Source organism: Lutra lutra, chromosome 9 (assembly GCF_902655055.1).
Source record: "Lutra lutra chromosome 9, mLutLut1.2, whole genome shotgun sequence".
Classification (NCBI taxonomy): Eukaryota; Metazoa; Chordata; class Mammalia; order Carnivora; family Mustelidae; genus Lutra; species Lutra lutra.
In genome coordinates this window covers 55,341,507-55,476,075 of record NC_062286.1, presented here as the reverse complement: position 1 = coordinate 55,476,075, position 134,569 = coordinate 55,341,507, and the positions used below count along the sequence as shown (strand labels likewise).

Here is a 134,569-nt window from a genome sequence, read left to right as displayed (position 1 = left end):
GTTCATGAGACTGGAAACGGAAGTGTTTGGCCTCTTGCTGTGGAGAGGTTCAGCATACTGATTGTAGAGCTTAGTGGGTTTCTTTTAGGTTTTGTTTCAACTGCTAAGAGCCCAGGGACTCAAGCCTTATGAGATGCTCAAGGAATGTCAGGGAATTGACTGGGACCCGGGGAATTGGTGTTCGCTGAGCTATTGCTGGTGTATTGCCTGGGATGGAGAGTGAGGAGGCCTAGAGATGCGGCCCACCCTGAGGAGCTGTGGCTGAGAGGACTTCATACTGCAGGGCTAGTTTCTTTTGTAATCTACTCTGGTAAGACACAAGGGATGGATAAAAATGAGCAATTATACTTGAGGCAGATCCATTCCTTCAGTGGCAATATATTTTCCTCACATGGTTTTCTCTTCACAGCAAGCAAATGCACATGGAGCCAGTGACTATGAAGTCGGTCATATTAAATTTACTCAGTTTTCTTCAAGTCTTAAAGCGTGAAGCGTTACAAACCCTCATGTGTACACTAGGGAAAGAAAGGAAGAAAAAAAAAGAACTCCATGGCAAGGCCTAAGGAAAAGCCTGTGGAAAGAAAACGGCAAGATAAAGCAACACAATTTCAAATCTTAATCTCCTGAAATGGTGCCTTTAAAGCCTCACTTTCCACATTTCTGAGTGGGGCCCATCAAAACTCCGTGTCGAATCATGTTATAACCCTGCTTCTTATCTGTTTGTGATAGCTTTCAAGGGCCAGTAATTCCCCCATATGTGGCAGAAAAGTTCATAGTAGAGATTTGCACACTTGACTAAGCTTCCTGCATTGCTTTTTGTGGAGTGCTGGTGAGGAGAGAGATTTGTTCACCCTTTCAGATCTAAACCGTGCAACTGCCAGCGATGCAGTCTAGAAGCAAACCAGAATCACTCACTTGGTCAGATAATCTACAGAACGATGACTTAATATTATATACTCTCCACTTTTGTCCAGTAAAACACACAGCCAGGTAGAATGCCCTGGCCTTTTTTCAAGTACAAATTAATGGACAAGACCCCATCTATGAGGGAGGGCTTTTTGGTGCCCTCTCCCCAGACACCCTCCTTTGGCACTCCTGTTCCATCACCAGAGGTGGCCTGGAGCTCTGGGTTCCAGCTGACTGCTGGGGTAAGGAAAAGGGAGTTGTGGAAACCATAGAGCTGTGGAGAGAGGGTGTCATCTGCCTTGGGAAGGGTGGGGGACAACTCACTCTGTTTCCTCCTCTGTCTACCTGGTTGCACTGACTGGCCTGAGGCTTAAACAGGAAGAGACAGGTTTGACCAGCTCTGAATGGCATCCTCAGGCCCACGAGTCATAATCACAGGCATCAGCCAAGGCCAGGCAGGTAGTGTCAGTGAGTGAAATGGGCCAGGTACAGGCAATAAAGATGTTTGGGGTCTAAGAAAAGAAAAAAAGACATAATCTACTATGTTGATTATTTGTTTGTTTTTTTGGGGTTTTGGTGTGTTGTTTGTTTTTTAAACAAAGACAGCTTTCTTTTTTTTTTTAATAGACAACATTCTGAAACAAAAATAAAATTAGTCCCTCTTGGCAAACTAATACACTTTCTTGAATTTGGCATGACATCTATTGTTTCCTTTTCCCCTTGACTTTCAAGAGGCTCAAACCTATATGGTGTGCTTCCCTTTGATTTTTTTTTTCCAAGTTTCTTTTTTTGTTTGTTTTGTTTGTTTATAAGCTCTACACCCAACTTGGGGCTTGAACTCATGACCCTGAGATCAAGAATCACATGCTCTACCAACTGAGCCAGCCAGGCATCTCCCTTTGATTTTTTGGACACAGTGATCTCCCTTTCCTTCCCATCCATCTCCTTTCCTGATACACACACACATAAGTACACACATACACATGACAAACTTGCCTGGTGCCCTATAAAGATAGAACATAGATAATATAAGTGTAATACTGATTAAATATTTCAGAGTTCTTAATTTCTTAATATTAAGTATTAATATGTGCCGAGGTCCTATTTTTATTTTCTTCTAAACCCTTCAATGATGTATTTCATCTAAAACATTCTATTGAATGACTGAACTCAGTGGAAAGAACCATTATATAAGTTCTAAATTCTGGCTCTGTCAGTGAACTCTAAAGGTATCCTAATTATAAAACATCTTTTATTCTCATTTTAAAGACCAAAAGTATTCCCTTTGGAAATTTTTGGTTTTGGTTTTGGTTTTGGTTTTCTTTTTCTTTCTCTCTCTCTTTTTTTTTTTTTTACAATCATTACCATCACTGTCTGCCAGCCAAGACTGTGAAAAGAGATGATATATTTTAGGAAGGGGCCATAGATCCAAAATTAATCTCTACCGAAGTTAATTCCTGCATAAATTAAGCTGAATACGTTTTCCAACACCATAAATCAAGTGTAATAGGTATAAATAAAACATGAACTCAGGTTTCCTCATTTGTAACTTCAGATCTATGACACTTCAGTGTGGAGAAAGATAAAATTGTTTTTGTTCTTTTTTTAGAGCTGTTGGGTTAGTATATATTGTAAAATCAAATAGATTTCCTCTCTTTGGCTGAAAAAGCTAATAATCAGAAGCCCACAGAAAAATTCCTTCTGCATACTTATGCAAAACATCATGACCCTTCTCCATCTATATTGATTTCAGCTTTAGGCTCATTGTATATCATTGTATATCAACTAAACATTTATATATGGAAGGCTTAGATTTCCTTACCCTAAAAGATACTCATGCATGCTTGTTTTCTGAAGCATAAGCTCATAGGGTCAGTGGACCAGATTTTCACAAAAGGAGTAGGGCTCTGGGAACAAAATGAAGTAGTCTTAAATCCCCCAAGATTTAACTGAGAAGTGTGAGTCTTTGCAGCAGGCAAGGAATGCCCAGGTTGGGGGCGGTGCTGAAGACTGAAGCACGAGCTGAAGACTTTTGGTAGAGCTGAAGAAGACGTTCCATGGCTGTGAAAGCAGACTACCTGATTGAAGGTAGAAGACAAGCCGTAGTCTCAATGTCAACTCCCTCATCCTTAACAAGAACTAAATGTTACATAGAGAAAATGAGTTCATTCCCTCCCTGTTATTTACAGAGAGCTTGCTCTATATCATATGTCATGTACGTTTGCCTCCGCTTTCTTTCTTTAGGTCTTCTCTTTGAGTCTTCAAAGGAGTAGTTTCCTCTTCCTGAATATTTTAGCACTGGCTCTGTATAGAAGTATAATGCAAGCCACATAGGTAATTTAAATTTTTCTGGTAGTCAAAAAAAAACAAAAGAAAACAGGCAAATTTAATTTTAATAATCTATTTTATTTAGCATAATATATCCAAAATATTATCATTTCAACATACAATCAATATAAAAACTTGTTAATGAGACATGTTCCATTCTTTTTTCTCATGTTAAGCATTCAAGATCCAGCGTGTAGTTTACACATATACTACATCTCATTTCGGACTGGCCATATTTCCATTGCCTTTAGATTTTGTGTGTATATTATATATACAAAATTAAAATTAAATGATTGTTTTTTAAGTGAGATTAAGAACAAAATAATTTAGAACGAAAGTTTCCAAACAACTGAACACAATTGTCCACCTTACAGGTCAGTTGTAAGGATCAAATAAGATTATCTATGTTGATGCCCTGCATAGTCTGACACTTAGTAGGTATGAAATAAATCATAGATAGTCTTGAATTGAAGTTACAGCTACCCTTAAGCTACTCTTAAGGTTTAAGAGACACAATTTTCATAGGTAATTGGGGTAAAATCCATGATTTCCAGCTGCAATAATAATTTTTTTTTTTTGGAAGAAACATGATGATGGGGAGTAGGAAGCTCGTGGGAAGAGAAGGCTGGGCTAGAACTCTTTTGTCACTAATCCAGCATCCAGCCTGGGATTTTTTTCAGTATGTTACGTCTGTATGATAGAGATATGTTTGTCAGTGGGAAGAAGGAAAAAGGTAGGTAAAGCAAGTTGGGTTAAACAAACAAGAGGAACCCTGTATAACCACCAATTATCTAGACAAAGAAATGAAGTGAAAGGAGAAATGAAATCTGGATAGGATATTAATGAAGTCTCCTCCTACGGACAGAGTAACTGAGAGGCCCTTAATTCTGTTTGCAACACAGTGAAAAACACTTACCTTATTGAAAGTATCCCCACTGGGATCCTCCCTCATCCATGTTACAATGGACACAAGTGTGGAGTAAGTAGCTTTACTCCTGTAGAGTGTGGTTTTTTCTGCCTGTAGACCTGACCAGAAGGGCGTGGAAATAAATACATTTTCCAAAAGATATGGTCTGAGACCACATGAAATGCTGTGTGTTCAAAAATTGGGAATGATAGGGGCGCCTGGGTGTCTCAGTCAGCTAAGTGTCTGATCTCAGCTCAGGTGTTGATCTCATAGGTGAGAGTTTAAGCCCTGTGTTGGGCTCTATGATGGGCAGGTTTACTCTCTCTGCTGGAATAGATACATCCTTCTCTTGTTCACTGACCCTGACACTCCTGGTTCTCAGGCCTTCATGTTGGGACTGGAACTATACCATGGGCCTTTATGGGCCTCTAGCTTGCCAACTGCAGATCACAGGACTTCTCATTCTCCATAATCACGTGAGCCATAATAAATCTTTCTATATATCTCTATTATTTCCTATTAGTTCTGTTCTGTAAAGAACCCTAATACAGACTTCAACATATCTTTTAGGGGGACACAGATCAACCCTTTGCATGATACAATGGCAGCAGCCAGGGAAGACCAAAGTCTGAGAAAGAATTGGGAGCTGGCAGGCGTGGACAGGAGAACCACATTAGACATCACGCCATGGATTGTATTTACTGAGAGTTAGGGGTTTGGAGGAGAGCGAAGGCAGCTAGATACGAGCTTCTCTTTCCATCTGTGTTTCCAGCCAAGGAAACCAGCTGCAATTCCAGAGAACACGAGGGAAGCACTCCAAAACATGTTGCAAAATGCCTAGTTCCTGAGCCAGATGCAAGCAGCCTGTTCTATACTAGAGCTAAAAAAAAAGAAGAAAGTCAAGGGAAGGGGTGACTTTGTACTTGTTTTTCTCCAGTCCCTGGGGCACAATGAAACAAACCTTTTCAGCTCAAGACTTTTGGTGCCAGGATTCTAGCACGGTTTGTCAGACTGTGCTAACCAACCATGCATTCGTTATTCCTCCGGAATCCCTGTTCTAGAAGCATTTTCCCCAACACATTCAGACCATCAGTATCCAAATCTCCCTAAGGAGATTTGTTTTATTTAGTCAGAGTTGAATGTCCTGATTGCAACCCTAAGGATGCATCTCTTAGACATTAGTCATTTAGAGTTGTATACAAGGGCCAAACAGTACCATCCAAACACATTCTTAAACAAAAGCCACATCTGCTAGGCCTTAACACAAAGAATATTCTGTCCCTTTGTACTTAGGATCCTCTTCTTGGCATCCATATATGTGCTTTTAAATGCTCTGTCAGACAAGCCCTGGATGCTGCTCATGGTCATATTTGTATGTGGGAGTAGAGAGGAGAGGGTAAGGCTTGGGGCATAAAAGAGAAGATGGGAAAATGAGTGGATTATCACAGGCAGAGCTTGATCGCACAGTGACCAAAGGGAGGGTAAACCCTGAAATTTAAAAAATAAGAGTAATCCTAGTGATCATTCCTTACATTTACTGAGCATTTAATAAGTGCTCTAAAAGTATTATCTTATATAAGCTTCATAGCAACTCTCTGGAATGGGAACTATTATTGTCTTCATTTTAAGGATGAGAATCTTGCAATTTAAAGGTTTAGGGATTTACATAAAGTCGTACAACCAGTTTAGTAGCAGCACCAGGAATGAGATCCAGGCAATCTGGCTTTGAGACAGACCCTTACTATTTTTTTTTAAATTTTATTATGTAATACTTGATGCATAAAACATAAATAAGGCATATATGTTATAATGTGTAATAATAACATTAATCACTGTGCAATGTTAAAACTCCATCACTACCAATGTCTTTTAAGTGACCTATTCACTTCTACTCATTCCATCTCCAGCCTAGCCCTGAGAAACCACCATTATGTGTTTATCAACCCCTAGGTGTGTAAAATAGTCTTTTCACATAGGTAAATGTCCTTAAAGCTATAGTTTTAGTGTGGTTTTCGAGCTTTTAAAAAGTAGGGTCACATTTTCTTTTAATTTTTGAATTTTTTTATTAACATATAATGTATTATTAGCCCCAGGGTACAGTCTGTGAATCGCCAGGTTTACACACTTCACAGCACTCACCAAAAAAGTAGGGTCATATTATACACAACACCTTGTGACTTACATTTTTTATTTTATTTTTTATTTAAATTCTAATTAGCCAACATATAGTACATCATTAATTTCAGATGTAGAGTTCAGTAATTCATCAGTTGCATCTAACACTCAGTGCTCATCGGGGAAGGGAGGGAAAACGGAATGGGAAGAAATCAGAGCTGGACTTACCTTTCTTTAAAATTCAACATATGTTTCTAAAATTCATCCCTATTGTGTCAGTTGACAGTACTGTCCACATTTTCACAGCTCGGCTCCATTTGTATAAATAGACCACAGTTTATCTATACCTTCTCCCGTTGAGAGACATTGGGGTTGTCCCCAGTTTCTGCTGTTGCAGACAATGCTATAATGAACATTTTTGAACTTGTCCTCAAGTCCATATTTGCAAGAATATCTCTAGAGTATTACAGGATCAAATTATTTTCCAAAGTCTTTGCACCAATTTATATTCTTCAACTGTGTGTAAGAGTCCTTACTCTACATTTTCACCCGCATGAGGTGTTGTCAGGCTTCTTAGTGTCTGCTAAGATAGTGGGTGTGTAAAATGGTATCTCATTTGATGTCAACTTGTATTTGAATGTTATTTTATTATATTTGTATTATATTATTATTTTAATCATATCTGGATAATGTTTGTTCACCTTTACCTCAGTTTAGCCTTCATGTTTACCAGGTATGTTTGCCCATCATTCCTTCTTATAATTCTGACCTTCCTACTAGGATAATTTTTCTTCTTCCTGAATGATATCTTTTAGAAGTTCATTTGTTTAAGAGCCATTGATTGTAAATTCTCTCATTCTTTGCTACTCTGAAGATATTTTTATTTAGCCCTTGTTCTTAAAAAGATGCCTTTCCTGGAATACAATCTTATTTGGATATCATGTTAATGAGCTGGAAGATATTCCTGTCTGTTTTCCCTTGTTGTTATTGAGAAGCCTACTGTCGCCCCATTTGCCTTTCCTTTGTAGGTGGTCCTTTTTCCCTGGCTAGTTTTAGGATCTTTGGTATTTTGTGGAATCATACAAAAAATGTGTCTAGGTGTAGAATGTTTTTTATTCTGTCTGATATGTGCTGGTCTTCCTGTAGCTGTGGACTCATGGCTTTCATCGTATTTCATCACTTCAAACACTGTCTCTCTTCTCTTGCTCCTTCTGTTTTTCATACGGTTTAACTTTTATGTCATCCTTCTCATTTCCCCATGTCTCCGTGCAGTATTACAGTTAACTTCCTCAGCTCTTTCCTATAGTTTGTCAGTTCTTTTCTCAGCATTTCTAATTTGCTGTTTAACCCACCTGTTTGTTATTCACATCAAGATTATAGTTTTTCATTTCTGAAATGGATTCCATTTCTGATTTCTAGGTAATTGTTGATAGCCTCTAATATGCACATTTTTAATATGCACACTTTTAAGTGAATTTTTTATCTTTAAATTATCTTTAAACTTTCTTTAAAGTTTTCACTTTCTGATCATTACAGTATCTGAATTCTTGGAGGAGCACCACAGCTGTTTTCGTTTCTTCTAACTCTTGATTAGTTTCCTATAACTGCTATAACCAATTATTGCAAAATTGAAACTGGTGATTTAAAACAACACAAGGGCGCCTGGGTGGCTCAGTGGGTTAAGCCGCTGCCTTTGGCTCAGGTCATGATCTCAGGGTCCTGGGATCGAGTCCCGCATCGGGCTCTCTGCTCAGCAGGGAGCCTGCTTCCCTCTCTCTCTCTCTCTGCCTGCCTCTCCGTCTACTTGTGATCTCTCTCTGTCAAATAAATAAATAAAATCTTTAAAAAATAAATAAATAAAATAAAACAACACAAGTTCATTCTGTGACAGTTTTGGAATCCAGGAGTCTAAAAATCACTTCGTTAAAGCTGGGGTGTTGGAAGGGTTGCTCTTTCCAGATGTTGTAGGGCAGAATCGATTTCCTTTCCTTTTCCAGCTTCTCGAGGCCACCCTCATTCCTTGGCTTGGGACCCCTTCCTTGCATCACTCTGGCCTCTTGCTTCCATCATGATGTGCCCTACTTCTGTAGTCAAATCTTCTTTCCTCTTTTAAGGATACTTCTGATTGTATCTAAGATCTACTTGGGTTATCCAGAATAACTTCCCCATCTCTGTATCCTTAATCACAGCTGCAAAGTCCCTTTCTTCTTGCAAGCTGATGTTCACAGGACCAGGGATTGGGACTGAGATATTTAGGAGTTTCATTACTCAGACTACCACACACTCAGTTGTCAGAGACTGTTAGTTACCAATTAGTATCCATTCTATCATCCCTTCCTAGGAACGAAAATGCTTATTTTTAGCCAGGCTTATTGTCAGCCAGTTAAAACTCCCTAGTTTTTTAATTTTTGTTTTGTTTTTTTCCTTGTTTTGACATCCAGATGTGGTCACTAGAATTAAAATTTTGCCAGTAAGTTATAAGTGGAGGGTGCTGTGTGCAACATCCTAAATATGTTTTTAAAGAGAATGGTCATGCTCTTCTTGTCCTTCCTTCCATAATGGTCTGAAATGTGGATATCTGGAGCTCCAGCAGCCACCTGGGATCACAAGAACAATGATCATAACCAAGATCTCAGAGGACTCATGAACCATAAGAAAATAAGTCCCTGATGAATTTGTGATAAACCTGTCCTGGATATCTACTTCTTCATTTGTTTTACATGAAAACAAATAAATGCATGATTAAGCCACCATTATTTGGTGGGGTTTTGGGGGGTCTTGGGGGGGTTTTTTGGTGTGGGTTTTTTGTTTGGTTTGGTTTGGTTTTTGGTTTTTGTTCTTTTGCCACATGAGGTTGAATGTAGTCCTAAGTGATACAATCATTATGTCTTGTTTCCTCGTGCGCTTGGTATCTTTTATTCTGATCCTTTATTTGGTTTTAAATGATCTGTGGGACTCCTAAAAACCTGAATGAGTTTTTAAAACCCCCCAAATGGGTTTGCGTTGATTTTTTCCTGGAGTCGTGTATACCACCAACAGGAGATGGCTTTAACCTTCTTAATGAGGGAATGGTCTCCAGCAGCAGGCTGAGGTTAGCTTCCAGTCCCTGCATTTTTGGCTGGCATTGTCATTTCTTTATCTTCCAAATTTGCAGTTTTCTTTCCTCTATCAATCCTGGTCTTGCTTATTTTTGCATGTTTATATGTTGTTCTTTTGTGTTATTATCATTGGAAAGTTCCCTCTGCATCTGGTGAGAGCTCAATGTATTAAAAATCATGTCATCACCTGGATGCTATGCCATTGTAGTAGAGTATTACCTCAGGGTCTCTTGTTCACCTTCCTGCCAGGAACCACCCCAGTTTCATGATTAAGATGGGCCACAAAGGCCTTACATCTGATTGGCCCACCCAATATTTTGGTGCAAATTTGGTACAAACAGAACTCTTCTGGAAACCAGATTGGTAGCACTTTCTCTGACCATGGACTCCATTCATTTACTTGTTCTCAGGGGTTCATCGCAGTTAGTAACTATGATTCTCTCTTTTAGAGTTTCCGGCAGCTCTTTCAAATTACACAGTCCCCTTGATCTGTCCACAGAGATTTTGATACACTTCCAGGAATACATATAATAAAATTCTACTAATGAACTATTATAATATGTGTCATATTCTGCAACTTGCTTTTTAATTTAGTAATGCGTCCTATCCATCGCAGTACTTCTAGTCACCTCAGTCTTCTTCCATAGCTGCATGGTATCCCATGGTAAATGTAATAGCTTCTTGGACAATTCGATTGTTGATGGACAGTTTGTTTCCAATTTTGTGATATTATTAACAATGCTATGCTATAGTAAGCACTTATATACCTATTTGTATGATCACATATGTGAGAGTAAATACATAGAAAGGATTTCTAAAAATTAGTTTTTTAGTTCAAAGACTATGAATATTTAACATTTTGACAGATGTTCCCAATTTGTCTCCCTCATGTTAATGTAATGGTGTTTTGTGACAGACTACTAATGTGAAATCAATGTCCATTTTCCCTAATTCCTGAGTAGGGAGTCTCTGTTTTATTTCAGAGTGGTGGTATGCCTACCTAGAGACTACACTTCACAGCCTCACTTTCAGTGAAGTGTGACCGTGTAACTATCTCTGGCCCCTGAGCTGTGAGTGGCCATCTTGTTTGGAACATGGTGCAGTATTGCTCCTTGAAAGTTATGCCACTTTCTGCCCTTCTGCCTTTATGCCTTCTTCCAACATATGCAGTGGTTTAATGGCTAACATTCCAGTAGCCAAGATCATTAGAAGTGGATTTTGAGGATGGAAACTAGCCATTAGGGATTGTAGAGAAGAAAGAAAGGAGGCTGAATCTTGGAGAACTACCGCACAACCTTAGACTCACTACATCTTGACTCCCATTATAAGAGAGAATAAACCCCTATATTCTGAGTCTTTGTTACATGCAGCTGAATTCCTAAATGACACAGTGTTCCTTTCAGCCATTTAACCAATAAGCTAGTCTTTGCTATGAGCTCAGTCTTGTGCTGTGGATTACCACCACAGTGTGCTTACCTGTGCCCAAAGTGGGCTGTCCTTGGAGGGGTCGGTGTGACCATGTATGTGACATTTTACATTGGTGCCCATCTCTTCTTCCCCAAATGGTATTCTTAGTCCACAGAACTAATGGAGCAAACTTTAAATTCTTGTCTTTGGCTCAGATCACCTAAGGAAATCAGTCAGAAACACGCATGCGCACGTACACACACACGCGCACCCATGCATACAAAAAGCCAAATAACTTTTCACAGAACCCATAAAACTTCCTTACTTCAGTCTCTGGAATTTTACAGAATAACCCTTTGGCCTTCTTTAAGAGAAGGCCCATCTGATGAAAAATGTAATAGTTCTATGGAATAAAGAATTGCAGAATTAATCATTCAAAGCTACTAAATCAGTGTACTTCATGTTGATTTGTCAATGTGGACTTTTTCAATTAGACAATTTTATTACAGTGATGAATACCAATGGCACAATTTAGAGAGAATTGTTCTAAGTTATGGCCGGGTTAGCCTAGCAATCCATATTTGCTACTGAGTAAGTGTGATGGCTGTAGCCTTTCAAAGATTAACAGACCCTTATTGGGAGCTGAGCCTGCTCCTGTCCCTGGTGAGGATCAGGCAGGAGTGACTTTATTCGTGTATCCCCAAAGGATCCTTCCTGACCATTGTAATGGCCCATCACTTCCCTCTCCACAAAAGGAACACCCACCCTGCCAGAAGCACGTGTCACAGACAGTGCCTGACAAGTATCTGAGTCCCAAACCAAGTCCTACATTGCCTGGTAAAGACAACAAATAAAATTCCTTTTAATTTACATCTTCATGTGTATTAAAGCTCTTGTAGATCTTGTCAAATGAGAATCGAGTATGGCAAAGGTTCACAGTCAATGCAATCAAATCCAGAGAGTCTCTGTTATGAGTAATGTATGATTAATGCCTGAGTTATTTAGCCTGCTGTCAGGAGAAGGGACACCAGATACAGAGAAGAACAGGGAAATGCTGGCTCTACCATACTCTAACAGTCACCTTAAGCAATTCTCTCAACTGCTCTAAGCCTTGGCTTCCTCATGAGTAGAATGGGGATAATAACCTCTACTTTCTAGAGTGGGAATAATTACATAATAAAAGAGTGTACTTCCTCTAGCACAGAGCAGATACTCAAAAAAGGCTGATTGACTCTAAATCTGTTCAATTTATTGACAGGACAGCCCCTGTGCCTCAACGAAGGGGCAGGAGCTTCCACTTTTCCTACCGTGACAATGTTTTATTATTGCTTTCCCTCCTTATCTGATTGGAAGTACGTGCTTTTTGGCCCATTAAAGATCTTTGAGCAGTATTTGTTGCTTCCCCTCTGAATTTGCTGTAGGAAACTCTTGGCTTACAACTATTCCATATTTGATGGCAAAGATGGTGTCCCCTGCCTTGAAGGGAATAGCAAGCCAGGCAGATAATCTTGCTCCTATCCTTGTTTTGATGCCCCCAAAGCATGGGCAAGCAAAGTCCAAATTAACCCTGTTGGCTCTCACATTACCTCACATAATGTTCATGCTCCTCCTGGTCAGCTGCTCAGAAGTCAGAGCACAATTCAGTCCTTGAAGGTGGGTAGGATGACTAACTCATCCTGGTCTATGTGGGACTTTTCTGGTTTTTTTCCCCGAAAGCCCAGCAATATCCCAGCACTGGTGGTCACCCTCAGAGGGGAACAGCCCCAGCATGTGGATTGGAATGGCTTCTCTTAGAGGCCTTCGCCTGTTAAATGCAGAGCAGGTCCCATGGCCACCTCTGGGTGCTTGACTCACTGGGTTTGCACTACCTTGCATCTTGCTTCAGAGACTGCTCTTCCTTGGGGACAGGCACCTGGTCACCAGAGTGCTGCTTCTGCCTTGGGCCTCACTGGGCCAGGCAAATAACAGCCTGGCCCGAGGGACCAGGCCCTCATGGGTGTCCTTTCCTCATGGCAGGCAGGCACACGAGCGCTACACTAATTAACAGATCCCATGTTTCTTCTTGCTTTCCCAGGCTGCTCCTGAGAGAATCCTGAGGGCAGGAAGCCCTGGGGGCCCAAAGCTGTAGCCAGGTCTTCCCCACTGGTTACTAATGAGAATGCCTGTGGGCTGAGGCCTTCAGCTAGCGCTGTGTTGACTCTTCTGCAAGTTATTTCTCTTTAGTGATGTATGCTTCCGTATCAAACATCACACAGTTACTCAGCACCCATGCTTGTTCCCCTTCTTCAGGGACTTTGCGGTCTTTCTTTCTATACCCTCCTCAGGGTTCTGCCCGCACCTATCCTGGTGACTCTGTTTCCCTTATTTGTGCTCTAGATGTCTTCCCTCTTGTCTGACCATGTTGGTCTCCTCTTAACTTTTAGATCTATGGGAGGTTGTGTCAGTTTCCAGAGGGCTCGTGCGTACCTTCTCACACTTGCTGGTTTTGTAGGTGGCCACCTCGAGCTAGACCTGGAGCACCTGAAGAGCAGGACTACGGCCGTGCCTCCCCACAGCATGCTGTTTTGGCCTGCGCAACTGCCGTTCCTCTTCATCTTGTAGTGATGGTAGCCTCATGTTGCTGGAGGAAACCGCCCAGTCTTTTCCCACATTGTGTGGACTTTTGTGGGCACAGGACTGGGCCTGAATAATGAGAGCACTCATTCTCCTTGACCAACACAAGTTAGCTCAGGGAGGGCCTGGGACCAGCTTGGCCAGTAAGCCTTGAGCCCAATACCTCCACTGGATCTGCTGAGCAGACATAGACTCGGTCTCTTCATCCACCATGTTGGGAGAGCCTGCCCGAGAATGCAGTCATCCCAGAGGAAAGAGGGCCACGACGACTCCAGGACTCTGCCCTAGCAGCACTCCATGAACTTTGCATCTTGGTTTAGCTATGCCAGATGTAATTTACCCTGGACTTCACAGTTTCACACTTCCCCATTTTTATTAGCCCAGTGTGACCCGCGTTCCTTTGTCTTGAACCCAAAAAGGCATGACTAACCCTGCAGCTTTCTGATTCTGTGATCGGTGTTCTTTCTGTTCTACCATGTCACGTCTTTCTCCCCAGTGTGCCACACATGTGCCCTTCATCAGCATCGCCACTCCAGACCACTTTGCCTGGCCTGTGCCACCAGCCATCAAGTCCAGGTCAAGACTTCCATCTCTTCTGCCAAACCTTTTTTTTTTTTCTGCCAAGCCCTTCTTAACCTCAGCATCCTTCACCATTCTGCCCTTCTTCTCAATTCCTGCCCAAGGGGGCACCACACAACTTAGCAATGGCAATGCCCAGGTCATTGGCTCTTTTTTCCATAGGATGACCTTATCTCCTCAATTTTAAGTTCTCCAAGTTCAGAGATGATGCCCTCCCACTTCCACAAATACTGAATCAGTGTTAGGAAAAAATAACAACTAAAAATTTGTGTGAGCACATGCTGTGTGCCAGACATAAGTCTAAGCCCTTTACGTGTACAAACTCATTAAACCTTCGTGACAAACCTGTAACTATTATTATTGTCCCTATTCTACAGAGGAGGAAAGCAAGGCACAAAAAGTTAAGGAAATTGTCAAAGGTCAGCGGACCAGGAAGTGGTAGAATTAGGATTTTCTCCAAAGCATTCTGGGCTCCAGCGTCCCCTGGTTTGACTACTACACTACACGTCATTTTGTGAACCAGTTTCTGCCACTTTGTGAAAATTATCAGTTGCTGGAACATAGGGAATTGTGGAATTTTACCAAGCATAAAGTGGTAGTTATTACCTTTTTCAGAGTCACATACTTCTCTGATAATCTGAAAGTTTTGTACCCTTCTAGAAAATATACACATCTCTCACATACACATGTGCATGCGCGCGCGCGCGCACACACACACACACACACACACACACACATGCACACCACACCTGAAAAAAAGGAGGGTTGCAACCCTGAGCCCTGATTCTGGGGTCATTTTGGCATCTTCATTCTATCCCTCAGTCCTTTGTTATGGCTGGGTATTTGCAAGGGACACCACGGAGGAAGAGGAAGATGTCTCTGCTGTCCAAAAACTCAACCAAAGTATAAGTACGACTAGAGGCTGACCTGACAGGCGAGCCATTGGTTTTCAGTGCCTCCTGCCTCCTGTTCCCCAGCATTCAACAGGTGCAGGGGGCAGCCACTGTGTCTGCCTTTCCAGCATGCATACCCTTATTTCTCGTAATAGCATTTTGATTTCCCTTTGGGGGGCCACCACTCCCCCATTTCATGCTCTGTTATTTGGACAGTCGACCAAGGAGTCTGCTCTCCTCTGGCCAAGTTATGAGTACAGGACCCCAGCAGCCTACCAGACTGTGTCCTGGGAATTTGAGCAGTCCAAAGAGGGAGGGCAACTGGAGGGGACTCTGGGGCTTGGAGAAAATCTGAGTGTCATTTGCTGGTTCCCCGGAGCTGCCTTGCTTTCTTTCCTGTCCTTGGTCTGATTCTGCAGCTTTTCCTTCAATTCCATAAGCTACCTGAGGTGGCTTTATAATATGCCAACCTGGCTAAGCTGAACTACTTCCCAGAACTCCCTTACCTATATGTTTTCATGTAGGATGAGCCAGGAGTGAGACTTGGAAGGTGGAAGAGCAGCGTCCATTTCTGTAACCCACAGTGTTGTCATTCATCTGCTCATTAGCAAGAGGCAGTGGCCTTTCCCAGGACCCTCCTTAAGTTTTTCCAACTTCTGGGCCAGGTGTGTGTGTGTTTCAAGAACGTCACGAAGGGTCATGATCTCTGCAGGATATCTGTGCCCCCAAGGTCAGAGGCACGGGTTGCAGTCCATCCTTGTGATCCCCAGTTGGCATGTGTGGGTTCCAGCTGTTCTCACTCTCCTCTACTTTACATCCAGCTGCCCTTCCAGCTATCTGCCCTCTGGACCACAAGCCCTAGCTTCAGACCTGAACACGGTGGCCTTACTGCTTCCCAGCCCTCACAACTGTATGAAGTCAAATTTCTGTTAAAAAAAAAAAAAATATATATATATATATATACATATATATATATATATATACATATACATATACATATATATATATATATCCCTAGCGATTTTGCTTCTCTAGTGGTTGTGCTTCTCTGAGTGAACGCTGACACGCCTCCCCAAATCCTCCTGGTAGAGTCCACTTCAGTGGAAGTTATCCAGAACCTACTGCTGCCCCCAAATCCCAAACTATACACATTGCATAAGAATACACATTGCTTAAGAAAATGTTTTCAAATGAAAGAGCACTAAATACGTCCGTATTCCTACTACTCTTCCTAGTCTGGACTGTGCTGGAAAGGCAGACTCTGGGGTCAGAGAGATTTAAGTCTGAATTTGGGCGGGTAATACTTGTATGACTTTGGATAGAGTTATTTACTCTTTACTCTTTCTGACCCTGATTCCCCCTTTGTAAAAAGAAGAAAAAACAGTGTTAGTAGTTAGCACCAGGTATCCATGCATACAAAGAGAAAATCCAGAGTTATGAACTTAAATGTGACACAAGTGCATTTGTCTGTCATGTGGAAGCAGTAGAAGTAAACAGGCTTAGGTTCTCCATTATCAGGCCCCCAAGCTCCTCACACCCTGTGTTCCGCTGTCCCTGGAGGGCAAACCCATGCTCAGCGTCTGGTGGTGGCCGCACCTAGCTAAAAGGGAGGCTGGCAAATGTCATCTTTATTATGTGGGGCAATAAAAACAGGTTCCTGTCATTGAGGAAGGAGGAAAGAGCAGGCAGGGAAAGCAACTGCTGCTGCACAGTGGGAGACAACAGGGCTGTGCCCAGGGTGGGAAGGAAGCCAGAGCCCATCCATGGCAGAACCCAGCAAGAGTCCATTTTCCTCCCCTACTCGTCTCCTTTCTTCCCCCGCCCTGCCCCCAAGCCCATCAGTGGGCTGCCAGTGCCTCCTGCTCTGATGAGAATCCCTGCTATAGGTTCCATTCACTGTGATAAAACTTTCTAGCAGGACTTGTATCCTTAAAGTGTGAAATAGATGGGGGAAATGCATTAAGTATCTTGAGCCAATTATACGAAAAAGGAGAGGTTAAGAGTCTGGGTTCTAGAGATAGATAAACTACATTTCTACTACTGGATCTCCTGCTGCTTGGCTGTCGAATTTTGAGCAAGTCTCTTAATCTCCTGAGATCTTTTCCTTAGAGGAGAGGGAGGGACAGAGAGAGAGAGAGGATCTTCAGCAGGCTCCACACCCAGTGCAGAGCCAGATGTGGAGCTCCCTCTCATGACTCTGAGACCACAGAGCTGAGCTGAAATCAAGAGTCAGAAACATAATCGACTAAGCCACCCAGGCATCCCTGAAGTCTATTTTTTAATTGCAAATTTCAACAACAGTACTGACCTCCAAGTTTTTGTGGTGAGCATCGAATAATATGATGCAGGAGAAATACTTAGTGCCAGGCATATATAAGTGCTCAGTAAATATTACCTGTTACTATTATCATTATCATTATCTTTATATACATTATCTTAGTCAAGACTCTCTAGAAACACACTAATGGTTTTCTCTCTGGGTTCATTCTTCACTGCTTTCTTCTGCTTTAGGAACCTGAACAGTGAGTGAAAGAGAATGAGGTTTCTGACACTTCTCCTGTCTAAGAAGCTTTACTGCACAGATTCGGAAAATCCATGGCATGCCCCAGTGGCCCTTCATGAATGAATAGAGATTGAGACCACAAGGACTCCCCTGCTGAGACTTTTGGCTCTGTCTTCTTTGGAATCTTAGCCTGTGATCTCCCAGGAGTTCAGGGACGCCTCAGTGGGTGGTAACAGTTTCCCCTAATCCGTTGATCAGCTAGTGTGAGGCCCAGGCCAGCACTCATAGGGTTCCCAATGTGCTTGCTGCAAACACAGACTCCCTCTGAGTGTGAATGTTGTTTCTCACCAGATAAGGCATGTGCTCAGTCTAGATCAAACACTTGTTTAACATCTTCAGAGTACGGAGAGCCAAACCTCTGCTTCTGTTCCTCCCTGGTGTTTATTTGCTTACCCTTGTTGCTTCTGACCATGGTGTTATTTGCGTACCTGATCTCAGTTTCTGGCTTGGATGCCCAGAAAGGTATCCTGCTTCTAGAGGGAATAGAACGTGGAGCAGCTTGTAGGTGGTACAGGGCAGGGAGCATTGGACTAGGGGGTCAAGAGCCATAACCCCTGAGTCCGTCTCCAAATGGAAGGATTGGGCTGAGTAGACTTGAAGCCCTCTTCCAGAGCTGATATTCTGTTTTGCTATGAAAATCCCAGCGTGAGCATTCTTAGGGGTAAAGAAGAAAAGTTGAAGACTTAAAATGAGGAGCAGAAAGCATGTCTTCAGCCTCCTGTGTCAGGGAGAATTGTGAGTCTCTTTTGACCACATTATTTTGTGTTGCTTTTCTTAGCTGTGTGGTCACAACACCAAAAGTGAGCAGGAGGGTTCCTGCTCATTGACTTGTTTGTGCAGACATAGCTTGTAAAAACAGTGACTATATCCCATGCAAATATGGAACAAGAGAGGTTGGGGGAGAATTCTAGAATCCTTGCTGGAAGATAACCAATGGTATAAGGAGGTCCTTACTTTGAGAAATATTTCATATTACAATCAGAACTTACAGAATGAATGAGTGGTGGGAGGTAGGGGCATAGATTATTTACTTTACAAGATAGTGTCCCACTTTAGAAGAAGCCAACTGTTTCCTTTAGGAAATCAGCTCTCATGGTGCACAAAAATATGGTTGAATCTGTAATAAAGCTAATTATACAACTTTTGGCAAATAAACCCATTGTGTACAAGCTTGGCCATCCTATACAGCGTTATCACATTCTTTTCATAAATACACTCCTATCTTTGGAAGACATTTCTAAAGATAATGCCTTTTTTTTTTTGCGGTCCAGTTTGACTTATGTGCTTACTGTGAACAATGAAGATTTTTCCAATCGCAGCTGAAGGGCAAAATCCATTTTCTTTGGTGATAAATGATCTGCAATGCCCACACTTTCCCACAAGGGGGCAGCACACCACAGGGCCCTTTGGTACAACACCGGCTTGGGATTCAGAAAGCACAGCCAGCCCTAGGAGAGAGCGGCTAGTTCCCAGGTGGAAGACAATTCACTAAAAGCTGTTAAGAGGCAGATCTGATAGTGTCTCTGCATAATTGAAAGCCCTAAATATGTGCCAGAAGCTTTTTGGCTGTTCTCTTGGAGAAAAAGGATGAAATCACTTGGTGATGGATAATCCTTCGATATTAGCAGAAATTATTTTTTTTCTATATCAATACAAAATTTATCCACCTATATCACCAACAAAAGTAATTTTAGGCAAAGACTAATATACATTGAATCATAAATATATTGCTTCCCTTCAAGTTTCTTTTGTGAGTTTATGGAAATCCATGAGGTCAAGTGTTGCATTCATGTTCTACTCCACTGCCCAGTAGATAGAAGCAGGGCTTAGGATTTGAAACAATTTGTTATTAAGTAAACACAAATTTTCAAGGAAATAAATTTAGGGTTAAAAAGAAAAGAAAAGAAAAGAAAAGAAATTTAGGGTAGAAGATCAGTTTGAGTTTTAGGGAGAGCTTCCCTTTCATAATTTTATACAGTGCCAGGCTTCCACTACATGTATGTAAAGAATAGTAAAAGAAATTCAATGGATCAGGAAAACAAGTGATTCCACCATGTCCTTTCTATACTAGCTGATGGAGAAGATTCAGTTGCCAAAAGTGTATTTTGGTTGCCAAGATCCAGTTCCAGCCTAAGGAGATATGAATTGATCACTCCCTGGTTTTCACCTCATGGGAAACCTTAGCCAGGGAGATTTTATGCTGGACTATTCTGTGATACTGTGGTTAAATCCATTATTTCTCCTAATAGTCTAACTTCCTCAGAACTTTTTGGGTGTGAGTTGAATTATCATTGCAGGGAATAAATCTATTTCTCATCTTACTATAGTAGGTGTGACCACATGACCAAAAGATGGCCAATGAAATAAAAGCAGAAGTGGTATTCCTTAAAATGGCAGGGTATCCTTTCTCTTACTTTCCTACTTTTATTTCTTGATGGCTGAAATGTAGATGTGATGGCTGGAGCTGGATCCAATAATGATGAGGTAAAAGATACATAATGAAGATGGTAGAAAAACAAGATAGAATCAGGTTTCTTCTTATGAAGCCACCATAATAGCCTAGACTGCCTATCTAGATTTTTGGAAGAGAGAGAAATAAAAATATTTTGGGTTTTTCTAATCAACAGAGATACCTTGAGAAAACAGGTCAGAAGATGGATTTTTTTCCTATTTGTTTTGCCATGATTTCATAATTTTCACCACCAATCAATATATATTGAACATTATATGAAGGGCACTGCTGGATGATCTGGTTTTATTTTTTTTTTAAGATTTTATTTATTATTTATTTGACAGAGAGAGATCACAAGTAGACAGAGAGGCAGGCAGGCAGAGAGAGAGAGAGAGAGAGAGAGGGAAGAAGGCTCCCTGTCAAGCAGAGAGCCCGATGCGGGACTCGATCCCAGGACCCTGAGATCATGACCTGAGCCGAAGGCAGCGGCTTAACCCACTGAGCCACCCAGGCGCCCTGGATGATCTGGTTTTAAATTGGCTTAAGGACAGAGATCAGGACCATCATAAACAAAGTTCAGTTGTTAAAAAGTCCTTCATGGAAATTGCTTCAGCGCTACTACATAAACAAAGGCAGCTGTATTTGGTCACAGCCGTAGCTGTTTCTGACATCTGTGTTTTCCCTGGCAGCAGAGGTTGTGCTTATCCTGAATCTCCCTTATGACTTAAACACAGCCAGAATCTGTTTCTGCATTCAAACTTGATGTTTGGTGCAAAATATGCAAAACCTGTGGACATTAATGGTCATGGCATTGTGAGGCGAATTTGCATCCTCTCTCTGTCATTCTAACTAAGAAGCACCCACTTTTGTGGTTCGAGGTTGAGCACAGGCATGTCTGTTTCCCTCTAGATCCTGACACAATGATACAGATTCACAGGATCTGGATAAAACAGTTTTCATGCAGCAACTTGCCTGCCCTAGCCCTACAGGAGCCAAATTACTTCTCACCCGTCCAGGCAGCATTCAGGGATGTGGGTGGAGTGAGGTAGAGGGCAGTGTCCTAGCAGTCCTGAGTCCTCAGCTGTCTGGATGAGGGACAGGACTTCCATCAGGTCTGAGAACAGCATGGGCTCAGTGCCTCCTGGCTTATAGGGACTCCTGGGTATGGCCCAGCTCTGAGAGCTCTGTGCAAAATAGGAACCTGGTAGCCTAATCCCACCCACAGTAATGAGGTGGGGCCACAGAATACAAGGGTGGCCATGAGGGGCTGAGGTTTTTCTAGGCACTTAAAAATGATCAACCAGTCCTTTTTTTTTTTTTTTTTTGCCCCCAACCAGTCCTTTTTAAGTAACATAGCTAAAAGCCAACTGCCTGCTTATTTTCCATACTAGCCAGAGCAACTGAATGCAGACAGAGATACTATACTCAGATTGCACAAACCAGCCTTCTATTCAAAGCCTATTTGCTGCTTTGCCTACCTTAGGGGACAGTCTGGTGTCAAAGGAAAAAACATGTCTTTACAAAGTAACACTTGCCTGGAAGGGCTGAGACCCCATGATGAGAATTATTCCAGGGAATTTTTACCAAAATATTCAATAATTACCACCGTTCCTAGCCAAGTGCTAATGTTTATGCTACAGGAGGATGGAAACAAGTACACAAAAATAGACACACTATCCAAGGGCTTCACTGCCCAGAGTTGGGTTTTTAGGCTTCACCAAGGCCCAGATTAATTATTTCTAAATGCCGCCCATGTCTGGTTCTAATTTAACCCCACAGGAAGCCTTCAGGTAAGTTGACACAGAGGGTACCCCAGCTAGCAAACCTAAGCATTGTGGTAGCTAAGAGACTCATTTTTCATGGTATACAAATGAAGTGCCATTTCATTTTTGCATGTTTGATTTATATGGTCTGGTGCAGGACACTCTCATCATTGCTTAGGATATTGAAAAACAGCACCAAGTTTTGAGGGAGTCCACACTGAGGTAATGCCTGGTCCAGGAGACTATCTGAACTCCATTAGGGTATCACCAACAGCTGGTAGTAGGTCCTAGTTGTATGATAAAGCTTGTGAGACTTAGAGAAAATTAGTACCATGAGTGATTAGTAATAGTCATACTAAATTAGGGGCAGGGAGGTGTGTAAACAGGTAAGTGGTATAGGAGGGCTGCATTCCAAGTAACAAACTTCATTCATTTTAACCAGTCTGTGACCCTCCTCCCCCATTTTTCCATCTTTGAAGTTGTGATTCATCCTGTAACCTTACCAAGCCAGACTGTATCTTCGAAAAGTGGACAAAATATTTTAAGTCTCACACACTCTTCCAGAACCTAGCCAAGCCCCCATTAAGAACTGAATTTATGTCCCCTCCCCTTGAACTGGGGAGAGAGGAGGATTTTGTGACTGCCTCCACTAATAGTGTGTGGCAAAAGTGATGCTAAGTGAATGATGAAGCTAGGCCATTAAAAAATGATACTGCTTCTACCTGGCCTTCTCTTTTGGGATGCTCATCCTTGGAACCCAGCCACCACTGCTCGGAGGAAGCATACGCCATGTGCAGAGGCCCTGGTTCTCAGGCCTGGCTGAGGTCCCAGCTGACAACCTGAATGCCACCGTGGAGACAGATCCTCCAGCCCTAAGGAGGGCTGCCTGTGCAGAGAGCACAGCTACTAAGTTTTGTGGCGATCTGTGACACAGCAACAGACGACTGAAATGGTCCTCCATAAGCCAGGCAGCAATCACGACACTGGTCACCACCGGCACATGCGCACCAGAACTTGCAGAGTAAGTGCCCAGTAACTGCAGACAATAGAGAAGCATGTTTCAAAGAGAGGCTGTGTCACCAACATTTTTTATGGTACAAAGGACAGTACTGTAAGAAAGTACTGAGAGGTGATTTAGAAGGATCAGACTCTGAATCGGGAGAAATCCGAGGCATACCATACCAAATTTATTGTATATGTTTTCCTTTATAAGGATGCACAAAGTAAAACATATATCTAAGTTTAAAAGAATATCCAGGGGCACCTGGGTAGCTAAGTTGTTGGGTGTCTGCCTCAGGCTCAGGTCATGATCCCAGGGTGCTGGGTTCGAGCCCCGCGTTGGGCTCCCTGCTCATCGGGAAGCCTGCTTCCCCCTCTCCCACTCCCCCTGCTTGTGGTTCCCTCTCTTACTGTGTTTCTCTCTGTTGAATAAATAAAATCTTTAAAAATATATATATATATCCAATGAACATTAAAGAAATGCTGAGTCATAAGAAGTGTGTATGGGTTTCTAGGACAGCGTTTTCCTTTCTTAGTGGTTGAAGTTCATCTTACAATTGATGACATCTTAGATTTAATGAAATCGAAGTATTTATTGTTCTTGATTTAAAAACCTCTCTAATTACATCACCAAATACAAGTTTTCTAAGAATTTCACAAATTTTTCATTTTTCTTTGAAAATTGAAAAAAAAAAAAAAAACCCAAACCCAAAACACCAGCAGGTACAGGCTTTAAGTTCAATTTAATTTTTACTTCCATAATTATGTCCACAGCAAAAAAAAATATCTTGGGGATTTTTTAAAAGGTTAATTTTCTGAATTTAATATTCCAGATTAATGACTTTCCAGGAACCCATGAAGTCACAGGACTCTTACATATTTCAAATGTTTTAGGTGGCTGATTCCTGATCTGAGGAGTGAGGGAGGGTAGGCTTAATGAAAGTGAGTGCCTCCGAGCTACGTGTAAGATCTGAGGAACATTAAAGAAGCCTACTGAATGAAGAGGTTTACAAAACAAAGATGTGATGGTGTTGGCTTTATTACTACTGTTAAAAATTAATAGAATCAAAACTTCCATAGATTTCAAAAACAAATTTATTCATAAAATATATGAAAAGATTTGACAAAAAATAAGGCTAGAAAACCTCCATTATCTTATACATCTCAACATCACTTACCAGTCAATAACCAAAAATCTAATTTGACTCCTATTTTTTTTTAAGTAAAAAGAGATCATTGTAAATATTCACTTGGTAAATAATATTTCATTTTAGGAGTTACACAGCTGAAAATAGTTACCCAAATCTAGTCTGACCATGCCATTTTGGAATTTTAGAAAGTAATATTCTTTACAGAAACTTACTGACACTGAAATCTCTCCAAGTATATTTACGAAGTTAATTCACAGTACTTTTAGAACTATTTTAAACCAAGTGTTACAGTAAAATATGTAACTCTGGGGATGAAGAACAAATTTTAAATACAGACAAGTATCAACTTCTTCTTAGAAATGGAGGGAAGATGGACAGAGCTGGAGATAGTGGTGTCCCACTGCAGCAAACCAGTTCTGACTCCGGTCGCTGGAAGACAGCACTCTGTGTTTCACACCCACAGAAAGGCTAGTCTGGACGTTGGTATCTGGGGTCTGTTTTCATCAGTCAAATCCAGCTCTGTTCAGTGAGGGTCGGAGGATCCCAGTGCATGTCCTAAATACTCGGAGTGTTCCTCTGGAAGGTTTCAAGTCCTAAGTCTTCAGATCAAATTTTATGGAGTTTTGTAATAATCAATACTCTTACCATTTGATCAAATGAACTACAGATGCAGAGACCCCTTTTATCTGGACTCCAGTCCAAACTGGAAATGGGCTGAGTAGACAAGGTGACATTCTGCAGAAGGCTGACGGAGCCCGCAACTCCCATCTCTACTCCCTCAGAATCTTTCTTTGACCGCTGAATAGGGTATTCACTGCGAACAAGGCCAGAGTAGTAAGGAGAGAAATCTCAGCATTCTCCACACTGTGTTTACAAGCATATAGACCAGTAGCTCTATTTTTATTTCTATGTTGATTACTACAACTGATAACTACTTAAAGAATCTTTCTAATGTTGTTTTATACCAATAAAGAGAATATATGGGTGTTTGTGTGTGTGTGTGTTTCAAATATACACACAAAAAAATCAGCATGTTGGGGTCCATTCATTCAAAAAACAGTTTCTGAATTAACTAGATAAGATGTTCTAGGAACTCTCGTGTGCTCAGTAACAGAATTTAACTGCACTACTACCAAGGGAGACTGGCAAATGGAAAAAAAGCTAAGTATCATTTTACTTAAAGCAAATCTCTTTTGCTGGTAATACTCCGACAGCAAATCTCCAAACCGGTTTGAAGATTATACTAGATATCTGTTCTGGTAAGGATTAAAGTTCATACTGAGATAAACTTCCAATTTCTAATTACACACAAGTCCCCAATCATCAAACATTCTAGCTGTAAATGTGTTTGCACATCACATGGAATACAACTCCATACGTGGATTACAAAGAAAACGGGAACCAGTTCTTCAAAGAAGCAGCCTAAGGAGTTTGGTTCCCAGGCAGAATAGTGACGCGCTGCTATATGGCTTAGCTAAGGACACAGGCAGAGCCTAATGGGGAGTACAGACTGGGCTGGAAGAAATCAGGGAAGGACAATGGGCAAGATTTAGGGAAACAGTAGTTACCAAATGGTCTGTCTACCCAGCATGCTCCCAGAATTCTTAAAACTTTTCCTCTGCTTTTTACTCACAAAAACTATACGATGTTGATCTAATGCATTCACTCTGGGTTTTGTGGGTTTTGTTTTGTTTTTTTTTTTTTGTCAGCTAGATCCCTAAATACCTTAACACTTTTCAAATGTAGCCCTGTTTTTCAGCTTCCCTGCTAGCTTCTAAAAGGAGCTAATAAATAGACATGTATTTTGCAAATGTGGAAGTCCCAGCTATACTGAAGATGGTGTTTTTCTTCTTCTTCTTCTTCTTTTTTTTTTTTTTTTAAAGATTTTATTTATTTGTCAGAGAGACAGGCACAGCGAGAGAGGGAACACAAGCAGGGGAAGTGAAAGAGGGAGAAACAGGCTTCCCAAGGAGCAAGCAGCCCGATGTGGGGCTCGATCCCAGGACGGTGGGACCATGACCTGCGCTGAAGGAAGACGCCTAACGACTGAGCCACCCAGGCGCCCCTGGTGTTTTTCTTCTTATATCATTAATCAAACTTTATTTTTGAAGTATCTTTCATTTGCAGGCTTGTGTTATTAGGTTTTTTTTTTTCCCTTGAGTGATGGAAAAAGAAATACCATTCACTCCCATCTTTTATTGCGCCTTTTAAATGAGCAGCTGACCTCGTACATGCCACCTTAGGGACTTGGGATTCAGGGCACATCTACAGCTGTAACTCAGGCAGCCCACAGCACACAGAAAGCAAGCTCAATGACCAAGTTTTCCCGAAGACCCACTGGGACCTTGGCGCTCTTCTGGTTCTTTCATTACAGTGGTATCTGAACTTGGGCAAGTGAATTATCAGGATCTAAAATTAAGAATTCCAACCCTTGGGGCACCTGGGTGGCTCAGTGAGTTAAAGCCTCTGCCTTGGGCTCAGGTCATGATCCCAGGGTCCTGGGATTGAGCCCCACATTGGGCTCTCTGATTAGCGGGGAGCCTGCTTCCTCCTCTCTCTCTCTCTCTACCTGCCTCTCTGCCTACTTGTGATCTCTGTCAAATAAATAAATAAAATCTTAAAAAAAAGAATTCCAACCCTTTTGTTATTCTCTAGAGGTAGTGTTGTAATGACCAGATGGTAATATTTCCAAAAAGCCTTCAGTCACAATTTTCATATCAAAACAAAAAAAAGACAAAAACAATTTTAATTAAAAAACCACGATTTTAAACCTATGAAAAGAATGATTCCTAAGGTACCCTGATATATGGAAGACACAACTACAATGACAAGTATATGCAGAGTGTCAAAAGAAGGTTAATATTTACTAAGTGTAAAGTAAGTACATTACTGTTTTAAAAAGCTGACAAAAATAACACTTATGTAATACCATTTAATTTAAAATCATTTCAAAATGAACTAAGTCAAAGGAGGAAGAAAGACAACAAAGTTCAATCCAATCCTACTTTCCTCCCACCAGTAACTTAAAAAGCAGCAACGTGCACAGGCAGAGACTTACTACTTCCAGAGGTGAAGGCTGCCGGCGCCTCCAGCTGTCAGAAAGAGCTCTCTGTTCTGTGGCAGGTGTCGGACCTGCCACACAGTTGATTTATGAGCCTATGAGGATGAGAGGCACATAACTAGTTTTTATGTTTATATGATAAACAAAGACTGCCCTAGAAGAGAAACTCTGTAAAAAAATTTTTTTTTACTACTATAATTTCAACTGCCATAAAAGTAAAGTATTTCTGGCACATCTCTTCGTAAGGGCTACAGAGATTTATAGGAGTCCATCACAAATTAAGAAAAGCATCATTTTTCTTTATTGCTTTATGAAACAAAGTTCTACTGGATTAAAAAATGTTACATTAAAAGTCCATATAAGTTTATAGTACCATATAAATTATGCAAATAGATTTTTACACATTTAAGTATCTCTAGCTCACTCTGAGAGAGAAGAAAAACTCGAAATACAAACACATATACTTTCTCCTAAGGGGAAAAAAAAGGATACTGAATTAAAAAAAAAAGAAAAAAAGAAAGTAGACTTTTTTTTTTAAGATTTTATTTATTTATTTGACACAGAGACAAAGAGATCACAAGTAGGCAGAGAGGCAGGCAGAGAGAGGGGGAAGCAGGCTCCCCGCTGAGCAGAGAGCCCGATATGGGGCTTGATCCCAGGACCCTGAGATCATGACCTGAGTTGAAGGCAGAGGCTTAACCCACTGAGCCACCCAGGTGCCCCTAGACTTTATTTTTTACAGCAGTTTCAGGTTTCCAGCAAACTGAATAGGAACTACAAGAAGTTCCATTACACCAAATGAACTTTAACTTAAAGCTCCCAGAGCCTTATCTTTAATTTATACCATTTGACCTGTCTAGTCTTCAAAATAGGGATCACAGGACTTATAAATGGCGTTTAAAGCCATAATAAGCCAGGGTCTTTATCAGTCATGTTAAACTAAAAGAGGTTAGCACCTCGACAACAGCTAATAAATCAATGTTAATGGTGTAATATTCACTATAAGGGATTTGAGAGAGAAAGAGAGAGAGAGAAATGGAGGGAGGCAGGGAGAAGGACTGAGAAGTGTAAAGGAGGGAGGAGAGTCGGATGGTGGGAAATAGGAAAGATTCTGTTTGCAGAGACAGTGAGACCAACTAGATCTAAGTCATTCTTAGATACTTCACATTTCAGTGAGTGATTAGTCTTGGCATTTGACTTAATAGTCTTATAAAAGGATTACCATTAGCAGATTAAAATCCCATATCTCAAAATATACCCTTTAAGTGTGTAAGACTCCTCAACTGAGTGGGTTCAAGCTGTTAAAATCTATTTCAATTTTAAACTTCTCCTTTGATTCTGAAAGCTGATAAAAAAAAAAAACCACCAAAAAACTAAAAAGCAAAAGGGGACATGACCTCTTAAAATATATTGGATGAGGGGTGCCTCGGTGGCTCAGTTGATTAAGCATCTGCCTTTGGCTCAGGTTATGATCCCAGTGTCCTGGAATCGAGCCCTGCGTTGGGCTCTCTGCTCAGCAGGAAGCCTGCTTCTCCCTTTCCCTCTGCCTGCTGCTCTGCCTACTTGTGCTCTGTCAAGTAAATAAATAAAATCTTAAAATATATACTGGATGAGAAAAGTGTTATAATTGTATAAAGGATAATTTAACAAAGTGCTTTATATTGTTTGTAGATACATAAGTATATTCAGAAATAACAAAGGCAAACAATATTGCAATTTATAGCTGCCTTGTTAAGATTTAGTTCATCAGGCAGTGACAGCAATTTATCTGCAGTGATAATAATAATTAACAGTAATAACCAGACAAAATAGGAAGGTTTGAGAAGTACTGCTGAATCCACAATGGAGGGGGGGAGCGCAAGAGAGTAAATTTTTATTTCCTGAGCAACTTATATATTTTAATCTTATAGAAACTACAAATCTGTAACTGATCTTTACTTTCACATTCAAGGAAGGTAGAGTCACATTCCCAACCCATCTCTGGCCAACAACAGGGTGTTTCAGCTTGCTGATGCAGTCCTTACTGCAGGCTTCATCATAGTTTTTTTCTTTCTTTAACCAGTATTTTCCCTGTGCTCTGCTTTCTTCATCTATTTTTGAGGTTGTAATACCATATGTTTCCTTCTAAGCTACCTCAAATACTTCTGGAATAAGGTAAAGTATGTATATATGTGTAAGTGACTGACTGAAGAATTTTTTTGAACCTACTATGTGCCCATGATTGATGCTTTAAATAATTTCACTTAATATAGCAAACCAGAATATAAAATGTGAAGAAATGACATAAGGTATATGTGTTGATATGTTCTGAAAAGTATGTAGATACTAACACAAATATTATATATTTATTAGAAAACACCAGGCTAGATTTTGTTGATCTAATTCTTCACATCAGCTTGTTGTCTTGGGATTGTTCCTAAAGTACAAAATAAGATTATTAGCCAACTGAGGCCTTTATTATAATCAAGAAATCTAAAACTGATAAACTTTGAGAAAGTATTCTCTGCACAGAAAAACTTGTCAAGTTCCCACAAGAATATATTAAAAATAGCTCCTTTCATATAAAGACCTGGAAGGAACCTTGGTGACTAATTCTATTTATTAGTCTAAAACAAGCTATGAATATTTCTGTTCATAGAAAGACATTTCCCTCATATTTACCTTCTCTGAAACAGAAGCAAAACCTTTCGTTGGATGCTGTGTTCTCATATCAAAAACATGAAACTTTCCTTCTAGTGATGTAGCTACTAACTTATTCATACTTATGTCTTTTCTGTCAAACTCCAAGCTACATACCTGAAATAGAAAATATTTATTATTAATAGCCTAATAATTATTATTCAGGAGGCTCTTTTAAACTAAGTAAAACAACTTTAAAAGTATCAGTTCATGTGAAAGCATTTAAATAATCACTTTATCTTTTGAGGATCAATACATCAAATACTTTTTTTTTTAAGATTTTATTTATTTATTTGTCAGAGAGAGAGAGAGAGAGAGCGAGCACACAAGTAGGCAGAGGCGGAGAGAGAAGCATGCTCCCTGCCGAGCAAGGAACCTGACACGGGACTCGATCCCAGGACCCTGAGATCATGACCTGAGCTGAAGGCAGCGGCTTAACCAACTGAGCCACCCAGGCATCCCTCAAATACTTTTTTTTTTTTAAGATTTTATTTATTTATTTGACAGACAGAGATCACAAGTAGGCAGAGAGGCAGGCAGAGGGGGTGGGGGAAGCAGGCTCCCTGCTGAGCAGAGAGCCCAATGCGGGACTCGATCCCAGGACCCCGAGATCACGACCCGAGCCGAAGGCAACGGCTCAACCCATTGAGCCACCCAGGCGCCCTTCCCTCAAATACTTTTAACTGAAAAAATTTCTTCTTGGTTCATAGGATCAATAAACCATTTTGAGTTCCCCTGTCTAGAAGATTAATTTGGAAAGCTATATAATCTTTTATTATTGTTACATAGTTATTTTATATAATGCAACCAAAGCTAATTTTAGAAAACAGGAAGGAACCACATTCTTTACTAATGGTATACGGTATATGACTCAGGACCCAAAAATCTCCAAGTACTTGGGGAGGCTGTTACTATTCAGGCTTTCTTATATTAGCAGGGAAAAAGGCCTCTTACTAGCTCATTTTAATATTACACTGCATAGCTACAGGGGTCCTCAGATAGGCCACAGGGACTGGTGACTCACCAGGGATTGTCATACCACATCTGAGTATGTGTTCACTTCCTGAAGAGAGGCTCCATGATTTTCATTAAGTTTTCAAAGGGCTCCACAGACCCAAAAGTTAAAAACCACTGGCAGAGGGGCTGTACAAGATGAGTCATTAGAGGCGCTCTCCTTATGAAATAGTTCAGAGGTGGACACAAACATGCTCAAGCTATAAAGCAACCAAATATACCTTACCCCATTTTTTATGTTTGTCTCCCACCGCAACGACATATTTCTGAGATCAAACAGTTTGATATCCCCATTGTCATAGCCAGCACAAACAACACGTTCCTCTTGATTATAAGCATTGCCTAGAAATCAAGATACATTGCAGATCTGTACAAATGCTCATTTGAAGGCTGCTAAAATAATGTTATAAAACGACACATATAGCTTGTACCAAATCTCTCTCACACACACACACACACACACACACAAAATCACACTAGGCAGAATCTCGTTTTGCTAGTCCTGAGAGGACATCAAGATTATTAAGTTGGTTATCTAACATTGTTTTTCAAAAAAAAAGCTCATTTGCTGAGATTCTCTACTGAAGGGGTAAGTGAAAGTGTTCACTGGAGTCTAAGTTCAAAGCAAATGTTCTTTCTCTACAATATTTGCAGACTAGGAAGTCTCGAGAGTCCTTCTATATTCATCTACACGTCTTGTGACCTTTTATCATTCCTACCCTGCACTATAATTAGTGTGGATATCATGCCCTCTTTACTAAACTACAAGGTTCTTAAGGCAAGACTAGGAATCTCTCTCACCTTTGCATGTCCACAGTATTCTGGACATACTTGACATTCATAGAAGAGTAAAAATAATGGATTATTTTTCAAACTTAATGTCCCAAATTTAAAACTGCACTTACATCCCTTAGATCAAAGATGAAAGGCATTAATGGACCCACAGGTAATTACTTTTTAATTATCATATCAAATTTTAGATGATGATTCTAAATACAAATCCTGAAATTTCTCACCAAACTGTACATGTACTAAGTTTATATATTATTGTTCATAATGTACAAACATAGCAATTCCTATATAAGAACTTGTTTTTTCTTTAATTAGAAACCTAAAACTTTCCTCTGATTACAAAATACTGCAATTTTAAAATAATGTATGAAAGTTAAACAGTTCACATATACTGTTAAATCAAATTTTTAATGTCTGTTATCAACACAGGATTATACTAAGAAAACGAAGAAAGAACATACAGGTTTCAAACTAAGTATGACCCATATCCTTTAGTAGCAAAAATTATTTTAATTATGGCTCTCAGTAAGAGATACTAGGGCACACATCAATTAGTCCTACAAAGTCAATATTCATTTTATGTATAGTAACAGAAGAACACATTTATCAAATTATAACAAATAATTCTGTAATGGCATAACTATGTTCTAGAAAATAAACATCTTCTGTGTAGCATATAATGTAAGATTTGTTAGGTCACTTTCGAGCATCTGAAACTCTGCTTGGCTCCATTAATGGCATTTGGCTCTAAACTAGGTCAACATTATCTAGTTAAACGGAAGTATATAATAGTAGCAAATATTTTTGAGCACTTAATAATTTAAACACAAATCTAAGAACTTTACATGTATTAATTCATTGAATCCTCATAATACTATTAGGTAAATTCTATTATTCGTTCCACTTTATAAATAAAGAAACTAAGGAAAAGAGAAGCTCAGTAAATTGCCCACTTCACTCAGCCAAGAAATAACAAAGCGAGGATTCAAACCGAGGCCCCGGAGGCTGACATTAACCACCACCTCTATTTGCCTCAATAAACTATCAGAATAATCCACAAAACAGAGTGTGATGAGACTATTGGGAATTTCTCGAAGCACTGTGCTTTTTACCATCTGATACCTCAAATGCAAGGTTCTTCAATAATTTACCGAATGCCACAGTCCAACAGTCTCTCTTGTTTTCTCCTTGTACAGGTTCCATATTAGCAACAGGATCATCTTTTTGTCTTGGGTCCCACACCTTCACAGTTCCTGTTGTGCATATAAGTGAGTTGGCAAAATTCAATAGTGATTGATGACATTTCTTTTCTGCATTCTCTTCCTATGACTTCCTGTGTATACGGCCATATTACAGATAGTATAGCACTTAAAAATATTCATGTATTTCTGACTTCTACTTGGGCAAGTTGTATTTAAAGTTGGTTTTTTTTTTTTTTTTTTGGAAGACTTTATTTATTTATTTGACAGACAGAGATCACAAGTAGGTGGAGAGGCAGGCGGGGGGGTAGGGGAGCAGGCTCCCCGCTGAGCTGAGAGCCCGATGCAGGGCTCTATCCCAGGACCCTGAGACCATGTTCTGAGCTGAAGGCAGAAGCTTAACCCACCGAGCCACCCAGGCACCCGGGCAAGTTGTATTTAATATCAGATACAACCCATATGTTACCATCAGACTTGATTTCCAAGTTAATAGATAAGAAAAGCCAACAACTGTTCTAAAGTTACCAACAAGGTATAACTGACAAGGGAAACACAAATGTTACTGACTCAAATCATGTCTTTCTTTGAGTCTAAACCTAATGTACTATTTATTTAGAAGAATATCAGCGTTAATTCTTTTCCATACTACCATATAATCATGGGCATTTTTCTTATACAGATGAACAAACTCTAATTTTTACATTTATGATTTCTTATATGGGGTTTTAGAATACTATCTCACATACAATTAAGTTTAATTTCCCTGTGGCAGTAGAGATGAGGGAAATATTAAATAAAATTAACACATATTTCTTCTCATTGCTTCTCCTTTTAATGCAAACTGCAGGACTACTAACTAAACTCACCACTGCCTATGAGAAATACAAATGCATTTAATAAAATGGCTAAAAGGCAAGTACTTAAGAGAGAACAGGACAAGGGTGAAAAGTCCTTAAAAGAGATAATAAACTCAGGAAAAGGGGAGATATCCCACTAGATTTATCTCCAAGGATAAAATAAAGTCGGTTATTAAAAAGGCTACTTTAAAGAGAATAAAATGCTCACAAATGTGACAAGAGGTTATTTTATTACGCTAGAGGGTTCATACAAATTGATAAGATGCATATGAAATTTGCAATAGTTAAATGAGCAAAGAACATAAACAAAATTCACAAAGCAAAACTAACTGAAAAACAAATGTAGAAAGACGTTAACACAAATTGGAATGGAATACTATTTTTAACTATAAAATTAGGGGAAAAAAGGAAAATCAATGCTGGTAGGATAGACTGGAAATCCACCTCATCTATCATAGTTCAGAATGGACGTGAATACTTCAGAAAGTCTGACAATAACTTTTAAAAATAATAAAGTATGCTTATTCTAAAAAGTTATATACATGATGATACTCATTCCCTCATTATTTTATAGTCACTCTCCCAAAACAATAAACAAAAACTTAAAGCAAACTGAATGCTTAACAAAGACATAGTTAAGGGCACCTGTGACACATCCATAGGATAGAATATTACAGTCATCAGAATGGTAATGATGGAAACAGCAACATTCACATATGACAAAGCACAAAATAAAAAAAGACAAAAATCATATCCACACTGAAAACTTTTTAAAATGGTATATAAGACTGGAAAGGAAAACAAATCTAAGGGTTATGCTACTGTGGTAGATTGAATGCTATTTTTCCTCCCCTATTTCATATTTTTTCTATTATTAAAAGGAATAATTGATTTCTGAAACACAGATACTCTTGAATAACTATTAGAAAAATATATATCTCACTTCTTTTAAAACAATTTCCTCATGATCTTGAGCAGCCATTAAAAACTAGCCAAACCCACTAAGGTACCAAATTGTTTATGTACCCATCATGAAGCAACAAATTCTGACTCCTCTTACAGGAATTCAGAACATCTTTGGACACCAATAGACCTGGCCCGTTAGTCACCACAGGTAGAAAAGTAGAGTTCGTGCCCTTGGATCTTTCATAATGCTCAGTGGAAGAACCACAGAACGTCGATGTTCAGCCAGCTGTCAACACGATAATTTTCACAAGTACTAATTCTACTTTTTAAAAAAAGAAAGTGAGGGGTGCCTGGGTGGCTTAGTCAGTTAAGCATCCGACTCTTGATTTCAGCTCAGGTTATGATCTCAGAGTCATGAGATTGAGCCCTGGGTTGGGCTGTGCATTGGGCAGGGAGCCTGCTTAAGATTCTCCCTCTCTTTCCCTCTGCCCCTCCCCACCCCCCAAAAGGTGAAAAGCTGCCACCCACCAATAATTATATTGTCAGCTGTCTCAAAAACCTGTAAATTAATTTTAAATCTTTCCAAGTTCATAGGAAACTATGATTGTTAGGATCTGAACTAGCTCAAAGCTAAAATAGTAAGTGCTCTGCCTCTATCTCAAAACACCCAAAAGTCTGAGGCAATTGAGGGATATGCAATTAAACTTGCCTGTTAATAAAGTACAGTTAGATTTAGGGAGTCATGGCTACCAAAGAGGATTTCCATAAGAGAAGATGTACTGTTGCACAAAGATTTATCTAAATTAAAAAAAAAAAAAATTGAAATACAAAGAATACTTTAACTTACCATCTCGGCTGCCAGTCACAATTTCTGGTGCACCTTCCCCAATTCCCAGTCCACCTACACCATCTATGGTATTTATAATTTCCTTATGGCCCTTTACGGAATATACTGGGATCTCTGGAGCTTCCAAATTCCTAAACAACACAACACAGCTTCTTACTTACTCCATGTGTCCCAAACATTTAGTGCACTACTGAAATTTAAGAATGCATACTGTACTTAGATTTTTGTTTAAAAATAAGGGCTTTGCTGTGAAGCTAATTTATACATTTACTTCCAATATTCTCTCTCCACTTGAGCTTCTTTCGAACCCTCAATGAGAACTGTCATAATTCAACTTGGAACTCTACGTCCTGAGCCCACTTAGTGATTCTCGGAGATAATCTATCTAGGACCTTTGCACATGACTTACCAGACAAGCTTGATAAAAAATGTGGGCTCCTCCCCATATGTAATGGATGAGGAGCCCCAAATCGGCTAACCCTTTGGGTCACTGAAATCTAATAATCACTACTGTAAACAAAGAGTAAATTCAAAGTAATTCAGAATGCTTTTTCCAAATAGGTCTTGGAAGTCTGATCTTGAGATCTTTTGGAAGGATAAAATATGAGTAGTGTTTACTTTGTATACATTTCTCCCTTTATAACGTATTATTTTCTCACTAAATTCCATACTATTTTCCTCTCTTTACATATTTTTCAGTGTATCATCATGCTGGTCAAAACAAAGGCAAGTGTGTCTAAGTGTAGTTTAGTTAAGAGAAAGAAACACAGAAAAGTACACACCACGAGTGCCTGAATCTACCCAAGATGGCAGGGTGATGAATGGTTCAAGTAGGTTACGTTAATATATCCCTTCACCTGTCTCCCTTTTTTCTACTAGAGCTTCTAAATCGTATTTTTCTATAACAAATCAGTTTCTGATAACCTACACTTAAAAAAAAAATTAATGTAGCTATCCATGAAATGTAATCCTACCTTATTACTAGGCCACGATTTACTGGTCAAATCTCCCTAATTAAAATTTCAGGTAGCTCAACCTAGTTCAGAGACACTGTTTATGTTTGTAGCATCATTGAAAGAATCAAGACTAAACAGGGCTGAGATTCTACTTAAAAGAACTGTTTTACTGTTTTTACAGACTTTAAAACACTGCTTTTTATAACATGAAATTATAAGACTTAACAATGAAAATAAGTCAGTAATACCTGTAACTATTCCAAGGCACTCTGTTAGGAAGACAGTCAACAGTTTATATATTTTGCATATTCTTATACTGAAATACGTTATTTTTAAAAATAACCATCAGGCTCATCACTCCCCATTTCTTTGAAAGAATATGACACAGCATATAAGAACCAGTAAGCATTCCAACAAATGCGAACTTAAGTATTTAGCAGTTAAAGCAAAGGGAAGTTAAAATATAGCTTCATTCTGTTTTATATTGTGATTCTAAAATAAATATGTCAGAGTAATTCAATTACAAAGCAACAGATTCTAAGTGAGAGTCAAGAAAGGTCACCTTTGAAAACACAAGGCAGAGACGATCGTTTCTTTCTAGAACATTACTATATATACTTTACACAGTTAAAATAAGAGATATTCTTGAAAAGTAATTAAGGAGAAATATCAATTCCTGCAAATTAACTTAAATATGAAGAAATAACTCTAGGTAGAACATGAAAATTACAAACATTTGGCATAATTACAGTTTTGTTCATTTATAACAGGTTTATACTGATTTGTTCAACAGATGTCTTCCTAAAAAGTTGTGCTTAGATGTTAGCTAAAGTATTAAAAAAATTTTAATAAATTGAGGATTCTACATTAAAAAATTAAACCAAAAAAATTCAGTAGATGATTCTGTAATGCCAATTGTCCTGTTGATATGTTAACAATATCAAACTTCTCTGTGTTACACATGTGTGGGGAGAGCCCTTTATGTACACTTATAAAGTATTAAATGCTAGCACCAAACAGCTGGTGTGGAAATAAATACTGGTAACATTATGCAAAATATCTACAGAAAAACAGTATTTTTAAAGGGGTTTTGAATATAAAATCTAAAAATGTGTATTAAAAGACAATTCTTGCATTTTTACAAATAGTTAAAATTGAACAAGAAATGTTAAAATTAGAATTCTCTCTTTCAGAGGAAGAGCAACAAGACTACTCAAAGGAATAGCCTACCTCATGTCTTAATATTGATTAAATAATCTTACCATATATGAAGGTTTCCAGCAAAATCTCCAGTAGCTAAATATCTCTGCTGTAAAGATGTTGCACCAAATGTTCCACATTTAATGGGTTTGGCCTTTTCAATCTTGACAGAAGGGAGGAAGAGAGGATACATTATTTATATAAGCAGCTATTTATAATTCATGATATTTATGGCTCTATTATGGAACTTTAATAAGACACATAATATAAAAAGCAATTAAAACATTTTCTGATCAAAATTATCATGCATTTCCTCTAGTCACTTTCCTATAGTTTAAAAGTATGTAACTGTCAAAGAGAATGAGTTTTAATTTTGCCTTTTCTCTCATCTCACTAATGAGACATTCAAATACTGACAAGTATACCATCTCCATTGGTTTGCAAATATGAAAATTTCAGCATTTAATGTGCCATTCTTCTCTAAGATCCTCAGCAGAAATGAGAACATAATGAAGATATTATTCCTTCCAGATGGCTTCTGGAACAAAAATGTTTATGTATCTCTTATAGTTTTCCCTGCAGGACCCTATAAACTGAGAATGTTTATGTCCTTATTCTCTCTGGGACCTTATCAATGCATAGAGATTTGTATACATGTGAGTACCAAAGGCACTGCTATTGGTATGGATTAGACAGTATTTTGATGTTTCTTTAAGAAGCAACTGCTCCCCGTATTGCATATAATCACAGTAGTAAAACAACTACACACTGATGTACTATTTAATTAATATGGCTTATGGAAATCATGTATAGACCATATCACCAAAAGGGTCCTCGGAAATGATATCATATCCCACCACAAGCAAAGAGCTCGAAGCATACAGCTTTATACACTTGCCCAACTCAGGCATTCAGCATTTTTATTGAGTTCCTACTAAATGCAAATCAATGGACTAGGCAGAATAGGATACAAACATGAAGGAGACTGGCCATGCCCTCAAGAAGCTTACAATCAAAGCATCACTACCTCTCCGACTCCTCCCACATACACCTATGCGTTATGCTACTCTCATCTACGCCCACACCTCTGTGGGGCCTCTGCTAATCTTCTACTTCCTGATGCTTTCCATTTGTCTGCTGCCCCCACTCACCCCGACCCCACCTGCCCAGGCCACTGAAGTCCCTCCCGGAGTGCGCTGCTGCCTTAAACCCTGGGAACTCTGGGCAATGCGGAACCAGATGAGGCAGCTACCTGATACCTGCTGACACCATCCTCTAGCCCTGTATCCTCCCATTTACTGCTGGCCTCAACAGGGCAAAACTATTCCTCCTATTTAATCTCTTCTAAACTCTAAGTTTTGTGTGTACAAAAGTAATACGTGTTCCCTATACAAATTCAAACAAAACAAAAAAACATCAAGAAGTGAGTTTCCTTTTGATGCTCCCCAGTAGTAATCTCCATCCTTCTAGACCTTTTTCTACATATTTACAAGCATATATAGGTTTGCTTTAATATAAGAAGGCCCATAATATATTTTCATTTCACTTTCTTTTGTTTTGACATAACAATATTCTGGATATACTTTTTTCTCTCCACAGAAAGCTCCAGTTTCTAGATTTCTTCTTGTAACCTTTCAGTTCTGAGCCAATCTGCATCCCTCCTACTGGGTTTAGCCTATTTCATATAATTTAAAAAAATAATTTCCCTGACACTTCCAGTGTTTGGCTGAGCACTTCCATACAGAGTATACCTAGCAATTTTCAAAGAAAAAGAAAAGAAAATTCACTTAACACAAACTGTAAACTTTTCTTTCCTGGCTCAAAAGTATGATTATATGGTGCAGGGTTTTGGAAACTCCCAGCCTGTTGAGCTTTCTGGCTGTTTGGGAGAAATTAGCAAGTTACTATGTAGCCAGGTCTACAGGAAAGCATTCACAGCCTCCTTGGAACTGCCCAGTAATCAAAAGCAGTCATCGATAACAACACATAACAACACGGTTGTAAAAGACCACACTGATGAGAAGCACAAAATCACAGAATCATATTTTTCTTTTTAATACATATGTGGTCTGATAGTTCAGTTATTCAGAAAACTGATATTCATTTCAGTTACTTCTCTAATTTTATAAAAGTTACCTTATAATGCAGCAACACCAAGGATCAAAATTTTGTCAGTTTAACAAAGTAGTTTCCAGGGCACCTGGGTGGCTCAGTGGGTTAAGCCTCTGCCTTCAGCTCAGGTTATGATCTCAGGGTCCTGGAATTGAGCCCCGCATGGGGCTCTCTGCTCAGCAGGGAGTCTGCTCCCCTCCCCCCGCCACCTGCCTTTCTGCCTACTTGTGATCTCTATCAAAAACAAAACAACAAAAAGCCAAAGTAGTTTGCAACAACAGATCACTTATATGCTCCCTACCCTCCACCTCCCCTAAATACAAGTAACTAAAATTATGTATCAATGGTGATATAGTCCTTAATCACTATTGTGGCACAATTTCTAGGGTTAAAGTAATTCAGAGTTCCAGCTTATGCCAACTGATGAAATAGACACCAACTCCTTCCTCCATTTGTCTCACACTGGGCCTGGGTGCGCCAAGCAAGAAGTCACCAGTCATAGTTCCCACAGCTGGAGGTACAGGATGAAGATGGGCCTATCAGGTAAGCATCGGGATAGACAGGAACATGGTTCCAGGGACTCAGGGGATTAGCAGCTGTGGGGAGGTTGCATCATGTATTAACTCTCCAGGAAAATTCTTCTCAGAGACCTGGGAAGAGCAGTCTCCCATGTTCTCCTCTTCCACCACCTAAAGCACGCTGCTTCCCACAATTCCACTATCCCCTGGGGTCTCTGATGGGGTATGTCTTCTTCCTAAGCCACAGGAGAGTTTTACCTTCAAAACTAACCTCTACTTTTCAGTCCCTATATTACATACATAGTTCTTTGAAGACTGGTAATAAAAAATTGGGAAGAAAAACTTTCCTATGTTATTATTTTTTTAAGATTTTATTTATTTATTTGACAAAGAGAGAGACAGCGAGAGAGAGAACACAAGCAGGGGGAGTAGGAGAGGGATAAGCAGGCTTCCCGCCAAGCAGGGAGCCCGATGCGTGGCTTGATCCCCCAGGGATCATGACCTGCGCCCAAGGCAGGCAGACACTTAACTGACTGAGCCACCCAGGTGCCCCCTCCCTATGTGATTTCTTTATCTAACTTTCACCTTTTAACCATTTGGGGCAGAGAATCTCAAACCATGCTCCCGGAACACATCAATCTTCTGGTACCAACATAAATTTACACACACACACACACACACACACACACACACACACACAAACTTAAAAAAGCTAATGGATATGTTTTTCTCAAACTTATGTTTTCTTGGATATTTTTTAGCTTACCTATTAGAAAATATTAGCAAATGTACACCAGTAAGAAAACCTGGAAATGAAGATTTAAAAATTTATGTATGGTTATTTCATGTGATATCAAGACCACAGTATGATAAAATAGCCAGATTTTTCTACTGGAAAACCCCTTCTTTTTTTTTTTTTTTTTTAAAGATTTTATTTATTTGACAGACAGAGATTACAAGTAGGCAGAGAGGCAGGCAGAGAGAGAGAGGAGGAAGCAGGCTCCCCGCTGAGCAGAGAGCCCGATGTGGGGCTCGATCCCGGGACCCCGGGATCATGACCTGAGCCGAAGGCAGAGGCTTTAACCCACTGAGCCACCCAGGCGCCCCTGGAAAACCCCTTCTTTGTGAGGAATTGGAACTTACTATACCAATGTTTTATGGAGTTCCAAAAACAGCATCACAATGTTCAGACATTTTGGCTCCTGAACACATCTGAAAATCCCTACCTTAAAAGGAAAGAAACCAGAGAACCACTCTATTACAATAGATCCTATACTAGATATTTCCATGTGTCATTGCACAAATTCTGAAAGTCAGTCTTTATTGAAATATAATGGAATGAAATAAAATGCACCTATATTTAGAGTGTCACCAAGGCCTGTGGTAGAAAAAAGGTACAAAGCTCTTTGAGATCTTGCCTTGATTCTCTGGCCTTATTTCCTGCTTCTCTCCTCTCTACTACACTCCAGCCACACCTGCAGCTTAGTTTTTTGCTCTTCAGACACAACGAAGTTGATTCTACCTCAGGACATTTGCATTTACTATTACCACTGCCTGAATTGCTCTTCCCTCAGATCATCATGTCTTTCTTCTCCTAATTCAGATTTCAGTTTAAATGTCACTTCCTTTAAGAGACTTTCCATGCTCCTCCATTCTGAAGTGGAACCCCTAAATCACGATCACTCACCCAGTTTAAACTTCTTTATTGCATTTACCAATAAAATTATTTATTCAGTTCTCTATCCCCATCCTTTCTAGAGTGAGTGCCATGAGAACGGGACCTTGTCCCATCTGTTAAACACTTTGTAGGTGGTCAACATTCATTGACTCAAAGCATAAAGGAATATCTATCAATCTCTCATCCTAGTGCCGGGGAGAGAGAAACCATTACTGAAGTCCATATTCTCATTTCTCCCACTTTTCACATGATACACCATATAGTTTCTGGTGTCATTTATATGCAAGGATGAAAACAGCATCCATATATTGAATACATATATCAGATATGTTCTAGATGGCTAGGCCATCCCTTTTCTTCCTAAGACAACTGCAAGCAAAGTATTTGGAACACTCCTTTCCAGATGAGGAAGCAGGTTCAGAGGACGGGGCTTGCTCAAGGTTTCTAGAGCCAGGAAGACTCCAAGCTCTTTATACTAAACTAGGCTGCCCCCAGATCTACATGTAAATCAATTAAATAAAGTTCAGTATGTAGCCCCCATTCAATAAACACAAGAGTCATTAGAAGTACCAAAGAAAATGTTCCAACCTTGAAATGGATTGGTGAGGGAAATGGTATAGTCACTGAATCTACTTTCAGATTTGTGTCCTTCAGTTTTTACCTTGATTCGTATCTTTACAAGATATAAATACATGGTATTTATGCTTCCCTCATGTTTTTTCTCCTTATATCCAAGAAAAATAAAGAGATTTATAGGTAGTAGTAGTCTGCTGTGCCAAGAGTCAAATTCAACTCAAAATATAAGAACATTAAAAAAACTCAAATGTATAAACATCATCTGCAGGACAGTGAGGATTGCAGTTTGCTGAGAAGGGCTGAGCTCTGCTGGCAAATGGTCTTACAGAAGCAGGGGTGTTTTCTCTTTCTAAGATATTCATGGAAATCATAATAGCTTTTTAAAGAAGGGGTGCTGGAGTGAAGCCAACTTTTTATAGTTAATAAAAGGCTCCCTCCCTGCCTGTTAAATACTTTTATCTTTGAAAAGAAAGATTTTTAAAATCCAGTGGTTACTTAAATTTCTCTTGCTGGGGGAAAAAAAAAAAAAAAAAACCTGGCTAAAAAGATTTTATAAAATGTGTTCCACAGGGGCACCTGGGTGGCTCAGTGGGTTAAAGCCTCTGCCTTCGGCTCAGGTCATGATCCCAGGGTCCTGGGATTGAGCCCCACATCAGGCTCTCTGCTCAGCGGGGAGCCTGCTTCCCTTCCTCTCTCTCTGCCTGCCTGTCTACTTGTGATCTCTGTCAAATAAATAAATAAAACCTTAAAAAAAATTAACTTAAAAAAAAATGTGTTCCACAAAGAAAATTTGGTATATATTAACAACTTTTGGTGTATGACACACCATAAATGATCATTTTGGACCCAGCTGTTGGTTCTCTTTGTTACAATAAGTGAACATGATTAAGGAAGCCCATGATGGATAATTCCCATGAGAGCTATTTTTGTTCTGTCTGTGGGTGGGTCTAGTACAGCCTGTCAGTATTTCCTCCTCCATATCCCAGCACTACTTTAATTAACATTAAAAGGGTTAGTCAACCAAATGGTAACAAGCACTGAACTCAGTGGCACTGGGACTAAAAAAGGAGAAATTTATTGCCTTATTATTTTTACAGTATAAACATCCACAACTGTGATTCCATTTTTCAGGGCCATCCCTCGTCCTTTATGCCAATTAGAGAAAAGCTGTCCTTTATAGGATGAGGAAGTCTCACATTTGTCAAGTTTGATGAGAAAGAAACAGATTTCAGCTTTCCCTGGACCCCTGCAATCCTGTGTGTGGTAGAGCGAAGTGCTCAGCTGTACGGGAAGGCCCTCATTCCCTGTCTGTCCTTAGTAACAAGAAAAGGCAGCCGTCAATGAAGACCTATTTGCTTCCTTCACACATTTTTACCTTGGATGCATGAGCTGTGGAACACATGACTTGAAGTGGTTCCACAATGAAGACCTAAGTATTTCATTAATTCATCTAGCCCAATGGTAGTCAACACTGGTAAGTTGTTAGATTCACCTCGTTGAAGTTTTAAAAATACTGATATCTAGGCCTCACTCTAGTGTAGTTGCAAGAGTCCCACTGCAGGGCGCCTGGGTGGCTCAGTCATTAAATATCTGCCTTTGGGTCAGGTCATGATCCCAGGGTCCTGGGATTGAGCCCCACATGGAGCTCCCTGCTTTGCGGGAAGCCTGCTTCTCCCTCTCCCACTCCCCCTGCTTGTGTTCCATCTCTCGCTGTGTCTGTCAAATAAATAAATAAAAACTTAAAAAAAAAAGTCCCACTGCATCAGAATTCCTTAAGGTGGGACCAAGGCATGAGTATTTTAAAACACACACACACAAACAACAACAGCGACAACAGAACATACTCAGCGGATCCTGACACACAGTGAGGGTGAGAATCACTGAGCCTGTATTAAACTGATACCCTTTTCCACTGCACCATCACAACCAAATGTAATCTAAGTTCTTAAAAGTGTTTTTGCATTAGTCTTATCCTCTCTTCAGGAGGCTCTTTAGAAGAAGAAACTCATCTTTCAAGTACCTTTTGTCCTTCTTTAACATAGTATCTTGAAATAGTAGGTTGCCAATATATAGAGACAAAGGGCACTATTTCACTTTGTGGAACAAGTGTATTCCTGAAATGTACACAAAGTATATTTTATTTTTAAAAAGTCACAAGTCTGTAAATGCTCTCTGGTGAAATTTGATGGTATTTGGTATTTGTTCCTAATATTTACCTGTCAGTTTCTGTCGGCTATTCCAATGTTTCCCATTTGTTCAAACCCTGATGCCAGTTGATTAATGATCAATAAGCCAATATTTAAATTTCCCAAGATACATCCTTATACAGATATACGTTCACTCTTTCTTTTAACAAGCAATTTATTGAATGGCTGAACCTTACAAACCACACTAACAAAAGACACTATCCTTACTCTCCAGGAGCTTACAATCTAATTAGAGATAAATGGGACACAATTACATACTCCTGGAGCGGATAATAATCACCAGAAGGATGCAGTGTAGAGAAGTTTGTGAGGAGATCAGAAAGGGATTTCCTAAGTCAAATAATCTGAACTGGACCCTAAAATAGCAACATTAACAGGTGCAAAGGAGCTAAGTGGTGTGCAACCGAAGGCAGGTAGAAGAGAATAAGCCATGTTTAGGAACTCTTGAGTACCTGGCTAGAAAAGACAAACTGAACAAGAAAACTGGCACTCATAGAAATTTAAAGTGGGATGGGACCTTATATACCTTCACATCCAAGCTTGCCAAACTGTATTCATCCTTTATCTACCAGTTTAATGCCTATCTGGTCCAAGCAGACTCTCTCCATTTTTTTTTTTTAAGATTTTATTTATTTGACAGAGAGAGAGAGATCACAAGTAGGCAGAGAGGCAGGCAGAAAGAGAGGGGGAAGCAGGCTCCCTGCTGAGCAGAGAGCCCGATGTGGGGCTCGATCCCAGGACCCTGAGATCATGACCTGAGCCAAAGGCAGAGGTTTAACCCACTGAGCCACCCAGGCGCCCCTCTCTCCATTGTTTTAAGCCCTGAAGTTCTCAGCCTTCTCTGTAGTCTGTTAGAACACTAAATACTTATGACTGATCACCTGAAATCGATGCATTTTAAGAACAAGTGTAAGGATGTTAACATCAGTATTCTCTAATTCTTTCACTAATGATCTTCACTAAACTTGTGAACCTGATCTTGCCACACCCAGTTAAAGTCCTTCAGTGATGTACCGTTTAAAAAGGAGTAGATCTTTTAAATGACCTACAGACCTTGCAAAGTCTGCTCCCTTCCCGGAGCTTCCACTGATGCTGTTTTCTTTGGAAACCACCTCCTCTACTCCTAATTTAGCCTAGTTAGCTTCTATTTATCCGAAATCTGTTTCACTCTCACAGAACCGTGTTACTTCACGTTATAGAATACATCTCGGTTTGTATTTATGCATCGTCGGTTTGATTATCTGATTCTCTCTCCCACTAGAAAATAAACTCCATGAGACCGGAGACAATCTCATTCACATGCCTGGGATTACTAGGCAATGAATTGGTAACTTGTTGAAAGAATAAATAGTTACGGGGCGCCTGGGGTGGCTCGGTCGGTTAAGCGTCTGCCTTTGGCTCAGGTCGTAATTCCAGGGTCCAGAAATCGGGTTCCACATCCGGCTCCCTGCTCCGCTGAGAACATGCTTCTCCCTATACCTCTCTCTCTTCTGTTTCTCATGAATAAATAAAGAGAAATATTAATAATAAATGGTTGCGTTGTCTCCTCCCATTACAGTGCAGGCATCCTGGTGCCTGCCTTGTCTCTGCTTGTATGAAAGAATATTTTACTATTTACTATTTATATTATTACTTAAATCGACTCTCCACAAACAACTGCCCACCGCCTAAAACCTCGAATCTAGATACGAAGTCTTAATGTCACTTCCCAGAGACCTCGTGGTGGAATGGAAGAGTGGCTGCAGGAAGGGGCCAGCAAGGAGATGAACTGGCCAGCCGAGAGTTCAGGACTCGAACCAAAGCCTTTTATGTCGGAAGTATTCCTCGATCTGCGATCACCTTCGCTGGTTCCGCGCAGCTCGAGCTGTGCTTTTGGCGGACGCTGGACGGAGGCTGGGGCAAAAAGAAATACAAACTTCCCCCACCCCCGGATCCGCACTCGCCCCCTCACCAACGGCAGATCCTGGAACTGGGCAGTCTCGCCCGGCACCCACCTCCCGAAGCAGCTTTAGGTCCCCGTGCTGGATCTCGTACAGTTGGATGACGCCGGTGCCCCGGGCGAAGTTGCCCATGGTCACAAATTTGGCGCTGCAGGGCACCCATTTACAGTCAAATACCGTGTAGTTGAGGCCCTTCTGGATATGGGCGATGATCTGAGGTTTCTCGAAGGCCGACATAGTCCAGCCGGTTTCCCCTCCAACCACCAGCACATCCAGAGCCTGACAAAACACTAACCGGGAAACCAAACTCCAAACATAGACAACAGTTTCCACCCCCCTCCCACTTGCCGTAGTCGCCTTGTTCGCCCTGGCGAGCTGGGTTTAGTTGTCTCAGATAATGCCTGATGCGCTACTGAAGTCAAGCCGATAGTTCTTCACTGACAGCACAAACTTACTCATCGTCTTTACCTACTGCCATTCCCCCATACACATATTGGAGATGGCAATTGCTTCGGCTGTGAGTGGCGGAGCCAGAGGGGCACCAGAGAAATCAGGCATATTTTAGGATGTCCCCTCCTTCCTACCCCAGCAAACGCACAAAACCCTGCTTCAGGTCCCCTGCGTGGGACTTCTTAGGAATCGGGGCGGGGGCCTGGGGCTGGTTGGCGGACGCTGGACCCTGCGTGGCGCGCCTGCGCGGTGCGGCGGCGCACGCGTTCGAGCCGGAAGCACATGTCGGAGCTGGAGATAACCGGGCATGGAAACGGAGATGGAGGCGCAGAGCGCCGGGGCCGAGGACGGCTTCACCCAAGTCACCCGCAAGGGTGGCCGGCGGGCGAAGAAACGGCAGGCTGAGCAGCTGTCCGCCGCGGGGGACGGCGGGGACGCGGGCCGCATGGACACGGAGGAGGCCCGGCCCGCGAAGAGGCCCGTTTTCCCTCCCCTCGCCGGGGATGGATTCCTGGTATTAGCGGGGACCGTGGGACGGGAAAGGGACCGGAGCCAAAGGTGGGCCATGCCGGTGGTCTCTGGGGGATGATGAAAGTGCGGGGGCTCTTCTTCACTGACGTCCTTAAAGAAGGGACTCTCTTGCACGAAGTTCAGTTTTTCAGTTAAAGAAAGCTTCTTGTGGAAGAGCTGTCAGTTTACAGCTCCGCCTCCATCCCTCGATACATCTCCCGACTTGTGTGTTCTTTTATTGTAGAGTGGGAAAGAAGAAACAAGGAAAATTCCAGTCCCAGCTAACAGATACACGCCATTAAAAGAGAACTGGATGAAGATATTTACTCCTATTGTAGAACATTTGGGACTTCAGATACGGTTTAACTTGAAGTCGAGGAATGTGGAAATTAGGGTAAGGAGAATGTCAACCATTTCCCAATATATTAGGGTTTCTTTTTCCTACACGGGTGAAAAGGCGTGAATAGACTTTCCTTAATGGGACTTATTTTGTTAAGTGGTCGTTATGCAGTTTTCGCAAGTAGTATAGTGAGTTTGAACTTCTTGAATGTCTTCAAAATCTGCTTCAGCACAAATGCTAGTTGAATTCATAAGGTGGACAAAAGGTCATAACCAAAATATTGGTTATGCCTGTGCGTGTATTTTATGATGCTCTTAGCAGAGCAGGGAGCCGGATATGGGGCTGGATCCCAGGACACTGCAATCATGACCTGAGCTGAAAGCAGCCACTTAACTGAGACACCCAGGTGTCCCTGAACTTGCCTTTTAAGTAGGGATCTAAGTCCCAAGTTCGTCTGACCAACTCTTTGAACCTTTTTATGTCCACACCTGTGGGGGACTTTGCTGTTTGAAGAAAGCCCTCTACTCCGTACTCTGTTTTCCAGCCTCAATTCCAGGCATCCCTTGGAGTCTGGCTCAAGAGCTTTCTTCTTTAGGATTGCTGTGTGTTTCAGTCATTTCTGCGGAGCCTACACTCTTACTGTGCTTGGCTGTCTTACGACTCGCAGGGGCATCAATTAGGATTCCACTCATGCCTGTTGGGACCGCAGGATGCCAGGCACACAGCGGTGCTTTGACATGCCCCACGTCATTTTAATCTTTCAGACAGGCCTGTGAAGTAGTCATAATCCCCACCATTTAGATGTGAGGAAACCGAGTCAAAGGAGTAGGTTAGTCAGAGTCATCAAAGTCGTTCACTAGCAGGTGAGTCTTGTTAGTCCTGAAAGGATCCCCCACTCTGACCGTTTTTATTTTACAAATGAGAAAACTTAAGACCTGGAGCACCTATGGGACTTTCCCAAGTTCACATACAAGATTGGAACTGTGAGCTAGTTTTATACGTGCATTATACAACCTTGTGTAGTTAGAAATTTGTCAAATATGTGGTCTCCTCAACTAAATTGGAGTCTTTGTGGAAGAATGAAAATGATACTTTTGGAATCAGACCTGTTTCAGAATTCTGCCTTTTTCACATTTCAGTACTTCAGTTTTCTCAAATATAGAACTTGTATTACGTAACTTTTAGAAGCTGTTGTGTGTGAAGCACCTTTTGCGGTGCCTGCCACTTTTAGTGGCTGGGATTTTATGAATAGCAGCTATTTCTGCAGTTATCTAGTAAAGCCTTTAAGGACAAGATCCCTGCTTAAACCATTTGTGGTAGTTAGTCCTGGAGTTGGTGCTTTGGGAAACATCAGCATTTGATGACAATTATAAGCTGATGATCACTCCTAGTGTTGTACTAGAATATTTTCATCTCCAGTCATAATATATGCCTCTTTTCTTTTCTTTTCTTTCTTTTTTTTTTTTTTTTAACAGACTTGTAAAGAAACCAAGGATGTTAGTGCGCTGACAAAAGCAGCTGATTTTGTGAAAGCCTTTATTCTTGGGTTTCAGGTGGAGGTAAGTGATTTCATGACATCTAAAATAGGTGCTTAGGGCGCCTGGGTGGCTCAGTGGGTTAAGCCACTGCCTTCGGCTCAGGTCATGATCTTGGAGTCCTGGGATCGAGCCCCGCATCGGGCTCTCTGCTCAGCGGGGAGCCTGCTTCCTCCTCTCTCTCTGCCTGCCTCTCTGCCTGCTTGTGATCTCTCTGTCAAAAAAAAAAATTAAAATAGGTGCTTAAAAACACTTAATATGAGGAGCACCTGGGGGGCCCAGTTGGTTAAGTGTTGCCTTCAGCTCAGGTCATGATCCTGGGATTGAGCCCCGCACTGGTCTCCCCACTCTGTGAGGAGCTTGCTTCCCCCTCTCCCTCTCTCTGCTGCTCCCCCTACTTGTGTGCCCTCTCTCTGTCAAATAAATAAAATCTTTTAAAACACACACACTTAATACGAATGTTTCAGTGGTTGGGCTTTTTTAAAAAAATTGAGTTTTCTAGGTCTGGTGAATTTTAACTTAATAGTTATTCTCAGGTATCTAAACGGAAGGGCTTCACAGCATTTATATTTATGTTGTAGGACGCACTTGCCCTCATTAGGTTGGATGATCTCTTCCTAGAGTCTTTTGAAATTACAGATGGTGAGTATAAGGTGGTCTTTTCCTGTTAACTATTGTACTGCCGACTTTGTATTGCTGGGGACTCTTAGCTTTCTAATAGCATCAGTTGACCTGTATTATTAGCCAGTTTTAAAAATATATATATATATTTTTATCTTTTAGTAGGGAAATTTAGGTAGTGGTTAAAGTTCATTATGGAGCAGGTGGTATCCTGGAATTGCATGTCTCCTGAGGCTTTGATCTCTCATTTAGTGAAACCCCTAAAGGGAGACCACCTGTCAAGGGCAATAGGAAGAATCGCTGGCAAAGGAGGAAAAACCAAATTCACCATAGAGAACGTGACACGGACACGGATAGTTTTGGCTGATGTGTAAGTATCTGATCTTGGGAAAATTACTATCCTAACTTATGTTTGACCTTTTGCTTGTTTCAAGAAGTCATAAAGTTTGTACTTTATGCATAATATTGCTACTGACTCTTTGTCAATGTATGGTTTTGAATGAAATACATAGTTACCTCGAAAGCAGATTAAGTTATCTGAGGAAATCTTGGGAATTCTAGCTTTTTTTCCTCAGTTAGCAATAAAGAACAATAAAGGGCACATGGTGGCTCAGTCGGTTAAGTGTCCGCCTTTGGCTGGGAACCCGCCTTCGGTTGGGTTCACCTTCAGTCCGGGTTCCCTGCTCAGCTGGGAGCCTGCCCCTCCCTCTGCCCCTCCCTCTCTTCATGCTCATTCTCTCTCTCTGTCTCTCCCTCTCAAATAAATAAAATCTTTAAAAAAAAAAAGGAAATGTTTAGAATTACTATTAAAAGAAATTACATGACAGGTGAAGACTTAAATAGTGTCCGAGGGAACTCCTAAACCAATAGGAGACAGCAAGGAGTGGGATTTTTTAATGCCGTTGTGACTTTCCTTTTTAAGAAAGAAATATATGTGTATAGTTTTATCCATATTTTAAAACTATATATAAAGGCCTTTCATAAAAGGACAATGAGTATTGCACATTGGGTGAAAAACCTGGGAGCAGCTCTGTGACAGAAAGAAGATGATATAGGCTTAAAGTAAGGGTGCAGGAAGTCAAGCTGGGATTAGCCCTCGTGGGGGTTGAAGCTGCTCGGGGCCAGGTTGGGGTTGCTGGCAGATGGTGTGGAGATTAGATAATGCCATGAAGTTGGGGGACAAAGCAGGTGACTGACAAGAGGAGGGACGTGCCTGCGGCTAAGCACAGAAATAATTATATTTAAAATCATACTAACTTGGCTGTAAACTCGTGCTCACCATTTTTTAGAACCTAAATTTTAGACTCTGTTTTTACACTCGAGGGATAACAATGATACCATGTTGATGCCCTGAAAGACAGGTTCATTATATCAATTGATATATATAATATATATATCAATATAATACTGATCTTTGTGAGGGGAGCCTGAGGGCGCCCTGAGGAAAACTTGCTTTGCACTAGACATTTAAAAAAAAATTTTTTTTTTTTTAATTTTTATTTGACAGAGATCACAAGTAGGCAGAGAGGCAGGCAGAGAGAGAGGGGGAAGCAGGCTCCCCGCTGAGCAGAGAGCCTGATACGGGGCTCGATCCCAGGACCCCATCCCAGGACCATGACCTGAGCCGAAGGCAGAGGCTTTAACCCACTGAGCCACCCAGGTGCCCCATTTTAAAATATTTTGAAATGCATACCACATTTGGAAGTATCATACATAGCCCTAAAAACCTTTGCTAACTTAGAAATCTGAAAATGCAACTGATGTGCTAACCAAATTATAGATACTATGATGTATCAAATACTAAATATAAGCCTGCTTCCCCCTCTCTCTCTCTGCCTGCCTCTCTGCCCAATTGTGATCTCTCTCTCTCTCTCTCTCTCTGTTAAATAAATCTTAGAAAAAAAAAAATTCTAAGTATATTGATGTGTTAACATAAAATTTACTAGTCGAACTGGTTTTTTTTTAACAGCTTTACTGTAGTATGATTTACATACAAAAACATTACCGTATTTAGTATCCTGTTCAGTGAGTTTTGGCCAGATCTATAGTCCTTTGATCCCACCTCAGTCCCAGGCAATCACTGATCTGCCATGGTTTTACCTTTTCCAGAAATTTATATAAATGGAAATACACAGTATGCAGCCTTCGGGGTATGGCTTCTTTTAATTAGCATGCTATTTTGAGTTTCTCCATTTCCTTGGGTATGTCAGTAATTTCTCTTTACTGCCAAGTATTCTCGTAAGGTATTGCATTTTGTTTATCCATTCAGGTTTGATGGACGTTTGGGCTGTTTTCAGTTTGGGTTATTATGAATAATGTTGGCTATTATTGAATTACTTTTGTATCTTTCGGGGTTTTTTTCCCCAAACTGAATTACATACAACTTGAAATTGAGTATACTGTCTTGAGTGTTCAGTACAAATAGGCTAATTGGAAATCCACATGTTCATCCACTTACTAATTGTGGTTAACCATAATGTGGACTGGTATGCACCCATAGGTGTTGTTTTGATGAGTTGCTGATAACCTGGTGGTAAAATACAGTATGATGTGAGCAAGATAACTAAAAGCTATCCCCAATGTATTCAGTGCTTCAAATGGGAAACAGTGTTGCCTGTGTGTCCCGAGACCTCCATACCATCCCAGCCACTGCCCTATCACTTTGGTGGCTTTGGCAGCAAAACTGCTCACACTTCATTCGTGCTCACTGTTCCTCATCCTTCTTGCGCCATTGTCAAGAGTTTTTATCAAAGTTAGACACACACATACTTGAGCAAGCCCCAAATTTCTACCACCTACCTCTATTTCCTCTTCCTCAGAGGAACTAATTTCACCTCTTCCAGGTCATTTTTAAAAACTATCTCCAGATTTTCAAATACCGTGTTTACATACCAGCTTTTTTTTTTCTTCATCATTGACTTTCTACCATAAAAGATGAAAATTTAGCTTTTTTTCATCTCTCCCCCAACTTCTACCCCGTGTACTCAGCCCTTCTGACAGCCAGGTTGCTCATGTGTCCCTGAGCTCCCCGTACCCTGTGGGTTTTGTGAGACCGGTGTTCAGCGTTACCTGTGCACGGGGTCAGCGCTCGGTGTGTCAGCAGCCGGCCCAGGTGATGACCGTGATTCTGTGATTATTCTGTCTGCCCTTTACCATTTTGTTTTCACTTGAAAAAATTCTTACGTTTGTGCTTTCTAATTATCAGTACAATTGAGTAAAAAGCTGTACGTCATCATATCTCCCCGCAGTTTATCTGGGTGCATCAAACGTTTGAGCAGCCTCTCCTGGAGCTTGCTTCCTCAGAAGCACTGCTACCCTCTCTGCCTGGCACCTGGTTGGCGTCCTAGGTTCTCCTTTCACCTGTGCTCTTCCGCTGTGTGAATCCCTTGGTTGTTGGGTTCTCTTCCCTGAGTATTCCTTAAGGTTCTTTTTTCTTTTTTAATTTGAAATTTTACGTATTGCGAAATGAGCACCACAGTAGGTCTGGTTAACACCCATCACCACAGTTACAAATTTGTTATTTTGTGTGTGAAACTTTTAAGATTTACTTTTAGCAACTTTCCATCATGTAGCACGGTGTTATTGACTAGATTGACACACTGTACGTTATATCCCCGGGACTTCTTTTCTAACTGGAAGTTTGTGCTGTTTGACCCCCTTCACTCAGGTTGCACACCCTGCCACCCCTGGGTACTCCTCATTTTGGTGCCGTATATAGTCCATGAGCTAGCTTAGCTAACATTTTTTAAGAACTTCTAGTTCCAAAAGTGTCCTCTCTCCTGGCCGACTATACAGTTCTGTTCTATAAATCACATCCATTGAGAATTTTGAAGACATTGCTATATCCAAGCTTTCAGTGTTGCTGTTGAGAGGTCCAACGCCATTTTTATATCTGATTCTTCGAGCGTCCTATCTGGCAGTTGTATTCTCTTCATCCAGTGTGTTCTGAAATTTCATAGTGCTATGTGTTAGCGTGGGTCTATTTTTATTCATCTTACTGGACCCTTTCAAACTAGACACTCATTTTCTACAATTTTCAGAAATTTTCTTGAATTACTTTGGTCTCACTTTTCTTTGCCCCTTCCTATCTGGAATTCCTTTCTGTAACTCTATTCTTAACATCGTATCCTTGATTCATGGGTACATGAAAATAGCTTTTCTGACCTTACTGATCTGATTTTGTTTTTGCTGTTTCATTGTTTTTCCTCCTGGTCTCCATTTCTCTTTCTTCACCTTGCTGGTTGTAGCCTCTGTTTTATAGATGCTTCCGTCGGATTCTGGAGATCCTCCATGTGTGTGCCACATATACAAGAGGGAGACAGTAAAGAGCAGACCAGAAGCCCTAAGCTCATGGGGTCTGGAGCGTGGGGGACGCCAGCTGACCGTAGGCTTAGCTTAGGGTAATTGCCAGGCTGTTTCTGATGCATCTTGTCTTTTTTTTTTTTAAGATTTTATTTATTTATTTGAGAGAGAGGAGGAGAGTGTAGAGGGAGAATGAGGAGCAGACTCCCTGCTGAGCAGAGAGCCAGATGTGGGGCTCGATCCCAGGACCCAGGGATCATGACTGAGCTGAAGGCAGACGCTTGACTAAGCCACCCAGGCCGCTTCTCTTTTGGACTTTTTTATTGAGGTCAGGTTCCCGCAGAGAAGCATTCTCTAGACTCTTTGCTGCTAGACTTTGAAGCCTGGTTAAGGAAGATAGCTGGAGGTCTCAACATCCAGTTTGCAGATATTTGCTTCCTGTTGCCCGTTTTTAACATTCCTACTTCAGCTGTACCTGGACCCCTGGTCGAGACACCAGGTCTTTTACCTTTCACCATGCATCGCCCCCATAATTTTGCCAGTTACAAGGGGTGGTTGCCTGATTGTACACAAGAGTGGGGAAGAAAATCTAGATCATCTTGAACAGACTGTGTCAGTTTTGCCCCCATTTCAACATGCCTGAGCCTGTCTGGATGACTGAATGTTCTGCGATATTCCCACTGAGTTTCGGTGTCAGTTCCTGACATTTTGGAAGATGGGCTCAGTAAGACAAAACACTGTATTACCCATCTTGAGTCAGTCAGCCAAGAATTTCCCTTAGTAGGGTCTGGATGATCCTGAGTAGTGAAGAAATTTAGATAACCTTGAGAAAGCTTTGCAGTTGAAATCCAGATGCTTTAATTAAGTGCAATGTTACTTCCATTTCTGGGTACTTAATACCAGCTCTGCCATTGTGTAATCATGGGCAGGTGTGTTTATCTTTTTACTTGTAAATTTCTTTCCTCATTTATAAAATGTGAATACCACCTACCTTAATAATCCTCATGTGAGGATTAAATGGGAACACATAAAGCCCTAGCACATAAAAATCACTCACTTGGTGGTAGCCATTATTAGCCAAGAATCTTAAAAAATTCCTTTCTTAAAATTATTTTTTGTAATTTTTATTGGGCTATAATACACATACCATAGAATTCCCCTTCAAAATGACTTTTAGTGTATTTAAGAGTTGTGCTACCATCACCACCATTTTTATTTAAGAACATGTATTGTGATCTTCCAGAGTTTCTGGATCATGGGATTTAGTTAAGGAAATGCTTTTGTTGCTAACTTGTCTCACCTTCTCTTGCAGGAAAGTTCACATCCTTGGCTCTTTCCTAAACATCAAGATGGCAAGAACTGCCATTTGCAGCCTCATCCTGGGTAATGATAATTTATAATAACAGGCAATTGAGAACTCAAACCCCGTTTGCACATCAGCTCAAATTAAGCATAATGGTAAAGATTGCAAGTAGAAACTCTTAGAGGTTGGCAAATGTGGACCTAAAGGAAAAAGGAATATTTTTGCTTAGATTTCATCAGTCTGCTAGAGAAAGGAGTTTATTGGGTTATAGTGCTTAAATCTTTGCTGCGTTCCCCTGAGGTGCAGTGAAAAGCCATTCCAGAATAGCAGGCGGTGTGTTTTAGGCTTCAACGAAAAGAGAGCTGCTGATCACCATCAGTCAACTTAATTGATGCACTTCATCTTTTTTGTTTGTTTTTTGGATTTTTTAAATTTTATTTGAGGGTGAGCGAGCATGAGCACCTGGAAGGAGGGGGAAAGAATCTTAAGCAGACTCTGCGCTGAGGGCAGACCCTAAGGCGGGGCTCGATCTGACGGCCATGGGGTCATGACCTGAGCCAAAACCAAGAATCACATTCAACCGACTGAGCCACCCAGAGGCCCCAGTCTTGTTTTTCAAACTGTGCAGCAAAGTCAGTAACTTCTGGTACCAGTTATAGGATTGTAGTAGTTTGCTCTAAATGGGATTTTCCATCAGTGCCCAGATCTGATTGACTAGCTTCTTTTTTGAAATATTTAGATAAGTCCGTGCCTTTGACTCTTAGGATGTAAAATATTTTTGGAGAATATTTGGGTATGATTTATGGTTCTTCTGTTGATTTAAGAGCGATCCAGTGGAAAATGTGCTCTTTAGTTGTAGACCGCCTATCATGTGTCTTCTATTTATGTGAGTATATTTGTATAGATGTGTTTCTTTTCCTCTGCAGGAAATCCTCCATCAAAGGTTTATGGCAATATCCGAGCTGTGGCTAGCAGAGCAGCAGATCGATTCTGATTTCAAATCAGAGACCTTTTGTCTTTGGACTCTAGAGAAAAAGCCCTTGCCCTCTGCACATGCTTATAAGAAACCACACGAAGAATTTTTCAGTCACATTAAGCCTCCATCGCTTCTTCTGTTCTCAGCCAGAAGCATCAACAGAAAGGTTTGATAATATTCACATGCAGCAACTTGAGGATAATTCCCCTATATGAATTTATTATCATTATTGTACTTATACATTAATTATAATTTGTCACTTCATTTTAAATAAAAGATTTACAGTTTATAATTCTACTGAGAAACTTGTTTAAACAGTCCTATATGAATTTATTTATAAATTTATAACTTTTTATAAATTTATAAACATTTCTTGTCTATGGAGTATAATTAAAACAATCAGCTTACAAAATTACTCTGAATCCTGACCCTTAATACTGAGTGGTATATGGGCTTTTTAGAAGCAGCAGTTTGGAATTACTGTTGTGAACAAAGGCTAATCTTTTTACCTCTTTTGTAGTTTATAAAATTAAAGACATCACAAAGCTGATGTGAGGAAGGAATTTTATTTTTCAAATAAGCACTCGATGAAAGTAGCTGACCTTACCAATGTTTCGGTAAAGGTAAAATATGGTAAAAGAATGTTTTTACCAGGCAAATTACAAAATTCTGCAAATATAAGAGCTTGTTTTAACTAGTGTCTGCCTATTCAAATACTCATTTGGTAAGTATTTAATGTAAGTATTAATCTTTAAAGTATTTAATCTTAGCAAACACTAAGAGGTAGGTAGAATTCTGGACAATTGAGGCTGTTGGTGGACAAGGGGCAGAAAAAAAATCACTGCTTTTGGGGAGTTTTCATTTTATTTTAATAACCAAGGAAGACAAATGTGCAAAAATACCTAAATTCTGTCAGCAGAGAGAAAAATGCTCTGGAGGAAATAAAGAGTGGAGATAAAGGAGACGCAGGTATAGGGATATGTTTACATGGGGTGGCCAGGACACACCTGAACAGACCTGGTGGCATTAGCTGTGAGGTCTCTGGTCAGGGAGACAGTACAAAGGCCTGCAGCAGCAGCAGGCCCAAAACTCCAGGAACCACAGGAGGCAAAGGCAGTGGGAAGCAGAGGAAGAGTGAGTAGTAAAGCAATGAGTTAGGGCTTTGTAGGTTGTAATGATTTGTGTTTTTAACCAGTGATAAAGCAGATCTATCTTTACTTATGGCTTATAGTCAAATATCAAACATCAATTTATCAGGGTTTTTTTTTTTTTTAATCCAAAAGAAGGGAAAAAAGACTACCTCATAGGAAAAAAATACTATCTCATGGCTGTGGAAGCCCAGCAAAGACAATTAGGAACACACACAGGCAAGTTTCAAATATTTTATTTTCTTATTCATACAGTATGAAGTTTTCTAAAGATCCCACAACATGACATTTCATGCAGAAGAAAAACTAAACATTCAACATAAACCGCCCCCCCCCACCCACACTAAAAAAAAAAAAAAAAAAAAAGGAAAGGAAAAAAAAAAACCCTCGTTCCCCAGTAAGGAAATAATGCTTGCACTATTTTTCTGTAACGCCAGCCAAGATATGCACAAGCAAGAGAAATAGAAAGCATTTGCTAAAATATTTGTAACAAATACTTATGTACAAAAAATTCACAAAAGACTAGTTCCCCCTTGAAGCAGAGCACATGGCAGTTGACACTGGAACAGATCAAACCACTGGCTGGGATTATAAGCCACGTACTGATCCAGAGGAAGAAAGTTACATGTAGTGGAGATTTTCAGTTTGAACATTAACATTTCCAAAGTTTGGCAACATTATCTTTTAAAATTATGCAAATTATGTAAACAAGAGGTACATTTTAAATTGATCTACATGCAAAACTCCATGTCATGCAAGGACACCAAGCACCGGGATTTTTCTCTCACAGACAGAGCCCATGATGTGCAGCACTCAGTTGAAGGAACAGCGATGGCAGGCAGGTGTGCCCAATTTGATTTGTTTACCTTGATTCAACCTGCCCTTTTCCACTTATGATTATAAAACCGTTTTTCTAGAAAAACTATACAGGGGAAGACTACTTTCCTAGAAAGCTAACCAAAACGTTTTCTTCCAGCCAATAGTACCTTTGCAGAAAAGGGAAGGGATAATAGCAAGTGGTGGAACACGATAGGCTACTTTTATATCACACATTTAGTAAGTTAGCATCCATCACAAATATGGGCAAATCAAGAAAGAAAACCATCATGCACTCTCTATGCCTTGTGGTAAATACATTCAAAAGGTATAAATTTAGATAAAATTTTGCTCTTCTGTGGCATCAAAATTAGTAAGACTTCTTCCATTTAAGTCACAAATACATGTGGGCGTTGAGATACACACATGCACATTAAGTATCACCAATTTTTAGATGAGCTGCAAGTCTTTTGAAACAAGGGAAATTTACGATTCAAAGGTAAGTTTAATGACAAACTGTTTACCCACATACTGAAACGAATGGATATCTTCAGTTATGTGATTCCATCAGGTATTATTAAGAAATGTCTAAGGAAAATCGTGATTGCCTCAAATGGCTTCTGGCCTTTCCACAACTGATAACTTACGTTGATTCAGGGACACTTTATGTAATGGCTCCTAGTTAAGAAATAACGAAGCAGCCACAAGCTCTGTGCAGTGACTATATGAACACAAGAATGAGCTCTTGGCAGGAGCACTGCACTACACTTTCTCCTCAAGCAGGGATGTAGTAAAAGCTGCTCAGCAATGAGACATAGTCCCTGGAAAGATCTTCATAGGTATAAATAAAATTACAAACTCCTTTGTTACAAAAATGTAATTCAGGTAAATAATAGGACATTAACAAATGCTTTGTCAATCTCTCAAAGGAGAAAGCACAGGAAAAGGAAAATAGCTGGCCTAACACCTGGCTCAAATTGTACAATTTTCTATCTATATATAAAACTGTGTGAAATAAAAGTAAGGATGTTTTATGTTCTGCTTGGCACTTTTGTACTCTATCATTTTGTTTCTGAATCAAGTAGATTAAATTAAAGTCAACCTACTACACATATAGAAAGCTACATATATCTATATATAAATATTTACATATGTATATATAGATACTTTCTCATTATAAAAGATGAAGAAAAATAAATTAAAAAGCCAACCCCTTCCCTTTCTTCACCACATTGATATGCTCTTTTTATGCTGCTGTCCTTCAGACTTTAAAGTGCTACACTGAGTTATTGAGAGAATAAGAGTTCAATAACACTTAGTTGGCTTCATGAGGCTCGTGTTGGAAAATGTGGCTTCACAGAGAAAAATACTTCCATTTAAATACACAGAGAGCATTGCTGGACGTCTTGAGCAGATCTTCAGAGATGGAGAAGAAAGCAAAAGTGTTGGGAGGTACTCTTTTAAAGAGTCACACATCTACCACCATCTTTTTGTGGATATCTAGGCCACCTACAACCTGCAACAGATAGGAACAAATCAAGCTTAACCATGTCTGAAAACTCCTTTTTACTAACCACCTGAACCAAAATTAAAATTTTAAAAATACACTACACTTTATTCTCAGAAATTGGCTTTTTTGATTGTTTTTGCTTTTAAACCTGTACTACCTACCTCTAGTTAGAATTTTCATGGCTTCTTTCTCCCAGGATAATAGGCATTTTCTTGTGTTCTAGGACAACGGTTGGCAAACTTAAAAGGGCCGGAGATTATTTGAGGCTTTGTAGGCCACATGTAATTTCTCTTGCATTTCCTTCTCCCACTTTTTTTGTTTTTTAAAAAGATTTTATTTATTACAGAGAGATTTTATTTATTACATTATTACAATTATTACATTATTACACTACATTATTACATTACATATTTACAATTTATTACATTATTACATTATTTATTACAAAGATTTTATTTATTACTAGAGCAGGAGGAGGTGCAAAGGGAAGAGGAGAAGCAGACTCCCTGCCGAGCAAGGACTCTATCTCAGGACCCAGAGATCATGACCTGAGCCAAAGGCAGATGCTGAACTGACTGAGCCACCCACAGGTGCCCCTTTCTCTCACTTTAACACTTTAAACATGTAAACTGTTCTAAGCTCAAAGACACACAATACAGGCCATGGGAAGGATCTGACCCACTCTATTTGCCAACCCCTGCTTTTATATAAAGTTTAATATCAAGTAATAACCAGAGGTCCGCATAAAAATTTGTCCACAAAATCCAAATATGGGCTTAATTTTCAGTCTATTCTAGAAGGTAGTAAAAGGTACCAAATGAGTAAACTTTTCTGCACATTATTTTCCCATGGGCTTGAAGATGTGTTGAGTTGTTACAGACATCTCAGTGAATAAGGACATGGTAATCTACAAGTGTAATTACCTATATTTGGAGAATAGTCTACTAAGTACAGTCTACCTAAAGAAAGTAGATAAGTCATAAATGTTCACAGCTTGATGAATTTTCCCAGAGTAATCACCCAAGTAACTAGCACCCAGACCATCACCGGGACTCTTCTGTGGCCTACCTTCCAGCCATCTCCGTCCTCCTGCCCTACCACACACACAGAGGGAGCCACTACTGTGACTAACAACCTGGATTAGTTGGAGATCTTTTTCGTGCCTGACTTGCTTCACCAAACACGTTTTTGCTAACCCATGTTGTTGGGTATAACTGGATCTGTATTATTTTTCAGTTTAAACTTACTTTAAAAGTTTATTTGAAAAATAAAGCTTGAACAGCCAATTGGTGCTACAACTTCTGCTATGAAAACATCGGGGTGCTACACTGCCCTCATTATCTGTGTCCTTTTACAAAGAGATGATCATTTAGACTTTTCAACTAATATTCAGTATTTTCCTATAGGTCTCTGAATAACATTCCAACATTGCCTTCTCTTCGGTTTAAAGCTGTAGGCATTATCCACTGATTTCCCACCACACAAGAGGAAGATTTAGCTCTCACATACACACATCCCTCCCATCTATCTCCTACCCCAAATATTTCCCACACCACCCTTCCAATAGTTCCAGCTTCACTTTGATTAGGCAAATTCAGCATTTTAATTATAACTATATAAAATACTATTTACAGCAAAACAGAATTGCATACTGCACATCTGTTCTGCTACAGTTAATAATTATCTTCTTCTTTGCTGGGTATTTTATGTATTTCACTAATTCAGTCTCAAACTTTTGTTCTAAATATGTTCAAATAGATGATGTAATTCTATCAATTTTATTATCTTGAAATTATTCCCAGAGCTTTCCCACCTGCTGCAATCCAGGCCTGTCATCTCTGGACCTTGCTTCACCATCCTGGAAATTTCCTTATCTCGTGTTGGACCTCTGCTTCCTAGACCCCTCATTATCATTTTTTATTTACAACCTTATTATAGTGGGAGCACATCTTCTAATAGTTTCCCAAAAAGGGAAGCCTTGCAATACTAGAAAATGTCTTCATTCTTCCATCCAGTTGGGTTTGTAGAGAATTCTAGTTCGGAAATAACTGTCCCTTGGAATTGCAAAGGCAGTGCTCCACTGTCTTCTAGTTCCTACTATGCTGCTGAGAAGTCTGCTGTCCTGATGATTTTTGAGTCTTTGTATAAAGCCCCTCCCCACCATCCTTCTATCCCTGGTCTTTGGAAGTTGGATCGCCATCTCTGTTTCCCCTTTTAAAATTCCATGACATTGTGCTAACCCCAGTGTATTTTTTATTTTTTTTATTTTTTTTTTTAAAGATTTTATTTATTTATTTGACAGAGAGAGATCACAAGTAGGCAGAGAGGCAGGCAGAGAGAGAGGAAGGGAAGCAGGCTTCCTGCTGAGCAGCGAGCCCGATGCGGGACTCGATCCCAGGACTCTGGGATCATGACCTGAGCCGAAGGCAGCGGCTTAACCCACTGAGCCACCCAGGCACCCCCCAGTGTATTTTTTAATTAAAAAAATTTTTTTTCAAGATTTTATTTATTTGACAGAGATCACAAGTAGGCAGAGAGGCAGGCAGAGAGAGGAGAAAGCAGGCTCCCTGCTAAGCAGAGAGCCCCATGTGGGGCTCCATCCCAGGACTCTGGGATCATGACCCGAGCCAAAGGCAGAGGCTTTAACCCACTGAGCCACCCAGGCGCCCTGACCCAGAGTATTTTTATATACTATGCTAGATACTCAGTAATCCTTTCAGTCAGGAAACAATATTTCTGGTTCATTACTTTTTTTTTTAATAGATTTTATTTATTTATTAGAGAGAGAGAGCGAGCACAGGCAGACAGAGAGGCAGGCAGAGGCAGAGGACGAAGCAGGCTTCCCGCCGAGCAAGGAGCCCGATGCGGGACTCGATCCCAGGTTGCTGGGATCATGACCTGAGCCGAAGGCAGCCGTTCAACCAGCTGAGCCACCCAGGCGTCCCTGGTTCATTACTTTTGATTCATTTTTAGTGACTTCCTTCCCTCCATTTTCTCTCTGGAAATCCTAGCATTCAGGTGTTAGACTTCCTGCAATGGATCTCTAAATTTAAATTTCCAAGAACTCTCATATATTATCTAAAGTTTTAAGGATTCAGTATATTATATGCCTGAGAATGACAGATTGTTTCAGAGGTATCAAAATGGAAATAGGCTTATCTTTACTTACTCTCCCTTCCCACTACTCCAACCCTCACCCCCCAAATCTATGCCTCCCGTTTCCCAGCCTACAGACTTCACTCTCTGCGATTTCCCACTGCAGGGCAGGAGAGTCTGAGGAGCAGGAAAGGAGATCTAGTGAGCTAAATACCTCTTAGACTAAGCCATTCTGTTTTTAGCTTCACCTTCATCCCCACTTTCACTTACCCTGAGCCACCAGTTTCTGTGCCTTTCAGGGATTCTGCATTATAAATCAAGCTGCTTCTCAGCTTTCCGGGCTGATAGCTTAGAATTCATTTTTTTCTCCTGTTAAGTCCGCATACTGACTGACAAGCTGTTGAATCTAATTGTTATCCTCCCTACTGTCTTGTCATGTGGGTTCATAAACCTTTAACTTTTTAGTTTCACTAGAGTTTGGAGAGCAAGCAAAAGTAAATACAGTTCACCCTTAAACAGCACAGGGCTTAGGGATACCAACCCCCCTACGCAGTCAAAAATCCATGTGTAACTTCTGACTCTCCCAAAGCTTAACTATTAACACCCTACCGTTAACTGAAAGCCTAGCTATTAACATAAACAAAACATTTTGTATGGTATATACGTTACATACTATATTACAATGAAGTAAGCTAGAGAAACATTAAAATCACAAGACAAAAAATATGTACTTTACAAAAAAAAAAAAAAAAAACCCTGCACATAAGTGGGCAAGTACAGATTAAACCTGTGTTGTTCAAAAGTCAATTGTATGCATGTTCAGGTCGACCCCAACTTTAATCCTGTCACTAATCATTTCTATTTTATCTGTTTATGTTAACTATTCTGAAAATTTTAAAGAAGCAAACAAGCATAAGTAATATCTTAAAGTAATGTCCCATCTCTTTCATTGCTATAACTTGAGAAACCAGAATTAAAAAGGACTCAATGAAGCGAAAGTTATGGGCTTGATCGATGTTCAGTAAAGTTGGTTTAAACACAAAAATTTTTCTACACTCCTGAACTATGCTCCTCAAAAATACAAAAGGAATTTATCTTAAATACCAGAAATGAAATCAAAGCGCAGCTTATGTCTTTAGCATCATTTCTATACCTAAAGATGTATTTTAATTTCCTTCCACTGACTACTGATTTATATATAATTTTAATTTACATCTTATATTTACTAAATATAAATGGAGTCTTCGTCTCTATACATCTCTTCCACATCACTGGGCAAGAGTTTTCCATTTTTATTTGTTCCCTCAAGGCTTAGGATTTCTTCTTCTTTTATTTATTTTTTAAATATTTTATTTATTTGACAGAAATCACAACTAGGCAGAGGCAGGCAGAGAGAGGGGAGGAAGCAGGCTCCCTGCCGAGCAGAGAGCCCAATGCGGGGCTCGATCCCAGGACCCTGAAATCATGACCTGAGCCGAAGGCAGAGGCCTCAACCCACTGAGCCACCCAGGCGCCCCTTTCCTTCTTTTAAAAGCTGGGTACTATCTGTGCTGCCACTACCAGCCTGGTCTCATGTCACACTCATTCTGACACAAGTCATTCTGTGATCTTTGGCAATGAAGAGACAGATGACAAACCCTTGTACCAGTACCACCAGGCAACAGTTCAAAGTCCCAAATCTCACACTTAACTCTCTTCCTTTTTTTTCTTCTAATTTATTTTTTACTTAAATTCAATTAACTAACATACATTATTCACTTCACAGGTACAGGTCAGTGATTCATCAGTCTTTTGTAATACCCAGTGCTCATTACATCACGTGCCCTCCTTAATGTCCATCACCCAGTTACCTCATCCCCCCCACCTTCTCCCCTCCAGTAGTTTCCTATGATTAAGAGTCTCTTAAGGGTTTGTCTCCCTCTCTGATTTGTCTTATCTTTCCCTCCCTTCCCCATGCTCTCTGTTTTGTTTCTTAAATTCCACGTATGCATGAGATCATATAATTGTCTCTCTCCTTCACTTAGCATAATACCCTCTAGTTTAATCCATGTCATTGCAAATGGCAAGATTTCAATTATTTTGATGACTGAGTAGTATTGTATTCTATGTGTATTACACATCTTTATCCATTCATCTGTCAATGGACATCTGGGCTCTTTCCATAGTTTAGCTATTGTGGACACTGCTGCTATAAACACTGGGGTACAGGGGACCCTTTGGATCACTACATTTGTATCTCTGGGGTAAATACCTATTAGTGCAATTGCTGGATCATAGAGTAGCTCTATTTTCAGCTTTTTGAGGAACCTCCATATTGTTCTCTAGAGTGGCTGCACCAGCTTGCATTCCCACCAACAGTGTAAGAGAGTTCTCCTTTCTCAGCATCCGCACCAACATCTGTTGATTTCTAACTTAGTAATTTTAGTCATTTTGACCAGTGTGAGGTGGTATCTCATTGTGGTTTTGATTTGTATTTCCCTGATGCCAAGTGACACTGAACATTTTTCATGTGTCTGTTGGCCATTTGGATGTCTTCTTTGCAGAAATGTCTGTTCATGTCTTCTCATTTCTTGGTTGGATTATTTGTTCTTCAGGTATTGAGTTTGATAAGTTCTTTATCGATTTTAGATACTAGCCCTTTATCTGATTCAGACATTGGCAAATATCTTCTCCCAGTCTTTGGCTGTCTTTTGGTTTTGTTGACCGTTTCCTTTGCTGTGCGGAAGCTTTTTATCTTGATGAAATCCCAATAGTCTCTTGCCTTTGTAGACATGTCTAGCAAGATGATGCCGGGGCTGAGGTCAAAGAGATTGCTGCATGTGTTTCCCTCAAGGATTTTGATGAATCCCTGTCTCACATTAAGGTCTGTCATCCATTTTGTATCTATTTTTGTGTATGGTGTAAGGAAATGGTCCAGTTTCATTTTTCTGCATGTGGCTGTCCAATTTTCCCAACACCATTTGTTGAAGAGACTTTTTTCCATTGGACATTCTTTCCTGCTTTGTCAAAGATTATTTGACCATACAGTTGAGGGACCGTTTCTGGAGCCTCTCTCCTGTTCCACTGATGTATGTGTCTATTTCTGTGCCAGTACCCTACTCTCTTGATTACAGCTTTATAACAGAGTTGAAGTCCAGAATTGTGATGCCATCAGCTTGGCTTTTCTTTTTCAACATTCCTCTGGTTATTCAGGGTCTTTTTTAGTTCCATACAAATTTCAGGATCATTTGTTCCAGCTCTGTGAAAAAAGTTGGTGATATTTTGATAGGGAGTGCACTGAATGTATAGATTGCTCTAGGGAGCATAGACATTTTAGCAATATTTATCCTTCCAAACCATGAGCATGAAATGTTTTTCCATCTCTTTGTGTCTTCCTCAATTTCTTTCATGAGTGTTCTATAGTTTCCTTTGCTTATTTGGTTAGATTTATTCCTAGGTACCTTGTGGTTTTTGGTGCAATTGTAAATGGAATCAACTCCTGAATTTCTCTTTCTTCTGTCTCATTGTTAGTGTATAGATAGGCAACTGATTTCTATGCACTGATTTGATATCCTGCCGCTTTGCTGAACTCTTATGAGAGTTCTAGCAATTTGCGGGGTGGAGTCTTTTGGGTTTTCTGCATATAGTATCCTGTCATCTGTGAAGAGTGAGTTTGATGACTTCCTTACCAATTCAGATACCTTTTATTTCTTTTTGTTGTCTGATTGCTAGGCTAGAACTTCTAATACTGTGTTGAATAATAGTGGTTAGAGTAGACATCCCTGTCGTGTTCTTGACTTTAGGGAAAAGGCTCTGTTTTTCCCCACTGAGACTGATATTCGCTGTGGGCTTCTCATAGATGGCTTTTATGATACTGAGGTATGTATCCTCTGTCCCTACATTGTGAAGAGTTTTAATCAAGAAAGGATGCTGTACTTTGTCAAATGCTTTTTCTGCATCTATTGAGAGGATCCATATGGTTCTTGTCCTTTCTTTTATTAACGTAGTATATCATGTTGATTGATCTGCAAATGTTGAACCACTCTTGCAGCCCAGGAATAAATCCCACTTGGTCGTGGTGAATAGTCTTTTTAATGTACTGTTGGATCCTATTGACTAATATCTTGGTGAGAATTTTTGCATCCATGTTCATCAGAAATATTAGTCTTTAATTCTCCTTTTTGGTGGGATCCGTCTGGTTTGGGGATCAAGGTAATGCCGGCATCATAGAGTTTGGAAATTTTCCTTCCATTTCTTTTTTTTGAAAACAGTTTCAGAGGAATAGGTATTAATTCTTTAAATGTTTGGTAGAATTCCCCTGGGAAGCTCTGGCCCTGGACCCTTGTTTGTTGGGAGATACTTGATGACTGCTTCAATTTCCTTGGTGGTTATGGATCTGTTCAGGTTTTCTATTTCTTCCTCTTTCAGTTTTAGTAGTTTGTACATCTCTAGAAATGCATCCATTTCTTCCAGATTGTCCAATTTGCTGGCATATAGTTGCTCATAATATGATCTTACAATTGTATTTCTTTGGTATTGGCTGTGATCTCTCCTCTTTCATTCATGACTTTATTTGGGTCTTTTTTCTTTCTGATAAGTCTGGCTAGGGGTTTATCAGTCTTATTAATTGTCTCAAAGGACCAGCTCCTAGTTACATTGACCTGTTCTACTGTTCTTTTGGTTTCTATTTCATTGATTTCTGCTCTGATCTTTATTAAGTCTCTTCTCCTGCTGGATTTAAGCTTTCTTTGCAGTTCTTTCTCCAGCTCCTTTAGGTGTATGATTAGGTTGTATATTTGAGACCTTTCTTGTTTCTTGAAGGTTTTTATTGCTATATACTTTCTTCTTAGGACTGCCTTTGCTGCATCCCAAAGGTTCTGAGCAGCTGTGTTTTGTTTTCATTTGTTTCCATGAATTTTTAAAATTCTTTAATTTCCTGGTTGATCCATTCAATCTTTAGTAGGATACTCTTTAGCCTCCATGTATCTGAGTTTCTTCCAAATGTTCTTGTGATTAAGTTCAAGTTTCAAAGTATTGCGATCTGAAAACATGCAGGGAATGATCCCAGTCTTTTGGTACGGGTTGAGACCTGATTTGTGACCCAGCATGTGATCTAATCTGGAGAATGTTCCATATGCAGCACTCAAGAAGAATGTGTATTTCTGTTGCTTTAGGATGGAATGCTCTGAATATTATCTGTGAAGTCCATCTGGTCCAGTGTGTTATTCAAAGCCCTTGTTTCCTTGTTGATCTTCTGCTTTTGACGATCTGTTCATTGCAGTGAATAGGGTGTTAACATCCCCTACTATTATTGTATTATTATCAATGTGTTTCTTTAATTTTGTTTTAACTGGTTTATGTAATTGGCTGCTCCAATGTTAGGGCCATAAATATTTACAATTGTTAGATCTTCCTGTTGGATAGACCCTTTAATTATAATACGTGTCATTCCTCATCTCTTATTACAGTCTTTGGCTTAAAATCTAGTTTATCTGATATAAGGATTGCCACCCCAGCTTTCTTTGGATGTCTATTAGCATGGTAAATTGTTTTCCACCCCCTCACTTTAAATCTGGAGGTGTCTTTGGGTCTTAAATGAGTCCCTTGCAGACAGAGTATCAATGAGTCTTGCTTTTTTATCCAATCTGATACCCTAATTATCTTTTGATTATGGCATTTACCCGTTTACAGTCAGAGCAACTACTGAAAGATATGAATTTAGTGCCACTGTAATACCTATAAAGTCACTGTTTCTGTGGGTTGTCTCTGTTCGTTTCTGGTCTTTGTTACTTTTGGTCTTTCTCTTTGCTTAAAGGATCCCCTTTAATATTTCTTGCAGGCTGGTTTAGTGATCACAAATTCTTCTAGTTTCTGTTTGTCCTGGAAGCTTTATCTCTCTCCTTCTATACTGAATGACATCCTAGCTGGATGAAGTCAAATTCTTGGCTGCATATTTTTCTCATTTAGTACCCTGAATGTATCATGCCAGTCCTTTCTGGCCTGCCAGGTCTCTGTGGTTAGGTTGGCTGCCAATCTAATACAGGTTAGCATATATTTTATATTTAAGATTATTATATTAGCTTATTATTCTTTAGCTTATATTTTGCTTATATTTTATATATAAGGTTAGCTTATATATAGTTATATATATAACCTACAGGGTTAAAGACCTCTTGTTCTGGAGCTGCTTTCAGAATTTTCTCTCTGAGATTCACAAGTTTCACTCTTATATGTCTGGCTGATGATCAATTTTTATTGATTTTGAGGAGGGTTCTCTGTGCCTCCCGGACTTAAATGCCTGTTTCTTTCCTGTGATTGGGTCAGTTTTTAGCTATAATTTGCTCCAATATACCTCTGCCCCTCCCACCCACATCTTTTCCCTCTTCTTCTGGGATCCCAAATATTCTAATATTTTTTCACTTTATGGTATCACTTATCTCTCAATTTTTCCCCTCATGATCCAGTAGTTTATCTCCTTTTCTCAGCTTCTTTATTCTCCATCATTTTGTCTTCTCTATCACTAATTCTCTCTTCTACCTCATTTATACCAACAGTTAGAGCCTCCATTTTTTATTGTATCTCATTAATAGCCTCTTTTAATTTTGTTAGGTTTTAGTTCTTTTATTTCAGAAAGGGATTCTTTAGTGCCTTCTATGCTTTTTTTTCAAGCCCAGCTAGTATCTTTATAATTGTTATTCTGAGCTCTAGTTCTGGTATCTATTTTGTTGATCAGATCCCTGGCAGGCAAGGATCTGCTTCCTGTTCTCTTTTTTGAGGTGAGTTTTTCTGTCTTGTCATTCTTGCAGAAAGTGGTCACTTTTCTATTTGTAGAATTGCAGCAATTCTTTTCTTAGATCTCTGGCTGAGTTCACAGGTGTTCAGAATGATTTTATAACTATCTAGCTCAATTCCTTGGACCAGCCAATACTAAGGTCTCCTACACCTCCACAATCTTGGACTCCTCCCCCTCCTACTCAAGTTTAACTCTCTTCCAAAAAGACCCCATCTGTTCTTTAGAGTACCACCTTACTTTTTCAAACAACATGCAGAGAGCACCCCCTTGAGATGAAAGAAGATACTTAAACGATAATATGAACTTCTTACTTAAATGCCAAAATCGCAACTTTAGTCCTTACATGACACACAACCAGTTTGTTTTTCTTTTTATGATTTAAATAAAAAATGAAAAGGAGAAGGGAAATCTTCTTATAGAAGCCTCCAATAGTAACTGAAAAATTTCAAAACGTTTTTGTTATCTCTGCCTTGCCTTCTGGAGTCTCTAGCTTACAGTTAAAACTCCTTATAATATATCAAAAGGCTAGTATCTTTGCTTTAGGGGCAAAATAGTGAAAGAAGATGAATGGTTGTGTTGCTGTTTGGAAGCAGTGAGTGGTGGCAAAACCCTAGACATACTGAAGAAAGGCAATGAACTGGAAGGTAAACTGTGGCCCCAGTTTCTAGCTCGCATTAGTTTTCTTAGGACTCCCCATAACTGTGGGCCCTTACCACACAAAGAACCAGCCAGCAATAGCTTGGGAGCAGGGAGGGGTAGAATCACCGTTTACACTGCCTCACTGATGAGTCTAAAATCCATGTAGACTCCATTTCTATTGTCCTCATGAAGCTAACCTTCCAGATGCCTAGCTGAAACTCATCAACACATACATACCTTCCACAAGGTTTTCAAACATATTTATTATTAAATAAACCTTAAGAATACACCCTGGTTATAATTTGAGGGAGTACCAACAATAAGTTATTAGTACCATTCTTATGGTGTATTATCAGATAATCACTGAGAATATGAATTCCTAATAATAGTTTGTTATTAACAATCACAAGGAACAAGGGCCATTAGACAAAATCAAATATATCAATTTCTAGGGCAAAAATGTATAAGGAATTCTCTAGTAAGTAATTTTGTTAAGTTTTTAAAACCCAATTATTGGAAAAACCAGCTCTTTTGTACTTACGGCACAGAATTCTTCAAAGGATATTCTTCCATCTCCATCCTTATCTGCATTTATTATGGTTTTGTCTACAATTTGCTGTAACTGTGTATCTTTCAGATTGTTCCCCACCATCATCTTCAGCACCTGGAAGAGTTCCCCATTGGAAATATAGCCATCTTTATCCATGTCATAGATACGGAAAGCAACTAAAAAAAAAGAGTAAGGAAAATCAATGACAATTATAAGGCAACCACAAGTAAATAATTAGAAAGGAAAAAAGTAAGCATTCAAATATCTAAAATTAGAACTATGATGATAGCTCCTTCCCACATTTGATCCTGCCTCTCTAGGAGCAGTTAAATACAGTTGAGTAAGAGTATGGGCTTTGGTGGGGTGCCTGGGTGGCTCAGTGGGTTAAAGCCTCTGCCTTCGGCTCAGGTCATGATCCCAGGGTCCTGGGATTGAGTGCCGCACTGGGCTCTCTGCTCAGCAGGGAGCCTGCTCCCCGCCCCCTCTCTGCCTGCTTCTATGCCCACTTGTGATCTGTCAAATAAATACACTCTTTAAAAAAAAAAAAAAAAAGAATATGGGCTTTGGAGTCAAGAGTGCTTGGCCAATTAGCGTACCTGAGGGTTAAGTTATTTAGCTTTGCTAACCTTCAGTTTCTACACATAAAATAGGGAATAATAACAGTTCCACCGTACCAGGTTCTTTAGAGTACTTTATGATGACAAATAATATATATGAATTGCTTAGAATAGTGTCTGAAACATGGCAAAAGCTCAATAAATGATAGCAGTTGCTATTACTATTATTCTCATTTATACTGAGTTCATTTACAAAGGATGTCTGCATATGTCCTATGCCTCTGAGAACTGTTATTGAGTAAAACATCTCTCTAGTTAAGATACCTTAAAAAGGTATCAGATGTTTACTGTAATAGAGGCTGGCTACATAAAACCAAAATAATGGACTTCTGGCTAAACAGGCATATAAATGAAGCTTACCTAATTAAATTAGAACATTTTTTCAAACTTGGATCAAAAAGTCTTATCCAAGGGACGCCTGGGTGGCTCAGTTGGTTGTACGACTGCCTTCGGCTCGGGTCATGATCCCGGAGTCCCGAGATCGAGTCCCGCATCGGGCTCCCAGCTCCGTGGGGAGTCTGCTTCTCCCTCTGACCTTCTCCTAGCTCATGCTCTCTCACTGTCTCTCACTCAAATAAATAAATAAAATGTTTAAAAAAAAAAAAAAAAGTCTTATCCAAGACACATAGTTTATGTAGCTGTTATCAGAAGGAAATTGGTGTTTCTATCCAACTAAAAAGCAACAATGACACTGTTTTTAAAAATACTAGTTGTAAATGTCCTAAAAGGACTTTCTGCAGAATATAAAATTGCTGTTATATATATTAAGCATCTAGAATAAAACACATCTTTTCGAATATCTTAAAAGATTGTAATGGAGTATAGGGTAATAGTAGCATAAGAGGGAGAATGAACTCAGTGAAGAAAAATACTTACACCTCAACTTCTGTTCCTTATCTCCTTTGACACTGAACTGAGAGACTCCCTCAATGAATTCTGAATAAGAATAGAAACGTTTACAAATCAACTTTTAATATAAAAATATATATACCCCACACACACAAATTCACATATCCACAAGAACATGTTTCCTTGCTGCCAAAAAAAAAAAAAAAAAAAAAAAAAAAAAAAAAAAAAAAAATTACTACTAAGCAGTGTTTTAAACTGGAAATGCCACATCTGAAACTTCAACAAGGTTCTATGTATTTTTTTTTTTAAATCTGAACTTGGGAGCTCTCTAAAGGTCAAATCAATTTGAACAATATCTATTAAGTAACACAGCTTATCACTAAGGGAAAAAACATTCAAGCTATTTAACTCTTTTGGGGGGGATGTAACTATAAAAGGGGGGCTTTTTAAAAATATATCAAGCCGTGTTGGGTTCTCTGCTCAGTGGGGAGTCTATTTCTCCTTCTCCCTCTGTGCTCTCTTTTTTCCTCTCTCAAAGCAAATAAATAAAACCTTTAAAAAATAAAAACATAAAGGGCGCCTGGGTGGCTCAGTTGGTTAAGCAACTGCCTTCAGCTCAGGTCACAATCCCAGAGTCCCGGGATCAAGTCCCACATTGAGCTCCCGACTCCATGGGGAGTCTGCTTCTCCCTCTGACCTTCTCACCTCTTGTGCTCTCTCTCATTGTCTCTCTCAAATAAATAAATAAAATCTTTAAAAATATATAAAAAAAATAAAAACATAAAAAGATCATGGGGCACCTGGCTGGCTCAATATGTAGGCAGCACATCTCACTCGAGTGTAGGGATTACTTAAAAATCTTTAAAAAAGAAGAAAGTATTATATTGTTTTGGGTTTTTAAAATTGTTTTTAGTAATCTCTATACCCAACCTGGGGCTCAAACTCATGACACCAAGATCAAGAATCTCGTGTTCTTCTGACTGAGCAGCCAAGCACCCTGATTATACATTGTTTGCCAGAACAAAAATAATTTTTCATTTCTGGTTCCAAAATTCAGACCCATTTAAATAAAGTCTTGTGAAAATGATCGTTTTTTCCTCACTGCCTGCTACACATTTAAGTCATAAAATCAGCTTTAGATCCCCCTTCACTTAATATTCAGTTCCTGGAACGAAAATAACAACATCTGTTGATGACAAATCATGGAATCAAATATAAAATTTTGTACCACGGTAATATTAGCAAAAGTACTATCATTTTACATAAAAATTTAGATTAAACAATCCTTTTTATAATGCTCACATCCTAATTACTACACCGCAATTTTATATTGGTTAGTATAAGTCTCATTCTTTAAAGAAAAAAAAAAAGGCTTCTAAAAGTTCTGGGGCACCTGGGTGTCTCAGCGGTTAAGCATCTGCATTCAGCTCAGGTCATGATCCGAGAGTCCTGGGATCGAGTCCCATGTCAGGCTCCCAGCTCAGTGGGGAGCCTACTTTCTCCCTCTCCCACTTACCCTGCTTGTGCTCTCTCACTCTTGTCAAATAAATAAATAAAATCTTTTTAAAAATATAAAAATGTAGTTCTAATACTCTGTTTCCCTAGAGTAAGACTAGTTTTCTAAAAACAAATACTTTTTTTTTTTTTTAGCTTACCTTAAAGGACAATTTCATCACTTATGAAAAAGTAAAAGATCTTAGTTCATATTAAGGTTCATATACCACAGACTGAGAATTTAACAATTATATAATCACCACACATTTTTAAAAAACAAAATTTGTCAGACGTTTGCATACAAAAAACTGTAAAATAAGTCATAGATTACATAACTTGTTAAACTACTTTCTTACCTTTAAAGTCTACTTCTCCATTCCCATCTGTGTCAAATATATCTATTACTCGCTGTACTAAAGGATTCTGTTGTAACTCAGGCAGAGACATGAACTCTTCCACACTCAAAGAACCCGAATTGTCCAAATCAAGCTTCTTAAATCTCTTCCCTAGCCTTTTAATTTCATCAGCATCAACTAAAAGCAAACCAAAAGAAGCAGCAAGATTTATAAATGATTTTATCAAAATTACAGGGAAAAAAATCCAGCAGTTAATCAATAGTAAGTTTAATTTCTAGTTTAATTAGAAGAGTCACATATACTATTAGTTAATTCCTTATAACAGATAAAGTCATAATATTTTTATTTGGTTACCTTTTTGTTTGCCTGCCCCTGCCATTACATACAACCGACTGTATACTGCACCAAGATACTATAGGATTGCAATGCTAAGCTGATTATGGAAGTCAGGTGATTCCTACTAGGCAGACTAAATCAATCTCTGTTCTGTACACCAAAGCATCTTTTCACTTCTCTTTTTAAAGTTTAATTTATTTCTAATAGTTATGGTTTGAACATGGTTCAAAATTCAAGACCTCCCTCCTACCCCACCCTGTAAATGTTGCCAGTTTCTTGAATACTCTTCCAAAGATAGTCTTAGCAAGTATGAGCAAATAGAACACAGGCATTTTACTTTTTTTAACCAAAAGAACCACAGCTAACAAAATTCACTTTTCAATGTTTTAAAGAAATAACAACTTAAGAAATGTTTGCATTAGTTTGTAACTACTCTATAAAAATTCAGTAGCTGGTCTCTCAGCAGCATATACGGTCTTGAAAAAAAGATAATTTTCTTCTAAATTACATTACTATTTTCATTCCTTTAAGATATCAGAGTAACTCACATATAATTTTAATTGATAGCAGAAATACAAATATATTTAAAGCTATAACTTCCTAAAAAAATTTTTTCTAAACAAATTAAGTCAAATGTTCCACAGCCCAAGTATACATGTATTACAGCCCACAATATTAGAGACTGAGACTGCAAACTGTTTTTGAAAATTCAAATATATGGCATCCTCATTATAAAAACTTAGAAGTTAAAGAATAGATTTTTTAAAATATAAAAATACCTTAAAATGGAATAAAAACTCTATCTGAACGACTGAAGCACAGACTGTACAACTACCACATGCTGCTGACCGGAAGTAGTTCATATGCAACTGGTAAAGGGAGTCATGTCACTCAGTAGAGCACAGAAATGTCAGTGGTGCGGAGGGACTTTTCCTCGTATGTTCTGGAGGAAGGGAAAGGAACTGTTTTCTCAAATTAAAGACCAAGTCTTGATAAAATTTTAAGGCTTTCCAACATTGTTATCTGGTGAAAAGTACCAGTAACAAATGAACAACCTGCAAAGATACTTCGTCTTTCCACCTCTGCCTCTCCCCACCACAGAGCCTCAAAACACAATTAACGAAGGTGACTGTACCCTGGCTCATTATTTAATTTTTACAAAATTAGTTTCTACCAAAGCAGATGTCCTCAAGGACCTTGAGGAAAATCCAAAATAGGAAGCATGAGTCCTAGTTTAAGGCTAACAAATGAATTGCTATGGTGCTTAATACAAATGCCAGAGGTTATTTGTGCTAAAAATTTTAAGACCGTAACAGTTCTTCTATGTACTCTGTTACAAAGCTGCAAAATGAGTGGTCTATCTAATCCATACTTTCCCCAGGACATAGGATGATTGCAACATTTGAGGTTTGCAAGAATACATACGTTTTACTGTAAGAGAAATGCCTTTCTTAATTTAACAATTCATCTAAACACTGCTTCCAACACCAAAATACACATTTCATAAACACATCAACTGCAGAGAGCCTTTTATCCCTCTATTAAAGAGTATTCCTTCTTTAATGAACAGATGATAAAAGCAAACTGTTCAAATAAACCTTATTTTCTAATTTTCTGTGATGAAACTGGATACGCTTACTCTTGGAGAAAAAAAAAAAAAACTTAAAATTTTAAGTCCCTCAAATGCTTTTCATTTATTTACTTACAGGTTTCCTGTACCACCTCAGATGAAACACCACTTTTCATTGTTCTTCTGTACACTACATATAAAAGTTGCTCAATAAATGTTTTAAATGAGTATTCTAAGGGTTTCAGATTTAAAACATAATGATCAAAATGCTATCAGAATTTAGAGTAGAACTACTTACCTAGTCAGACACCAATTAGCAAACCTTTGAGAACAGTTTCTCCAAGTTCAGATTTTGCTGAAAGCACTTACTCTTCTCTCTCTACATACCAAGGATGAGTTAACTACTTTTTTTCTAGTAACCTTTAGTTTTGCCTTTGTTTACAACCACAAACCAGAAAAGGTGATGAGGAAATTGAGCAGAACGGATCACTAAAGTACATCACAAGAGGAAAAGGAAAGACGTGTGCACCAACCACATCTCATACAGCAACAGCTCTGGAGTGTATCATTAGTTGGAAAGAACAAAGGCAGTAATGTACACCATATTACTTATGAACACTTAAGATTCCATTTACTAAGGCTGGCACATAAGTAACAGTTTATCTAGTCACATTATGAAACTGAAACTGAGGTGAAGGATTATTGTTTAAATGACCCAGAAAACCCCACTAATCCTGAAGAAAGCATTCTGGTCCTGACAAATGAATAAGAAATACTAAGAATAAAGATAAACCATCAAATAAATATACTTCTTTATACTGCCAGCAGTGATCTTTCTAAAAGGCACATTCAGCCAAATTGCTAGCTCTTGTGCTTACAAATTTGTAGTGGCTTCTTAATACAACCAGGATAAAAAATCTAGAGCCCTTGACAATATTTAGCTTCCACAAACACAAACCAGAAAATTTAAATTTCCATCCTTCTCTTCCCCCATTACCTTAGCTACGCTGCTCTCAGCGCAGTTCAGATAGCATAAAATTCACGCATCCATTTCCTTATATACCCTTTACTGGAATGTCCTTCCCTGAACTCTCCATTTAGGAGACCCCTATCAATTTTTCTCTGATTAAAAAAAAGGGGGATACTAACTGTGTGCCCTGTGGTTATTAAGTATCATTAAAGCATTCTCTGGCAAAAGCCCTTAAAGCAACATTTAAAACCATTTTCTGTCTTTTGCTTTAAATATCTTAAATGATATAAAACAGTCGATACCTATTCTGGATGAGTAGTTACAACATTCCAACAATACAACATTACAACAATCAACATTACAAAAGGCAAAGCAACATGCCAGCGATCACACTTTAACAATAATTGAGTTTTTAAAGCCCCTGAAGTAAGACCTAGAGGGAATGAGGTCTATGTAATTTTCTATTCACCACCATTCTCACACATCCCTTGCAGCCAAAACTCACCCAGAGATTCTTTAAGAAACCAGTTTAATTTGAAAGAAGGCATATCTCTTCTCCAACCACCCATTTATTTCCTCCTTTCTGTCCTTCCTGCTTATCCTAAGACACAGACTGCTTAGTACTTACTATAGTTGAGGCTAGCTGACCAACTGCAGGACTCTGTACCTAAACAGTTACAGTATTTTCAAATGGTTTGCCTAGAGACAATGCCATAAATATTTCTTAAAGCCAAGATTAAAGAAGGCTAGTTTTCAAAAAGCAAATGGTAAATACAGTTATTTTAGGTATGGAACAAAGTGATCGGTTTGGTCTTTACTGTCGCCAGTAGAAGCAGCACTTCCTCTACCCAGCACTGCAGAGAAGATGTGTTGCAGGATTAAATGTATGCTCAGGTGTGAAACGGCATCTCAATTCTTGAAATATGGGTACTTAGCAATCTCCTACAAATTAGGCACAGATCTCTCAAACAGATTAAACCCACTAGTAGCATTAAATGTTTCAGATCTGCACTTCGTACAAGTTAAATATTAAAGAACAAATTCCAATTCGGGGTACCAGCTTTCATCAAAGATTTTTTCTAGTGCTTGGGATCATACTCCCTTAAAACAGATGGACAAGGGGAAAAAGAAAAAAAAACAAACCTCACCCTCTTGACTCATCTTGTGACTCAGAGATACTCATTTTCATATGTTTTGCCAAGTTAAAACATGTTATTCTTCTTAGTTTTTGTAAGGACTTCTACTTGAAAAGACTATCAATTTTAATAATTGAAAATGCCCACCTATTCACATTATACAAAGTACTAAAATAATCTTATGAAGTCATATATATCATTATCTAAAATTTAAGGACATTAAAAAGTTGATCTTTTCATCAGTTTATGAAATATAAAGTTGTTAATAAGAACTGATACCTGCTAATGCAGAAGACACCAAATTATACTGTTGAGACCCTACCCAGATCAATGCACCGTGACTATACTCAGAGATAAAGGTGAAATCTAGATGGCGACTCATTTTAACAAGTGATTTCAGGAATCTCATTAACACATAAAATTATTAAGCATTTGCTTTTAGCGAGCCCACTTGGCTACAGTTAATTTTATTTTTTGCATTGATATGTAGGATTTGTTTTGTTTTGTTTTTAATTCCAGTATAGTTAACATAAAGTGTTGTATTAGTTTCAGGTGTACAGTACAGTGATTTAATAATCCCATACATTACCCAGTGCTCATCACAAGAGCACTCCTGAATCCCCATCCACCTACTTACCTCCCCTCTGGTAACCATCAGTTCTCTAGAGTTAAGTGTCTGTTTCTTGGTTCAAGTCTTTTTTTCCCTTTGCTCATTTGCTTCTTAAATTCCACATATAAGTTAAATTGTATGGTATTTGTCTTTATCTGACTTACTTCTTTTAGCTTTATACTCTCTGGCTCCAACCATGTTGCTGCAAATGGCAGTTTCATTCTTTTATAGCAGAGAACAATATTCCACTGTATATGTATACCATCTCTTCATCCATTCATCTATCAATGGACACTTGGACTCCTTCCATAATTTAGCTATTGGAAATAATGCTGCTACAAACACAGGGCTGCATGTATCCCTGTAGTGTTTTTGTATTTTGGGGGTAGATACCCAGTAGCATGATTACTGGATTGTAGGGTTATTTTTAACCCTTCAAGAATCTCCATGTTTTCCCAGAGTGCCTGCACCAGTTTGCGTTCCCCCCAAAAGGGCAAGAGGGTTCCTTTTTTCTCCACATCCTCATTAAGACTTGTTTCTTGGGTTTTTCATTTTAGCCATTCTGACAGGTGTGAGGTGGTATCCCACTGTAGTTTTGATTTGCATTTCCCTGAAGATGAGTGATGTTGAGCATCCTTTCATGTGTCTGTTGGCCATTTGTAGGTCTTTTTTTTTTTTTTTTAAGATTTTATTTATTTGACAGAGAGAGACAGAGCGAGAGGGAACACAAATAAGGAGAGTGGGAGAGGGAGAAGCAGGCTTCCCACCGAGCAGGGAGCCTGACATGGGTCTCGATCCCAGAACCCTGGGATCATGACCCAAGCCGCAGACAGACACCCAACCACAGGCACCCCTGTAGGTCTTCTTTGGAGAAATGTCTTTCATGTCTTCTGCCCATTTTTAATTGGATTATTTGTTTGGGGGGCACTGAGTTGTATGAGTTCTTTATATATTCTGGATACTAACCCTTTATCAGGTATGTCATTTGCAAATATCTTCTCCCATTCCGCAGACTGCCTTTTAGTTTTGATTATTTCCTTTGGTATGTGGAAGCTTTTTATTTTGATGAAATCCCAAGAATTTATTTTTGCTTGCCTCAGAAAACTTACCCCTGCCTTAGAAGACTTATCTAGAAAAATGCTGCTATAACTGATGTCAGAGAAATTACTGCCTGTGCATTCTCTTCTAGAATGTTTATGGTTTCAGGTCTCACATTTAGGTCTTTAATCCATTTTGAATTTATTTTTATGTATGGTTTAAGAAAGTGGTCTAGTTTCATTCTTGTGCATGTAGCTGTCTAGTTTTCCCAACAACATATATTGAAGAGAGCTACAGTAAATTTTAATAAATACTGTCAACTGGACATATTAGTATCAGAGTAATATAATACTAAGAGATAAAGTTGCATATTCATTCATCACTCAGATAAAGAAACACAACCATCTCCCTTCATATTTTTTCTCACTTAGAAAAAAAGAATAAAAGAAGATTCCAAAATAGTATTATATAGAAGACATCTACATCTCTAGCTGTTAAAGCATTAATATTATTACCACATACACCCCAACTGCTACTCCACTGTTAGGGTTAAAAGAAAAACAACTGTGAAGTCTAAGACCTTTTAGGTGATTCCGAGATTTCTCAAAATGAAAAGAAGCAAGCAGAATGGCAGAAAAATTAACCTTCCACTAACTTTAGCCAATTCCCCAAAATTGTGTAGTAGTCAACAGAAACAATACTATTCCTCCCTAAGGAAACTCTTTTAAATAGCCAATTTATAAATAATTTACTATTAGTCTATTAATCATCTAAGAACAAAAACAATGTCTTTTCAAGTCCTTCTAGCAGTAATAATATTTTCAAAGACACTTAAATGTAATATGGAATCCTGGAAAAGAAAACTTTTCAGATGTCACCAGTTTTTTCACTAAAATAAGCACTTTAATAGTACTGTTCCAATGTTAATTTCTTGATTTTGATAACTGTACTATGGTTTAGTAAGACATTAATATTAGAGAAAGCTAGATAAGAGATACCTGGGAACTTTATAATTTCTTTTACTAATTTCTCCCTAGTCTCCTCTAATTTGTGACAGCTCTTAATTCTTCCCTTGTCTTCCACAATCTTGAACTCTTAATCCAGTATTTTGTGGAATGTCCCTCAGCTTGGGCTTGTTGATGTTTTCTCATAATTAGGTAAAACTTGGGAATGTGGGGCAAAAATACCATAGACATGATGATATGTCCTTATCAGCACACTGTTATCAAAGGATTCACAATGTCAATGTGTTTTTGCTAGTGATATTAACTTTGATCACTTGGGCAGGGTGATGTCTGCCAGATTTCTCCACTATAAATCTATTACCTTTCCCTTTATATTAAAAAATATCAGGGAAAGGGGGGGGCACAATACTTTAAGACCATGCAAATATCCTATTTCTCCTAAAACTGTGACCTAATTTTAGCTTCCATAGGTTAATCTTGTAAGAATTTATTACTATGGTATTTGCCTAGTAATGATCTTCTTTTCCCCTTTCTTCCTACATTAATTGAAATGTTCCTATTTAAGAAAAAATAAAAAACTGTCCCTTCTCCCCATTTATTTCTTTATTCAGTTATTCATATTACAGCATGGATTCACAGATATTTATTTTATTCTATAGGTTAAAACCCAATAATGTCATTACTTGTTAATCAGAATTTTCCAGCTTTGTTTAAGTACTTACTACCTCAAGTTGGCTCCTGCATGACCTGTCAACAATCCCCATTTGAGTACCTTCTTAATTTCTGGCACCATAAGATATTCCAGCCTCATCCTAACTATACATGGGATTTTCCAAGCAGAGATTCCCCAATCTATTTTGGATGGCAGGATATTTAGAACTGAATTATAGAATGAAAACTATTAGGAAAGATTACTCTAATAAGGAATCTTAGAATTTCTATCTTAGAAATATTTTGGAAAGAGCCATCAGGCATGACAAAATTACTTATGAAGAAACATGTACTGAATGACTTATAAAGACTATCACAAGAATAAAGCACTATAGTGTTATCAATACAAGAAGTTGGGTAGTTTCTCAACGTAAAGTTTGATTTTAAAGTTTTAAAGTTTTGTGTAAAATGTATCTCTTACAAAGGTAATGAATAATGTATTTTCATGTTACCCCAAATAAGGTGCAAAAACCACCAGAGGGCGCAGTAGAGATGGTCACAGATAAAACCTTCATTAAACAGTTCCCAAAAAACCCCCAAATTCTGTAATGACCTTGTGTACAGACTAGCAGTTTAATATTTATATTCTGCAAGGAACTGTTTGACAACAGAGAAAGAACCCTACCAATAGCATGAGAAAATTGAAAAACTATTTTATGAAATAAGAACACATAGTCACACAAATTTGTGCAGTCTTTTCTTACAAAGAAAAATTTTCCTCCACTTAAAAGGTCTAGATTTTAGGGGTATATCATAATTTTCTAGTGCAAGAGGCAACATGCACTTTTGGTGTTTCTAGATTATAATTTTTATATAATTTAAGAATGAAATATGGGGGCATGGGTGTGCTCAGTTGGTTAAGCTTCTGCCTTTGATGCCAGGGTCCTAGGACTGAGTCCCAGGTTGGGCATCCTGCTCAGCGGAAGTATGCTTCTCCCCTCTCCCTCTAACCCTTCCCCTTGCTCATGCTCTTGCTTGCTCTCTCTCAAATGAATAATCTTTTAAAAAAAAAATGAATTGTCAAATAATGCAAAAGCTAGACATCAGCACCAAGAATTATCAAGTTGTAAAATGCTAATAAGAAATTTTAAGCCAACTGTGAGAAATCACAGACATTCCAAAAATATATTATTAAATACATAGTTCTATGGGTTTTGACAAGTATATACACTTATGTAAAGCATCACTACAATCAAGATAAAAGCACATTTCCATCATCCAAAAACATTCCTCTGAGCCCTTCTGCAATCAATCACACGCCCTACCACCAATTGCAGGTAACCACTGTTCTGCTTTCTGTAACTGTGTCTAGAATTCCATACAAATATCATATAGGATGTACTCTTGTATCTACTTTTTCTCATCTAGTTTTTTTTACATTAATTCATATGTCAGTAGTTTGTTCTTTTTTATTGCAGAATAGTACAGTCCACTATATGGATATACACTTTTTAATGCATTCATCATTTACTAAACATATCTGCTGTTTCCTGTTTGAGACTATCAGGAATAAAACCGCTAAGAATAGTCACAAATTCTTTTTTTGTAAACAAATGTTTTCCTGGGCTTGCTACGTCAGACGGGGTAAATATATGTTCAACTTTCAGAAACCGTCACAAAGTTGTCCAGAGTGGTGTACCTTTTTTCATTCTCATCATTAATATAGGAGAACTCCAGGAGCTTCACATTCTTGTCAACACGTGGTACTGTCGGTCTTTTTAAGTTTAGCCATTCTAGTGGGTAGTAGCAGTATGTATAGTTGTAATCTGCATTTCTCTAAGGACTAATGATCTTGAATACCTTCTTCATGTAATTATTTTCAATTTATCTATCTTCGTTTGTGAAGTGACTGTTTAAATCTTTTTCTCTTTTAAAAACTGAGTTGTCTGAAAGAGCTGTGAAATTCTGTAGGTATTTCAAGTATTTTCTCCCAGTCTGTTAAGCTAGCTTTTCATGTCTTTTTTGATGACTTTTTAAAAAAGATTTTATTTATTTATTTGACAGAGAGAGACATAGCAAGAGAGGGAACACAAAGAGGGGGAGTGGGAGAGAGAGAAGCAGGCTTCCTGCTGAGCAGGGAGCCCAATGCGGGGCTTGATCCCAGAATCCTGGGATCATGACCCTAGCTAAGGCAGATGCTTAATGATTGAGACACCCAGGAGCCCCTGCCTTTTCATGTCTTTTAAAGACCAAAAATGTGGGGTGCCTGGGTGGCTCAGTTGGTTGAGCATCTGACTCTTGATTTTGGCTCAGGTCATAATATTGGGGTCATGGGACCAGGCCCTGCATCGGGCTCAACACTTAGTGCAGAGTCTGCTTTGGGATTCTCTCTCCCCCAGCTTCTCCCACTGCCCCTCCCCCAATTCGTGCTCAATAGATAAATAAAATCTTAAACAGCAAAAATGTTCAATTTTGATGAAATCCATTTTTTTCTTTTATGATTCATGTTTTATGTATACCAAAAATCTTTGTCTATCCTGGTTGTGAAGATTTTCTCCTATGTTTTCTTCTAGAAGTTCCATAGTTTTGGCTTTTATGTTTGTATCTATGACCCATGTAATTTTTTGTATATGGTATGAGGGTAGAGGCAGATTTTCATTCCATATAGAAATATAGTTATATTTTATTGAAAAGTAGCCCTTATAATGGCATCCTTGGTGCATTTGTGAAAAATCTACTCTACAGGGGCACCTGGGTATCTCAGTCAGTTGAGCATCCAACTCTTGATTTTCTCAGGTCATGATCTCAGGGTTGTGAGATAAAGCCCTGTGTCAGGTTCCACACTCAGCAGAGAGTCACCTTGAGATTCTCTTTCCCTCTCTACCCCTCCCACTGGTGCACTCTTAAATGAAAAAATAAATAAATAAATCTTTTTTAAAAAAGCAAGTATACAAATCAATATGTTGTACACCTTACATTTACACAATGTTATATTGTTATACTGACATAATGTCAACTATATTCAATTATATTCATTTAAATAAAAATTAGAAACCAATTATATATATATTTACCAGTGAAGCTACATATGCATGTATATATATATATGTATGTATGTTATGTATTTATACGGATCTATACCCTCTACTGGGTTCCATTAATTTATCTTATGCCAATGCCAGACTTACGTTTTAATAATAAACGTTTCAATCAGGGAGCACTGTCCTCATACTTTATTGTTCTTTTTCAAAATTGTTCTAGCTTTTCTCAGACCTGTACATTTCCATATGGAATTAACAATTAGTTTGGTAATTTTTACAAAAAGCTTACTGAGAATTTGCTAAGGATTGGCTTGAATCTATAAATCAGTTGGAGTAGAACTGATGCCTTAACAGTATCAAGTCTTCCAATCTATGAATGTGGTTATCTCTCTTCGTTTATTGAGGTCTTTTTAAGTTTCTCTTAGTAATATTTTACAGTTACACATACAAATCTTACAAATATTAGGTTAAATTTTTATATGAATAACTCGTTTTTTTCTTTATAAATGGTGTTTCTGTCAATTTCATTTTAATTATTGTGATTATATAAACTTCCACAGATTTTTGCATACTGTCCTCGTATCTTACAATATTGCCAAATTATTTCTAGTAACTCAGAATTTGCTATATATACAATGATGTCATCTGAAAATAAAGACTATTTTTTACTCCTTCCTTCCTAATCTGAACGTAATTTATTTCTTTTTCTGGATCTAATGTACTGACCAGGACTTCTAGTACAGTTTTGACTACATTTGGTCAGAGTGAAAAACCATGCCTTTTTCCCAATCTTACGTGAGAAGGATTCAATCTTTCATCATTAAATATGATGTTAACTATAGGCTTTTTACAAATGATTTATCAGAACTAGGAAGTTCCTTTCTATTCCTAATTTGCTAAGAGATTTACCCCTGAACTCTGTCAAAGATTTTGCTACATCTACTGATAAAATCATGTTGTTGTTGTTTTTTTCCTCTTATTCTGGCCACATAGTGAATTAGATTGTTTATAATTTAAAAATGATACTCAGGATAAATTCCACTTGGTCGTGTTTTATTGTCCTTTTTACATATTGCTGGATTTGACTTACAAATATTTAAAGATTTTTACATTACATTCATGGTGAATGTTGGTCTATAGTTTTCTATAATGTCTTTGATATTGCTAATGGTGTAATGCTAGCTTCTATTTTCTGAAGGAATCTAGATTATGATTTTTTTTTCATTAAATGTTTGCTAGAATTTACCAGGAAAGCCATATGGCTAGGTTTCTTTGTGGAAAGATTTTTAAATAAGAATTTAGTTTCATTAACAGATACAATTCTATTAAGATTTTCTACTACTTTTGTGTCAGCTTTAAGGTTTCTGAAGAAATTTTTCCATTTATTCTAAGGTGTAGAACTTACTGGCACAAAATTCTTCATAATGTTCCCTTGTTATCTATTAACATCTGTAGGATCTGTAATTATTTCAGTTCTTTTGTTACTGATATTGGTAATTGCATTTTCTTTCTTCTACAGTATTCCTTCAAAATGTGAATACTGTATGTTCCACTAACTTCTTCCTTCCTTATATAAAAGGCATAACCAAAAATGATCCATCACACAGAACTCGTTCAGGCAAATGAATGTTGTCCAAAAATGTTAAAATAAGCTACACAGTTGGAGTAATCTTAAAATTCTTTCTTAAAATTGTTTTCAGAGCTAACTGAGCTTTAGAAGAAAATTTGTCATAGAAAAGCCATGTAATGTAAATTGTTCAAAGAAACCTTGGAGATGAAACACTCATGATGAGAAAACAGACCCAGAGAGTTAAATAAGTTGCTCAATTCTATAAAGCTTGATGACAAAGCTAAGTGACAGGATTTCTTGAAATACCTTCTGATCTAATTTCTCTTCCTATGTTAGCTCCATGAGAACAGTTAGTACAGAAGTTTAGGCTAAGAGATATCAGACACTGCTGTTCATCACCCTGCATTTTCGGGTTAAGTGTGGAGAAAAGGAAATAATAAGAATGTTCTCGCTCCAGACAGATAAAAATCAAACCATATAATTCTGAGATGTTCTCCAACTTATACATTACTGGTTTTCCTACTGAAGGTGTTTATATTGATGTTGTTTTTCTTCTTTTGGTTTATCTATATTGTGGTTCTAATCAAAATAAGCAATAAGCTACTAAAAAAAAGCATATGTTTATAAGATATATTTATATAAGATCATAAAAACACAAGTTTTCTCACTGTTATTAATAACCATGGCTTAAAAGTCACACCTTTTTTTTTAAACCTAAGTGCACACTGTGTAGGTCAGTAACGTATCTTATTCAAAAGATATAGCTCTTAAAGATTTCCATTGTTTTGTAAGTCAAATCCAACCCCCAATCCATTACACATCATATTCTCCAGGTTTTCCCCTTGTTCTTATCTGTTCCTATGTTCTGTTGCATTTAAACACTTACTTGTACTTTTCTTTAGTTTTGTACCACCCCCCATCCCAAACTCCCCCCCCCCCAAATGCAAGAATATGTATTTAAGAGTCTTCTATTACATTCAACACCAATTATTCAAGACTTATTTATGGCTGCTCCAGAGTTCAATCTCGTTTATCAGTTATGGGACACTACATACGCAGGGTTTTGGTTTTTTTGTTTGTTTGTTTTTTCTTATTGACTTGACTTTTATGTTAAGAAATTCTGGAAGGGAGGAAGGGAAGGAAGGCAGGTTCCAGCACACAATTTATATAATGGCTTTTCTTTATTCTTGAAGTCATTCTTCACAAACAATTCTAGCTTCTTGCTCTAATTTGTACCAACTGCTTTCCAGACCCACTAGCATAGCTGTTACTCTTTTCTCTAAAACATCTTTTCACTGGTGTCTTAGAGATTTGGTTTCTTGGATCTCATTTCATCTTCTTTAACTTCTACTTCATTTTTCCAGGTACATATTCAAGAACTTATAAAAAATAAATTTCCCAAGTCCTTAAATATCTGAAAATGTCTTTAATTTGATCTCATACCTGAAAAATCATTTAAACTGGTATCAAATTCTGGATTGAGGAATTCAGAACTTTGAATAAAATGTTCCACAGCTTTCTGCTAATAAATCCAATACCAAAAGATTTCTATTCTTTTTAAGTAATTTTTTTTCCCCTGTCTAGTTGTAGGGTTTTCTTTCTACTCTTGGAATTTTAAAATTACGAAAGAAGTTGAGACTAAATGTTGATTTTTTTTTTTTATTAAACTTCTTGGTTATCAGAATGCTCTTTCAATCAGAATATTTGATTTTACAGGTGAGGAAAATTTCTCTCTCTTACTGATGAGTTTTGCTTCTATTTTATCTATTACATGCCTTGAAATTCACTCTAGGCAGATACTATTTATTACTCATTGTATTTGTGCCCCAAATCTTTCCTTTCTTGTATATTTTTCCTTATCCTTTGCTCTAACATTCTGAAGGAGATCCAAGAATTCATCATACTTTTGCTAACTGGTGGCCAGGCTTTTTCACCAGCTAAAGTAACCAACTTCTGCATACCAGCTATAAAATTATTCAAATTCTGGCAGACTATCACATCACTACATGTCATGCACTTCACTGTTAAAACCTCGAATTTGTAAATGCTACCATACCAAAATTGGATAGTCTGGCCCCTCAGTTTTTCTTAAGACTACCTGCCTAAAAACTTAAAATATTTAGAACCTAGCAGACAATCCAGGATTTTTTTTAAGAAGTTATCTATAATGCAAAACAAGGAAACATCTCAAAACCCAGATGTTCAAGTCCTACACTATCCTTTAGAAAACTTTTCATCTTTCTCTCTATTATTCAGCTCTAAAGTTTTACTCAAAGCAGAATGTAAGTAATTCTCAGTGGACTAGGTAAAACAGAGTTCAGGATCACTAAATTACTAAACAAATGGTAAATCATGACTGCTAGATTAAAAAACATTAACTATGTGATACATTTATGAGTATTTTAATCAAAGAAACAAATGTAAAAGTCAGTTTCAAAGTTGATGGCGAAAAAGTTTTTAAATACTAAATAGTATTGTAGGAATAAAATGTGTTTGTTTGTTTTAAGGATTTTGTTTATCTGTGTGTGAGAGAGAGAGGGAGAGCAAACATGAGCAGGGGAAGCGGGAGATGGGGCAGAGGAGAAGCAGACTACCCGCTGAGCAGGGAGCAAGACACAGGGCTTGATTCCAGGACCCTGGGATCTTGAGCTGAGCCAAAGGCAGACGCCTACCCAACTAAGCCACCTAGGCACCCCCATAGGAATAAAATGTTTTAAAACATTCTGAGCTATGCACAAACTGAATTCTTATTGATATTAAAAAGGTTTCCTCCGGGGCGCCTGGGTGGCTCAGTGGGTTAAAGCCTCTGCCTTCAGCTCAGGTCATGGTCTCAGGGTCCTGGGATCGAGCCCCGCATCGGGCTCTCTGCTCAGCGAGGAGCCTGCTTCCTCCTCTCTGCCTGCCTCTCTGACTACTTGTGATCTCTATCAAATAAATAAATAAAATCTTAAAAAAAAAGGTTTCCTCCAAAGATTTCTGAGATGATGAATAAAGGTTTGAGAGTCAACCAGAAATCACTCTTTAGAACACACATTATTTAAAAATCGAATGAGGGGCACCTGGATGACTCAGTCAGTTAAGCACCCAACTCTTTATTTCAGCTCAGGTCATGAGAGCAAACCCTGCATCGGGCTCTGTGCTTAGCAGGCAGTCTGCTTGAGATTCTCTCTCTCTCTTTCCCCCTCTGCCCCTCCTCCCTCCCATGGGTACACTCTCTCTAAAATAAATAAAATCTTTAAAATAAATAAATACTCAATGAAATTAAGCGAGTCCATATAAGAAAGGGAAAAGAGGAATAAAAGAAAGACATCATAAATAAAAGAAATAAAAGAAGACATTAAATTCACCTTAGATTAACTTTTTCTCTGAAAAAGTTTTCATAACAAAAAACTACATTCTAAAGACTAGGACTATGTAAACTTCCCTGTGACCATCTGAGAGCAGAAATTAACAGCACAAGATAAAGTCTCTACACTTTCAAGTCACCTGTAAATACTCAAACCGTAAACAAAATTGCCTGAATATGAGACTGTTTACTCACAATGAGAGCAGTGCCCTAAAGGCTAATTAATCAGGTCTTCAAGGTTTCTACACATAGCTCTTTATGCAAAAGGACATGCCTTCAGAATCTGCCAAGCTCTTCTTAAGTCCCCTTCTAATGAAAAGAAAATTGAGAAATCTTTTTAGATAAAATATTTCTTGGGGTGCCTGGGTGGCTCAGTCGGTTGGGTGTTTGACTCTTGATTTCAAGTCATGATCTTGGGGTTGTAGGACAGAGCCCCACATCAGACTCTGCTCAGTGCAGAGTATGTTTGGGATTTTCTCTCCCTCTCGCATCCCCCCCCCCCCCGCCATGCATCTCTAAAATAAATAAAATCTTAAAAAAAAAAAAAAAAAAAAGTAGAGCGAGATTTGTCTTTCATCTACATTCAGTCTACAAAATAAGCCAGACCTAAGTTTACCAATCTTATCAGAAACATTCAGAATTACACTGGTTTTATCAGCAGTAAAAATTAGCTGAATCTGAGTTTCCACTCAAACTTGCAACTATTCCCCCATTTAGTCTTCTGCTTAAACTATCTGAAGTAGTTTATTTCACTCAGCCACTTTTCCAAGTTATCATGCCAACTTACAACTAAAGTCTCAACTTTGAGCAAATCACCCAACAGAGTGAGTATACATTTCCTAGTCCAGCCAGGTTAGGCAACAGACAACAAAGTCACAACGGCCTACAATAATTTAACTCATTAAGAAGTGAACAATGAGGGGTGCCTGGGTGGCTCAGTGGGTTAAGCCGCTGCCTTCGGCTCAGGTCATGATCTCAGGGTCCTGGGATCGAGTCCCACATCGGGCTCTCTGCTCAGCAAGAAGCCTGCTTCCCTCTCTCTCTCTCTGCCTGCCTCTCCATCTACTTGTGATCTCTCTCTGTCAAATAAATAAATAAAATCTTTAAAAAGAAAAAAAAAAAAAGAAGTGAACAATGAATTGAGAGACAAAAATAAGGAGGAGGAGGAGGCAGAGCAAGAGCAGGAAGAGAGGAGGAGAATACCTATCTATGTATTGGACAAGTCCAGTTGTTTTTTTGTTTGTTTGTTTTGGACAAGTCCAATTTTACCTAAAATCATTCTACATTCTACCTACAAAATCATGTAACACTGATCTTGTAAAACCTACTATAAGGAAGGTGATTAAAAACCTGACTCTGGAGCAGGATTACTTGAGATCAACTCATGGTTTTGTTACTTCACCTGCTGATGCGTGGCCTTAAGCCTATTACCAAAGGTCCCTCTACCTCCTGTATTCTCACCTATACAACAGGGAAAGTAAACCTCTCTCATGAGGCTACTGTAAGGATTAAAAAGGTTAATGTATGTAAATTGCTCAGAATAGTGCCTGGCACATGTTAAATGCCATAAAAATATTTGTTGTGCTTAGTTAATAAAATAAATGGAATGATTGGTAACTAGTGAGTTTTCCTAAGGGTACAGCCTTTAAAATTATCCAAGTAGTTGTCTATTAGTCCAGCTATGAGCTCTTACTAGCTTATTCAGTCAACAGGTATTTATTCAGCATCTGCTTTATGCCAGGCATTGCACTTATGTTTCTACTGTCAATGCCTCCATTCCTTTATGGGTGAAATGTGGTTAAGCAGCCTCTTAATATTATTAAAGCTTGTTGTGTTGCATGCCCTACTTAACTATAAATCAATTTTCTCTCCTTGATATTACTCTTAGTTAATCTACCTCTCCCTCCCTTTCTCCATTAAAAAAAAAAAACCTTTCAATAACAAAAAATTTGAGACACATACAATAGTTTAATGAATCCCATATAACAGCTTTAATTAACATATGAGAAATCTTATTTTATTTACACACCCATTTCAATTATCTTACAGCAAATCCCAGACATACCATTTCCTTGTCTTTGATTAGTATATACTCTAAAATATTCTTTTTAAAAAGATCACAATAACATTACTTGAAAAATGTTAATAAATAATTAACTCCTTGACATGAAATAATAATGTTCCAGTTTCCCCAAACATCACAAATGACACTTCACATTTTCTGAATCCACCAGATTTGGCAAAAAAGGCAATGTGTCAATAAAACAGAAGTGACCTTAATAGTAACAGTTTCATGACAATAGTAAGAGAATGAAACCCAGAATGTAGCAGGCCAAGAAATTAGCAGAAATAAGGAAATGGATATAACTGTATATGCTCTTAAAAAAAAAAAAGTATAAGAAAAAGTGAAAGGTATACACAGGATCAGAATCACAGCATAGTTGGTTGTATGTTTAAACTGAAGAGAGATGAAGAGGCTGAAGACACAGGAAAAAAACAGAAAAACAAAATAAGGTCCTAAAGATGAGACTAGAATAAGGACCCTGAATAAGGGAGCTGTAACACAAACTTGGACACTGCCAGAAGGAGTTAGTTAAGTATGAATGGGACTGGGAAAATTAGCAGGCAGGGGTGGAAGGTGGAGATGGGGGCATGTGAAGGCTAACACTTAAAGGTTTCCAGTTTTCTTCAGAATCAGGAGACAAAGCACTGATTAAAAGCAGAGTACGGGAAAGGATTATGTAGGGATTTGGACAGAATCTTGAAGACTTGGATGGAATGTAAGGAGATTGGGGGTAAAGAAATGGACCAGATAGGTAAAAAATTAGTCAGCATTCAAATCGTATACAGCTTTCAAATGATTTTTCAAGGATCACCCCTTCATAAAGCTTTTCTTCCTTTTCTCTCTCTCTCTCTCTCTCTTTTTTTTTTTTTTTTTTTTTAGAGAGAGAGGGAGAGAATCTTAAGGAGGCTCCACACCCAGAGTGGAGTGAGGCAAGGGGCTTGATCTCACTCTCAGGATCCTAAGATCATGACCTGAGTGGAAAAAGTCAGACGCTTCACTGACTAAGTCACCCAGGCTGCCCCTCCATTAACTTTTTCTTAATGACCTTAACCAAAAGTAATTTTCCCTCCTAAGAACTCTAGTTTTCATTTCTCATAGAGGTCTATTTGTACTGTAGTCATTTCTCCCAAGAGCCAGACTGTAAGCACTTTGTGGGTGTTTACTTCTCTGTGTATCACAGGGCCAAAAACAGTACTTTACAGGATGTAATTGAGATTCTTCTTACCTTTTTAAAAAGCAGAATTTAAATTCTAAAAAAACAAAACAGACAGTAACTACTTGAAGAGTTAAGAAGACCACTCAAGGCAGAGACAAGTATATAAGGCCTCATGAAGAACATAGAATTGAGGTGGGTCTTGGAGGGATGAGAGGCATGACATCATTTTACCTGAACAGGGAAGTATAAATAGTGAAGTGTCTCAAGGATGAGTTTTAACATTCTTATCTATAATGGTGGCTATTCACAGATAACAGTAAGCTCTTCCAATAATGAAGAGGTTTCTTAAATAAGAGAAGAGTTTACTGCAACATGTGGGTGGGGGGAAAGTAGTGGTTTTAATGAGGACAGGTTCACTTTGGGGAAATTCATCCAAATCATGTATAAAATTGGTAAAGGCATATTTATTCTAGTGAACCAAACAGGGAACAGAAAAAATCCAGATAAGATTCATGGCGGATTGAACAATCACTGACAAGTACAAAGCTTTAGTGACATGGCTCAACAGTTTCATAAAAGCATAAATGAAGTCCTAAGAAAGAAGACAGTTCTGATGATAAAACTCAAAGCTTTAACAGTGTATGAAATCTACTTTAAATACCCCATACATTTAAAAAAAACTTGGCCTTTGCCATCCTGGATGTGTGTCCCCTTAGGGACCTCTTTCTTTGGCAAAGAAACAAAAACTAACTTCTGAAGACCTCTTTCCTGTTGCAATCCCAACAGCCAATCCCAACTCTATTTGCATTCTGAAGCCCAGCTAATTACAGATCTCCAGACCTCCTTTTTGCCCACTAGCAACTAGAGAAATAATTATGTCATATGCTCAAAGTAAACACTAAATGGCAAGGCACAATTTTGAGCAGAATCCTTTCAATTCTGAAGAAACTATAAAACTGATCCAGTAACTTTGCTAGAGACCAAGAATTACAGATCTACATAACACCTGGGGAACCAGTATGTAACTATTCTAACACTGATCATATTTCAGAGGTAGGTTAGACACTGACAGAATTGACAGTTCTCCAAACCAGAAGACCACAACAGTCTTTAACAGTTCAGCAAACTTTCCCTTTAACAAGCTGGGTAGTAAATATTTTAGGCTTTGTGTACCCATTTTGGTCTCTGTTATAACTATCCAATTCTGCCACGTGTCACATGAAAACAGCCATAGGCAATATATAGGCAAATGGGCACAGCTGTATTCCAAGCAAACTTTATTAACAAAAACTCCCACTAGGCAGTAGTTTACCAACCCCCAATCTACCGTGTCACAATTAGGTTTGGTTTTAGTTAATTTTAGCAATATGCTGATGTAACAATTTATCCTCATGTTTAAAATAGAAACAAACACCTACATATGATCATAATTACACAATAAATTCATTTTAAAAAGACTGGGAGGAAACAGTAAAATAAAATTTAAACAAGAGCTAGGATGGCAGAATTACAGGTAACTGGGTCTAGAGTATGACCATTAAAAAAAAAAATTTAATTGCAGAAGTCACAAAATATATGATTAATGAATAATTTCAGATTATAACTGCTATAAAGAAAATAAACAGGGTACTATTCATGAAAGATAGAATCTAAGCCAAGTAGAGAGAGAGAAACATCTCTAAACAGGTGACATTTATGCTGACAGCTGAATGACAACAAAGTCAACTAGAGAGCTGATAGAACAGCATTCTACCCAGAGCTCATAAGCAAGCAAAGGTGTTGAAGAGAATGAAATTGACATGTGTTCTGGGAAAAGAAAGGAGACCAATGAAACAATAAAGAACAACTGGGAAAATGGTTTTAGTAAGACACAAAGGAAGGGACACTTCATTGCAAGTTAAGATGTCTCCAAACAAGAACCAGCTACATCAAACAGGGGCAGAAAGGACAAGGAAGATTCAGAATGGTTTAGGGATTCTGGGACCTCATGATGGCATCTAAATTTACCAAAGGTCTGTATTTCAATTCTGAAGATCTCTCCCTTACCCGATCATTGCCCTTCCATACAAGATTTTTATTTAATCTCCCCGATCCTCTGACTGATCCTTAAATCAAGAATTACTAAAACTGTCATTTTCCTTTTTTACATTCTCCAGTATGGTCAGAAATGACCAGACCACCCACACTTTTTATACTCCTCATTGCCCTGAGAAACATCTTTTGCAACAGCTACTTGGTCTATGGAAGTTTTGCCTTCAACAAACATTTTTTGTTACCAAAAGATAAATAAACTAGCTGTTTACTTGACACTTTGTTAATGTGAAAAACTTCTGCTGGGTTGTTCCACTGAGATTTGAGGGCTGATTTGTTAACTACAGCTCAGTGTAAATAATAAAAAGCGGCTCTATTAAAAAAAATTTCCCTACCCTAGTAACTTAAAAAGACTGTAAGTCGGGGCGCCTAGGTGGCTCAGTGGGTTAAAGCCTCTGCCTTCGGCTCAGGTCATGATCCCAGGGTCCTGGGATTGAGTCCCACATCGGGCTCTCTGCTCAACAGGGAGCCTGCTTCCTCCTTTCTCTCTCTCTCTGCCTGCCTCTCTGCCTGCTTGTGATCTCTGTCAAATAAATAAATAAAATCTTAAAAAAAAAAAGACTATAAGTCAAATTCATTACCCATTAAATAGTTAAGGTCTAACTTTGCTATAAAGATATATAGAGGGATATTCTATATATACATACATATATAGGGATGGGTAAATAAAAGAAATTCTTGATACCAAGAATATCTGACTTACAGTGTGAGCACATTTCCAAAGGATAACTGGCCTCATTTCCCTGGAGAAAAGAAATAAACAATAATTAGTCACAAAACTGGCACAAATTTCTTTAAAAGGTTAAATATTTTGAGTCACAAAACATAGGGAAATAAGCCAAAAACCAAAGTAGTTAGATCTATAAATTACAGTTTTTTGGTATGAAAAAATTATACAGTATGACAGAAAGAGCTCTTGAATCAAAGAGGCCTGAGCTGTGTGACTTACACAAACATTTGAATAAAATTTATTTTAAATATTTTTAATGCCCTAAATATGTTGTATACCCAACTGTAACACACTGGAGACTGTCAAGGCTCTAACTGAATTCAGTTGGGGACAGAGCTCAGAAAAAAGCTGCCACCTCTATTTAAATGAAGAGTTTTCTGAGACTGTAAAACTCTTTAAAAGAAAAAACCAAAAACATTTATAATAAGTGCACTGAAACAATTTTCTATATGCTTTGCAACTAAAATAAGAAAAATAGTCACTGGAAGGTGGGTCCAATGTAAGACAGCCAATTCAGGTTTTTTTCTTGAGAAGTCTTATTTCAGTGGATAAACTCCATATTGGTTTAATTTATCTGAATTCCTAATTTATAAAATATATAAAAGTAATCATCTGTTTTCTATACAGGATTCCATCTGAATCTATTTTAAGGAAAAAAGGAGTTCTAGGAAAACTACAGACCTGGCCCAAAGCCTACATTTAATAATTTCTAAGGAACTGAGCCCAGGGAGATAAAGTACCTGGTGGATGATCACACCATTTGATTAGGGATAAAACCAAGAGTAGTTCTAAATCTAAAACAGTAAAAACTTCGGTACAACAGACTAACATGAGATAAAAATCATGAAGATCTTTTTCTTTTTTTAAAGATTTTACTTATTTGTGACAGAGAGAGAGAGTGAGAGAGGGAACACAAGCACAGGGGAGCTGGAGAAGGAGAAGCAGGCTCCCCACTGAGGAGGGAGCCCAATACAGGGCTCAATTCCAGGATGCTGGGATTATGACCCAAACCAAAGGCAGATGCTTACAAACTGAGCCATCCAGACACCCCAAAATCATGAAGATCTTTTAAAAAGTCTACAGAATTTAGGGGCCCCCTGGGTGGCTCAACCAGTTAAGCATCCAACTCTTCAGTTCAGCTGGCTCTGGGCTCAACATAGAGTCTGCCTGTCCCTTTCCCTCTGCTGCTCCCCAGCTCCATCTCTGAAATAAGTAAATAAAGTCTTTAAAAAAAAAAAAGTCTACAGAATTCTAAATAATGTAAATTAAGCTCTTAAAGTTCAATGATAAAGTCAGAGTAGCATGCATCCTATATTCATTCCATTTACCTAATCTTGACCCCGTCTAGCAGTGTACAATAAGATTAACATAAGAATATACTCATAAGACATTAAGAAATTATTGAATACAGCCTGAAAAAAAATTTTAGTTTGGGTCCTTAGCTTTTACTCTTAAAAGTATCTTATACTACATAAATTTGACGTCTAAGAAAGGTTACCAGTAAATTAGCATCTTCAATTCTTATGTCACCAATGATTAGTCTTTCCCTTGAAAAGTATGGCAGATAATTGCAATTTTTCAGAACTGGTTAATTTTAGGTTCCTTTATCAAATATATATTAAAAATATAAGAAATAGCAAAAATTAATAAAACTTGATAGCAATGAGCAGAGACAGTGTTTCTGCTTATTCCGCCCCTTACTTAACATCCTTACCATGATTCCTACCTTTGACTGCCTCACATATTTCATGTCTGAATTTTTAAAACACAGTTGATTATTTGTTTTTTTTTTTTAAGGTTTTATCTATTTATTTGGCAGAGAGAGGGAGCAAGCACAAGCAGGGGGAGCAGCAGGCATAGGGAGAGGGAGAAGCAGGCTCCCTGATAACCAGAAAGCAGGGTCCATCCTAGGATAACAACCTGAGGCCAAAGGTAGATGCTTTACCAACAAAGCAACTAAGCCACCCAGGAGCCCCTGAAAATACACTAGAAAGAACAAAACAAAACAAAAAACTTCACTCTACTTTAAGAATAAGTATGTTTCTTGAGAGGCTCTCAAAAAAAAGAATATAGGGGCGCCTGGGTGGCTCAGTGGGTTAAGCCTCTGCCTTTGGCTCAGGTCATGATCTTGGGGTCCTGGGATCTAGCCCCGCATAGGGCTCTCTGCTCAGCGGGGAGCCTGCTTCCCACCCACCCTCCCCCCCCAGCCTGCCTCTCTGCCTACTTGTGATCTCTCTGTCAGAAAAATAAATAAAATCTTAAAAAAAAAAAAAAAAAAAAGAATACAATAATACTTTGGATTGTCATTCTGAAGTGGGTTGGGTTTTGTTTGGTTTGGGTTTCTTTAATGATAATGATTAATATTACAATTGTCTTAAAAGTGAGGGCTTGGGGCACTGGCTGGCTCAGTCAGTAGAACATACAACTTTATTTCAGGGTCATGAGTTCAAGCCCCACGCTGGGTGTAGAGATTACTTAAATAAATAAATAAATAAATACTTAAAAAAGAAAAAAAGAAGTGAGGGCAAAAAGGTCATATGGTAGTTTGGTAGTTTCAGGAACCAGGTCCTTGTTTCTTCAACCCACTGACTTTTATAATGTTATCAATTCTTTATAAATGATACCATCCATCCCCTATCTATGTCATCCCCAGCTAGCCAGCATCCACAAAACCCAAGGACCAGCCCAGCTGGAGCCCTTCAGTGCTTATCCACTAACACTGAATGCTTCATTTGCCTCCCAAACTTAGAACCCATATATCCAAAAGACTAATTCAACCTCAATCTGTCTAATCTTGGGCCCAGCAAAAATATCTTTCAAATATTAACCCAAAATGCTTTCCCCAGATAACCAAAAACTAAAAGAATTAAGCTCCAATACACATGCACTACAAGAAATGTCACAAGAAAATTCTTCAGGCAGAAGAAAAATGACACTAAATGAAAATCTGGATCTAGACCAAGAAATGAAGATCACCAGAAATGGTAAACATGTTATGTAAATATAAGACTTTTTTCTCATTTTCAAATGTCTTTAAAATATAACTGTTTAACACAAACATAATAAAAATGTATTCGGGGGTGTATAATGTATACTGCAGAAGTAAACCATATGAAAAGAGCAGCACAAATGTGAGATGGAAGAATGATGCATGTTGTCAAGATCATATATTATGAGGGAAACATTATAATATTACTTGAAAGTAGAGCATAATATTGAAGATATGTATTATAAACCCTAGAGCAACCACTTTCTAATAAAAAGATAAATAAAATGGTACCATAAAGAATACTCAATCCAAAGGGAGGCAGATAAATAGGAAAAAAGAAACAAAAATCAAAAGTGGAAAAAACAGAAAGTAAAATAGGACGGCAGATTTAAATCCAAAGTTTTGAGAATGATACAATGTTATTAGGTGTATCACTCTAACAACTACAATTAAAGAAGATTCAACTGTAGGAGTGTCTGGGTGTATCACCTCGTTAAGCATCCAACTCTTGATTTTGGCTGAGATCATGATCTCGGGTCCTGAGACTGAGCCCCAAGTCAGAATCCCTGCTCAGCGGAAAGTCTGCTTTTCTCTCTCACTCTCCCTTCATACCCTGGCTCACAAAACGCACACAGGCAGTCTCTCGCTCTCTAAAATTAATCTTAAGGGCACCTGGGTGACTCAGTCATTAAGCGTCTGCCTTCAGCTCAGATCATGAACCCAGGGTCCTGAGATGGAGGCCTGCATGGGCCTCCCTGCTAGGCGGGAAGCCTGCTTCTCCCTCCCCCATTCCCCGTGCTTTTGTTACCTCTCTTGCTGTCTCCCTATCAAATAAACAAATAAAATCTTTTTTATAAATAAATAAATAAAATCTTTTAAAAAAACGGAAGATGCAACTATATGCTATCTACAAGAAGCCTACTTTAAAAACAGGATAGAGCTAGATGAGCCCTTCACCTGTGGAATCTGATGCTATCTCTAGGTAGATGGTGTCAGAATTGAGTTGAATTATTGGATATCCAGCTGATGTGCAGATATTGTGTGTATATGTGAGGAACTCCCACCACCACACTATAATTAAGAGTCTACAAATACACACACAGGAACAGAGCTTCAAAATAAATGAAATCAAACACTTTTAAGAACTGAAGGGCAGTTGATCATTTTGGAGATTTTAATATTTCTCTCAAAGTAACTGATAGAAAACAAGTAGAACAACAACAAAAAATCAACAACCCACTATCAACTAACATGTCCTAAACCAGCAGAATATTCTTTTCCAGGGCACATGAAACAATCATAAAGACATTCTTCTGAGTCTAAAAAAGTCTCAATAGAAAGGTCTAAAATCATGCAGAATATATTCTCCCAGTAGGATGTAATTAAACTAGAAAGGTATTTGGGAATATTCAAATTTGGAAACAAAACACAATTCTAAATAATAACCCATGAGTCACAGAGGAAATGACAAAAGAAATCAGAAAATATTTTGCATAGAATGAAAACAGAACCTATGAGAATTTATGGAATACAGGTTAAGCAGTGTTTTGAGGAAAATGCTGTTACAAGAGAAGGTCCAAAACAAAATGATCTGTTCCTAAAGTAAAAAGCTAGAAAAAGAATTAAGTCAAATCAAGAGAAAACAAGAAAGAAAAAAAAAGAGAGAGAAATTAATAAAATAGAAGTGGACTAACAAGATCAATAAAGACAAAAACCCATCTTTGGGAAAAGATCAATAAGTAAGCCCCCAGGCAAATCAACACAAATCCCAAAGTCACTAAAAGAAAAGTAAAGGAATTTTCTAAATGTTCTGAAAACAAATTTTATAATTCAGATGAATGGACAAGTTTCTTGAAAGAAACTTCCCTCTCTCTCTCTCTGTCTCTCTCTCTCTGTCAAATAAATAAAATCTTTTTTTTTTAAAGATTTTATTTATTTATTTGACAGAGAGAGATCACAAGTAGACAGAGAGGCAGGCAGAGAGAGAGAGGGAAGCAGGCTCCCCGCTGAGCAGAGAGCCCGATGCGGGCCTCGATCCCAGGACCCTGAGATCATGACCTGAGCCGAAGGCAGCGGCTTAACCCACTGAGCCACCCAGGAGCCCCAAATAAATAAAATCTTAAAAAAAAAAAAAAATTACACAGAATTTGAGTTAAAAACTTTCCTAGAAAGAAAACTACAGACCCACATGGCTTCACTGGTCAATTTCATCATATATTCGAAGTAAAAAACATGCCAACCCTGCACAAGTTCTTTCAGAAAGCAGAAGGGGAAAGGAATAGTTCTCAACTCATTTCATGAGGCCAATATTACTCTCACCAAAATCAGACAGTAACATTACAAAAAAGAAAACTATACTCCCATACTTCTTCATGACAATGGATGCAAAAATCCTCAACAATATTTGAGCAAATCCAGAAAAAAAAATTTTTAAATAAAATTTCATATATGAGGAATATCCCAGCAATGTAAGGTTGGTTTAATATTCCAAATCAATGTGATTCACTACACTAAGAAAAAACACCATATGATCATCTCAATAAATACTATAAAAGCATCTGACAAATTTCAACACCTACTCATGATAAAAAAAGAACCACAATCCAGCAAGCAAAGGATCTTCCTCAATCTATAAAAGCTATCTACAAAAAGCCTACAGTTAACATCATACTTAATATGGTGAAAGACTAAATGCCTTCTCCCTCAGATAAGGAACATGGTACGATATCTGCACTAGTGCAATTAGGCAAGAGAGAAGAAATAAAAGGCATACAGACTGGAAAAAGGAAGTTAAACTGCCTTTATTTGCAGATAACATGATTGTGTCTGTACGTAAATACTAAATAAACTGCAAAAAGACTATCAGAACTAATAAATGAATGAAGCAAAGTCACCCAATACAAGGTGTATATAAAAATCAAATGCATTTCCATAAAGACCTAAGTAGCCAAACAATTTGAAAAAGAAGGAACAATGTTAAAGGAGTTACACTATCTGACTTAAAAGAATTATAAAGCTAGAGTTGTTAATAAAGTGATATCGGCAGAAGACTAAACATAAAGATCAATGCAACAGAATAAAATGTAAAACACACAGACAGGAGCACCTGGGTGGCTCAGGCGTTAAGCATCTGCCTTCGGCTCAGGTCATGATCCCAGGGTCCTGGGATGAGCCCTTCATTGGGCTCCCTGCTCTACAGGTAGCCTGCTTCTCCCTCTCCCATTCCCCCTGCTTGTGTTCCCTCTTTCGCTGTCTGTCAAATAAATAAATATAAAATCTTAAAAAAAAAAAAACAACAAAAAACACACACACAGACACAAAGTTAAGTGTTTTTGACAAAAAGGTGTCCAGGTCATTCAATGGGGGGAAAAAAAACCTTTTCAACAAATTTTGCTAAAACAAATGAGTATAGTATTTTAAAAAGGAAGAGAAAAAAACACTTGAGTAGATACTTTATAACAAAAGATATAGGCAGGGGTGGCTCAGTCAGTTAAGCGTCTGCCTTCAGCTCAGATCATGATCCCAGGGTCCTGGAATTGAGCCCCACGAAGGGAATCCCTGCTCAGCGGGGAGCCTGCTTCTTCCTCTCCTCCCCACTCATGCTCTCTGTCACTATTTCTGTCTTTCTCTCTCTAATAAAACCTTAAAAAAAAAAATACAGGGACGCCTGGGTGGCTCAGTTGGTTGGACGACTGCCTTCGGCTCAGGTCATGATCCTGGAGTCCCGGGATCGAGTCCCGCATCGGGCTCCCGGCTCCGCGGGGAGTCCGCTTCTCTCTCTGACCTTCTCCTCGCTCATGCTCTCTCTCACTGTCTCTCTCTCAAATAAATAAATAAAATCTTTAAAAAAAAAAATACAGACACAGCAAATAAGATGAAAAGATGTTTCACATCATTAGACATTAGTGAAATGCAAATTAAAGCTACAATTAGATACCACAATACTTGCAACTAGTGTGGTGTGTGTGTGTGTGTGTGTGTGTGTGTGTGTGTATACGCCTAAAATTTTAAAACTGGCATACCAAATGTTGCTGAAAATGTAGAACAAATGGTTATGTGCTAGGCAGAATTCTAAGATAGTCCTCTCTGAAATTCCCAACCCTAGGTAAACAAACATCTTTTCCCAGTTATTCAAATAATAATCTAGGTACTGGCCCAAAGGAATTTTGTACATGTTAATTTAGGTTCCACACCAGTTGACCTTAGGATAACATTATTAGGGTGGGCTTTTCTAATCTCAAGAGCTTTTTTTTTTTTTTTTTTTAAGATTTATTTATTTGACAGAGATCACAAGTAGGCAGAGAAGCAGGCTCCCTGCTGAGCAGAGAGCCCGATGTGGGACTCGATCCCAGGACCCTGGGATCATGACCTGAGCCAAAGGCAGAGGCTTAACCCACTGAGCCACCCAGGCGCCCCTCAAGAGCTTTTTTAAAAGCAAAGAGGGGAAGTAAGAGATTCAAACCATGAGAATTCAAGACCAGGGAGTGCACCACATGCCACTGAGTGCAGGCAGCTTCTAAAGGCTGAGTGTAGTCTCCAGCAGACAAGTGAACAAGGAAACAGAGATCTCAATCCTACAATAGCAAGAAACTGAATTCTGCCAACAACCTAAATGAGCCTGGAAACAGATTCTTCCCCAAAACCTCCAGACAAGAGCTCACTCTGGTCAACACCTGGATTTCAGCCTTCTGATTCCCTGAAAAGAGACCCCATTTGAACTTTGACTTACAGAACTATGAAATAATAACTAGGTGCTGTTTTAAGACACGTGTTTTAAGGTAATTTGTAACACAGCAACAGTAATTAACACCCAGACATACAGTATATGTGGCTAAAAGTAAAAATGTCAACATAACATATGTTGGTGAAGATATGGAACAAATGAAATTTTTATATATTGCTGATGGAAACCCCAAATGACACAGCCATTTTAGAAGTTTGACAGATTCTGAATAGTAAGTTTCATATAACGTTCAGAAATGAAAACATGTCCATGCAAAGATTTGTACACATGTCCACAGAAGCTCTGTTAACAGCAATAAGAAGCAATCTAAATGTCCATCAACTGTCAAATGGATAAACTGTGGCGTATCCAGATAATGGAGTACTACTCAGGAAAAGGAAAAGACAACTTACACACACAACAACATAAATGAATCTTGAGGCGCATGGGTGGCCCAGTCAGTCGTTAAGGGTCTGGCTTCAGCTCAGGTCTGATCCCAGGGTCCTGGGACTGAGCCCCCCGCATCAGGCCCTGCTCAGCAGGAAGCTTGCTTCTCCCTCTCCCACTCCCCCCTGCTTGTGTTCCCTCTGTCATTGTGTCTCTGTCAAATAAATAAATAAAATCTTTTTTAAAAAATAAATAAATGAGTGAATCTCAAAAGCAGTAAGTGAAAGAAACCAGGTACAAAAGGTTACATGCTGCATGATTCCATTTATAAATAGTACAGTTACCAAAAGATCAAGGGTTGCCAGGGGTTAAGAGGGTCAGAGAAAAGGGGTAGCAGGTAACATTTTAGGGTGACAGAAATGTTCTACACATCTTGATTGTTGTGGTGCTTACAAAACTATACATCTGTCAAGACATGTTAACTGTACACTTAAAATTGGCTAATTTTATTATAAGTAAGTTATACCTCAATAAAGCTGTTTTTTTTCTCCCCCATTTATTTGAGTGAGAGAAAGAGTGTGTGCATGATGATCAGGTGGAGGGAAAGAATCTCAAGCAGATTCCTCACTGAGTGTGGAGCCCCACACAGGGCTCGATCTTACGGCCCATGAGATCATGGCCTGAGCCTAAACCAAGAGCTGGACACTCAACTGAGTCACCCAGGCGCTCCTAAAGCTTGTTTTTAAAAATTCAGTAGGAGTCTCAAGTATAATGGAATTGCTTCGTAACTCATAGATTTAAATTCCTACTTCTTTTATTTGAAATACCTCATCACTTTCTTTAAAATAGTAAATTTCCTGTCATACTATTATTCACAATCAAAGTATATGGATTTTTGTTTTTATAACTTACACACTCATTTCAAGGTAGCAAATTATTTATTTTTCAGATTAATTTTACAATATCATGAGAAACCAGAAACTTATAGTAATCTCGATCCTTATAATTCTTTCATCCTTTACTTAGTCCTCTTCTCAGATCTCTAATTCCATGAAGGCAGTAATTGTTTTATCTTTTGATACTCTTTGCCAGATTTAACACTGTCCTTAACTTACGTAAGGAAGTATTTTAGAGGTGCATGTAAAAATCCAGAGAGCCTTAAGGAACTTGGTTTAAGTTGCATGTTAAGCATCAACGTATTACATAACATGGTTAGATTAAGGACATATTAAGAGATTCAATAAATTCTTTTTTAAAAATTCAGTTATTAAAGAACTTTCGATTTCTGCTTTCCTTAATGCTCACTTTTCACAGTGAGTATTAAACATCTGGCTCTCCGTACACTTTAAATAAGCAAGCGGTACTCTAATACATAAATAGTATTTATAGTTCCCAAGAAGAGCCTATAACCAAATAAGACAATGCTGTCACCTCTTAAAGTCTCCTAAAGATAAATGTCTACATAATCTGACAGTAGGCCCTTCGAAAATAGTCTAAACTTTACAGCATGCATCTATAAAATTTATTTTTATTCTCTCACATCTAGACATTTTAAGATAAAAGTAACTCTAAACAAAAGGAAATAAGAGAGATCCAAAAATACTTTCTTCCTTTCCAGAAAATTTTAGAAATTATATTTCTATTCCTCCTGATTTAATGTGTATCAAAATTGATAATCATAAAACAGTAAATTTTAAAAATACTAAAAATATGGACTTGAAAGTTAGAATACAAATGTTTTCATCTGCTGAAAGACAAAGTTTGCCCACTTCCCACAGTTAATGTAATTTTTATAAGGAAATCAATTTCTAGGGTAAAAATCACTGACCATCTTAATGCTCCAGGACAGATATTCCTTAATTTCAGAAGTATAATACAAGGTGTGAAACTGTGGATGGGTAAATTTGGGTGAAAGGAAATGGAAAGATCAAAGGACAGAAGCAAGAGATAAAAATCACTGGTTATCAGTAGACTTCAAGGACTCTTCCAAGTCTCTGCGTCAAGCTGAGTTCACGAGTACCCCTCCCTCTGGACACTGATTTCTCCATGCAGGAAATAAGAAAAGTTGACTAGATGATTTCAAGGGGTCCTTCCAGCTGTGTTTTGGGTTTGTGGTGGGTTGGGTTTTTTTTTTGTTTTTTTGTTTTGTTTTGTTTTTTGGACTACTAATGAAGATGCTACAAGGGGAGGGAGGGAGGGAGAACGGGAGAGAGAACACAGACAATGTCAAGAAATGCCTTCAAGCATCCTGTTGGTCCAGGAGACAAAAGTTTCCCAATAGAGTATGCTTACCTTTGCATTGTGTTCTTTTGTAGGCCAGTAAACAATCAGTATAAGAAAAGGAAAGAAAGGCAGGGGTACCTGGGTGGCTGAGTCGGTTAAGTCTCTGCCTTCAGCTCAGGTCATGATCCCAGGGTCTTGGGATAGAGCCCCACATTGGGCTCCCTGCTCAGAGGATAGTCTGCTTCTCCCTCTCCCTCTGCACCCCCCACTCCCACCCATGCTCGTCTCTCGGAGAGAGAAGAGCACTCTCAAATAAACAAAACCTTAAAAAAAAAAAAAAAAAGAAGAAAAAAAGGCAATGAATCTCAGAGGCAGAGTTGTTAGCAATACAAATCAAAAACGACCTTGGGGGGCGCCTGGGTGGCTCAGTGGGTTGAGCCGCTGCCTTCGGCTCGGGTCATGATCTCAGGGTCCTGGGATCGAGTCCCATATCGGGCTCTCTGCTCAGCAGGAAGCCTGCTTCCCTCTCTCTCTCTCTGCCTGCCTCTCCGTCTACTTGTGATCTCTCTCTGTCAAATAAATAAATAAATAAAAATCTTTAAAAAAAAAAAAAAAAAAAACGACCTTGGTTATGGCAACAAATCTGGTACCAGGGATCTTGTGGATACTTTATAAAAATTAGCTATGATGCTATCATATGGCAGAAATTGTTCATTAACACAGTATGCCATTGTTAAACAGTGACTAGTTTTCCAGCAGGAGTCAATAACATCTATACTTGTCAAATTATTTTAGGAGGAAAATAAAACCCTAAAATTTTCTAGACTGATAAATGTTGCCAAAATTATACTCCATAACTTCACCTAGCCAATGTTTGAGGGTACATAATATGTTAACTATTTTAAAGACCCTACTGCATAAAAATATAAAGACCCTACCACCATATGATGGGGCCTGAAATAGTGATATGTATTATTCAATCTCACAGTTTAAAATGTGTCCATTAAATAATATCTAACCTAACCAATCCTATTTGTCTTTTCCACCCAAAATTAACCATGATTTTTTGTATGTTTATCTTGTATCCTACAATCTTGCTGAACTCATTTATTAGTTGTATTTTTTTGTTGTAGATTTCCCAGAATTTTCTATATAGACAATCATGTCATCTGCAAATAGAGAGTTTTCTTCCTTTCCAATCTGTATGCCTTTACTTTTTTCTTGCCTTATTCCAGTGGGTAGAACTTTTATCACTATGTTGAAAGACTGGTGAGAGCAGGTTTACCTTGTTACTGATCCTATAGGAAAAGCATTCAGTCTTTGCCATTAAGTATAATGTTACCTATAGGTTTATATAGATATTCCTTATCCAACTGAGTTAGTTCCCCCATACATATTTATTTTTTTAAAGAAACTATGAATGGGTCCTGAATTCTATTAAATGCCATTTTCCATCAAATTATGTGATCATGTGATTTTTCTTTAGCTGTTAATACAGTGGTTTATAATATTGAGTTTCAAATGGTGAACCAGCTGTGTATCTGTGCAGTGACACATACTTGCTAATGGTATTCAATTTTTTTCCCATACTGCTTAATTTTCTTTACCATTTTCTTAAAATTTTTGCATTACACTGATATGGGTAAATTGATAGTTTTGGTACTGCTTTTTGGAGGGGGTATCAAGGTAATGGGGACTATTCAGATTATTTAATTCATATTGGGTGAAGGGTGGTAGTATGTATTTTTCAAGGAACTGGTCCATTATATCAAAGTTGTCAAAATTATGTATGAGTTGTTCATCGTATCTCCATATTATCTTTTCCATGTCTGAAGGGCCCATGGTAATACCCTACACATCATTCCTAATACTGATAACTTGTTTCCTCTTCTAATCCTCCCAGTCTTGGTAGAGTTTTGTCAATTTATTTATCTTTCCAAAGAACCAGCTCTTTATTTCATTGATTTTCTGGTTTTTGTCTTCAACTCTACTGATTTCTGTTTTTATCTTTATTTCCTTCTTGCTTGCTTTGGGTAGATCTTGCTTCTTTTTTTTTTTTTTTTTTTAGGATTATATTTACTTTTTTGGGAGAGAGAGAGTTTAAATGAGATTGAGAACACAGGCTGGTGGGGAAAGGTACACAGAGAAGGAGAAGCAGACTCCCCACTGAGCAGGGAGCCCAATGTGGAGCTATTCCCCAGGACCTCGGATCATGACCTGAGCTGAAGGCAGATGCTTAACGAACTGAGCCACCCAGGCATCCCTTGATTTTGCTTTTTTTTTTTTTCTTCTTCTTCAGGTTTTTGAGATGGGAGCTCAGATTTACACTTTTTTCCTCTTTTCTAAAATGTGCATATAGTGCTGTAAGTTTCCTTCTCAGCACAGCTTTACCTACATCCCACAAATTTCAGTAAGTTGTATTCTTTTTTTTTTTTAAGATTTATTTATTTAAGAGAGAGAGCAAGAGGGAGGGAGAGAGACAGAGAGAGCACAGCAGGGGGAGAGGCAGAGGGAAAAGCAGGCCCCCCGCTGAGCAAGGAGCTGGATGTAAGACTGGATCTTAAGACCCCAAGATTGTGACCAGAGCTGAAGGCAGATGCTTGACGAACAGAACCACCCTGGCACCCTCAGTGGGTTGTATTTTTTTTTTTCCCAATATAGTTATTCTCCAGTGCACGGAAACATAGAAAATACTTATTAATAAATATTTTTGAATTATCACTGAAATATGCTTTTGTAATTTACAAAGTAAATCCCTTTTTGTAATTTCTTTGAAAAAATGTATTACATTCCAAACAACTGTTATGTGAACTTTAAACATAGTCCATTTGCCAATTAATCTTCCTTTTTATGCCAACTCAAAATTTTCCAGGACTGAAACTGAGTATATGTCCAAAAAGTTAAGAATGGTATCTTAACAAAGTGTTTGGTTCACTGTAAGCAATTAATGAAAAGGATTTAAGAATAAGATTTCATTCCCAAAGGTGTAAGACACCACTCAAGTAGCAACAGACACATGATAAAAGCTTTATTAAAGCAGAGATCTTTCTGAGAAAGTTTACATTTGCAAAAACAAAAACCTGCTGGCTTTTTTCATCTGGTTTGCCTTCTAACGATTACATTATTTTCATCAAATTAAGACAATTCTTTACATAAAGGCCTAATATCCTTCAGACATTTCAGGTGCACTAATTTCAATTTTAATAACTACCTTAGTTCAAACTAAACATGCAGTACAATAAATGATACTCTGTCTAGTTCTCATGGACTTTTTAAAAGGTAAAAGCTGAGGAAGAAATCTTTAAAAGTTAGTTTTGTAAATATAGATATGTATGGAAAAAAGGAAAGTTTACCAAATAAAAAAAAAAAAAAAGAAATCACATTTAGGTGTGGGGCATTCTTTTAGAGACCTTACATACATTATCTCATTTATCTTCCAAACAATCTCCCAGGTAGATAGTGTCTAGAATATTTACTGTCTAGCCTTTTACAGAAAGAGTTTTCCAACTCCTTCCTTCACCTGAAGAACTGTAAGGCAAACGATATCCTTTGGAAGGAAGCAGACTTTGGTTATGGTAAAGTAGGTAGAGAAAATAATTTTTGTGAAGAGGCCAACAACACAGGGTTATAGCTACATACTGGTGAGGGAGGAAATACAGTATAACATCAAAAACCAGATATAATTTTCACTGCCTACAATCCCATCAGTAATCACTGACTTCTCAGAATACCAAATAAAATACTGAAATGGTTCTTACTACATAAGGCCTAGCATCTGGTGACAGAAGGTAAACTAGGGACAGTTTATAAGAACTGCCTTGAAGGAAGGTGGTCAAAAGGTACAAACTTCCAGTAATAAGGGAAGTAAGTATTAGGGATATAATGCACAACGTGATGATTAGAGCAAACACTGCTATTTAACATGTAGGAAAATTATTAAGAGTTCTCATCACAAGAAAAAAAGTTTTCTTCTTCTCTTTTTACTGTATTTATATGAGACCATGGATGTTAAATGAACCTATCATGTCAATTATTTCATAATATGCATGTATCCAACAATCACGCTGTATGCCTTAAACTTATAGGGATGTATGTCAACTATTTCTCAATAAAAAAGTGGAATTTGTGCAGGGCGGGGGGAGTGGGGGAGGATACACTTAACTGCCAGAGTTAGAAATTTGGTCTTTTTCTGGTATGCAAGAAACATGGAAAAGACAATGGACCTTAAGAAAAAAACCTATAGGGGCACCTGGGTGGCTCAGTGGGTTAAAGCCTCTGCCTTCGGCTCAGGTCATGATCCCAGGGTCCTGGGATCGAGCCCTGCATTGGGCTCTCTGCTCAGCGGAGAGCCTGCTTCCTCCTCTCTCTCTCTCTGCCTGCCTCTCTGCCTACTTGTGATACCCGTCTGTCAAATAAGTAAATAAAATCTTTAAAAAAAAAAAAAAAAAAGTAACATGGCTTAGGGCACCTGGATGGTTCAGGTTGGTTGAGCATGCGATTCTTGATCTCAGAGTCTTAAGTTCATGCCCCACGCTGGGCATAAAGCTTACTTAAAAAATACATAAATAACATGACTTAAGGAAAACAGAGTTGGAAGCAGACACTAAAAGCCTATGCATTCAGAGTACTAACAAAATCAACAAAAATCCTAATTAAGTATAGTTAAAGATGTGCTAACTAATCAGTATGGCACTTTTTAAAGGTACAGATTAAAGTAACAGAAAAAAGGGGTATTTGAAACTAAGTTAAAGAAACAAAAGAAAAAGGGACAAACATCTGAGGGAATTATACAATAAATTGTTTCAAATGATTTGAATTTGTAACTCACTCACACTGAGTCAAGAGGAAGAAGGTGGGCTATATGGGTAGTATACAATACTGTTATTCTTCAATAGCTTGCCACTTTTAGCTGCTAGTGTTTTGGATTCAGCTGCCTCTACTTAACAGCAAGAAGCATTAATACACTGGGAACATTGTAAATACATTTTCCTCTTTATCAGTAGTACATAAACCACGGTGGAATTTCTCAAAAACCCCTCTAGTAAGTGACTTATCCTCCCACGCCCACACCAGGTCAGGCCACATATTCCTATGTTATACTCTTTCAGTACAAGATGCAACTGATGACTACTTAAGTCTTAAATAGCAGTAAAGGGGAGAAAAAGGCACACCACGTTTCCAGATAGGAGTGAATGAACAGATACTGTTTCTAGGAAGAAAAATTAGGGAATAATGAAAGCATGAATAGGAAGACAAGAATGAATGTGGTTTTAGTTATGATGAGCTGAGGTGACTGACAGACACCCTCATTTAGATAAATATCCTGTAAGCAGTCAGATCCACGGACTGGAGCAGAAAAGAATAATGCAGGCTGAAAGTATGAATCATCAGTACATAGAAAATGATGGAACTTTGGGAATAAACAAAGAATATATGCATTCACTCAATTCACTCATTCAACAAATATTTATTAAATCCCTGTAATATGGAGGGTTCTATACTGGCAGCTGGCATAACAGAGGAACAGTCTGACCTGGCGTGGGGGTGGGAGGCTCAGTTACTTCCTTGAGGCACTTTGAACCATTTTCCAAACATAGCCTATGCAAAAGACTGATGGTAGATTAAACAGATGGCAGAATAAATCTAGCATACAATACTGAATGAAACGTTATGTTAACAAGACCAAGTAGCTAGAGTATAGAGAAAAAGCAGGAACATGGAAAAAGCTTAAGTAAACAACAAGTAGAGCCCATAGAGTCCATGTGCTACGTTAAGGTGATGTCAATCCTATAATATATAGGATTTTAAATGGGAAAGTAATACAATCAATATTTAAGAGGGCCTTGGACCAAACTCAGATGAGAAGCTACCAACAAAGATTAAAAATCGTCAGAGATGGGGCGCCTGGGTGGCTCAGTGGGTTAAAGCCTCTGCCTTCGGCTCAGGTCATGATTCCAGGGTCCTGGGATCGAGCCCCACATCGGGCTCTCTGCTCAGCGGGGAGCCTGCTTCCTCCTCTCTCTCTCTGCCTGCCTCTCTGCCTACTTGTGATCTCTGTCTGTCAAATAAATTAAAAAATAAAATAAAAATAAAAATAAAAAAACTTTAAAAAAAAATCGTCAGAGATGTAGAACAGCAACTAGCAGAAAATGTCACAGATGCCAAAAAGGAAAGAACTCCAAGAGTTTCCAACAAGTTCCAACATTACCAAAAACTCAAGTAAGAAGAATGAAGAACTAAATACATTTAAAGAGTACCAACTGGATTTCTGAACACTCTCTATTATCACCACAATCTGAGGTGCTCTTATTCCCATTTTACACTACTAATAAGGTCAAGAGTTTATGGTATTCATTCAAGGTCACACAGCCAATGAATGGCAGAACTAGAATCTAAATTCAAATCTTTCCAACTCCCAAGTCCGTGCTGGTATTAGAAGATTACTGCCAACACAATAACTCTTCAGTGAACTGCAGATACATAATCATTCTAGACCAGTGCTACCTAATAAAAATTTCTGCTCTGTACAGACAGAAATGTTCTATATCTGCATGAATGCAGGAACCACTAGACACAAGGAGCCACCAAATGCTTGTAATATAGCTAATGTGGCTAAAGAACCGAATTTATAATCGTATTTAATTTTAATTAATTTAATTAAAATGTAAACAATCACATGTGGCTACTAAATAGCACATCACAAATCTAGACTATAGTATATTGAAAATAAGAAAATGAGCATTAAAAGAGTCATAAAAGGGGCGCCTGGGTGGCTCAGTGGGTTAAGCCACTGCCTTCGGCTCAGGTCATGATCTCAGGGTCCTGGGATCGAGCCCCGTGTCGGGCTTCCTGCTCAGCAGGGAGCCTGCTTCCTCCTCTCTCTCTGCCTGCCTCTCTGCCTCCTTGTGATCTCTCTCTGTCAAATAAATAAATAAAATCTTTAAAAAAAAAAAAGAGTCATAAAAGAGTCAAGAAATATGATGGTAAAGATAGTGACAGCCACACAAGGCAACAGAGTTTAAGTACTCTGATTGTTCATAAATTCATTATTTATTTGAAAAATACTATTATGAGTTAGTTTATAATTCATAAAACTCCATTTGTTAGGAAAACAGTTGCAACACAGATATAAAAATCTATATATAGATATAATATAGATACATCTATATATAGATGCAAAATCACGACTTCCCTTATTACTTATTAGCACTTGTTTTTCCTGACATTCCAAATTTTTTTTTTTTTCATACACAAGCTGGTGATACTTTATTATACAGAGAAGTTGGCAAAGGACAGCTTCATTTCTGTCAAAGAATCTCCACCAAAAATTTCTAGTGATTCATAGGGTGATCCAGTTAACATAATAAAACAATAGCTGATATTTACTGAGTCCTTGCAATATTCCAGAGCTATTAAATGAGATGCAAATCCCACCATAAAAACTGGAATTTTCATTAGGACCCAGACTTAGAAAAGGCCGAGCTTCAAAGATTCAGACTTGCATAGACTGAGGACTCCCATTTCCAGAAGTTCAAAAACCTCCTTTCTTATCTCGGGAATGTCCATCATCCTCCTCAACTTCTGATCTCTCCAGTTCCAGTCAAAAACAAGAAACTTTAAGGGGTTCAAATTAAGGCCACCTTGTTTAACGAGTTCTTTAATTCTCCCAGGTGTTCCTACGCCCAGGTGCACCACACGCTTCTCCAGCAACTTTACCTGCTCTTGGACCTTAATGTGTTTTGCAAATAATTTCATAACTTTGCTGTCCCCTCTAAATGCTGTCATTGACCTAATGAGCTCCAAGGCCCGGACAGCAGAGCTGCAGATAATCAACATCAGGACTGATTTCTTCTCATTATGGTTTTTCCGAAGTTTTACCCACTTAGGGCAGATTTCTTTTAGGTATGATGAGAGACTATGAGTCAAATCATTGGCCTTGAGGAAACAGGAGTCTGGTAGGTTTAGTTCTTCTAATTCAATCACTGAACGATTGCTGCTGTAATAGTCCTTCATCAGTTTCTGTAGGTCTTCAGGGGTACCTGGTTTTGGCTCTGATTTTGCAAGAACATCTGTAATTTTCTTCTTTCTTCTCTTCCTTGTCTTGGTGGCATCTTCTTTTGTTTCCTTTGGTTGTATCAAGAAACATTCTTTAGGCTGTTTGGTCTTCTTTGACAGGGCTGGTACTGGAGCTGTCTCCTGCTGCATTTCTGGGTCTCCTCCTCCTTCACCACCTGATGCTTCTGGGCTGCTGGCTGCTCCTGCAGGCTGGTCCTCCCACCACTCGTCTCCAAGGTCGTCTGCCATCTCCAGTGGGACTAGTTGTGAGCGGACCACCAAGGGAAAGCGGACAGTGGCAGATATGCTCCTTGCCTCCAAGCCAAGAGGCCAGAGTGGGCAACCAGCACGCGGAGTCTCTCTTCAGACACCGTCGCCTCCGCCCGCGGCAATGACGTCACACCTCCCCTGACATTCCAAATTTTATTAAAGATTGCCTCACAAGTAAATAATACTACAGGATGCCAGCTTATTCCACGCCTGTAACAGGAGATTCCTTGTGGCATCACACTCAGGCAGAAAGGATAAAAAATATATATGTATCAGCCTTGAGACTAGGCAGATTAAGGATTAATAAAACTGCTAACACCTCCATTAAGGCCAATGATAAAGATCTGATCTTTTTTGTAGGTTGCTATGCTTCACAGTCTTGTACTTAGGTTTCAAAATGCATAGCTAATTCTCACACACAAAAATTAATACTATGTATTATTTACAAAAGACAAAAGAGAACTGGTTAGAGTACAGATAAGTTTAATAATGCTACCAAAACAAGTCAAAGTGTCAATCTCACAGAAATGTTTTTGGGATAACAATAGATTATCACATGGCCCTCCTTGTAACACCCCTAACAAAGGGCTCTAAGTGACAAAACAAAACTCTAAGGAAGGAACCTATAAGAACCTATGGATTGATGAATTTTCAGTGCTCAATTTTAAAAGGTTTCCTATAGAAATCTCCAAATGTCTAAAAAATTTTTATAGTACAAGATTATAAAAACCAAAGACAAATCCAGAAACGTATTAGTTATACCTCATTTCAAATTTATTCCTGTGCCAGATCTATGTATTAGCTGTCAACTCATGACCACAAAAAAGGTATGGGAGTTCAAGGAGAAAATTCAGAAAAGGAGAGTAGATGTGAGCTGTTGAATAAAAGGTTTATTTGGAAGTATAAAAGTGAGGAAGTAATTTTAATCTGGCAAGCCTGAAATAGAATAGATGTTTGATAGACTACACTTTGGAGATCATTTTCTCTTTTTAAGAAATGGTTATTCATTTTGTTAACACTTACTAAGGTGATAAATGGAAAAAGTAAGTACAAAAAATTTTGTAATAAATTATTTTCTTGGGGGACTGGCTGGCTTAGTCAGTAGAGCGGTGGTTCTTCTTTTTTTTTTTTTCCTAAAGATTTTATTTATTTGACAGAGAGAGATCACAAGTGGGCAGAGAGGCAGGCAGAGAGAGAGAGAGAGAGAAGGAAGCAGGCTCCCCGAAGAGCAGAGAGCCCAACACGGGACTCGATCCCAGGACCCTGAGATCATGACCTGAGCTGAAGGCAAAGGCTTAACCACTAAGCCACCCAGGTGCCCCTAGAGCGGTGGTTCTTGATCTCAGGGCTATGAACTCAAGCCCCACATTGCATGGAGAAATTACTTAAACAAATTTTTTCTCTCTGAAGAGTAATTTTGCAAAATACTGTCATAGTTAAAACCTTGTTAAAACTCAGTCATTACAAAACTGCTACCTGATCAAAAAATTATGCTCAATTGTCAAGTCATGCTTACAATGAAATAGTTAAAAACCTGGGAATAAAACTAACTGTAATGAGTCAACTAGAGCATGGTATTGTTAAAATCTCTTTAAAGTTGACCTTTATAATCTTTCAAATAAGAACTAAATTATAAAGAAATTAATAAATCCATATACTGTCCCAAGTTTTTAAAAAAAGGTAAAAAAGAATACAACCCCCCCCCCCCAAAACCCTCCCTTTCGTTAAAGTACACAAGAAACTCAACAGTGATCAATACAAGAAAAAGGTGTGCCCTGAAGAAGCTCACTTGCCATTTTATACCTTCTGGTATAAACTGAATTTTAAGCAAATGTATTAACAGTGTCTTTACAACTTCAAAAAAAATTTAAGAATATCAATCTACAACTATATTTCCCCTTATATAAAATCTGTACTCAGAAAATGGGTTTTTTAGACCTATGTAACTTCGTCAGAAGGTATTAAAACAAACACTGACAAAGTATTAACCTCTTTTCTTCTTAATACTCCTTTTTCTTAGATTCATTCCCTAGGTCACTGACCGATTGGTGCTCACTCCTGTGTCCACTTATTATTTAATAACATTTACTTAATACCCTATTAACTGCATATCAAATCTCCCCCAAATCAGGATTATAATCTTTTCCATACTCCTCTCTCTCGATCTCACCTCATTTGCCTCAGCCTTTAATCTCAACTTCAGATGATCTTGCCTCAAACTATCTTGAATTACTGAGAGAATTTAGGCCACCACCCATGAACTCCATTAAACCTATCTGTTGCCATGGCCTACTCACCTCACTCTTCGATATTTTCCCCCTCTCTTTTGATGCCCCTTCTTTCCTGTTATTCCTCTTCTTTCCGTAACTTCTAGTACTCATTCTAGGACTCATTCCATTAATTATCCTTTCTTATGGCTCCCTCGAGTGGGCTTCTCTCGTAAATCTAAAGAATACCAACATCTGGGCGCCTGGGTGGCTCAGCTGGTTAAGTGTCTGCCTTTGGCTCAGTCATGATCCAGGGTCCTGGGATGGAGCCCCACATTGGGCTCCTTGCTCAGCGGGGAGTCTGCTTCTCCCTCTGCCTCTCCTCTCCAGCTTGTGCTCTCCCACTCACACTCTCTCAAATAAGTGAAATCTTTGAAAATAAAGAATACAACATCTGCTATCCTAAATAGAACTCACCCCAACTGTAAACCAGTAAGGTTAACCTTTTTTTAATAAATGTCTCAGAAAAGGAACTAACACTCATTGCCTCCACTGTCTCATCAGCACTCACTAGTTTATTCCACTTACTCATTCACATATTCCTTCTTTAAACACTCCTTAATATCCAGTATATATATATATATATATATATATATATATATATAACATGTATTTGTAATAGAACAATGAAAAAACAAAGACAAGGCCTCTGCATTCTCAGTGTTTACTTTCCCCTGCAATCTAATTTCTATTACCTAGGATTTAAGTGAAGTTCTGTCTTAAAGATTACAATCTCTGTAACAGTTTTCATTTTTATTTCCTTCCCTCTCTTGTTAACGGATTTAAGAAAAAATCTCTTAAATTGCCTAAGGAGAGTCCTATTTCATCCTACCTTCTTGGGTAACCTCAAACTATTAACAATTCCATCTTTTCCCTCTGAATCCTCAAACACACTCCCTCTCTCCAGGCTATTCCTTTTACTCCAGAATAAAGTCTTCCTCAAACCTAAACTCCACAGCTTTTATCTGGTCTCCTTCTAGTCAAAATTTTAAAGAATATCTATATTCAATGTTTGACCACCCATTCATCCCTCAACTCACTGCATCCTGGCTTTTCTTGTTACCAGTACAAAACGATGTTTTCTTGTACTGTTGCCAGGGTCACCAGAACTCTCCTGAAGCCTCCAAGATAAACTTTTAAGTTCTTCTCTTTCCTGATCTCTGTAATATCTAGGCACTGCTGACTCCTTCAAATCTGACATCACTCTACTAATTTTCCAACACTCTCTGGCAGTTTATTCTCAGACAACCTTTGGGGATTGCTTAACCTCTATTTACCTCTTATATGCAGTGTTAGGGATTACCCTCTTCTCATTTTACATTCTTTCTCCATAGGATTTCATCCAGTTTCATGGCTTTAACTACTAACTAAGAGACCTGGACAGACAATGCTCAAATCTTTAATCTTAATCCAGATTTCTCTTCTGAGCTCCAGACACAGAGATCCAATTACCTGTTCGCCATTTCCACCTAGATGACCCACGATTACTTTCTTTTTTTTTTTAGATTTTGTTTATTTGAGAGAGAGACAACGAAAGAGCAGGGGGGTAAGGGCAGAGGGAGAAGAAAATGGAGAAGCAGACTCGCAGCTGAGCAGGGAGCCCCACACACAGCTTCATCCCAGGACCCTGGGATCATGACCTGGGCAGAAAGGTAGACGCTTAACCAACTGAGCCACCCAGGGGCTCCAACCCACAACTACTTTAAATTCAACATGTCCAAAACAGAAATCAACATTACTCCATCATATCTCCTTTTCCAACACCTCCTAGGCACAGAACATGCATTTGTGAAACAATCCCAAATGATGCTGACGCAGCCAGTTCAGGATTCACACTGAGAATCACTGTTCTAACATACATTACTTCTTCCTACCTTCAGGTTAACAAGTCTCCTCTATCCTAGGCCACAATATCTATGCAGTAAGCAGCGTTAATATTTCATAGCGCTCTATCCTACTGAACTTACAGAATCTTGCAATACAGCAGTCCAAGTATTAATTACCAAATGATGAGAATGCTGGAGATAATACGACAGTCATCCCAGAAAACTGCAAGTTTCTTGAGGACAGGACAACATTTCTTATATCTATAGAACTGAATCTTACCCATTAGGTGCTCAATAAATATTTGCTGAATGGATGGCACAATCATCTGTCCAGTCACCCAAGCCAGAAGCCACACACTGTACACACCTTTTCTTCCTACAATCCAACAGTCACCAAGTCCTATCTTCTACCTTCCGAATGTGTCTCATACCTGGTCTCTCCTCTTCATTTCCACTGTTCCTATAGTGTTTTAAGTCCTCACATTAGTACTGTAAACAATTTCTTAACTGGCCACCCAGTTAATATACCTATATTCATTTATCCTATTTTATTATCCACATGGCCACCAGACTGATCTCTCTAATAAGACAAAGGAGACAATGTCATTCTCCTGCTGAAAAATAATAGTTTCCCACTGGTTTAGGAAAAAAATTTTAACTCCTCCATATGATATGCAAACTCATCTATGATCTTGCCTCAATCTAACTGACCACCCTCTTTCTCCTTTCCACCCTAACCTTCCACCCTCCAGCCATACTGAACTGGCTTATATATATTATGCCTCTAGGGCTTTAAACATAAAGTTCTCTATCTAGACCACCTCTCTCATTGGCTAAATACTCATCCTTTTAAAACTCAGCTCAGCTCTTTCCCTGCCACCACCGAGCTTCGAGCTTCGCAGAGCCAGAGGTTTGGGTGCAGTCAAGATTCAGCTACACTCGTAATCCACCGCCATGGCACCATAGCCAAGGAAGACATTGCTGCTGAAGGCGTAATGGATGTTAATACTGCTTTACAAGAGGTGCTGAAGACTGCCTTCATCCACGATGGCCTAGCACATGGAACTGGCAAAGCTGCCAAAGACTTAGACAAGCACCAAGCCCATCTTTGTATACTTGAATCCAACTGTGATGAGCCTATGTATATCATGTTGGTGGAAGCCCTTTGTGCTGAACACCAAATCAACCTAATCAAGCTTGATGACAGAAGAAACAAGATGAATGGATAGGCTTCTAAAATGGATAGGCTTCTAAGACAGAGATGGAAAAACCCCATGAAGTGGCTGGCTGCAGTTGTGTGGTAGTTAAGGGATATGTGGTAGTTAAGGGATATGGCAAAGGATACCGGCAAAGGATGTGTTCAAGGAATTCTTCAAACACAAGAAATGAATAAAAAATTTGGTTCTTGGGCGCCTGGGTGGCTCAGTTGGTTAAGCAACTGCCTTCAGCTCAGGTCATGATCCTGGAGTCCCGGGATCGAGTCCCGCATCAGGCTCCCAGCTCCACGGGGAGTCTGCTTCTCCCTCTGACCTTCTCCTCGCTCATGCTCTCTCTCACTGTCTCTCTCTCTCTCAAATAAATAAATAAAAATATTTAAAAAAAAAAATTTGGTTCTTGTTCCAAAAATAAAAATAAAAATAAAAAGACTCAGCTCAGACACCATCTCTCTCTTGAGAAAGCTTTCTGGATGCCATTTATCTCCCTGCCCCATCCTCACCCCAGTTTGAATTAAACCTCTCCTCTGCCACGTACTTTTTTTTTTCTTTTTTTAAAGTAATCTCTACACTCAGTGTGGGGCTTGAACCCACAACCCCAAGATCAAGAGTCACATGCTCCACTGACTGAACCAGCCAGGCACCCCACCCCTACACTAAGTACTCAAGCACCCCGCGTTTAGTTTGTTAATAGCAAGGGCCACAATGCATAGTTGTTTGTTTGCTCCATGTAATTAAGTTCCTTGGAAATTACAAATGTGTCTTATGTTTGTACAGTCAGTGTGAGGTATGTTAACAGGTACTCAATTAAAATTTAAATAAACATATTCCTTGCTATTTTCTAAATAGTGGCTCTCAAAATTTAGCATATAACAGAATTACCTGGAAAGTTATAAAATTTAGATGGCTTGCCTCCATCCCCAGAGTTTTGGATTCAGCTGGTCTGGGTAGGACCTAACGAGTTCCCAGGTGATGCTGACAATGCTGTTCCAAGTATCAGTGCTCCAAATAATGTTTTCTCTCTCTCCAGGTTTTAAAGAATCTTTTCCTAGATGCCTCCAACTCTGCCTTCTGCAATCTTAATAACCTTTTTAGACCCAAGTTAATTTTCACCTCCTTCATAAAACTTTCCCTAATCCCAGATAAAACTGTTCTTGCTCCTTCCTCAATGTCTATCAGGCTTTGTGTGCATTACTCATATTGTAACTTGGGCTAACTTTTTTCATACCTACTAGCATTTGATTATTTTCCAGAATTAAATGAAGATAGGAAACCTGCCTTAGTCATTTTAATATCTTCAACAACCAAGCACAGTAACCAGTGAACAGCAGACAAAAGCTACAAGTATTTGTGATATGAATGAATCCCTGTTGCTTGACCAGCCTCTGGGCCCATGGTCTGACTTGCTTAATTCTCCTGGCCCAAGCTGATCTCCTTATACTGCCGTGTACTTTTGCTTGCCTTACTACCTAGAACAATGCCTGATCTACCCACAGTTATCTGTCCCTCACTTTGCTTTGCTGACTGACCCTCAGCTTCTTTACCTTCCAATCTATGCCCTTTTAATTTTCTCATCCACTATGGGACATAATGAACAGAAATTTTCTTCTCATGACTACTGTGAATTTTAATTCTACAGGTCATAATACAGAGGTTGTTTACTTTGTTGTTGCTATACAGCCTTTGTCACAGAATCTGAACTAAAATACGTTGTATGCAACTCCAACTGCAGGTATCACGGACAGCAATAAATGTTTTGAATTCTATTTACAGATTGGAAATTATTTTATTTTAAAGATTTTATTATTTATTTATTTGAGAGAGAGAGCACAAGCAGGGCGAGCGGGAGAGGGAGAAGCAGGCTCCCCGCCTAGCAGGGAGCCCAGTGCGGGCTCCATCCCAGGACCCCAGGATAAGGACCCAAACCAAAGGCAGATGCCTAACCAACTGAGCCACTCTGGCACCTGAGATTGTGGAAATAATTAATAAAAAGTTTAAAAACACAAAGACATAAAAACATCATTTATAAAATTAAAGGTTTTCCTAAGAAAATTTTTTTAAAAAGCCAATTACTTACACACCATATTGATATATGCATCCAAAATAAAATCCTATTTTTAAATTATACTAAGTACATGGTGAAGACTATTTCTGATGCACAAAAAGTTAACTAAGTTTCTATAAATGCTCCTAAAGGGGGGCCTGGGTGGCTCAGTCAGTTAAGCATCTGCCTACGGCTCAGGTCATGATCTCGGGGTCCTGGGATGAGCCCTACATAGGTCTCCCTGCTAAGCAGGGAGTCTGCTTCTTCCTCTCACTCTGTCTCAATGCATAAAGTCTTTAAAATTAATTAAAATAAATAGAAAATAAAATAAAATAACACCCCTACAAAATTTACTCCTCCAAAAATTACTTGGAGACTTTTCAATCATACAGACCTAAACAAACATTCTTCTGTTCAAATCATTTATTCTTTTTCTGCATGGCAGTAACTCTGAAGTACTCTTATCTAAAATACAGATTCCTACCCAGAGAAAAGAATTGTGAAGACATCTAGTTATTTACTTCAATAAACATACACAATTTTATCAGACAACTGGGAGGGGGGGTGGATATTCCTAGAAGCTCGGTACTCAGGTGTGTGTCTGTGTATGTAAAATCTTCATGCCACCTGCATGCTCAGCAGTTTTAAGATTCAAAAAGAGATGGAGGGAGGGAAAGACTTAACTCTCAGGTAAAAAACTACTTTTAACATAGCAACTAAAATAAATACCATCGGAAAAGACTGTTGGTAAATTCAATCCAATCTTTTTACTAAACCCCTTACTTGAATTAATCAGTGATATTCGTAAGTTAATTCATAAATTAAAACACACTGACAAAATTGTCAATATGGTCATGATACTCAGTAAGAGTTATAATAAAGTTTTCCAAAGGGAGTGAAAATTTTCAGAATTCTAGGCTCAATTAACTAGAGAAATGAACCAGATCACTCCAAAGCCCAAATTATGTGAGTTAATTAATATCCCATACAGCAGAGTTGACCTGTAGGTATGGTCTTGATACCTTCAAACCAGTGCTACATTCAACAGACTAAAATAATTCTAAGGTTGGGAAGCCAATGTCACAACAAATTAACTAGGTCCTGAAATGGTATTGAGAGAATGGCAGAAGAAAGAAGGAAAAGTAAATCAGAAAATACGGAAAAGAAAACTGGAAAGAGGGAAATAATGACCTAGAAGGAAACAATATCAAAAGGTAAACCTTAGAATATTCTTTTAAAATAAGAAAACACTGAGTATGAGGAAGGTAAATTTAAGAGCTAAAAAAGGATTTCCCAAATTCAATCTGTTGGTCAAAAAAAGGGGTGGGGGGGATCCTGAGGGGACACTACAGGAGGAAAAAAAAAAAAAAACCCACCTGGAAACCAGCTCATTCTGATGTATAACACGTAAGCAACAAAAGGCTGGATCATTATTCCTCACAACTTATTGTTTACAAATGCTGGTAAAAACATGCACTGCAATGGTCAAAGATCATTCAAAGATCTTCAAGATCCTGACATTCGAGTAAAATATATGTATAAGGAAGTGGCAGTAAAGCACTCAAGTGCAATTCATAACTCCAAAAAAACTATGCCAACAAAAGACTGCACTATTAATGGCCTTGATCTTAACTGTTTTCTGTTGTACTCTGGAAAAACTGAAGTTTTCTAACTTTGGGGGCCAAAGTTGTCTCTGAGCTGCCTCCCAAGTTGGCAGGGAAAAACTTCCTCCATATATCACTCACTGATCATTTATTAAGTTTCTTCATAACCTGGATTTTAAGTATACTGATAAGTGCACTTAATCATTTGCCCTCTATTTTAAATAAAAGTTGACTTACTTGAATTTTCTAGTTTCACTTTGTTCCTTCCCAATCCCATCGAACTGATTTTAAGTTGCCGTCAACAGGATTTCTCCCTTTGCTAATCCACCGCTCTATTTTGAAACACTTAAATTCTACATACAGGGTGAAATACAATCCAAGAAATTACCCAACGTCAAACAATCGGTCTAAAAAATCTCCTGACAACTGCTGGAAGACTCTTGGAAAAAGCTTAACAACCAAATCACATGTCTGAATATCTGATACATATGGAAGAGGCTGCGAACTTTTCCTACTACGCATACAATTCGCGATTGCAGAGAGGAAACTGCAGCAGCTACCCGGGGCGAGGGAACCGGTAAGGTAACAGGCTAAAAGGGCGTCGTTGATTTCTTGGCTACAGTGACAGAGGCGGGAGACACACCCCTAGCGTCGGTTTGAAACACTACAGCAATGAATTCTACCTAGGGATTAACGCGAGGGTAAGGAAAGACAAATTTAAATCGCCATGATTCAAAAACAACCACAAGAGAGACTTTGGAAGGTAACAAAGAAAACGAAAAGCCGTGGACAGCAAGGAAGCGTTGAAAACAAGTATCCCCATGTATCAAAGACCGAGTTAGAGACTGCGGTTTTCAGGAACATACACCTGGACCTTTCCAGTTCGCCAGTGCAGAGAGAAAAGCAGCGGCGAAAGGAACCCCATAAGGTTGCAAGCAGCACCAAAATACTAACCGGAGAGGGTAGAAGTAAGTGGCAGGATTTCCTGCAAAGACTCACTGCTGGAAAATGGAGTGGGAGAGAGAACAGCTCTGGAGAGAAAGTGGGTCTTATATAAAAAGCCATTTACCACGTATTATTTCCCCAGAATTCTGGAATGTGCCCGAACTTGAAGGAGTGAGTCTGGGAGTGGAAGGGGGGCTCCATGTGCAGGAGGGTCCGGAAAGAAGTAATGCAGGGCGACGAGGGGCCAGGGCCAGGCGGAAGGCCGGGGAGGAAGGGGTCGAGGCCGGCGCGCGCGGAGGGAGGAGGCGGAGGGGCGCCCCGCGGGGGCCCGGGGGCGGGCGCGGGGGCCCCGCGGTCCTGTCAGGCAGCCGGCCCACCGCCTCCACCCGCCGCCGGCCGCCAACGCACCCGGGCCGCTGAGGGCTCTCCTGGACCCTCCGCGGCCCCAGCTGGGCCGGGTCTCTCGAATTTTCCACTGGGGGAAGCCGGCCGGGGGTACCGAGGCTCGCCCCCGCCCCCGGCCCTGGAAGCGGCGGGTGGAGGAGGGATGGTGCATTGGGGAAGCAAAGGTCTCACCATTTTGCTCGGCGGTCGGCGGCTCGCGCGGGAGGAGAAGAGTGTCGGCGCTCAGAGGGGCTCCCGCAGGAAGCGGCGGCGGCGGCGGCCCAGCTGCGCTGGGCTGTGGCGGCTGCGGCCCTCGGGACGCCCGCGGGGGAGGGGGTGCAGGTTGGGGGAAGGGAGGCGGTGCCTCGGGGCCCGCGCCGGCCGGGTGACTGGGCACACGGGAGCGGGCGGGGAAGAAGAGAAATTAAGGTCGAGATTCCGAGACAGAGAGAGAGGGAGGAGAGACAGCGAGAAAGGGGGAGAGGCAGAGAGGCAGAGAGGAAGGGGAGGAGGGGGAAGAGGGGGCCAGGCGGCTCGTGGGATTCAGCCTAGCGCTCGCGCCGGAGCCGTGACGGACTCACTGCAGTGGCTCGCGCTGACCCGCAACCTCAAGGCACGAAAAAGGGGGAGGGCGGGAGAGGGAGGGGAAGGCGGAGCGCAGCGGGGCGGAGGGCGGGGGCGCGCGCAGAGGCCGGCGGGGGGGCGGGGCTTCCGCGAGTGGCGCACCATCCGGTGAACCCGCGCGCGGGCTCCGCGGCGGCCGCCCGGGTGCTCTGGCGAGCTCTGGTTGGGGATCGCGGAGCGCGCGACCCGCGTCATCCCCACCGTGGGCCGCCCTTTGCGTGCGGTGCGGAGGGGAGGACAGGGACGGGGGGCGCGGACGTCGGTGACGTCGCGTGGCGGAGCCCTTCCTGTCATGTGGCTGGAGGCGGGCAGGTGTGAGGAAGCTGGATCGGGAGGAGGAGAGGAATGCGAGCCGTGCAGTGCGAGGAGGAAGTGCGAGGGGTGCCCGAGCTGGTGGCGAAGGCGTACTTGGTTCCAGGAGTAGGAACCTCGTGGGGGAGGAGCGCAGATGAGCGGCCTTAAGGTGTCAGAGCCACCCAGGCACCGCACAAAAGAACAAAACAAAAAAAGAGGAATATCCGAGCCCTGGAGCTAGAAGAGTATCCGTTTACTCAGGAGGATTCCTATCTTTGCATCAGTGTACCGACTTGGACCCACTACAAAATGGCTCGGCGCATCTAGACTGTTTGTTGTCACCCCGGTGCGGCACCCGCAGGCCCACACCCCAGTATGAGCTGGCAGGGTCAGGAGCCAGGTTGGAAAGGCAGGGAAGAAGAGCCAAAGCTGGCTACAGCTTGAGGCTTGAGGAGCCACAAAACAGCTGAGTGGAAGGACTGCTTCCCACTCCCGCAAAAGACTTCCTCACCCAGTTCTGTATGTTTCCTTAAACCCTCCAAGCTGCCGTTTGACGGGGTGCCCAGTGTTTGTTTTGAAACACATTCGAAGATAGATTGCCCACTTATCCTTTAGTAGGGCTATATCTACTTTGGTGGCAATTAGCATTCCCAGAAAATTCAGGCTGTAATGGGAAATGGAAGAGCATAAGGAAGAAAGTGTATTGGGGGGCGGGGCGGGGGGAGCCAATGGGAGATGTGTGATAAGGCTAGTGAAGAAAACATTTTGCAACTATTTAACCCATTATATTCCTTTTCAAATTTTTGATAATCCTGAGGCTTTGTGTATGAAAGACGGGGAGATAATGTTTTCTGAGTGGTCAGAAACTCCTTATTGACAAATCTTTTGAATAGTTTATAAAAAGCTGTAGTTTTTAAAGCAGTCTGTTGACGCTTCTCACATAAGAGTGTTATTCTTGTGGTAATTATTTTTCCATGATAAGGGTGCATCTTTTCTAAGAGGCTCAGAGACATGTCCTCGGTCCTCTGGTCTCATCCTTCTCTCTCTTTTTCTAAGATCTACTTTGTGTCCAGATGAACAAAGAAAAGTAACTAAAACATAACAAATTGTCTCATACGGTGAATGCGTCAAGGAAAGACCAAGAAATAACACTGCTTCTTCTGCTATTTAAGTTTGTTATCTATGTTGCTATTTATATACTAGTATGTTACCTTCTAAAACAGGGAAAACTCCCTAAGCTAAAATGGTGTCATTTTGTTTTTTAGGTATATTATTTTTAATTATTCATCATAAAATTAAGATATGCTCATTTTTTTAAAAGTAGTATGTAAAAAATTCCTCCCCCTTAACTCCACTTCTTAGAGGTAATCACTGTAACTGCATTGGTGTGTATGTCCTTTGGACATACTCAATGAAAATTAAATTCTCATTTTGACTGAGGATTAAATACCAAGAAAGAATTTGACTTATACGGGATTCAGTAGATTTAGAATAACCCATAATTTTGTGAAGATTTTTTTTTAAGATTTTATTTATTTGACAGAGAGAGATCACAAGTAGACAAAGAGGCAGGCGGAGAGGGAGAGAGGGAAGCAGGCTCCCTGCTGAGCAAAGAACCCAATGCGGGACTCAATCCCAGGACCCTGAGATCATGACCTGAGCCCAAGGCAGCGGCTTAACCCACTGAGCCACCCAGGCGCCCTAATTTTGTGAAGATTTGAGCCAATTTAGGAGCTACCATCATTCAACAAGTATGTACTATGAACCTAACTCAGAATTCAAAAGCTAGGCACTGTGAAAGATTGGTTAGCCTCTGTTACTGACCAAAGCAGTGAGACACAAGGGCCAAGTCTACTTGGTCCTTCTCAATCCTACAGATCTCCCAGATAAACACGATTTATATTCTCTCAGCCTTGTGTATACTGCATAAAATAAGACATGTTAGCAGGTTCCATCTCTGACAACTGAAACTAGTCTATTCTGAATCCACTGAAAGAGGCAAACCTAAACTGTACCTTTAGTATACAGGTTTTTGCCCTAAGGTTCAAAAAAGAAGTATAATAATCATTATGCTTGTCTCTTTTCATTAAGTTTTGGTGTAAAGCTTAGTATGGGAGGGGGCCAGGTTCCAAATAGTCCTGCAGCAAGTATACATGTTCTTAGTTAACTAGGTAAGTGAAAGACAAAGGACATAGCTTAACAAGTGGATCTTTTTCCTGGAAACTTAGCAACTAAAAGATGACTGTTGGGGAGTTTTATGTCAGCTAAGTTGGAGGGAGACATACTTAAGACATCCCAGTTACAAGAACAATAACAGCCATCCATGAGGTAATGAGAAGTACTAATGACAAAGGAAAGGAAGGAGTAAGAAAAACATTGAAGCAAAAATGCACTGACACAACTTGGTGGATGTAGGGAACAAGGAGAGAAGAAATAAAAGATGACCAATTTGGGGTGCCCTGGGTGGCTCAGATGGTAAGGCAACTGCCTTCGCTCAGGTCATGATTCCCAGAGTTCCGGGATGGAGTCCCTCTTCAGGCTCCCAGGTTGCTGGGGAGTCTGCTTCTCCCTCTGACCTTCTCCCCTCTCATGCTCTCTCTCAATAAGTAAATAAATCTTAAAAAAGAAAAAAAGATGACCAATTTTAGTTTGGATGACAGAAAATAATGTTATTAAAAGAAACGAATCAGGAAAATTTGGGTGCTGAGTGGAGAAAGATGTGTTTGGATTTAAGAATGCTGATTTGCTGGGGCCACTGGGTGGCTCAGTGGGTTCTCTGCCTTCGGCTCGGGTCATGGTCTCAGGGTCCTGGGCTCAAGGCCCCGTATTGGGCTCTCTGCTCAGCAGGGAGCCTGCTCCCCACCCCCCCCCACTGCTCCAGCCTCTCTGCTTACTTGTGCTCTCTCTCTCTCTGTCAAATAAATAATAAGATCTTTAAAAAAAAAAAAAAAAGAATGCTGAGTTGTGATTGAGAGAGATCCCCGTGGGAGCATCTAAGTAGGAGCTGGAAGTACAGGTTAGGATGGGAGTAGGAAATCAACTTCAAAACAGGTTGAAAGTGAACTCTTCAAATTTTAATCTTAGAGATAGGAAAAAAGGAAGAATGCAAAGATAGTAATTAATAGCTCAGCAGAAAGCAAATTCAAGAGAAAAAAAGTTTTAAGAAGAATGTTTATAGTCCTATTTGACCACAAACAGCCTCAAGCTTCAATGTCTCCACGATAATCTTTAAGAAGTTTGAAATATCCCAGGAAACCTTATGTGTAGAGTCTCCAGATCATTGTGATATCCAGAATCCACCTTATTCTTTTTTTTTAATCTTTTTTTTTTCTTTTAAGACTTTATGTATGTATTTGAGAGAGAATGAGAGAGAAAGAGAGAGAGAGAGGAGTGTCAGAGGAGAAGCAGACTCCCCCACCAGGGCATGGGAGCCCAATACAGGACTTGATCCCGGGACTCCAGGATCATGACCTGAGTTGAAGGTAGTTGCTTAACCAACTGAGGCCACCCAGCTCCCCAGAATTGACCTTATTCTTAAAGGACTGGTCACTGCCATTTTTTCATATTTAAAGATTTAAGGGTGACAGAAGAAACAAATTACCACTCCTGTAGTTGTTGAAGATATGCCAGTGAAGTATAACCTCAAAGTGTCCACACTTTTATTCATGATTATACTGACTAATGTGAACTAAAAACCGTGTTTAATTTTATACTCTCATACATAGGACGAAAATGCCAATTAAAAAGGAGAGCACCCAGTTAAAACAACTTGAAAAGTAATGTCTGTTCCTTTGTAGCACATGTTTGTTGTTAATGTAGATTTAGAGGAAATGTCTACCTCTCCTCCTAGATAAAACATATACATCCCGGTTCAAGAATCCCAGATTTAAGAATATTTTGTACCTTTTTGCCACCTAGTTTCACACCACAAAATTCTCTTTTTGGTGGGCGTGAGGTTGCATGGGGAATAAATCGCCTTCCTTCCTGGAATCCTCTTTTGTACCAAGGAAGAGCAGGAATGTCAGCTCACCCCTTATTCAAGGGGGTGGTTGAGGAAGGGTTTCTCAGCACCTGAGAGAGCATGGAAGTAGCTCCTTCCCTTCTTGCTAAGCAGCAGAGGTTTGAGCCAAGGATTCTATATTCCATCTTGGAAACTCATTTCTCCATAGAACCATTTTACAAAGAGTTTTGTAAACAATGGCCTTTCTGCAAAAGACTATTTAAATTAAAATATAGCTGAAACTCTGCATTTGCTATTAAAAACATAATGGTAGAAAAACAATGCTCTTACAATCATATGGCTTTATGATTAATGAGTTTGGGGAAAATGTATACCAATTACTAGATGGAATTCCTAAAATTTTAAGCATAAGTATTTTATTTATTTTTTTTAAAGATTTTATTTATTATTGTCAGAGAGAGAGAGGGAGAGAGAGCGAGCATAGCAGACAGAATGGCAGGCAGAGGGAGAAGCAGGTTCCCTGACGAGCAAGGATCCCGATGTGGGACTCGATCCCAGGACGCTGGGATCATGACCTGAGCCAAAGGCAGCTGCTTAACCAACTGAGCCACCCAGGCGTCCCTAAGCATAAGTATTTTAAATTATGGATCATGTACAACTTTTTTTAAAGTACTTTATTTTATTTTTTTTTTAAGATTTTTATTTATTTATTTGTCAGAGAGAGAGAGCACAATCAGGCAGAGGCGGAGAGAGAGCAGGCTTCCTGCTGAGCAAGGAAGCCCGATGCGGGGCTCGATCCTAGGACTCTGGTTCACGACCTGAGACAAAGGCAGCTGCTTAACCAGCTGAGCCACCCAGGCATCCCTATGTGCAACTTCTGTAATTCTCCTAAGAATTAATAACATTTGATTTGTTCAAAATAAAATCCTTTGTCATTTAGTTTTCAGATAAAACGCAAAATTTTAAATTTGGACAAGTTTCCCAAAATTATGTGATTAATGGTTGTATAAGTTATTTTATATTATATACAGAGCCAAAAAGAAAAGGAGGAAGAAGTCTTCGTGAAATGTATTCCTAAAGCTCTTGAATCCACATCTAAATCTGTGTGTTGGAGGGAATATTCCACAGTTCTTTTAGAGGCAGTCTGTTACACTCTTTACATAACAAGTAATTCTTTTTCTGTGCTGATAATTTTTCCATATGATAAGTACATTACAATTGGGTAGTTATCAGCATAAAGATGAATGTTGAAACATGAGGTAAAGAACAGAAATCAGAGAGCACAGAAGTAATAGGAGCAGGACCACAGGCAGAACAAAAGGTAGCATCTACTTTTAAGTAATGCAAGGAGAAAGAATGAGAGAAAAGATAATGGATGAGGCTTTGGGAGGGAGACCCAGCAAGAATGCCCATGAAGCTGAAGAAGAGGAGTTCAAGATGACAAGGATGGTCCAGCAGCATGTCAAAGAGGTCCAAGACAGGTGGAAAAGTTCAGACAGTTCGTATACACCTGGACATTTCCATTGAGATGTCCTAGATGATGTCTTAAAATAGTTTTTCCTGAATTAGAAGTCTCATTTGTTTCTTTGGTGTCTTCCTCTTAAAAGTGAGTACCAAGAATAAGGTGTGTGTTTTAGGGGGCGCCTGGGTGGCTCAGTGGGTTAAAGCCCTCTGCTTTTGGCTCAGGTCATGATCCCAGGGTCCTGGGATCGAGTCCTGCATCAGGCTTTCTGCTCAGCATGGAGCCTGCTTCCTCCTCTCTCTGCCTGCGTCTCTGCCTACTTGTGATCTCTGTCAGATAAATAAATAAAATCTTAAAAAAAAAAAAAAAAGAATAAGCTGTGGTTTCAATTTTGATAGTATTTCCACTTTACACATTTACTAAGAGTATTTACCGTGTAGCATTAACCTGAACAATATTTATCTAGGCATAACAGAAAATAGGATTTAAATATAAAATGGATATATTGGGCACCGATTGGCTCAGCAGTTAAGCGTCTGCCTTTGGCTCAAGTCATGATCTCAGGGTCCTGGGATCTAGCTTCTCCCTCCCCTCTTCTTCTTTCCGCTGTTCCCCCTGCTTGTGCTCGATCTCTCTGTCAAATAAATAATAAAAATTTTAAAATCAATTGATCGATCAATAAACGGGACACCTGGGTGGCTCAGTCAGTTAAGCATCTACCTTTGGCTCAGGTCATGATCCCATGATCCTGGCATCTGGCTCCTTGCTCAGCGGGGAAAACTGCTTCTCCCTCGGTCTGCTTCTGCCTGCCACTCTCTGTGCTGTGCACTCCCTCTCTTGCTGACAAATGAATAAATAAAATCTTAAATAAACAAATAAATAAATGGATATATTATGACACTAGAGAAGACCTGTTTTTCACACTTGATAACACATTTATATACTTACATGCTTACAAATATCTAAATGTGCTCCACACATGAGATAGCATGTAAGTCAAGAGTGAGACCCTAGTTCTAATCCCACCACTGGCTCCAGTCCATATCTGTATGAATTTTGGATAGTTCATTTAAGTCTAAGTCTGCATTGTCTAATATAGACACTTGAGGCCATTTAAATTTAAATTAATTAAGATTGAGTAAAATTTCAATTCAGTTCTTCTTTTTTTTTTTTTAAGATTTTATTTATTTGTCAGACAGAGAGAGCACAAATGAGAGGAGTGGCAGGCAGAGGGAGAAGCAGGCTCCCTGCTGAGCAAGGAGCCCCATGCGGGGCTCAATTCCAGAACCCCAGGATCATGACCTGAGCCAAAGGCAGATGCTTAACCAACTGAGCTACCCAGGCATCTCCAGTTCTGTCTTATTAGCTACATTTCAAATGCTTGATAACTACATACCTAGTGGCTACTATATTGGACATCAAAAAGTTCTCTTGGACAGCACTCATCTAAATACTTTACCTGAGGGGCGCCTGGGTAGCTCAGTGGGTTAAAGCCTCTGCCTTCAGCTCAGGTCATGATCTCAGGGTCCTGGGATCGAGCCCCGCATCAGGCTCTCTGCTCAGCGGGGAGCCTGCTTCCCCCTCTCTCTCTCTATGACTGCCTCTCTGCCTACTTGTGATCTCTGTCTGTCAAATAAATAAATAAAATCTTAAAAAGAAAATTAAATACTTTACCTGAAATTATTTATCACTGACCACAAATATAATATTTGTTCATTTTGAGGGTAAGAAAATTTTACATATAACAAACTAATTGAAACTTATCATGTGTCCTTAGCATTTGACATATAATTGGCGCTTAAAATAAACCAGAAAAGTATATTTGAACAAATAAAAATGTGCTGATGTCAGAAAAAAATTGTGTATGTATGTATTGAGAGACTAAAAAATGAAAAATTCAAAATACTCTCAATACTTTTATTGAAAAATATATTTATAGAATTATTATTATCAATTACATAGAATTAATAATTTATTTAGTTTTCATTAATGATTTTTTCTTACTATAATTCAAATTCCATATTTTATCCATGCCATTAATATAAATTTCAAATACCAATCAGTACACTGTAGAGAAATTCTAAAATGCAAAGAGAATGTAGTAGGGGATAAAGTATTAATCTTGCCATCTTACAAAGATTCTTTTTTTTTTTTTAAGATTTTATTTATTTATTTATTTGACAGACAGAGATCACAAGCAGGCAGAGAGGCAGGCAGAGAGAGAGGAGGAAGCAGGCTCCCTGCTGAGCAGAGAGCCCAATGCGGGGCTCGATCCCAGGACCCTGAGATCATGACCTGAGCCGTTAGGCAGCGGCTTAACCCACTGAGCCACCCAGGCGCCCCTAGATTCTTAAGAGATCTTTAGTAAATAAAAGGATCAAGATTTCAGTTTTATGGTCCATCTAAAAATAACAATCCTTACCACTGATCAGCACCTTGAGCAAGCAACATATTAAATCTAGTTCTTTCAATTGTCAGGGTTTTTCTCAGGGAATTTTCATTGTAGACTGTGACTTCCATGGAAATGAATAAACTGGCAAAAGAAGATTGGTTGGCATACAATAGCCATTCATTAATTTAACTCATCTGATGTTTGAAAAGATATACACTCAGAAGCCAGCTAACCTCTAGAAAAGGAAACAGTGTTTTACAGATTATAACCTGCAGGTACTAGAGATTAGTTGGCTTAAGATGGCAGACCTCAGAGGTCCCCACTGATTTCTCTTGTGAGTGGGGAGGCAATGCAATGCCATTACATCGCCATTATGGTTAAACCATAATGAGGGCATAACTTAGAATGGCATTTCTTCTTCTTCTTCTTCTTTTTTTTAAGATTTTATTTATTTATTTGACAGAGAGAGAGACACAGCGAGAGAGGGAACACAAGCAGGGGGAGTGGGAGAAGTAGGCTTCCCGCAGAGCTGGGAGCCCGATGTAGGGCTCAAAGTGGGGCTCAATCCCAGAATCCTGGATCATGACCTGAGCTGAAGGCAGACATTTAAGGACTGAGCCACCCAGGTGCCCTTAGAATGGTATTTTCTAGATGGAGGTGTGGAGAGAATGGGGAACACTAAGGCTAAATATTAGGCATTAGTAACTGGTCCTTTACAACCGTTGTTTCCAGTAGAGCAAACTACTCTGAATGTTCCACTTTTGAACAAGCCTTTCTCTCTTTTGCCTGGTGCTGAGCACTGGGTAATTTTTGTGACATAAATGGAATAGCTTAATTCTAAGGGACTCTTGGGGGAAAACCACTGGATCATTAACATGGTTATTATAGAAAATGTTTTAAATACAGAAAAGTACAAAGAAAGGGAAATCATCTGTAATCATACCACCAAGAAATAATCATTGCTTTTATTTGGATGTATATCCAATCTTTTTAATGTATAGATACATTAAAAAGTTTTTATATCTATCTATTTATATATATTATTTACATAATTGGGACCCACTGTTTTATAAATACTTTTTTCACTTAATATTGGTAACGTTTACTACATCTGTAAATATTCCTTAAGATATGATTTTTAGTTTTATATATTCAATAATATTAATGTATCTCATAATTCACTTAATAAATCTCCTATTACTTAATTTGAATTTGGTTGCCTTCAGTTTTTTCCTTTTATAGACAATAGCATATTAAACATCTTTGACAAATCTTTGTGCAAATCTCTGATTTTTTTAAAGATATATTCATGTAGTGAAATTATAAAACCAAAGAATAATAAAAATGTTAAAGAGTTTTGTAAATATATATATATATAGTCAGATTACTCTCAAGAAAGGTTTGTACCATACCAAGAAGCATTGCACATT

General features: G+C 39.0%; 2 protein-coding genes and 1 pseudogene across 2 annotated transcripts; 1 reads left to right on the top strand and 2 right to left on the bottom strand.

Moving 5' to 3' along the window:
• Positions 1 to 23,700: 23,700 nt before the first annotated feature.
• Positions 23,701 to 125,051, bottom strand: DNAAF10 (dynein axonemal assembly factor 10). Its single transcript, XM_053447884.1, is given in 17 exon segments — positions 23,701 to 24,588; positions 26,833 to 26,930; positions 29,497 to 29,631; positions 30,755 to 30,870; positions 32,472 to 32,573; positions 35,130 to 35,260; positions 37,348 to 37,448; positions 46,371 to 46,671; positions 46,673 to 46,825; positions 46,901 to 46,965; positions 46,968 to 47,259; positions 69,255 to 69,256; positions 70,876 to 71,060; positions 72,378 to 72,437; positions 74,201 to 74,377; positions 95,449 to 95,488; positions 124,599 to 125,051. Coding segments are annotated over 17 exon segments (2,169 nt in total). The 5' UTR covers positions 124,602 to 125,051; the 3' UTR covers positions 23,701 to 24,380.
• Positions 113,030 to 114,229, bottom strand: LOC125110064 (uncharacterized protein C3orf26 homolog). Its single transcript, XM_047747213.1, has one exon. The coding sequence runs from the start codon at positions 114,099 to 114,101 to the stop codon at positions 113,265 to 113,267; it is 837 nt and encodes a 278-aa protein (XP_047603169.1). The 5' UTR covers positions 114,102 to 114,229; the 3' UTR covers positions 113,030 to 113,264.
• On the top strand, positions 115,157 to 119,604 carry LOC125108809 (40S ribosomal protein S12-like; annotated as a pseudogene).
• Positions 125,052 to 134,569: the final 9,518 nt, after the last annotated feature.

What these genes read in the sequence shown, in the direction of transcription:
- LOC125110064 (XM_047747213.1), bottom strand. Translation starts at nt 114,101, where the DNA reads ATGGCAGACGACCTTGGAGACGAGTGGTGGGAGGACCAGCCTGCAGGA.